We start from the raw sequence: 140,337 nt of genomic DNA on the forward strand, positions 1-140,337 counted from the left end.
CCACCACCAAGAATCCCAGTATAGCTTCACCCCGCACCCTCACACCCCTAACCCCCCCACGCCCCTAGCCCCCCCACCTTTAGCCCCCCCCCCCCCCGCCTGTGTAACTAATAAATTTCACTTTACTTTCACTTTGATTGCATACAATATGTCAACAAAACTCACTATTATTGTTTGGAGAGTCTCTCCCCTAAAGTCAGACCTGCTGAAAAGGAAGCATTAGATAATTTGGTTTCCATTGCTGAGGATGAAGAGGTATGAGGTCGAGTGACCACACTTAGCGGCCTCTCAGTTTTGGGTTTCTGTAATTTAGTATTTTAGTAACTAAGTCCAGAGAGATATCTGCCAGAAGTTGCATCATTGCCAACTTGTACTTCTCAGTTACATTATATTCCACATATGAGTGCAATCTTTCTATGTCTGTCTCTTTCTTTCTGACTCATTTCACTCAACATGATACTTTCCATGTTGATCCACTTATATGCAAATTTCATGACTTCATGTTTTCTGACAGCTACATAGTATTCCATTGTGTAGATGAACCAGAGTTTCTTTAACCAGTCGTCTGTTTTTGGGCACTCTGGTTTTTCCCAGATTGTGGCTATTGTAAACAGTGCTGCAATGAACATAGAAATGCAGATGTCATCTCTACTATACCTTTTTGCCTCTCCGGGATATATTCCCAGGAGTGGTATTGCTGGGTCAAATGGGAGCTCAATTTCTAATTTTTTGAGAATCGTCCATATTGTTTTCCAAAAGGGCTGAACCAGTCGGCATTCCCACCAGCAGTGAAGGAGAGTCCCTTTCTCCCCGCATCCACGTCAATAGGCATTTTTAAAGAAGGTTCTCCTCAAATAATTTTCTCTTTAGATTCTTTAAGCCCAACAGATATTTTCTCTCACAATTTGCTCCACTGAGAATTTCCATTTCAGATTCTTTACACCCTGGATATATTTCCTTCCTCAGATATTTTTCTCATAAGATATTTCATGCCCAACAAAAATTGTTTCTCACTTGCATGCCGCTGACCTGGATTCAATCTCTGGCATCCATATGGCCTTCCGAGTGCCGCTGGTATGACCCAAAAATCCATGAAAAAAAAAAGAAAAGAAATTGCCCTCAAAGAGGTTTTTACTTCAGGTTCTTTACACCCAATAGACTTCTCCTAAAAACAAATAAATAAATATATTTCCTCAGAAACTTTCCTCTCAGCTTCTTTACAAACCATATCTATTTCCTGCTCCCCCCCCTGCAGAATTTACTCATCAGAGATATTTTTACTTCCTTTTACTATATCCCAAGGCAGTTTTCCCTCAAAATTGGCACCTCAGGCAGTTTCTCCTCAGATTCTTTAAATACAGTAGTAATTTCCCCTCAGAATTAGCTATTCAAAGCGTTTTCTCCTCAGGTTCTGCACATGTAACAGTGATTTATCTGATACTTTTTCTTCTCAGACAGAACCAAGGAGTAGATTTGTAAATTTTTCTACATGGTGTGTTTTCTTATCAGGTTTTTCACACTCACTAGTCTTTTCTCCTCAGAATTTTCTTTTTAAAGAATTTTCTCTTGAGATCTTTACAACCAATACATTTTCACTTTAATGTTTTTTTCTCACATAGAATTTTCTCTTTCCCTCCCTCCCTCCCTCCCTCCCTCCCTTCCTCCCTCTCTCTCCCCCCCTCTCTCTCTCTCTTTCTCTCTCTCTCTTTCTTCCTCCCTCCCTCCCCCCACTCTCCTCCTCCTCACCTCTGTAGACTTCTCAGAATCTCAAAACATCCTGACAGAGAATTTTCTCCTCAAATTCTTTACACTCAGTAGATTTTTTTTCCATGAAAGACTTTTCCCCTTAGATTGTTTATATACAATAAATGGCTTTTCTTAGTGTTTTCTCCTAAATAAGATTTCTCTTTGGGTTCTTTATTTCTTCTCATAAATTGTTCAAGTTTTCACTTTAGATTACTTACACTCTATATTTTCCTCTTTTTTTCTTCACTGGCATTTCCATCTAGGCTTTTTACACCCAAATTCTGTAAAGACATTTTCCATTAGAATTTGTTCCATAAAAGTTTTATTCCTCAGGTTCTTTATGACCAAGAGATTTTTTTCCTTTGGAATTTGTTCCTCAAGTGTTGCCTCAGAATTATTAAACCTAATAGACTCTTTCTGCCAAAATCACTGTATCACTGTAATCCCGTTGGTCATCGATTTGCTTGAGTGGGTGCCAGTAATGTCTCCATTCATTCTAGCCCTGAGATTTTAGCAGCCTCTCTTTACTCGTTCTTTCCAGAGGTGCCGCATTAGAGGCTCTTTCAGAGTAAGGAGAATGAGACCCATCATTGTTACTGTATTTGGCATATCAAATATGCCACGGAGAGCTTGCCAGGCTCTGCCATGTGGCAGGATGCTCTCGGTACCTTGCCAGGCTCTCTGAGAGGGAGAACTAGGCTATAAGAGATCGTGCGGCACATTATGAGGAATAATGTCTACATTTCAGGGGTCTCAGAAGAAGACTAAAGAGAAGGGTTAAAACCTTAGATAAGAACTTGTCTAATTTGGGGGACCAGAGTGATAGTACAGCAGGGAGGGCGTTTGCCTTACACACAGCTGACCTGGGTTTGATCCCCGGCATCCCAAAATGGTTCACTTAAAATGTTTTCTCCTTTGACATTCATATTCAATAGTCATTTCTACTCAAGCTTCTCAGATTTCCCTCTTCAGTTTTTTCATACACAATAGTCTTCAAAGAAATTTCTCCACAGAGTGTTTTCTTATCAAGTTATTTTGCACCCAGTAATGTTTTCTCATCTGAATTTTCTCCATAAAGACTTCCCCCTTAGATTCTTTACCAACAAAGAACAGTTATTTACCTCAGAAATTACTCCCCAAAGAGTTTTCTACTCAGTTTCTTTTCACCCAATGTATATTTATCTTCAGAATTTCGTGTGTAGAGTTTTCTTCTCAGGTTTTCTTCTCAGAAATTGCTTTCAATATTTTCGCTTAGATTCTTTACACCCAATGCACATTTATCCTCAAAATAAGCTATTTAAATCATTTTCTCCTCAGGTGCTTAAGACTTTCTCCTCAGAGATATTTCTTAGATTGTTTACACAGATAGACTTTATAGGATTTTCTCTGCAGAGAGGTTTTTCTTCAAGTTCTTTACCAAATAGACTTTTATGCTTAGTATTTATCTGAGAGTTTTTGCCTTTGGTTATTTTCATCCAACAGTCATTTTTCCTTCTCTGAAATGTTTCTCAGAGAGTTTTCTCCTCAGGTACTTAACACCCAATAATAATTTATTCTCAGAAATTGCTCCTTAGAGAATTTTCCTTCTGGGTGCTTCAGAAAAATGTTTCTGAGAGTTTTCACCTTAATTGTCTTACACTCAATAGCAATTTCTTCTCAGAATTTGTATGTTATCTCTTTAGTTCTTCACATCCACTGCATATTTCTACTCATAATTTGCTCCTTGGGCAGGTTTCTCTTCAGATTCTTTATAGCCAGTAGACTTTTCTTTTCTTTTTGGGTCACACCCGGCGATGCACAGGCAGGGGTCACTACTGGCTCTGCACTCAGGAATTACCCCTGGCGGTGTTCAGGGGACCATATGGGATGCTGGGAATCGAACCCTGGTCGGCTGTGTGCAAAGCAAGCGCCCTACCCGCTGTGCTATTGCTCCAGCCCCTTTTCTTTTTAGACAATTCCCTTATAGGGATTTCCTCAGCGTTTCTTTATAACAAATAGACTTTTCTCCACTTTATTTACCCTAAGGGAGTTTTCTATTCAAATTGTTTACATTCAATAAATATTTTCCCTAAAGGGAACTCCTCGGTTTCTCTTTAAACCTTAATGCACTTCTTTTCCTCAATCCTCCTCAGAGAGATTTCTGTTTATGTTATTTAAACTCAATAAGATCTCAAGATTTACTCCTAAAAGTTTTGTTCTATGTTCTTTACACCAAATAAAATTTTTATTTCAGAATTTTCTTTTTAAGGAGTTTTCTCTTTAGGGGCCAGAGTATTAGTACAGCAGGTAGGATGTTTGCCTTGCACATAGCCAATCTGGATTAGAACCCTGGCATCCTACTTGGTCCTCCAAAATTTGTCAGGAGTAATTTCTCTGAGTGTAGAGCCGGGAGTAACCCCTGAGCATCTCTGGGTATTGCCCTCAAACAAACTGTCACTGTAGCACTGTCATCCCATTGTTCATTAATTTGCTCAAGTGGGCACCAGTAACGTCTCCATTGTGAGACTTGTTGTTACTGTTTTTGGCATATTGAATACACCACAGGGAGCTTGCCAGGCTCTGCCGTGTGGCGAGACACTCTCAGTAGCTTGCTGGGCTCTCCAAGAGGGACAGAGGAATCAAACCAGGGTCGGCCGTGTGCAAGCAAATGCCCTACCCACTATGCTATTGCTCCAGTCCCCCCAAACTAATAATTAAAAATAATAATAATAAACTGCATCATGATTTTTTCGAGTATTCAATGATGCTTTAAGATGGTTTCCTGTTCATTTTACATCACATTTTACGCCAGTGGTGCTCTGTGTTCTATATCTGGAGAACATTATGTAGTGCCACGATTCAAATCGGGGTGGGCCACCACAAGGCAAGTCCCTGAGACCCTGTGCTATTCTCCCATCTCAAGGCCTTAAGACGTTTTATTTTTATTTATTTATTTATTTTTGCTTTTTGGGTCACACCTGGCGATGCACAGGGGTTACTCCTGGCTCATGCACTCAGGAATTACTCCTGGCGGTGCTCAGGGGACCATATGGGATGCTGGGAATCGAACCCGGGTCGGCCGTGTGCAAGGCAAACGCCCTACCCACTGTGCTATCGCTCCAGCCCCTCAAGGCCTTAAGACGTTTTAAAGAAGATTCAACTTAGTAAGATAATTAGCAAAACAACTGGCTAATGATCAGTATTTGCATATGTGTAATTCTGTTGGCATTCTTCCGATATATCATTCTAAGGATCTCTATTAGATATTAAATTAACAGTTCTTAAATTTATATTACCTGTCTGGAATTACAATGAAGTACAATTTTACACATATGCATATAAATAATTTTCATTTAATCTGTTTCTACTTACATTATTTAAAATATTTAAGTGACTGATATTAATTCTTAGGCTGAAAATACCCAAAGTATTTAAAAGTGTACCTTTGTAAGTACACAAGTATTTACCATTATTTCTTTTTTTTCTTTTTATTTTTGGGTCCCCCAAACAAACAAACAAACAAAAACCTCAGTATAAAGAGTATTCTTTTCAGAATAAGGATGGGACTCAGTGCAGAGCACCTGACTTGTAAGTGTGAGACATAGGATTCAAATGAACAAATAAATCAGAATTTTGTGTTAAGATTATTTATACACAACATACATTTCTCTTCAGAAATTTCTTTCATAGGTTTTCAGTGTGTTTTTAGCAGCTAACATTTTCCTCAGAAATACTTCATAGAGTTTCTTCATCATTTCCTGACGAGAGAATTTTCTCCTCAGGTTCTTTATATTGCCATGCTGAAACCTCAGCAGCCCCATCCGAACCCCAAAGCCTTCAGCATATAAATGACCCAGCTTCACAGCTTCATGACTATCTCAAGAAACGTTAAGTCAAAAACCTGTCCCACTTCTAGAGCTCCTTGAGTGCACCACTGCATATATAGCTGAATGACACGTTAAATGTCATAGTTTAGAGGTTCAATGAGACCTGGACACAAGATCCTCTGTCTGCCTCCTCCAATATCCGGCATCTGAGGGAGGGGTCCAACCCAGACACCCCAACCTACCCAAGCCAATTAATACCTCACTAGCCAACCCCCACTACATCCACTCCCCAACCACCACCATGCTCCAGGCTGCTTTCTGGACCTGGAGTCCGCAAAGCGGCCTCGTGACACACCATAAGACACTTAATATCCATTATTCCCGAACCATATTTGATAGGTTTAAATTTGGTGTGAATCATGGTAACAACTCTAAAGGCGATTGGAGGCCGCCCTAAAAGCCTTTGTCCCTCTCGGAGAGCCCGGCAAGCTACTGAGAGTATCCCGCCCACATGGCAGAGCCTAGCAAGCTACCCGTGGCGTATTCGATATGCCAACAACGGTAACAACAATTGGCCTCATTCACCTGTCACCGAAAGAGCCCCCAGTACGGCAGCGTTAAGAAAGATGAGCAAAGAGAGGCTGAAAAAATCTCAGGGATGAACTAGACTGCCAAAACGAAGAAAGACTAAAATGATTGTCTGTATTTTCAACGCACGTATGCTGGCATCAGAGGCATCCGTCGAGGACCTGATGGTGCAAGCGCAGAAGATCAAGTACGACATCATTGGTCTGACCGAAACGAGGAGTCATCAATCACATCACGCCATTTTTGACACTGGAGAAGAACTGTTCCTCGGAACATGTGACAATAGAGGCGTTGGTGGCGTTGGTGTCCTTGTCAACATGAACTTGGCCATGAGCATTGATTCTTTCGAATGCCTAACAACCTGAATCGGATGGTTATGCTTGAATAGATGTGGCTCACCGCCTGCAGTTTCTACCTTCATCGTCTACGCACCAACATCCAACTATGATGAAGAAGAAATTGACAAGTTCTACATGGAGCTGGAGAAGTTCTATAAAGAAGACCACACCTTCTACAAGATCTCTGTTGGTGATATTAATGACAAGATAGGTCTGAGAAGGTCGCCCGAAGAACTCCACATTGGGACCCATGGCCTAGAATGGAACGAACAGGGTGAGAGACTGTCTGAGTTCATCATGTCGACCAAGACCATCCATGGTAACTCACAGTTCCAGAAGGCCGAATCTAAATGTTGGACATGGGAGTCTCCTGGTGGACAGTTCCACAATGAAATTGACCACATCATATTCAATCGAAGGTTTTGCCTGACCGATGTTGCTGTTGTCCCAAAATTCCAAACAGGATCAGACCACCATCTTCTTCGTGCAAAATTCTACTTCACAGAGCGGGGAGAAAGGTCTACAAAATTTAAGTCTAACAAGGCAACTCCCAGAATGACCACCAACTGGGAGCTCTTTGGCACTGTTGCAGCAACGTGGGAAGATGCCGTCCTTGACAACATCGAATACGATCGACTGGTCCAGCACCTCCATGTCTGTGCGAAGAATGCCGAGAGTGAGAAAGCCACAAACAGACGCCTGTCTTTGGAAACTCTTGAGCTCATTCGTCAACGTGGTTTGGCATGAGCCTCAGGCAACCACAAGCTAACGTCAAGCTCCCAAAGCTGTGCAGAGATGCGATAAAGGAAGACCTCAAAGAGAGAAGAGCAGCAGTGTTGGCCAGTGCAGCAGAAGCTGGGAAAAGTATTCGCAATGCTCGCCTGTCCTTCGCCAACTACAAGACCAAGATGACTGTCCTCTGATATCCCGAATAATCTATCACATCCTCCAGAAAGGCAATGGAGAAAATTATTCATGACTTCTACTCAGATCTCTTTGACAGCCATGTCCACCTACCCACATACCAAATTCCGCAGAATGGATATGTCGTTCCCAATGTTCTCCCTTCTGAAATCCGACATGTCATTTCGCTGGTAAAGACGCGTACAGCACCTGGTCTGGATAAGGTCAGACCCGAACACCTGAAGAATCTGCCGCCAGTACTCATCAATACACTAGCCCAACTCTTCACACACTACCTGTCTGAATGCAAGGTTCCACCCCAGTGGAAAACCAGTAGGACCATTCTGTTGTACAAGAAGGGAGACATCCACGACATCGGCAACTATCGCCCAATCTGCCTGTTGTCTGTCGTCTACAAGTTGTTCACTCCTGTCATCCTGAATCAAATAGGCAGAACACTAGACGAAGGACAACCATGCGAGCAAGCTGGGTTCTGAAGGGGATTCAGCACGATAGACCAGATCCACACAGTGACCAAACTCACTGAAGTTTTGTGAGAGTTCAAGATGCCACTCTGTCTAACGTTCATCGACTTTTAAGGCCTTCAATTCTGTTGAGACTGAGGCGTTCATCAAAGCCCTGGCCAAAAGGGCGTTCAAACTCAGTATGTCAAAATCCTCCTTGAGCTGTATTATGGATTCACCACCAGGATCTCACCATTCTACAAGGAAGTGATCATTGATGTAAAGAGAGGGGTGTGGCAAGGTGATACCATTTCACCGAAACTCTTCAGTGCCACCCTTGAGAACATCATGCTACCACTGGAATGGAAGGAATGGGAGTGAAGATAGACTAGCGGCAATTACATCACCTCCACATTGCTGATGACAACATTCTCATAACACCAAACATTGGCCAAGCAGCACAAATGCTGGCCGACTTCGACCAAGTGTGGAAAGGTCAGATTGCAGCTGAATCTCAACAAGATTATGTTCATTAAAAATGAACTGGTCCCTGAAGCTCCATTTGCTCTCAATGGAATGAACATCTCCGAATGCAGCAGCTATGTGTACCTGGGTCGAGAAATCAACATGAGGAACGACTTGGTGCCAGAACTGCATAGGAGGAAGAGAGCAGCGTGGAATGCCTTCAAGAGCGTTGAAGAAGTGGTTAAGAGAATGAAGAAACTCCGATGCCGGGCACATCTTTTCCATTCCACCATTCTTCCTGCACTAACATATGCCTCAGAGACCTGGGCTCTATGCAAACAGGATGAGAACGCTATTCGGGTATCCCAAAGAAGAATCGAAAGAGCTATGCTGGGGATATCATGTCTCACTCAAGTGAGAGAAGCAATCCGGAGTTCTGACCTCTGTCGATGGTCAAAAATCAGGGATGCTGTCTCGTTTGCCAAGGCATCAAAAATCAAATGGGCCGGTCATGTAATGTGATTCAGAGACGATCACTGGACTAGAGCTGTTACCAACTGGATTCCACGGGACGGGACGTCAGAAGACCTCTTGGGCGCCCACCAACTAGATGGTCAGATTTCTTCGTCAAATCCCTGAATGAACGATTTGAGGCTCTTCCTATGCCTGGAGCAAGCAGATATCATTGGGCTGCACTAGCACGCAACAGGGACAAATGGAGACGTTACTGGCGCCCGTTCGAGCAAATCGAAGATCAACGGGATGACAAGTGATACAAGTGACAAGTGACAAATGTCATAATACTAACAGTCTAGTAGGAACACAGAAAATCATATGGGAAATATAAAACCCACTAAGATCAATAAGCAAAAATGATAACACAGAATGTTCAACTAGCAACAAGCAGCTCAGTAAATTATCAGATAATAAATGAATTTAACATTTTTGTGAGATATAACAATTTTCATGCATTTTCTTTTCCTGAACTATTTTTTTCAGTAATTCCATTTGTCATTTGTTGTAACCAGCAATTGAAATGAATTATTTTGTGCCTGCTAAGGAGGATGGCCTGGAGGGTGAGTGGAAAACTTTGAACAATGGTGGAGGGAAGGTCACAGTCACAAATGGTGGTGGGATTGTTATTGGAACATTGAATGCCCAAAACAACTGTCACTTGTATCGCTTGTAGTCCCGTTGATCTTCGATTTGCTCGAGTGGATGCCAGTAACATCTCCATTCGTCCCTATCATGTGCTAGTGCAGCCCAATGATATCTGCTTGCTCCAGGAACAGGAAGAGCCTCAAATCGTTCATTCAGGGATTTGACGAAGAAATCTGACCATCTAGTTGGTGGGCGCCCAAGAGGTCTTCTGACGTCCTGTGCAATAAAGTTGGTAACAGCGCTAGTCCGGAGGTCGTCTCTAAATCACATTATGACCGGCCCATCTGATTTTTGATGCTGTGGTAAACAAGACAGCATCCCTGATTTTTGACCGTCAACGGAGGTCAGAACTCCGGATTCCTTCTCTCACTTGAGTGAGACATGGTATTCCCAGCATAGCTCTTTCGATTCCTCTTTGGGATACCCGAATAGCGTTCTCATCCTAGTTGCATAGGGCCCAGGTCTCTGAGGCATATGTTAGTGCAGGAAGAATGGTGGAGTCGAAAAGACGTGCCCGGAGTCGGAGGTCCTTTGTTCTTTTTTTTTTTTTTTTTTGCTTTTTTTTTTTTTTTTTTTTGGGTCACACCTGGCGATGCACAGGGGTTACTCCTGGCTCTGCACTCAGGAATTACCCCTGGCCGTGCTCAGGGGACCATATGGGATGCTGGGATTTGAACCCGGGTCGGCCGCGTGTAAGGCAAACGCCCTACCCGCTGTGCTATCTCTCCAGCCCCAAGGAGGTCCTTTGTTCTTAAAACAACTGTATTATGAATAACTTTTAAAGTCACAACATTGAAATAAAGTTTGAAAGAAAAGAATTTACTCCTTACAGTTTTCTCCGTATTTTCTTTTCACCCAATATATTTCTCCTCAGAATTTATTCCTCACAGAGTTTTCTCCTCAGGTCCTTTATGTCCAGTGATCTCTTGCTCCAGCCTATGTACTCCTCAAATTTACTCAAATTCAGGCTTATTTACTCCCTAACTTTTAACACTCAATAAACATTTTCCCTCAGAATTTATTTCTGAGATAGTTTCTCCTCCAGGTTTTTATATAAGAAAGGCTTTCCCCACCAAACAAAAATTTGTTTTTCAGAGCTTTCTCCTCAAGTTCTTCATATCAAAAATACATTTCTTTTCTCAAAATTTTCTGCTTAGGGAGTTGTCTACTCATATTTTCTCCTTGGGTTCTTTATAACCAAAAGACCCCTTTGCTCAGATCCTTTTTCTCCTTGGGCTCTTTATATATAAAAGACCCCTTTCTTAAGGGTTTTCTCCTCACTTTTAACACCCAATTGACATATTTATGAGGAATTTGCTCCTGAGAGGGTTTTCTCCACAGGCTCTTGATATCCAAAGGACACTTTCCCTCAGTATTTGCTACCCAGAGAATATTTTTTTAGAATATTTTATTTCTAAGAGAAATTTTTCTCCCAGAATTTGCTCTTCAGGGTTTTCTCTTCAGTTTGTTTACAATCAATAGACATTTTTACTTCAGAATTTTCTCTTCAGAGAGTTTTCTCCAGACATTTATCACTAGTAAAAAATTTCTTCAGGACCAAAGTGATGGTACAGTGGGTAGGGCACTTGCCTTGCTTGCAGCCGACCTATGTTCAATTCCCAGTGCTCTAAATGGTTTTCTGGCCCTCATTAGAAGTGATTCTTGAGCACAGAACCAGGAGTAAGTCCTAAGCACAGTTGGGTATGACTCCAAAACAAAAGAAAGCAAAACTCTTTTTCTTCAGAATAAGTTCCTGGGAATTAGGAATTCTTTTTCTCCTAAGTTTTATTATCCAGTTGTTGACATTTTCCTCAGAATTTTCCCAGTAGACATATTTCTTCAGAATTAACTCCTTGGAAAGTATGTTCATGATCTCATAGCAAACTATTATTTCCCATCTAAATACACTCCTCAAAGAGTTGTCTCCTCAGTTTTTAATTCCTAACTTAAATTTTCCTCAAAATTTTATTCAACAGAATTTTTCCTGGTTCTTATGACTCAAAAGACATTCTCCTTCAGATTTTGCTCCCTAGAAATTTTATTTCTTTGATTCTTTGTGCCTCCTAGGACTTAATTATTTAGAATTTTCTCCCTGGGGAGTTTTCTCCTCATGTTCTTTGTACCTAATATGCATTCTCCTCAGAATTTGATCCTAGGCACATTTCTCCTCTGATCCTTTGTATCCTTCAGATATTTTTCCTCAGAACTTACTGGTCTGAATTTTTTACCTTTGTTTCTTTAAATGTAAAATACATTTCCCCTCAATATTTGCTTCTCAATATTTTCAATACCAGCCGTCATTTTCTACAAATTTGCTCCTGAGGTGTTTTTTTTACTCAGTTATTTATATCTAATGGACATTTTTTCAGATTTTGCTCATCAGAGATCTTTCTCCTCACATTCTATACACTCAAATATATTTTCTGTAAGAATATGTTCTTCCAAAAATTTTTGCCTCAGGTTACTTACATCCAAAATCATTCCTTAGATATTTTCCTCCTCAGGTTTTTATTCTCAATAGATAATTTTCTCAGAAACTGATCCTTGAGGGGATTTTTAACATGTTTTTTATATCCAAAGGACATTTTCCCCCTCAGATTTTGCTCCTGTGAGTGTTTTTGCCTCACTTTTAAGCATCTGGTAGTATTTTTTTTCTCAAAATTTGCTCCTCGTGTGTTTTACTCCTCAACTTCTTTACACCCAATGCACATTTCCCTTCAGAATTTCTCCTCAGAGAGTTTTCTATTCAGGTTCTTGACATATAGTAGATTCCTTACTTCAGAATTTGCTTCCAAGTTAGTGTTCCCCTCAGAGTACTTAAATTCAAAATACTTTACTCCTCACAATTTGCTCCTCAGAGAGTTTCCTCTTCTTTATTTATACCCAAAAGATATTTTTCTCAGAATTTGTTCTCCAGAGATTATGTGCTCAAGCTTTCTTTTTTTTTTTTTTTTAATTAAATCACCTTGTGGAAGATTACAATGCTTTCGGGCTTAGGTCTCAGTTATACAATGCTGAAACAACCATCCCTTCACCAGTGCCCATATACCACCACCAAAAAAAAAAAAAAACCCACACAGTACACCTCCCATCCCGCCCCCCCACCCCCTACCTTGTAACTGATAAGTTTCATTTTACATTCTGCTTACTTTGGTTACATTCAATATTTCAACACAAACCTCACTATTGTTGTTAGGAGTACCCCACTAGAGTCAGACCTACTGTGAAGACAAATAGCGGCCGCGCGGTTTTGAATTTCTGTACTTTAACACAAAGTCCAGGGAGATTTCTTATTGGATCATTGCAGGCTTGAAAACCCAATCTGTGGTCGTCTTAATATGGCGGCCACCTCGCCCTTCATCCCCGGAGAGAAAGAGGCGAGAGAGAGAAATACCTTTCCCCTCCTGGGCGGGCACGGGGCCGAGGCTTAATTCTCAGGCTGGAGACATTCTGCGAGGAGTTGCTCACACCGAAAGAGGTTTTGCTGGGTCTGGATTCACGCTTGTACAGCTGCAGAGAGGCCGCACATGCGTGCGGCCACCGGGATCACATCTCGGCGGTGGGCTCAAGCTTTCTAACAGTACATTTTTCCTCAAAATTTCTCCTGAAATATTATTTCTCCTCTGAATACCTAATTGACATTTTTCTTCACAATACATAAGATAGTTTTTTATCATAGGTTCCTTTTACCTCATAGTCATTTCTCCCCTCAGAATTGCTCCTGAGTGAATTTTCCCTTCAAATATTTTATACTTAATAAATACTTTCCCCTTGTATTTATTTTTCAAAGATGTACCTCTATAGGTTCTTCATATTCAGTAGCATTTTTTCCTCATAATTTGTTCCTCAGAGAATTTTCTTTTCAGATGTTCTACACCCTTAGACATTTCCCTCCATATTTGCTCCTCAAAGAGTATTTTCAAGCTAGAGTTAGTGCAGGTGTTAAGGTACTTGCCTTGCACATGTATACCCCAAGTTTAATCCCTGGTACCACACTTAGCTTTCCTGACACCAGCACTGTCAGGAGAGATCAGAGGCCAGGAGTAGCCCAGGGCACATCTGATCGTGGCTCCAAAACAAATAAGCAAAAGTGTTTTCTGCACATCTTTTACCTCCAAAACACTTTTCTCATCTGCTTTTTCTGCCCAAATATTATCCTCTTTTTTTAAAATAATTTTTTAAATTTAATCACCATGTGGAAAGTTACAAAGTTCTCAGGTTTATGTCTCAGTTATACAATATTCAAACACCCATCCCTTCACCAGTGCCCATATTCCACCACCAAAAGCCCCAGTATACCTCCCATCTCCACCCACCACCCCCAACTGCATAACTGATGAATTTCACTTCATTTTCTCTTTACCTTGATTATATTCCATATTTCAACACAAAACTCACTATTGTTGTTGGAGTTTCCCCCCAAGAAACACAGCCCTACTACCAAGGAAGCATTTGATAGTTAGTTTTCCATTGCTTAGAATGAAGAGATATGTAGCCCCACTGCTCCAAGTACATAACTCTTTTGTTTTCTTTTTCCTTTTCCTTTTTTTTTTCTCATCTCCCTTCCTGAGCCTCATAGTATGGTGGACACCACGCTGCGTTTCTCCCCAAAAATGGGAAACAACCGGGAAAGAGGGATATTTCCTCTTCTCGGTCAGCGTGGGGCTGTTGCTTAGTTCACAGTCCAGAGAAATGGCTGCTACTTTGATTACCTTCAATATTTCAACAAAAAACTCACTGCTATTGTTTGGAGTTCCCCCCCCCCAAAGTCAGACCTGCTAAAAAGGAACCATTTCACATTGCTGACAATTAAGAGATGTTAAGTTGCGGCTGCAGTAATGGCCGAGTGGTTTTGGGTTTCTGTATAAAGTCCAGGGAAGATTCTGCCAGAAATTGCATAGCCCAGCTCACAGTCCCAGTGCATTGCTGTTAGAAGCTGCTCTGAATGCCAAAATGGGTTAGAAGGCCTCTGGAATCAAAGTCTTTAGGAGCACAGGGTCCGTTTCGCTCTCAGCAGCTTCGGATTTATCTGGGCTGAGGGGGTGCTGGTTACACCCACTTCCCATGATTGCCTATGAGCCCCAAAGTGTAAAAACCGTATACCTCTGGGTTAGGAGTCTTAGAAGGTGGCTCCCGCCACATGGATATTGCTGCCGCCGCCATTTTCCGTGCAGAAAAACAGGGTGAAGAGGAAAGATCCATCCCCAGGCAGCGCGGGGTTGGAGCCCAGCTCACAGTCCCAGTGCATTGCTGTAAGAAGCTGCTCTGGATGCCAAAATGGGGTAGAAGACCTCTGGAATCAAAGTCTTTAGGAGCAGAGGGTCCCCAAGTATTTTCCTCTTTAAGTTCTTTACACCCTATAAAAATTTTCTTCAATTTTTTTAAATTCTGCAGTTTTCCCAGGTATTTTATGACCAGTAGACTACTCTCTTATCTACAAGAGAGCAGAGAGAGAGAGAGAGAGCGAGAGCAGTCTACTGGTCATAATATACCTGGGAAAACTCCAGAATTTTACAAGTTTGAAGATGCCGCTCTGTCTAATGTTCATCAATTTAAAGAAGGCCTTTGATTATGTTTAAACTGAAGCAGTCATCGAAGCCCTTGTCAAACAGGGCGTTCAAACTCAGTACATCAAGATCCTCCGTGAGCTGTATTACGGATTCACCACCAGGATCTCACCATTCTACAAGGAAGTGATCATCAACGTAAAGAGAGGGGTTCGGCAGGGTGACACCATTTCACTGAAACTCTTCAGTGCCACCCTCGAGAACATCATGCGACGACTGGAATGCGAAGGAATGGGAGTGAAGATAGGCGGTAGGCAACTACACCACCTCCGCTTCGCTGATAACATCGTTCTCATAACATCAAACATTAGCCAAGTGGCATGAATGCTGGCCGACTTCGACCATGAGTATGGAAAGATCAGACTGAAGCTGAATTTCACAAAGACAATGTTCATGGAAAAAAAAACTAGTTCCTGAAGTTCCATTTGCTCTCAATGGAACAAACATCTTGGAATGCAGCAGCTATGTGTACCTGGGTCGAGAACTCAACATGAGGAATGACTTGGTGCCAGAATTGCACAGGAGGAAGAGAGCAGTGTGGAATGCCTTCAAGAGCGTTGAAGAAGTTGTTAAGAGGATGAAGAACCTCTGGCTCCAGGCACATCTTTTCGACTCCACCGTTCTTCCTACACTTACATATGCCTCAGAGACCTGGGCCCTACAAAAACAAAAAACGAGAACACTATTTGGGTATCCCAAAAAGGAATCGAAAGAGCTATGCTTAGAGTATCACATTTCACTCAAGTGAGAGAAGGAATCCGGAGTTCCGACCTCCGTTGATGATGGAGAATCAAGGACTCTGTCTCATTTGCCAAGGCATCGAAAATCAGATGGACCAGACACGTAATGTGATTCAGAGACGACTGCTGGACTAGAGCTGTTACTGACTGGATTCCACAGGATGTCAGAAGAACGCGTGGCCGCCCACCTACAAGATGGTCAGACTTCTTCGTCAAGACACTGAACGAATGGTTTGAGGCTTTTTGTATTCCTGGAGTGCGCAGACGCCATTGGGCTACACTAGCACACGACAGGGACAAATGGAGACGTTACTGACACTTGCTGGGGCAAATCGATGGGCAACAGGATGACAAGTGATACAAGTGACAAGACTGCTCTCAGATTTTCTTAGCAAAGAGTTGTGTTTTTAATTTAATTTTGTTCTTTTTGGGTCACACCCAGGGATGCACAGGGGTTCCTCCTGGCTCTGCACTCAGGAATTATGCCTGGCAGCACTCGGGGGACCATATGGGATGCTGGGATTCGAACCCAGGTCAGCTGCATGCAAGGCAAACGGCCTCCCCGCTGTGCTATTGCTCCAGCCCCACGAGAGTTGTCTTTTAAGGTGCTTTACACTAATACCCTTTTCATCCTCAGATTTGTTTTTTCTCTAAGAGATTCTTCTTGAAGTTTTAACAGTGATGTAATTTTCTCCTCTTATTTTTCACCTTACAAAGTTTCGTGTGTGGGTTGGAGAGAGAGTACTGCGGGTAGCCTGTTTGCCTATGCACGCAGAGGACACAGATTTGATCTCCAGCACCCTGTATGATTCCCTGAACACCACCAGGAATGATTCCTGAGCAGAGAGCAAGGAGTAAACCCTGAGCACTGTTAGGTGTGGTCCAAAATCAGTAACAAAAGGTTTGTTTAAAATAGAGAGTCTAGGGACTGGAAGATAGTAGAATAGTTAGGTCATGGGCCTAGCATATGTCTCACCTAGGTTCAATCTCCTGTACCACATGGTCCTTTGAGCATTGCTGGCTGCAACAATGGAAGCTCCTAAGCACTGCCAGGGAAGCCCAGATAAGCCCCAGTATCACAGAGGCTAAGTAGCACCGCATCCTACGACTACTTTCAGTGAATTGCTGCCAACTTGGCCAAGAACCACCAGAGGGGCCCATGACCTCCTAAGCACCACTTGGAAGAAACACATATACATCCCCTCACAAAATAAATAAAACAGAGGATCTAAATAGCCAGTATCACACAACTTACTGATTTTTATTGCTGACGTGACGGCATGATTAAATTTAAACGAAAATAAAGGGTTTTGCTGTATATCTTACTTTAAAATATATGTAAATTGTACTCACCTTGAAAAATTAACCAACTAAATGTTGAATAGATCCTAGTATTTTTAGCACAGCTGGTAGAGCGTTTGCCTTGCACGCGGCCGACCCGGGTTCGATTCCTTCGTCCCTCTCGGAGAGCCCAGGAAGCTACTGAGAGTATCTCACCCGCACGGCAGAGCCTGGCAAGCTCCCCGTGGTGTATTCGATATGCCAAAAACAGTAACAAGTCTCACAATGGAGATGTTACTGGTGCCCGCTCGAGCAAATCGATGAACAACGGGATGACAGTGCTAGTTTTATTTTGCTACAGGACTGCAGAATTAGTGTTACTATTAGTTTCTGACACTTATTTCACTACAGATTTGTCTTCTCATGTTTGCCTAAGTGTAAACATCCAATGCTCAGGATGAGCTGGACAGGCTGCATGTGGACTCAGGGCTATAGGGCCTAGGCTATCACTTCCATGTGTGAACACCAGTCCATGTCCCAGATATGAAGATTTCTCAGGGTGAGACATTTGGTTTCTGTTCTTACTTGTCAGTCGGGCCGCTAGTTCAGCTCTTCACTCTGGGACACCAACTGAGACCTTTTACTGGGGGGGTCACTCATCTGGTGATGCTTAGGGGCTATTCCTGGCTCTGCTCTCAGCAATTACTCCTGGAGGTCCTCGGGGGACCATATGGGATATCTATGATGGAAGTCGCGTCAGCCACATGCAAGGCAAGCACCCTACCTGCTGTACTATCACTCCATCTCATTCTTTTTATCCTCACTTGCTTCTTTCTCTGCCATCACTTCAGAGAATTTTCCCCCTTGCTTCCTACATCACTCTTCTAAGACATACTTCATTGCTGCTTGTTCATCTGTCCTGAGGCGCAAGAGAAGAAAGATCTACAGCAAAGGCGGGAGGCTTCTCATGGCTCCCTCCTCAGCAAGAGGGTCCCAAACCTGCAGCTCTGTCTTCTCTGAGCTCAGCGACCCAACGCGGAACCGTAATCTGAAGCTGCGAATCTCACCTTGGAATGACTGACTGCCTGCGCCTGCAGAGGGGGAGAGTGAGCCCCCCTCTCTCCATCTTTCTGCCAGTGTGCCCCAGCTCAAACTCTGGGCCAGTCCGGTTCTTTCCAGAGGGTTCTCTGTCTCTCTCTGTCTCTGTTTCTCTCTCCTCTCTCCCCCTGCACCCCGCCACTGCTGTTCGGCGTCCCTCTGTGCCACGCAGTTGGCATGACTATAATGTTCCTTCATCAAGATTTCATGGATATCACCATACTGGATAGGAACTGCCCACAAGCCATGGGGTAATATTTCTCGTTGAGGGGCAGCAGAGTAGCTCAAAGGGCTATCGCATGAGCTGTGAAGGCAGAAGCTTGGGTTCCAGCTCCAGCACGAGCGGGTCCCTAAGCACTGCTGGCTGCGGGGAGAGGGAGAGAGCTCTCATCGCAATATTTTCTACCGACACTTTTAAACAGCAACTGGCTGTACTTTCCAATATCTAAGGAATCTCTCAGTGTTGTAAAAAGACTGTTCCAGAAGTGGAAGCTGCAACTGCATTGTGTTTTCAATTTGGTTTCAGTGACTTCCAAGAAGGATTTACCATGTGAGCCGTGGACACGCCTAATCCCGATCCTTGAGAAGCCTGTCTCCTGGCAGAGGGAATGAGCCGAACACCCCTGCAGCCGAGAGGCAGGTCAAAGGCGGGACAGAAGCATGTCCGTACCCGCAGAGTGGGGCCAGGAAAGGGAGTTGTGTCTTCATTAAAATTTAGGGGTGACCAGGATTAGGGGGACAGAGCTGAAGGGGGGCTGTAACCAAAAGAAGTTGCAGAGGCAACAGCGAGGTGTTTTTGCTGAATGATTCCCAGCAGAAGATAAAAAGTCTTCAGCCTTCTGTCTTCTCCCTTCCTCCGCAGTGAAGGCACCGCAAGACTGAAGCCCGCGTAAATCAGGGACAGAAGCCAGTGGAAGGCCACCCTCGGAGCCGCAGTGAGCGTCCCTGGGTCCCCTCACCGTATCTTGGAGAAGCGTAGTGAACAAATGTCAGATTCAAATAGATCTGTCCGGGATAATTTTAGTCAGGTTTTTGGGCTGGAAGCCTGTCTGGGCACGCAGGAGCTCACAGCTATCAGTTACCTCATGACCCGAAGGGCCAGGTACCCAAACAAAGCTGTTCCTGCTCAGAAGGTTGACTCTCACCCTCGTCTCCCTCTGCCATTGGAGGAGAAATACCCTGCAGTCCTTCCTCCCTGAACTTCTGGGGACACCCTCACCCACTCAGTGTCACAGCCTGACTCGCTCTGTACCCCCCAAAAAGACTCACAGAGATGCAGAGCCCACTCTTTCAGAATGCTCCACCTCCACAGGAAGGTCACTTTTGAGGGCTTCCATCTCCACAGGGCATACAGTTGTGGGGTCTCCATCTCCATGGGACATATACTGGGGGGTCTCTATCACACAGGAACAACACTTGTGAGGGTGTCTCCGTCTCCACAGGAAGGACATTTATGGGAGGGTCTCTGTCTCCATAGAAGGCCAGAGGCCCACTTACCCTGAGTCATTCTCAGAACTGCAGAGCCAGCCTCAGAGGGCAGGTCAGGGATGGAACTGGCCGTCGCTGGGGTGCAGGGAGAGCTTTCCCTGCAGGACTCTCAACAGAGTGCCCCATCCCAGCCTGAGGAGCACAGATGAGTTCATAGTTCTCTTATATCCCTTCCCAAATAGCCCTTCAGCGAGTCCCTCCAAGTGCCCTGCAGTCCCCACTGTGCTGCACAGGGTGGGGAGGGTGATCTCTCAGAGGCGGGTGCCTTCCTGGGCCTCAGAGACGGGAGCTATTTTCAGGTGGGTTTTGTTTTCAGCTGACATCTTACATGTTCAGATCCTTTTGCAAAGCCTCCGATGGTTTCAAGAGAAAGAAAGGGAGAACAGAACCATGTAAACTTGGTGAGAAAGGTAACGGGTTCAACCCGAATCACCTGTCCATTTCATCTTTAAATCATCTTTTGTGAGAAAATATTGTGTGTGATTGCTTGCTCACATTTGGCATCTTTGACAAAGAGCTACATGGTCACCCTGATTCTAATTGGCTCTAAAGTCAGTGCTAAGACTGAGTTTCAGGAGGGTGACCCGAGTGCTAGAGAACAGATGACTGGCTAAAGAAACTATGGTACATCTACACAGTGGAATACTATACAGCTCTTAGAAAAATAATTAAGTCATGAAAATTTGCTCATGAAAAGTCATGAAATTAAGTCATGAAAATGATGGACATTGGAGCTGGAGCAATAGTTCAGCGGGTAGGGTGTTTGTCTTGCACACAGCCGACCCAGGTTCGATTCCCAGCATCCCATATGATCCTCTGAGCACCGCCAGGGGTGATTCCTGAGTGCAGAGCAGGAGTAACCCCTGTGCATTGCCAGGTGTGACGAAGAAAGAAAGAAAGATAGAAAGAAAGAAAGAAGAAGAAGAAAGAAAGAAAGAAAGAAAGAAAGAAAGAAAGAAAGAAAGAAAGAAAGAAAGAAAGAAAGAAAGAAAGAAAGAAAGAGAAGGAAGGAAGGAATGGAAGGAAGGAAGGAAGGAAGGAAGGGAAGAAGAAAGAAAGAAAGAAAGAAAGAAGAAAGAAAGAAAGAAAGAAAGAAAGAAAGAAAGAAAGAAAGAAAGAAAGAAAAGAGAGAGAAAGAAAGATAGAGAGAAAGAGAAAGAAAGAGAGAAAGAGAGAGAAAGAAAGAAAAGAGAGAGAAAGAAAGATAGAGAGAAAGAGAAAGAAAGAAAGAAAGAAAGAAAGAAAGAAAGAAAGAAAGAAAGAAAGAAAGAAAGAAAGAAAGAAAGAAAGAAAGAAAATAAGAAAGAAAGAAAATAAGAAAATGGATGGACATAGAGAGTTTCATGCTAAATTAAATAAGTCAGAAGGAGAAGGAGAGACCTAGAAGGACGGCACTCATTGTGGACCCTAAAATAACATAGTATGAGAGTAACACCCGAGGACAGTGGAAACAAGGGCCAGGATGAATGGCCCACAGTTGGGCCCTGCCTCATGAGCTGCGGGAGAAGGCAGATGGGATGGAGAAGGGACCACTAGGCAGTGATGGTTGGAGGGGTCGCTCGGGATGAGAGATGTGTGTGAGAGTGGGTAAAGGACCAAGCAAATGGCCGCTCAGTACCTGTATTGCAAACCGCAGTGCCCCAAAGGAGGGAGGGAGGGAGGGAGGGAGGGAGGGAGGGAGGGAGAGGGAAGGAGAGAGACAGAGCCAGAGAGAGACAGGGACAGAGAAAGAGACAGAGAGACAGAGACAGAGAGACACAGAGAGAGAGAGACAGAGACAGAGACAGGGACAGAGAAAGAGACAGAGAGAGACAGAGAGACAGAGACAGAGAGACAGAGGAGACAGAGAGAGAGACAGAGAGACAGAGACAGAGAGACACAGAGAGACAGAGACAGAGAGAGAGAGGAGAAAAGTGCTGCCCTAGAGGCAGCGAATCTCAAATGAAAGCCCGCAGCTGAGCCCACTGGGGCAGCACCGGCCCGGAGTCCTGTGAGGGGCACCCAGCCGCTCAGACACGGGAAACTGAGGCCCGTTTCGGCCCCTCAGTGTCAGGGCTCCAGAGGCTGCGGCAGAATACGTGAGTCTGGGGGGTTAGACAAGAATGTGCCCGGCCCACCCTCGCTCGGGGGCGGCCTCTGGCACCCCCACGGCTACCAAAGGGGCAGACAACGCGGACCTGAGCTTCAAGCCTCATCTGGACGTAATTAGAGGCCGGAAAACACCATTTGGTTTTAAAAACATTTTTTAAAAGCACTGAAGCGTGCTGGGTTTTGAATCACTAAGCCCAGAAGGACCAGGCAGCCGAGTCGTATGCCCGAGCTTACTGCCAGCTGCAGGGCCCGGGCAAGTCCTTGCCACCCTCCGGCCCTCGCCCAGCCGGCCACAACCAGGGAGCTGCAGCTTCGTGAGAAGCCGCAGACCTCTTGCACGTCTTAGCTTCCGAAACACCCTGGATGTTTGCTGGGCTGCTCTGCCCCCGTCTCGGGTCAGATAAGCTACAGTGTCTCCAAAATACCCCAGCCGCCGGCCGGGCAGCTCCCCGCCTCTCTGGCCACCCACCCCAGGGGCGGGAGAAGGGACCTTCAGATAAAGTCACACTCAGAGAAGCAAAGGAGCCGCATGAGGCCCGTGTGGAGTTTGACGCGTTGGGTAGGGGCTGCTGTGCCTCAGGGGACAACCCTGCTGGGTTCGAGGGCCCCCTTTTTTGTTTGTTTGTTTGTTTTTTTGTTCTCTAGTTCTTAAACTTTCTTTTTATTTATTTTTAATTAATGAATCACCATGAGGGTACAGTTTACGGATTTATATACTTTTGTGCTTATGCTTCCCTCATACAAAGTTGGGAACCCATCCCTTCACCAGTGCCATTCTCCACCACCAGTAAACCCAGCATCTCTCCCACCCTCCCCAATCCCATCTCCCCCCACCCCACCCTGCCACTCTAATTAGCTATTGTGGTTTGCAATAAAGGTGTTTGAGTGGCCACTGTGCTCAGTCTCTAGCCCTCATTCAGCCCGCAACTCCCTTCTCCCACATGGCCTTCGACTACATTATAGTTGGTGACCCTCGAGGGCCCCTTTGATTCAGGCTTTCAAGGGCCCAGATCAGCTCCGAGAGGCTCATCATGACATTTCCAGGTGGGGGAGGGGACCTCCCTTCACCAACAAAAGAGTCCCTGTCACACTGACCCTCCAAAGTGTCGCCCTAACCTGGGATGGCGGCTGTTCCCAAAGAAGCCGGACATGAAAGCATAGTGCCCTTCTAGGAGCTGGGAGACTCCTAAATATAGTGCTCCTCTGAACCACCATAACTTGTGTTTTTCTCAGACCACTGCCACAGCACGTGGGTGCGCTGTGACAAGAGGGTTTCTCTAGAACTAGCTGTTCCCAGCTTCCACAGAGGAGTTCCAGGTTTGTTGGCCAGAAGGGTCACCAGTCACCCCTGAGACAGTTCCCAAGGCTCTCTCTCTCTCTCTCAAAGTCAGAAGGAAACTTGACGTGACTTGGGACAACTCTCCTCCAAACGGGAGTCTCCCTGGGGGGTTATCAGAGGCGGGCTGTGGTAGGAGGTTGGGATTAATGGCCCCATTAGTGACCAAAAAGGCTAGTCAGTCTCCCAGGCGAGGTCAGTCGGCCTTTCCTAGCCCTGGGGAGCCGGCGACCCCAAGAAGGCCCCGAGAAGCTTTACTCTGGGAGGGAGAGTGCTGGCCCGCCCCGCCGCAGCCCTGCATTTTTGCCCTGCCTGGCTCCCGCCTCACACAGGACAGAGGAGGGGGAGCACAGTAAGTGCAAGAAGCATCCGTGCAGCTTCTCTGCAACAACGTTGTGTCTCCTGGGGTCCCTAGACCGGCGTGTACATGTGTGAGCCCATGAGTGCCTGTGTCCACGTGTGTGAGTCCGTGTGTTACCTGTGTATGAGCCCACACGTGCCTGCGTGCAAATGTGTGTGAGATCAGGTGTGCCTGTGTGTACCATGTGTGAGTCCACTGTGCCTGTACATGAGCCCACGTGTGCCTGTGTGATTCCATATGTGCTGTGTGGGTCTGATGTCGGTGGGGCCCCACGGGCGGCTTATGTGAAGCAGGGAGGAGAGAGACGGTCACTTTCTCCCGATCCACCTCTGCACCCGGGACCCAGGGTTACTGGGTTCTTGTCTCACCTCGCAGAAAGGAATTTCAGGAGTAGATGGGCAGTGAAGGGAAACAGATTTTATTTGGAGGCTTTTGAAGGGGAGAAGGGAGAGAGAAGCGGGAGGGAGAGAGAAACACGCTCAGAGACCCCCGGCCTTCCCACGGGCGGAGAGAGTCCTACACACGTCCCAGCATTAGACAGGAGAGCATGAAAGCCCACAGCTCAAGAGGGGGATGCGGACGACAGTGCTCAGCCACGTGGGCACCAGCGGCACACGGGCTCGGGCAGCGGATGTGCGCCCTCCGCCCCCCCTTTGTCCAGGGTGACTTATAGGGGTTTCTGACCTGCCCCACCTGGGCTTCTGCCTGGGTCAGAGTGCTCAGGAGCTTGCCAAGGGGCTAGGCCGGGGGTGCTGATGGTCTTTGAAATTCCCTCCCTGGCTTCTGTTTCTGCAGGGGCTTCTCGGGGTCTGCTGCTGGCACCGGTGAGGTCTCCTCAGGCCTTAGTTCCTGATCTCTGCAAGGCCGGCAACCTCAGGGCTCCTATTTCCCCAGGGACTTCCACTGCCGTCACCCTGGGGGGGGGCCTTCCCTGTCTGCCTGCCTGCCTATACAAGTCCATGGGAGCCTGTGCATGCATGTGTGTGGTTACATGCGCCTATATGTGTACATGTATGTGGATATGTGTATGGACATGTGTGAGACACATGTGCCTATGTGTAAGTCTATGTGTGAGCCCACATGTGCCTTGTATGTGTGTATGAGCCTCATGTGCCTATGTGTGCTTGTGTGGTGAGCCCACGTGTACCCTGTGTGTGTGCGTGTGTGTGCCTGTGTGCCTGTATGAGCCCATGTGTGCCCATGTGTGTGCCTGTGTGTGTGTGCCTGTGTGTGTGTGCCTGTGTGTGCGTGTGTGCATGCCTCTGTGTGTGTGCCTATGTGTGTGCCTGTGTGTACAAGTGTGTGTGTGCCTCTGTGTGCATGCCTGTGTGTGTGCATGCCTGTGTGTGTGCCTCTGTGTGTGTGCCTCTGTCTGTGCCTGTGTGTACAAGTGTGTGCGTGCCTGTGTGCACATGCCTGTGTGTGTGCCTGTGTGTGTGCCTCTCTGTGTGTCCGCGCATGCGTGTGTTGGCGGCCCCAGGAGAGGTGTCTGCAGTTCCCGCCCTTGGGCCTGGGCACATACTTGGGGGTGTGGCGGCTCCTCACTGCCTGACGGTGCTGGGCCCGGGAGGGGCGTGTCAGAGGGAGTTTCATTTCCTCTGTGCTCGGGGCCCTGCGCCCGCTGTGCGCTCAGGAAGACGTGGACGGCGCAGGCAGCAGCCGGGCACCCGGCCTGGGCCAGCAGGCGGATGGGCAGAGCCAGGGCTCCTGAAGGGGACATGAGTGACCAGGACCTGGCAGGCCTCCGGGACGCGGATGGGGGCGGAGACGCCGCGCTGCTCCAGGACCTGGGGTAAGAGCCGCCGGGCCGCGTGGGCACCCCCCACCCGCGGGCCCCGCTCAGGTGGCCGTCCCGGCCGGCCTGCTGCCCCTGCTGCCCTCACGTCCCTTGGCCATCCTGCCGTCCCTCCTGCCCCCACCCCTCTGCCTGTCCCTGCCTGTCCTCCCGGCCCCCGCTGGCCTGGGGCCTGTGTAAGGCAGGTGGCATAGCTGACCTGTGACGGGTCCGGCAGGAGAGGCTGAGCCCCCCAGCCCACCCCCCACGCCCAGAGGGTGTCCCACAGTCTGCGCTAAGGCCGGCCTGTGGGCTGGGGCTTGGCAAGGCCAGGCCGTCCAGCAAACTCTGCTGGACAGACACCCCGGGGACCATCCCGCGTCCTGCCCAGGTCACCCTCCTCCCCGTGTGGGGGCCGATCCAGCCCAGGAGTGCAGGTGCCACGCTGCAGACCCCCAAACTGGAGGTCTCGCCCGGTGGGAGGGGCTTCCGTGGCCCCTGGGACTTGGTGCCTCACAGGACAGACCCCCGGCCAGCGCCTCCCAGGTCGGGGGCATCCACCTGGAGAGCCAACCGCCAAATCCTGGAGACGGGGCCTGTGTCCCGCTCCGAGCCCGAAGCCAAAGCCACTCACCAGAGCTGGCCTGGCTCGGCCTTGGAGCACCTGTGCGGGGCAGACTCGTCGAGACCCGTCTCCACGGGACGAAACCCACTTGCTGCGAGTGTGTGGTGGGAAGCTTCCTGGGAACGCCGTTCCCACAGACCCACCAAGGTCCTGAAGCCCGGTGCTTGCTGTGGCCCCGCACTGCCTGGGAACGTGGTCTCTGTGCTCGCCGCCGCGGGCAGGAGCCTGGACGGAGACTGGCCCCTGGGCTGAGTCCTGCCACACGCGCCCTGTGCCCACCTGCTCCTCTCCTAAGAGCGCCGGGCACAAAGCGACTGTGTGAGGGAGAGGCGGGAGGTGCTGGACGTTTCCCCTCCGCCCCGCCCTCCCCGCTGCGGCTGTGGTGACGGCAGCTGGCGAGGGGCTGCCACACGCCCCGGCCCTGCTCCTTCCACTGTGGGGCTCACAGAGGCCGGGCGGCTCAGTGGGGGGTGCTGAGGGGCACGGCTGCTCTTAGGTGGGGGCTGCACGCCTGGCTGTGTGTGTCCATCCCCTGCCTGTGTGTGTGTGTGTGTCCAGTCCCCTGGCCTGTGTGTGTGTGTCCAGTCCCCTGGCTGTGTGTGTGTGTGTGTGTCTAGTCCCCTGGCTGTGTATGTCCATCCCCTGGCTGTGTATGTCCATCCCCTGGCTGTGTGTGTACGGTCCCCTGGCTGTGTGTGTGTGTCCATCCCCTGGCTGTGTGTGTGTGTCCATCCCCTGGCTGTGTGTGTACGGTCCTCTGTACTGTGTTACGGCCCAGTTAGTGCCGGCCCCCAGGGACCTTGTTTGGGTGCCTGAGGAGTCAGACCAGAGCCTGTCAGGAAGGTGCTTTTAGTCACTGAACCATCCTGAACCCCCTAAGGGTGCCAGGCTTAGGTGACTTAATTTTAAAAATGATTTCTAACAGTTTTTTTTTTCTTTAAAGGGGTAGAGTCTAATGTTAGTGGTTTGGGTATTTACGGACAAAGTGTTTGGTGGGTGACGAGGTTTCATGCATTCGGTTGGTTGGTGCCTGATTTTCTCCAAGCCCCAGAACACATAGGTGTGTGAGCTAAACCCCGAGCTGCAGTCCACACGTGGGACATGTATGCATGTTGTGCGCACGTGTACACGCACACACATACACACACACGTGTGCAGGTCTGCTGTGCTGACCCCTGTAGTGAGTGTCAGCCTAAGACATTGTTTTCTTTCCCCCGAGACTTGGCGCTGAATCTAGACAGTGGTCGGGAAACCGTCCACTGCTCCTTGCTCCTGTGTTTGGGGGGACTCTTGCCAGAGCACCGGCCGAGAGGGGCCAAGCCAGAAGCCAGGAACCAGAGGGGTGGCCGCAGCCCGGGAGCAGGTCACTGGGAGGAGACACGGGCTGGGTGGGGGGCGTAGGAGCGGGGCCGCCGCAGGCAGGCGAAAGGCCGGCAGCAGTTCCCACAGGAGGAGCAGGAAGGGGAGCCTGGCCGGAGGGGGAGCCTCTCCGAGCAGCTCAGGCCCGGGGACCTGGCACATAGGACCTTAGGGATCGCCAGGTTGTTCGGACTGTCTGCTCGGCTATCATCTTCCAAGACTGCACTGCCCTGCCTCCCGTTGCTCATCAATTGGCTCGAGCGGGCACCAGTAACCGCGCGGCAGAGCCTGGCAAGCTCCCCGTGGCGTACTCGATATGCCCAAACACAGTGACAAGTCTCACAAAGGAGACGTTACTGGTGATCCTCCCCCAAGTACACTAAAAATTCCTTTTTAACATATCCCCCAGTCTCAATATTAACAAGAAAGAGCTGGGTGGGGCTGTGGGCCAGGGCAGGGGGCTGAGACGCCACCGCCTGAAGCCCCCACTAGTGCGTCCCCGCCTGGGCGCTGGCCGTCACCGGTCAGAGGCGGTCAGAGGGGATCAGACGCAGCGGCTCGGTCAAGGCCGGCTGCTGGGCACCGTGGCTCTGTGGCCTTGACCTTCCTGCCGCAGTGACCCTGCAGTGACCCTGTCAGTGCTCAAGCCAAGGGCTTCTGGACCCCAGGATTTGCATGTCATCATTTTCATGGGGCCACAAGCTGTTCTCCACACGTCCAGTCGAACCCGGAACGCCGCGCTTGAGTGGCTCCGGAGACAGGTGGCCATGGCGAGCCCTTCCCGGGGACACGCCTCCCCCGCTGAAGTCTCCGAGAGGCCGCAGTCCCAAGCGGACAGCCAGGAGCAAGCCAGTGAAGTCCCGAGTGTCTGGGTCCGGCCCTGGGCCTTTTGCTATCTGCGTCTCCCTCACCCCCGCTCCAGCCACTGGGTTCTGCCTCCACCGGAACCTTCTGGAATGGGCTGCCAAGGCTGTGCTCACACGTAAGCCGAGGGCTCTAGCCTCACCGCCACTGAGGCGCACCCTTCCCGGAGCTGAAGGGACAGGTTGGCTGCGGGTCACTGCCCCTGGCTGGCCTCTTCCGGTGCTTTGCATGTATGACGCACGGACACGGGTGCACGGTGGGACCTGCCCCGGGTGGGCCTCCACCCCGGGGTGCTGCCCGCCTCGGCCTTTGCAAAGGAGGCTCTGAGCCTCCCCTCTGTGCGCGAATGCTGCGGCCCCACCTTCCCCCCCTGCCGGGCTGGGGGGGGCGCTGGGGGGCTCAGGGGTGCCCAGACGGCCCCTCTCTTCCCCTCCGGGCTGAAAGCGGAAGGTGGGGACGCCTGGCTCCCCCGCCAGACCCCCCTCTGCAGCCGTTTTCTGTTCCTCCTGGTGACGCCTGCCTGCACCTACTGACGTGGGTCGCGGAGCCGTGGGGGGGGTGGGGGTCACCCTGCTCCACTCACGAGCGCAGCTCCGGAGACCAGCCGAGGCCCCGCGACCCTGGGGCAGGGGCCACCGCACAGGCGGGCCCAAACCAGGGCCTGGCCCCTTGAACGCAGGAGAAATGACAGGGAAGCAAAGCCAGTGCTCAAACTCAGAAACTGAGAAGACCCAAGGGGCCCCCTCATCCTCCTCAGACCAGGGCGGCCCCTCCACTGCTCTGTTCTTTCCGTGGCTTTTCATGTCAGTGTTCTTGGGGTGGGGTCACGCCCGGTGATGCGCAGGGGTCACTCCTGGCTCTGCACTCAGGAATTACTCCTGGCGGTGCTCAGGGACCATATGGGATGCCGGGGATTGAACCCAGGTCAGCCGCGTGCAAGCCCTACCCTACCTGCTGTTCCGTCGCTCCCGCCCTTTGTCATGAATTTTGAAAGTCACCTGGTAGGTCCCATCCCCACCAGCTCAGTGTCTCAGATAATCCCGGCCCCTGGGTAGGTGAAGAGGCTTCTCTGTCCTCACTGGGGACGGTGAATTGCAGTGAGGCCCCTGGAACCAGCCTGTGCCTTGCTCTGCCTCACACATACCCACAGGCTCACAACATTCACCGTGTCCTCAGACACCATACCATGCTCTCTCTCTCTCTCTCTCTCTCTCTCTCTCTCTCTCTCTCTCTCTCTCTCTCTCTCTCTCTCTCACACACACACACACACACACTCATGAACACATTCACTGTGTTCTCTCACAGAAACTCATACATACCACTATGTTCTCTCACACACTCACATTCTCACACACCCATGCTCACATGTGTTCTCTTCTCACACACATGCTCTTTCCATTTCTTGCACGTGCATGCACACACACACACACATACACACGTTGTACTTGGTTTCTGGGTCCCCATCTCTCGTCCCAGGTCCCCTGGAGAACAGGTCCTTCCTGGTCTCCACTCCCACAGACGCCCCTTTCTGCCATCCTGTTTCTCTTCAGCTGGGCCTTAACTTCCACAGAAGAGCTTGGGTGCCTCCAGCTTGCCGCTTCACCCCTGCAGCCCGAGCCGCGGGCACCTGGCTTCCCCGCCCACTGCGAAGCCTTCTCCACCTCTGCAAAGCCTCTGCTTTGGGGCGGGCCCTCGTCCCTGTGGAGAGTGACCGCCGCACACGATCCCTGCTCTGCTGCACGGCAGCCACGGCCTGACTCAGGCAGAGCCAGCAACTCGGGGCTAGATCTGAGACCCCTGAGCCTTCGCTCAGGATGGGGGGCTGCGCGGAGAGAGCCTGTCCCCTCCCCTCCCGCGTCACCAGGCCTCTGGGCAAGGCAGCCTGGCCACCGCAGGCTGGTGCCCTCAGTGCGGCTTCCGAGTGCCCAGGGGCCAGCCCCGGGCAGGCGGGGCGGGAGGCCAGAGCCGCGTGGCCGGGCCAGGGTCCTGGCGCAGGCCTCAGGCTCGTCCGCAGAGCAGAGAGTGGGAGGGGTCAGTGTTGAGTGTTTGTCGGGGGTCACACGTGGTGGCACTCGGGGGGCGGGGGGAAGTGTGGGGGGCTCCTGCCGCGTCTTCCTGCTTTCCTGCTCTCTCTGGGCTGCTCTCGTGGTTTGTGGAGCCGGGATGGACTCACGGCCTCCTGGCAGTGCTCAGGAGACGGTGCGGTGCCAGGGACCAAGCCCAGCGCTCCAGCGTGCAGAGCCCGCTCTCCACCCACTGAGCTCTCTCTCTCCGGCCCTGAAGAAAGGACGTAAGGGAAGAAAGAAAGCCAGTCCTCTGACGGGAGAGTTTCTGCTGGTGTGGGGCGTGCTTCGGGGCTGTTACGGCTTTCTGTTCTTGCCTCCACCTCTCCCCTGCCCCGGCTGGAGCAGCTCCACCGCTCCCCACGGCCAGGGGGAGAAACGGGCACCCTTAGGTGTCTGTATAGCTGGAGTAAAGTGGCCCCCACCAGGCGGGAGCTCTAGGAAGCGTGTTCTCAAAAATGTTCGCTCAGGGGCTGGAGTGAGAGCACAGCGGGTAGGGTGTTTGCCTTGCACGTGGCCGACCCGGGTTCGATTCCCAGCATCCCATATGGTCCCCCGAGCACCGCCAGGAGTAATCCTGAGTGCAGAGCCAGGAGTAACCCCTGAGCATCGCTGGGTGTGACCCAAAAAGCAAAAAAAAAAATATTTTTTTTTAAATGTTGGCACACGCGTGTGTGTTCTGTGGCCGTGAGCCGCCTCCCCACCCCGGCTGCTGCCGCCAGTGGACACGTGAACGAGGGGACAGGGTGCCAGGCAGGTGGGGTGCTCCGGTCGCCGCTAATTCCATCCTCCCCGCGCCCTGCTCCGGTCTCTGTGCCCCGTTCCAGTTCCTCCAGCCCCCGTTCGTGTCTCCCGTCCCTCGGGCTGGGAGTCTCCACGCCCAGTCCCGCAGCCTTAGTCACGACCCCAACCCAGTCTTACGCTGCCCCTCCCATCCCCCCAGCTTTAGTTAACAGCCCAGCTCCGGGACTGGGGAGTACAACGACACCCACGTGAGATTAGCACAACCGGCACACGGAAAGTCCTTCCCTTCCTTCCGGAAGCCTCCTAGACCAAGGTCTCCTCCCCGCTAGGAGATCCGCTCAAGGCTGGATTCTGTCTAAAGGCGTGTTTCTCCTTTCCTTGCTCCACACCTTAAATTTACTTCTTACTAATCTGTCTAGTCATTTTGTATGACACAGTAAGTAATATCTTAAGCTTACAGGGTGGCTCTCCTGGGAACATCTGGCTATAGATCCCAGACTACAGTGCTCAGGCCAGGTTAGTCCTTCCTAACCCCAGCAGGGTCCCTGTCCAATCACTTCTCTTTGGGTCATGACAGAATTCGTCCACAACCATGCTCTTTAACTTATTATAAGTTTTATGGCACTTGGCCTGGCCTTTCTTGATGCCAAGTAGCTCACAGCTTGCCCTGGGTCCATCCAAATCCCTTCGTCAGGACCCTGCTTCTGGGGTGCTAAGAACTAAGGGCAACTGAGGCTAACGTTAAGTAAATATGACAGATGCCCAGGATTGAATGTTACTCAGGGTCAGTTAGCGCCAAGTTACAAAAGCATTCACTGTCTTCCTGTGCCTGGAGGAAAAGGACAGTGCTCTGAAGCAAACTGTGCCAAGGACCAACGAGAGAGAGAAAAAGCAAGGCTTCACTCACAGAGACAAAGCCCAGAGTCCTCAGAGAGCTGAGCCTCACAAGTTACAGGATCTGACTTGGGGATACAGACAGGGAGGCAGAGCACAGAGGGGAGGTGAAAGACAAAATCAGGAATGGGAGTGCCCCGGAGCACTGTGATGGGTGTGACCCCATAAACCTAGGCTCCCTGCGGCCACAGAGGAAGGGCGAGGAGAGAGGGCCAACCGTGTTATCCTACGGAAACTCCCTTACGGGGAGCTGTACCGAGAGGCCAGCGTTGTTCCATGACCGGCCCACTGGTCCCAGGTGGCCGGCAGGAGCGGGAGGTTGGGGGACGTGCTCTGACCCCCTCGCCCCCAGCACATGCCCCTGCTGAGGCCCGTCCTCTGGAACCCCCTTCCTCACGCCCCGAGGACGCAGCTTCCTCTCCCGGGAGCATTCTCCGATCACGCTGCCCCCATTCTCCTCAATGCCGGTTCCAGCCCCAGCAAACTGCGGCCAGTTGGCTCTGAGGGTGCAGTCACCTGCCCCCCTCAGGGCACCGGACATGTCGTCTCTGTCTTGGCGCCCTCGGCCACCCGCCCGAGAGGGAGCCTGTGGGACAGGGCTGGGCCCCGGCAGCTCACAGGGTCTCTGCAGCCTTTCGGGCGGGGGCACGTGTGTGTGCAGTTAGGGACCCGACTTGTGGTGAGAAGCAGCGCGGGGTGGGGGAGAGGCCGGGGGGGCAGCTCGGCTTGCACACAGCTGAGCCCCGTCTGATGCCTGCAGCCACGGACGGCCCTGGGAGCACTGCAGGAGTGATCCCACCGAAGAGTCAGGGGTCAGCCCTGAACACCACCGGGCGTGCCCCAAACCAGAAAGAGCGAAACAGGAAGGAAGCGTAACTGACAGTGTGGTGTGCCCTGAAACACCTAGTCCTTTGTGTTTGTGCTTCTCCGTGTGTGTGCGTGCGCACTTGTGTGAAAGGAGACATGAAGAAGGCTGTGCCCGAGCTGACTCCAAAAGGGCCAGAGCTTCTCTGGAGGACAGAGGCACCGAACGGTCAACAAGATGGGGAGCCGGGTGGGTCAGCGTCTGCGAGCACCGGGCCGTGTGACGGGGCTGCGGCCCCTGCGCGCCCGGGCGAGTCTCCGGGCTGGGTGACGTGAGTGACGTGCTTCACGGCGCTTCTTGGCATGCGGCTGTCACGGAAGGGTGACGCCAGCATCTCTCCAGAGGAGCTGCTGCCCCCTGACCTCCAGAGCCCGGCAGAATGTCCCCTTTGTGAGCACCTGCCCAGTGAGCAGCCTTGGCACGGCCTTGGGGACGAGCAGGAGGGAACAACGGGCTTCGAGTTCTTGTAAAGAGCGGCTTCTCTGGGGGAAAACAAGAAGTGAAAAAAATAGGTTTTTATTTTCTGTTTGAAAGGTAGAAATAGAAGGGGTTTTAGTTTCAGGAAAATGAACCAAATCGCTGAGAAGCATGTTCATAGCGCCAAGGCTTTGCAGGGGACACCGTTACCACCAGTGCCCTGGCACTGGGCAGGGTAAGGAACCCTAAGGGGGGAGGAGAGAGAGAGGGAGGAGGAAGAGAGGGAGGAAGAGAGGGAGGAAGAGAGAGAAGGAGAGAGAGAAAGAGGGAGAGGGAGAGAAGGAGAGAAAGAGGGAGAGAGAGAACAGGAGAGAGAGAGGGAGAGAGAAAGAGAGAGAGGGAGGGAGAGAAAGGAAGAGAGAGAGGGAGAGAGAGAGGAGGAAGAGAGGGAGGGAGAGAGAGGGAAAGAGTGAGGGAGAGAGAGAGGGAGAGAGGAAGGTAGAGAGAGAAAGAGGGAGGGGAGAGAGGGGAGGGAGATAGGAGAGAGAGGGAGAGAGGGGGAGATAGTGAGAGGGAGAGAGAGAAGGAGAGAGGGAGGGGAGAGAGAGAAAGAGGGAGGGAGAGAGGAGAGAGAGGGAGAGAGAGAAGAGTCAGAACTCCAATGAGTATGAGAGTCACAGAACACTAGTAGAGAGAGAGAGGAAGAAAGAGCGGGAAGAGAGAGAGGGAGGGGAGAGACAGGGAGAGAGAGAAGAGTCACAGGACTCTAACAAGCGTGAGAGTCCAGAATCCTAGAGAGAGGGAGGGAGGGAGAGGGAGAGAGGAGTCACAGAGCCCTGAGGAGGAGGCAGCGCTCTGACAGATAGGAAGGATGCCTCACGGAGAGACAGCCAGCACACCGCGGCCTCACCCTCACGGGAAGCCAGGGAGGCTGGAGGGGCCCGAGGCCTCTGCTCTGCCAGGCTCCCTGGGGGGGCCGGGAAGCGGAACCGGCTGATTGCTGGCAGCTGTGAGCAGGGTCTTCCTCTCCTGAGTTCTCTAAACCACCCTTGGGGGCCAGGCCAGGCAGAAGCCCCTCACCTGGGCGCTGCTGCGAGAGACTGGGGTGAGTCAGCAGGATGTGAGGCAACTGCCCGAAGCTCACGCAAGCCCGCCCGCGGCCCGCGGCAGTGAGGCGAGCAGCGCTGAGCTCGGAGACCCCTGGGGGAACCCGCAGGCCCAGAAAGGAGCGGACGAGGGACGGTCTCAGGGCCACTGAGGTAACGGACGAGAGCAAAGGCCTTTAGGGTATCACCCACTTTCCCGAACTGATGGCGCGTCGCTGAGTGGGGTGTGTGTGTGCGTGTGTGTGTGTGTGTGTGTGTGTGTGCGTGTGTGTGTGTGTGCGTGCGTGTGCATGTGTGTGTGTGTGCGTGTGCATGTGTGTGTGTGTGTGTGCGCGTGTGTGTGTGTGTGTGCGTGTGCATGTGTGTGCGTGTGCGTGTGCATGTGTGTGTGTGTGTGTGCGCGTGCGTGTGTGTGTGTGTGTGTGTGTGCGTGTGCATGTGTGTGTGCGTGTGTGGGGGGGGGTTGTCACAAACATTTAGTCTTACTATAAGTTTCCTTATTGTCAGGAAAGTCTTATTGTTACTGTTGGCTTGGGCCCTGCTCAGTGCTCAGTGCTCACTCCTGGCCGGCTCAGGGGTCAGTGTGGGCGCTGGGGCCTCCCTGTGCCGCCTGCCCCGGCCCGTGCTCTCTACGTGTTTCATACTCGAGGGACTCCGCGTGGTGTCTCTGAGACCCCCGCCGAGAGCCCCGCAGAGCTCACTGAGCCGCCCAGCCCTCCCTGTGCCTCGCCGTGTCCCTTGCTCTCGGCCCTCGGCCTCACAGGCCGTCCCCGGCTGCCCCAGAGACACCGGCCTCGGCGAAGCCTCACAGTGGCCGGGCGCCCTCAGGACACCCCAGTGGCAGCTGGACGTTAGGCCGGTTCAACCAAGTGTTGGGCGCCCCGGCCGGGCAGGACCACCTCGCCCAGCACCCGCCTGTCCTGAGCCTCGCGTCGGTCCCTCTCAGCCACCTGCCCCTCTGGCCTCCTCCTGCCTCACGGCTCAGCTTCCCGCGGACCTTGGGCCCCGCACACCGGCTCCATCCCAGGGACGTGGCCTCTCCTGTGTCAGCTCCGGGCTGTGTGTGGCTCCACGCCCTGGCGTGTCCTGTGACGGCTCCTGCTGTGCGCGTGGCAGGGGGTGGGAGAGAGGCCGAGAGGGCGAAGGGACCTTTGACTTGACCCTTTTACACGACCCCTCAGTGCCCGCCCTGGGCCCTGGCCTGAGGTCCGGGAGTGCAGCAGTGGCTGGGGTGGGGGGCGGCAGGGGGCTCTGCGGGCGCCTGGAAGAGGGGGTGGGAGCGCTGTGAGCGGCCGAGTGACGGGTGCTGCTCCCCAGGTGGTACCACAAAGCCCTGTCACGCCACGCAGCCGAGGCCCTGTTGCTCTCCAATGGCATCGACGGCAGCTACCTGCTTCGAGACAGCCAGGACCAGTCCAGCCTCTTCGCCCTGTCTGTCAGGTGGGTGCCCGGCCTCTGTCTGTCTGTCAGGCGGGTGCCCGGCCTCTGTCTGTCTGTCAGGCGGGTGCCCGGCCTCTGTCTGTCTGTCAGGCGGGTGCCCGGCCTCTGTCTGTCTGTCAGGTGGGTGCCCGGCCTCTGTCTGTCTGTCAGGCGGGTGCCCGGCCTCTGTCTGTCTGTCAGGCGGGTGTCCCTGCCTCTGTCTGTCAGGTGGCTGTCCCTGCTCTGGGGACCCTGTGTGTGAGGAGGGGTATGAGTGAGACCCCACCCCACAGGACAGGGTTGCCACCACTAAGGTGGTCCTAGAGTAACACCCCGTGGCCTTGGGACTCCCTGAGCACTGGGCCCTGTGGGTGGGGCCTGCGGCCCTGCCACACCCAGACAGTCACAAACATCTGCCCACGTCCAGTGAGCCACACCCACCAGCCACGGGGACCCTCAGTCTCCCTTGCCTCCGTCCACAGGAAGACGCAGCAACTCGGACTCGGCACCTGTCACCCTTCCTCTGGGCGTCCAGCCTTGCCCAGCGTGTCCCTGTCCCCTGGGCGTCCAGCCTTGCTGGGCCCATGCACAGTGGCTGGGACTGGACAGGGCCTGAGCCTCAAGGACCCATGGCTGGGGCAGATGCAGGGAGGGGAGGGTCCGTGTGGACTGGCCTGGGACACTCCCAAGAGGGCGCAGGTCACACAGAGGCTCCCTCGCGCAGGGCCGCCCTTTGGGCCCTCTGGCCCCGACACGCACTGGCCGTCCCGGGAGTGGGAGCAGAAGCGCGGGGTGGGGGCCTCCTGCTTCCCGGCAGGCACGAGCCAGCCTCACCCCCGCGGGGGTCAGGGACAGAGAGGGCCGCGGCCGCGTGGGGCGCTGAGGGCGGCCCGGGAGCCCAGCTCTCAGGGGCCGTGGGTGGCTCACAAGGCCTCGGCCAGGACAATCCGTTTCTCTTGGGCTTTCTGTGTGTTGGTTTGGGGGCTCCCCAGTGGTGCTCAGAGGCCACTGTATTGTCACTGTCACTGTCACTGTCATCCCATTGCTCATCGATTTGTTCAAGGGGGCATCAGTAACGTCTCTTATTGAGAGGCTTATTGTTCCTGTTTTTGGCATATCCAATACGCACGGGTAGCTTGCAGGGCTCTCCGAGAGGGGCAGAGGAATCGAACCCGGGTCGTCCGTGTGAAAGGCGAACGCCCAACTGCTGTGCTATCACTCCAGCCCACTTTATTGTAATAAATATTTAAAATAAATTATGACATTTACGATAATAAACGGACTGGAGCGATAGCACAGTGGGTAGGGTGTTTGCCTTGCACACAGACGACCCGGGTTCGATTCCTCTGCCCATCTCGGAGAGCCCGGCAAGCTACTGAGAGTATCTTGCCCACAGAGCAGAGCCTGGCAAGCTACCTGTGGCGTATTCGATATGCCAAAGACAGTAACAACAAGTCTCACAATGGAGACCTTACTGGTGCCCACTCAAGAAAATCGATGAACAATGGGGTGACAGTGCTACAGTGCTACTATAATAAATAATTTATTAATACATTTTTAAGTGTTATTTCATTCACTCCCAGGGGGCTCGGAGATCACTCCCAGGGGCACCCGGGCTGCAGGGACCCAGGCCAAGCCTCCAGCCCGGTGCTGGGTTTGGAGAAGGGGCCTGAGGAGGGTCCAGAAAGATTTGCCACATAACTTCAAACATTCTTCATTTCCTTTCAGGGCAAAGGACTCTGTGAAGCACTTTCATGTTGAGTACACCGGATATTCTTTTAAATTTGGCTTCAATGAGTTCTCCTCTTTGAATGATTTTGTCAAGCATTTTGCAAATCAGCCCTTGATTGGGAGTGAGACGGGTAAGCTGCCTTATTCTCAAGCTATGAGAACATGTTTCAGAATCGAGGTGGGACAGACAGATCAATGAAACGTTCTGCTTCTACCAAATTATCCGCGCATGGCATGCAGATGGATATGTGTGGAAATACTTTGCTACTATGTTATTCTTGAAGTCGTTCCCTAAAAAAATCACTGTATATATAGAGAGTAATATATATATATGCATATATATGTATTATATATATATATATATATATATTTTAGCAGCCTCTCCTTGCTTGTCTTTCCCAAAAATTGGAGGCTCTTTCAGGGTCAGGGGAATGAGACCTATCATTACTGTTTTTGGCATATCGAATACGCCACGGGGAGCTAGCCAGGCTCTGCCCGTGCAGGTGGGATACTCTCAGTAATTTGCTGGGCTCCCCGAGACAAATGAATATACATATATACATATATCATAACTCTCTATATAGTAATATATATTACTCTATGATTAGTTGCCTACTGTCTGAACTCCATCAAATATGGTGTGGTAATTATGAAAAATGGGTAGGACAGAAAGCGGCTGGAGCGTGGCGGCGGTTGGTAGTGAAGGTCGGCTGCCAGGTCTGGGTCCCTTGGGGCGGGGAGGGTTCTCACCCTCCCACCCTGGGGTGCCCCGAGTGAAAACAGCCTGGGGCAGGGTCCATCTAGCAGCTGGTTCCCTCCGGTTTCCCTCAGGATAGGGCGCTCTCGCACGACCACCCACGCAGTTTTATCCAGTAAAGCGGATGATTAGAGGTCTTGGGGCTGAAATGATCTCAACCTATTCTCCTAAAAAATAATATTTTAAAGTAAATACTTCTAATAAAGGTACATTTATTTTAGCATTGCTTTTAGGAGAAAATATAGCCCTTAGTAGGAAGTATTTTTCTCTGAATGTAATGCTTAATGCATTAAAAGCATGTCAGTTTTTAAATGACCTGTTTATTTTATAATCATCCATATAATGTACAATGAAAATAACACTGCCACTGTCACTGTCATCCCGTTGCTCATCGATTTGTTCGAGTGGGCACCAGTAACGTCTCTCATTGAGAGACTTATTGTTACTGTTTTTGGCATATCCAATACGCACGGGGAGCTTGCCAGGCTCTGCCGAGCGGGCTCGATACTCTCGGTAGCTTGCCGGGCTCTCCGAAAGGGGTGAAGGAATCGAACTTGGGTTGGCCATGTGAAAGGCGAATGCCCAACCGCTGTGCTATTGCTCCAGCCCCCAACCTAAATGATCTCAACCTATTCTCAGAAAAAAACAAATATAATAAATTTTGATTCCTCCTAATTTTAGGCATAGGCAGTTTGTAGCTATTTTAAACATTTTTGAAACCAAAAGTTATACTTTAATTTCCAGAAATCACTGGGTATTGAAAATATTGACTAGAAATTATTTTCCTAGTACAACCTTTGTTTCCTCATAAAATTCTCTATTGTCATAGTTCTTGTGTTTTTAACTGTATTTAAGTGTGAGTGAAAATATTTGGAATGTCTGTTTGAATGGTTAGAGCTAAAACAAAATGGTCTAATTAAAAGTCAAGCACAGCCAGGAAAATGGGCCAGGAGGACTGGTCAGAGGCTGGGAATTACCACAAGGGTGTGGGGGATGGAGAGTAGTTAAGATAGAGGAGGGTCCATTATGACGACAGTAATTGGAAATGAGCACTTTGGACAAGAACTGAGTGTTGAAAGTAGGTAAAGGGATATAGGTGACAGTCGGTCAGCATCTATATTGCAAACCATAATGCCTATACTGAGGGTGGGAGACGGAGGGGGAGAGAGAGGAGGGGAGAGGGAGGGAGAGACAGGAGGGGAGAGGGAGAGAGAATGAGGAGTGGAGAGAGGGGTGAGAGAGAGAGGGAGAGAGAGGGGGAGAGAGAGGGAGAGAGAGGAGGGGAGAGGGAGGGAGAGAGAGAGGGAGAGAGAGGGAGAGAGAGGAGGGGAGAGGGAGGGAGAGAGTGAGGAGGGAGGAGGGAGGGAGAGAGGGGGGAGAGAGAGAGGGAGATAGGAGGGGAGAGAGAGAGGAGGGGAGAGGGAGGGAGAGAGTGAGGAGGGGGAGGGAGGGAGAGAGGGGGAGAGAGAGGGAGAAGAGAGAGGAGAGTAGAGGGAGAGAGAGGAGAGTAGAGGGAGAGAGAGGAGAGGAGAGGGAGAGAGAGGAGGGGAGAGGGAGAGAGAGGAGAGGAGAGGGAGAGAGAGGAGGGGAGAGGGAGAGAGAGGAGATGAGAGGGAGAGGAGGGGAGAGGGAGAGTGAGGAGGGGAGGGAGGGAGGGAGGGGGCAGAGAGAGGGAGAAGAGAGATGCCTGCCATAGAGGCAGGCTGGGGTGGGAGTGGTTTGGGGGGGAGGGAACCTGGGGACACTGGTGCTGGGAAACACACAGGTGGAGGAACGGGTGCTGGAACACTGTGACTGAATGCACTGAAACGCATTGTGAACAGTTTCACAATGCTCTATTTCACGGTGATTCAATTGTTTAAAAAAGTCCAGCACAGAGTTCAGACAGAGAAAGGATCACAGTGACAATGATGGACAAGAACTGAGTGCTGAAAGGAGGTCAAGGGATATGCTTGGTACCGGTTCAGTAATAGCACTGCCAACCTCAGTGCCTGTGAGGAGAATGGGGGGGAGGGAGGGAGAGTGAGAGAGAGAGGGGGAGGGAGGGGGTGAGAGGGAGAGAGAGAGGGAGAGAGAGAGGGAGAGAGGGAGGGAGAGGGAGGGAGGGAGGGAGAGAGGGAGAGAGAGAGGGAGGGAGAGGGAGGGAGGGAGGGAGAGAAGGAGGGAGAGGGAGGGAGGGAGGGAGAGAAGGAGGGAGAGGGAGGGAGGGAGGGAGAGAAGGAGGAAGAGGGAGGGAGGGAGGGAGAGAGGGAGGGAGAGGGAGGGAGGGAGGGAGAGGGAGGGAAGGAGGGAGAGAGGGAGAGAGGGAGGGAGGGAGAGAGAGGGAGAGAGGAGGAGAGAGGGAGAGGGAGGGAGAGGGAGGGAGGGAGAAAGAGGGAGGGAGGGAGAGAGAGGAAGAAGAAGGCAAGTGTCTGCCCCAGAGGCGGGCAGGGGGGGTGCAGGGGGGCAGGAGGGAACCCGGGGACGCTGTGCTGGGAAACGCGCAGGTGGAGGGCGGGTGCCGGGACACTGTGTGACTGACCCCATCGTGAGCAGCTTTGTAAGGGTCCATCTCACGGTGACTCAATTAAAACCGACTGGGCCAGAGCTGTAGAGCAGCAGGTCACAAGTTCCCCGAGCCCCTCAGGAGGGACCCCTGAGCACAGAGTCAGGAGTAAGCCCTCAGCATTGCCAGCTGGCCCCCAAACAGAGCAAACCAAAGCAGTCCAGCCCGGGGGCCCGGGACCGTGAACGGGCACCCGCCTTGCACGCAGCCAACCCAGGTTCCGTCCCAGCACCACACGGTCCCGTGCCGCCCCGTATTCTAATCCTGACCCAGGGGGACTGGTGCCGAGAGGAGTGCCCTCGGCCTGCTGGCTGGGCCTTTGTGCAGGCACCACTGACCCTCCTGTCCCCCCAGAGTCAGGGACGGCCAGGCGAGGGGCAGGCACCCCTGACGGGGCGGGCGGGGGTCCCGGGAGCCCTCTAGGGAAGACCGAAGGAACAGGGAGCAGGCAGGTGACAGATTCATGGTCCATCCTAAGCCCGGAAGCTTCTCGGAAGGCAGAGAGAGCTCTGCCCTGGCAGAACAGAAACTGGAACCTTCTAAACTTAGTCCCTTCTGCTTTCATTAAGAACCCGGCTTCTCCCAGCCAGGCTGTGGCCACAGGCCCTTGTTCTCCGGCTGATAAGATGCAAATTCTTGGTGGAGTTTTGTTTGCCGCAAGAAGGCAGGAGGCTCCTCCAGTCTGCAGAGCCCGGGTCTGGGGTCTGGGCCCTGACTGCCTGAGGGTGTGCTCACACTCGTCTTGGGCGCGAGGCAGAGGTGCACGTGCCCCCACGCGCCCCCACGCACCCCTGTGCCCACAGCTCGCTGGCCGTCTCATCAGTGTGAGACCAGAGCACTTCGCTTTGGGTCACAGGAAGGATTTGTGCTCAGGTGGGGAAGAGAGTCTGTCCTGAGGGATAAACGGTCCCGTAAGTTCTCCTGTTCCTTCCCTGCTGCTGTGCTCTATGACCTCACCCACAGGGTTTCTGTTTCCTGTTTCGAAGCACGAAGATTTCCTTACCAAACCTAAGCCTCTGGCCTTTCTTAAAATCCTTTGCCTGATCCTTCCTTTGTCCACACCCTAAGGTCCCTTTACTCCTTAGAACTGACCAGCCCTCGAGCCCGTCCACTTCCCGGCGTGGACGACGGCTGGCCTCCTGTACTCTCGTCCGCTAACACGTTCTGCAGTGTGTTCTGTGAGAACCGCGTTTGTCTCATTTGTAAATTCAGTGAGAAGAACAATTTTAGTTCGTCTGCTCCCCGATATACCCCGTGCTGACCGCCACTGCCAGCGTCCAGGCACCTGCGCCCACCCGCACGGTGGCACGGCAGCTGGCACTGCACCTAGGAAGCCCTGGCAGTCTCTACTTCCCAAATTCAAACACAACCTGAAATTGTGATTCGTGCTGTTTGTGTGCCCAGGGAGAGTCAAATTCAGATGTCTCCCAACAGAGGGTGCTTAGAGATAGCATCTAGCCCTATGGGTACGTGGACTCAGTCGACTCACTGTTGGAAATTTGAGATGAGAAATCATCTTAGTCTGGAGATATCTTGGCCCATTATTGATTTGTTTTACTGCATCCTCTTATAATTAGCCAAGTGTCATAGTTTTGAGAATGTAGGCAGAACTTACTTTCCTTTCTCAAAGAGCGAAGAGTCACCTTCTACTTCCATAGCAATCTTCTTGTGTTTGTGATGGACCTGAAACTTCCATGTTCCGTTTGTTGTAAGAGCGACTGCCGTGACCTTCATTATCGTACCAGCCTGAAAACCCTGACTACGCTCGTGCTACCCCTTACCCTGGAGAATAAACGCTTCTGTTTCTCAGACCCTACCCAGTTCCTTCTTAAATGTCAATATTCTACTTCCCCTTTTCTTTTGCTGTGAGGATTCCTATCTTTCTTGATAACTGCTACGGCTACTAGTATTTCATTTTGTGACACCAGTCACTTTTTCTAGGGGGCATTTTTAAATGCCAAGTTAAGACTGTAATTTGAGAATTGTGTGATCACGACACTTGAAAATCACCAGTGACAAGAGATGATTCTGCTAAGCCACAACTGGGAATCGCTTCTTCAGGTTATGTTTGTCAAAACTGTGATTTGCATTTTCAGTTTGTAGATGAGGAGTGTTGGGAAGGAGTGAAGAAGGCAACACGTGTGGCATGTGTGCTATCCAAGTGCCCTCTATGCTCCTCATCATTCTTGGCGCTGCCATTGGTGGCACAGAGAAGCTCCGTGTAGTGCTCAGGGATCCTGTGGTGGGACCACGGGAGGTGCTGGGAGCAAACCCGTGTGTGAGCCAAGGCCTCGCACAGTCTCTCTGGCCCGGCTCAGAGGAGAGAATCAACACTGCCAGAGGTTAGGCTCAGTGCCGAGCCCAGCCCTGGGAGGAGGCCCAGGCAAGCCTGTCCGGGACAGCTGCGTCCCTCACTGGACTGAAGGTGACCAGGAGGCAGGCCTGAGGGCTCTGAGGAGCCCCGTGCCCGCCACAGGGCCAGCCAGCACGGGGCGGGCTCCAGGGCGGCGGGAGGTGCTCCTTGTCCCGAGGATGCGACTCCCTCTGAGCAAGGCTGCCCCCGCATCCGTCACTCGGGTTTTACTGACAAAACTGCCATCCGGGAGATTCTGCTGGAGAGAATCTCAGGGCGTGAGGGGAGCTAGGAAGCCCTTTCCAGTCCCGACGTGGTCTCCTTCACGGCGTTCCAGAGTCCCCGAACCCCCGTGTGGGTCAGTGGCAGAGGAGGAGGGGCCAGGCCTGGGAGAGCCCCCGGAGCCTCGGACGCTCTGTTGGGGCTGGGACGCAGGGCAGACCCCAGGGCGGCCAGTCTGTGTGTCTGAGTCTGCAGGGGTGAGGCCAGGAAGGGAACTCCATCCCAAGGGAGGCCTCGTGGCCCCGCCACCCCCAGCTGCTCCTGAGGGCTCCTCCCTGGGGCTCGGCGAGGCCGTCCTGCCCCTCGGGGACCGTGATCACAGCCCTGTGAGAAGCACTGAGGCTGGTGAGCGGACCGTGAGCTCCCAGGGCAGCCCCGCTGTTTACCAGCTGTGTGTTGGGCCGTTACATCACCTCTCTGCGCTGCGGTTTGTTTCACCACCGCGGGGAGCGGGGCAGGCGGGGGCAGTTCCTGCCTCACTGCTTGCCCTGCAGGGGACGAGACGAGGCCTGGTGCCCACACGGTGCCTTCGGCTGTGACTCCTGTGCGGGAGGAGCCGTCGTCCCGGAATGCCGTGGGGGGCTGGATCAGGGACAGCTGGTGTGTGTGTGTGTGTGTTCGCCTATTTCTTAGTGTTGGGGCTCTGACGGGGTGCTCAGGGGGGCCGGGCCCCTGCCTCTGAGCCGGGAGCAGAGGGTGTGTCCGCCTCTCCGGACGCGGTCAGACGCACCGGAGCAGGTGCCGGGCTCTGGCTCGGCGTCACCACGCCCGACGGCGCCTCTGACGGTGCCAGCCGTGTCCAGAGTGACAGAGTTACAGGCGCACAGTAGGGCACCTGCGCGGGGCTGAGCCGCGTCTCCTCCGCCCTCAGCCCGCCGGTGCGGGTGAGGTGCAGCGAGCCTCTGGCCGGGAGCGGCCCAAGGAGGTGCGGGGTATCCTGCGGCCCACGCAGAGCTGCCGCGGGGGGTGGGGGAGCAGGGCCTGGCGGGGGGGCGGAGGGGGGGACAGGGCCTGGCAGGTGGGACAGGCACAGCTGCTCCTGAGGCCACGGAGACCTCGGGCAGCTCAGGGCAGCTGCGGCAAGGCCAGGGGCCGGACAGTGCAGGTCCGTGTTTCCCAACTGACCCCTTCCGCCTGGGCCCCTCACCATGCTGCGGCCCTGGGATATTCTGGGGCCCACGGCGCTCCCACAGCTGAGGAATTCTGGTCTCGGGACTCAGAACCACTGTCTTTCGCTCCAGCCGGGCAGAGCCTGGCTAGAAGCAGCACTTAGCTGAACTCCCAGCAGCCCTGCGTGCCTCCCCCTCCCTCCCCTCCCCAGGACCCGGCACCTCTACCTGAGGAGAGGAGCCTTGTGCTCCACGGTGCCTCCTCCCCCTGCAGCCCACCAAGCTTGCACACCAAGCCCTGCTTCCCACTCCTGCAACTTCTGTGCTGCCTCAGTGTCCCAGCCCAGGCTGGAGGGGAGCTGACCAAGCCTCCCCAGGCGCTTCTCCAGGACCACGGCCCCTTCTTGGGTCTTGGGTGGATGTTGGGAGTTTGTGGGGGTGACAGGACCTAAGTTTCTTTTGACCAAAATGGCAGAAACAAATCCTAGCTAGCTGAGAGATGGGGAAGGAGAGGACAGGGGAGGGGGAGGGGGAGGGGGACGGAGAAGGGGAGGAGGGGAAGGGGGGAAGGAGGGGGAGGGGAGGGGAGGGGGAGGGGGAGTGGGAGAAGGGGAGCAGGAGGGACAGGGAGGGGAGAGGGAGAGGGAGGGGGATCGGGAAAGGGGGAGGGGGAGGGAGGGAGAGCGGGAGGGACAGGGAGGGGAGAGGGAGAGGGGGAGAGGGAGGGACAGGGAGGGGGGAGGGAGAGGGGGAGAGGGAGGGACAGGGAGGGGAGAGGGAGAGGGGGAGGGACAGGGGAGAGGGAGGGACAGGAAGGGGGAGGGGGAGGGGCAGGGAGGGGGAGGGGGAGGGAGGGGAGCGGGAGAGGGGGAGGGAGGGGGAGAGAGGGGGAGAGAGCCCGGAGTGGAGCGTCCCAGCAGCCCAGCTCAGCCTCCTGAACTCCAGGGCAGAGCCAGCGGCCGGCCTGCTCCCCACTCACTCTGCAGCCGGGTCTCGAGGCAGACCGAGGAGCAGGTCTTCTCTCGGGCAGCCCTGGGCCCTGCTGAGCTCCGTCCTGCCCCAGGCAGGCGGCAACACTCCTCGCCCTGCTCAGGGCCGTGTTGGTGGCTGCAGCTGAAGTGGCCCCTCGCCCGGAGGGGGCCGTGACTCTGGCAGCCTCTGAGCCACTGATCCCACCGTCCCCCTTACCTGCCGCACTAAGGCTTCCTGCGCCCACAGGGACAGGCCGCGAGGCTGGGTGACGTGGGGGGAGGGGTGGTCTCACACACACACACACACACACACACACACACACACACACACACACACACACACACACACACACACTGTGTCTAGCACAGCCCAGGGCTTGTCCACAGACTGAGCGAGGGGCTGGGGGTGGGAGAGGTGGGATGAGGAGAGGGAGGGGGAGGGAGGGAGAGAAGCCTCCTCACGGCAAAGCCTCTCTCACTCCCCAAAGCCTGAGTGTCTGGTTACCACTGACAGTTGAGAGTCGGTACCAGTACTGAGGAAGTGTTAGGGGCTGAGTCATTCCTGCTGGGCCGGGCCTGAATGGATTCTCTCTGGTCTCTCAGAGGCCGGGTGGGCCGTGGCCACCAGCCCCCCAAGTCTACTCGGAAACGAGTCGGGAGTTGGAGTGCGGCTGTGGTGTTCAGTGGCCCGCACCCCAGCTCCCCTGCGTGTGCTGTCCCGGGCGTGGGCCGGGCCCAGGCCCACCTGTCCGCCTGTCACTGTCCCTTCCAAGTGACCGTCCCCCTCCTGGGCGGCAGCCATGCGGTGCGGGAGGAGGCCTGACCGTTCCCGCCCACAGGGACCCTGATCGTCCTGAGACACCCCTACCCCAGGAGCGTGGAGGAGCCGTCCATCTACGAGTCGGTGCGCGTCCACACGGCCATGCAGACAGGACGGACCGAGAACGACCTCGTGCCCACCGCGCCCTCGGTAAGAGCCACCACGCGCGGGGCCCCGCTGCAGCAGGCCCACACCACCGCCCCGGGGCCACGGGAGCCGGAGCCCGTCAGGAAGGTCACGCAGGACCCTCATGGGCTCGGGAAGGAACGGACGGAGGCTGAGGTCTGGCCCAGGGCAGGGGAGACACACCCAGAGGTGGCAGGAGTTGGCGCGGGGGGACGACGCTGAGTCCCAAGTCCAGGCTGAGGGCACACAGTGTCTCGAGCTTCCGCGAGGAGAGTCCTCCTGCCTCAACTGCCTGGGAAAGAAAAGCACTCGTTCACTCCCGATTCAGGCGTGCTTTCCCGCCCCGTGTGAGTGTGTGAGTGTGAGTCTCTGTGTGAGTGCGTGTGTCTGTGTCAGTCTGGGTGAGTGTGTGTCAGTCTGGGTGAGAGCTGGTGTGAGTGGATGTGAGAGTGTGTGTGACTGTATGAGAGGCCTGTGTGAAGGTGTGCAAGAGAGTGAGTGTGTCTGTGTGTGCATGAGAGAGGGTCTGTGAGTGTGTGTGTGTGTGTTGTGTGCGGTATGTGTGAATTTGTGTGTGTTGGTCCTAGACACTGTGTGGGCCCCTGACACCGAGCTGGAAGTAGGATCTAAACACCAGCCCAACACCCAGAAAAACAACACCACCAACAAAAGACCTCACCGGAAGAACCTGTTTGGCCCAGAAACAGGCTCTTCTGAGGAACCTCAGCTCAGCTCGGCAACGGTCCTCGGGAGGTTACTGTTCACCTTCAGATCGTGGATTTTTTGTGGTGCAGGTACACGTGCACACACACGTGATGTCTGTGTCAGCTGGCCACCGCAGGTTCACGTGGGCACCTTCCGGGCTCCTCCCAGCTCTCGAGGGTCCTCAACTTTCTCCCCTTTCTTATGGTACTTCCCGTCTCCTCCGCTGAGAAATTCGAATTCCAGACCTTCGGTACACTTTCAGCCCGTCAGTGGGGGAGACCCCCAGTCTCCAGGGACGCTGCTGCCACCGGGCCCCAGGCCGCCAAGCTGCCCCAGGTCACCTGGCTCTCACTGGGCTGCCTGCGCCGGACAGAGGCACAAGACCTGTGCTGGGAACACGCGTGCCAGAACACATGTGCCGGGAACACCTGACAGGAACACCCGTGCCGGGCGCCGTGCTGGGCCCGTGTGTGGAGCCCCGGCCCACCAGCGTCATGCCACGGGAGAATGTGGGGCTACGCAGAAGGAGCAAACAGGCGGTTCTGTTGTTCGAGTCCTTTCGATGTGTCGTAGTTAGTGACCTCGACATACAAGGCCCGGGACTGTCCGACACCTCTCCGAGTCCAGTCTCTGTGCCCCGGTTTTGTTTTGGAACATTCACATTGTTCCCAAAGAAGATCTCTTGGAAACCCCTCTCCTGTCACAGGTCACGGATTTGGGGGCCCGGGGTGCCAGCAAAGGGCCTCACCCGATGGGCAGACGCTCTTCCACTGAGCCACAGCCGCGCCTTCGAGGCTGGCGTTGGGAAGGAAGGGATCTGGCCTGTGATCCCTTCCTCTCTCGCCTGCTAAGCCTGTGCATCCCCTGCCCGGCCTACGCAGACCCCCACGGCCAGGAAGCGAGAGCGAGCAGGTGTGTGGCCAGGGCCAGCTGGCGGGCAGCTGGTCACTCGGCCAGCAGAGGAGCAGTTCTAGCAGAACCCTCCAGGTCACAGTTTGCCTCAGTCCTTTCACCTCTACAGATATGAGTGTGCAACCGCCCGAAACCGTCTGTTCTGACACTCCCGTAGCGTGATCCCTAACCCCATCAGCTGGCTCAACGTCGTCAATGTCAAAAGCAATCAAAGGCATCACGCGGTATCAGGTTCACCCGTGCTGTGACAGCTTGGTGTGGAGAACACCGGGACGGTCTTCCCGACTCTGAGGGACCTGAGAGTGTTCAAATGGTCACATCTTTATTTCTTGCTTTAACTTTTATCACTGGTGGTTGTTCCCCTTTTGCAGTTGGTAAGAATTCACCTCAAGAAAAACGCTCTGGAAACTCCCATAAAAAGAACCTTGTGGTCAGCGGAGTCATTTCCTCATTTTTCAAATTCATCGTTTTTCTTGCTGATATAAAATATGGCATGCGAAGGCAAAATACCGACGAAGAGTTCATAGCTCAGGGATCTAAGAAAACAGAAGCTTCTCCCTCCATCTTCGGGGCCTTCCTTTGTTCCCGAGATCCTCTGCCAGGTCCAGCCCGGGGCCGGCTCAGGGAGGTGAGGCTGTTGTGCTCGGAATCGGCCTGTGAGTGGAGGGAAGTGACCTGCTCTTGCTTCAAACCCCTTCTGGATAACCAAGTGTAAATAGATGCACTATCTTGAAGTGGCCGGGGATGACCCTGGAGGAGGTGGGAGAGGGTTATGTGATCGAATAAATGTTAGAAATGTGATTTCTAATTTTTCCCCTAAGGTCAAGACTTGGTATTGGTATGTTGGCATGACCCAGACTTGGGTACTCCAAAGTAAAGAAACCCTCTACTTTGCTTATATGACCTTCCAAGATACACTGACCTCTGTTGGCATACGTATGACTGTGTGCCTGTGTGTATTATATGTTTGCGTGTGTGTGCATGAGTGTTGTATGCATAACTGTGTATGTGTATGTATATGCATGTGTTGTATGTGTGTGCACGTGTATATGCATGTATGTGTGCATGTATGTTGTATGCATGTGACTGTATATGTGTATGCATGTATGTGTGCATGTGTGTTGTGTGTGACTACGTGTATATATGCATGTGTGCATGTGTACTGTATGCATGTGACTGTATGTGTATGCATGTATGTGTGCATACGTGTTGTATGTGTGGCTGTATGTGTATGTATATGCATGTGTGCATGTGTGCTGTATGCATGACTGTACATGTATGAATATGCATGTGTGTATGTGTGCATGCGTGCTGCATGTGTGTGACTGTGTATGTGCATGTATATGCATGTGTGTATGTGTGTATGGTCTGCATGGGCACTGGTTCTCACACAGCTCTCTGAGGGGGCCTCCAGTCACCACCCTTCGATGTGAAGGCTCCCTGCTTCCCACCTGCAGTCAGAGGAGCTTTCACTGCCAACAACTCCTGCTCCAGCCAAGTGCTCAGCCCTGTGGAGGGTTTTCAAAGACCTTCTTGAAAAATAAAAGATGATTATTTAAAGATCAAAGCAAACCCGTGCTTTACTTTAAAACAGGATGAACAAAAATAGTTCTGGGACTGACGAGTGCTTTGTCTCTTCCAGCTGGGCACCAAGGAAGGCTACCTCACCAAACAGGGAGGCCTGGTCAAGGTAAGGCTTCCGGGACAGGGCATGCTGGAGGCTCAGCATCTGGACACTCCCTCAGAAGTAGAACTGTCTGCTTTGGAGGCAGTTCAAACAATCAGCTGTTCTAGAGTTCATGTACTTCTTTTAGTGAAGTAAGGTAGTTTTTATTGAACAAAACTTGTTTGGAAACCTGTGAGAGGAGAGAAAGAGAGGAATGTGTTTGAGAGAAAACACAGGCTTCTCCAGAGTGGAAATACGCAAGAACCGAGACAAGCCAGCAAGGTGGTGTTCAAGGGAGGAGGCGGCCCTGAGGCGCGAGGCCGGAGTATGCTGTGACGGCTCGCTTAGAATGTCTCTGGCAAAACCAAGCAGGAGAATGGCCTGCGGTCGGCATCTGAGAAAGCTATATCTGGCTGTGCTCAGGGAACACTCCTGGTGGGCCTCAGGGGACCACACGGGGTGTCGGGGACCAAACCTGGGTCAGCAAAGTGCTGGGCAAGTGCCTTCCCTGCTGTACTATTTCTCTGGCCCAAAACCATGGAATTTTTAACCAAATCTTACAACATCGTATTGTCTGAGGTTTTTCAATATGCCGAATAATAATGTTCAGCATTACATGAGGATTAACTGTAAGTCACACAAGCTAGGAAAGTACACAACCATGTAGGTTCTGGAAACACTGCATCTATCATGACTATAGAGTCCATGAATGAGAATCTCAGGGATTTTTTTTCCGTTTTTTTTTTTTTTTAATTGAATCACCATGAGAAAAGTTACGAAGCTTTCAGGTTTAAGTCTCAGTCATACAATGATCAAACACCCATCCCTTCACCAGTGCACATGTTCCACCACCAAGAACCCCAGTACACCTCCCCTCCCACCCCCCCAACCCCGCCTGTGTGGCTGATGATTTTCACTTTACTGTCTCTTTGATTACAATCAATATTTCAACAGAAAAGTCACTATTATTATTTGGAATTTTCCCTCAACAATCAGACCTGCTGAAAAGGCATCATCTGATAATTCATTTTCCATTGCTGAGAATGAAGAGCATATGAGGTCGCGTGGCCGCTGTTTTGGATTTCTGGTATTTAATAATTAAGTCCAGAGAAATTTATGCCAGAAGTCGCGTCACTGAAAGCTCATACCTCTGGTTAGTGGGCTCTATTAGATGGTGGTCGCCACGCCGCCGCTGAAGGAAAGGCCGAGAGAGAAAAACCTACCCCCTCCAGGGACGGCCCGGGGCCGTAGCTTAGTTCACAGTCCAGAGGCATTTCTGCAAGAAGCCGCTGGGTGCTGAAAGTAGTGAGTGGGCCTCCAGAATCACGGTCTTTTAGGAGCAGAGGAGCCGTTCGTGTGCCAGAATTTCAGGGATTAAAAATATTTAACTTGAATATTTATGAGGCCATTTTAATTTGTTTTAGTATATTAGTGACATCAGTACCTTATTAGCTTAGTACACAGAATTATCTCTATTTTAGAGGGGCCAGAGAGATGGGACAGTGGGTAAGGCCCTTGCCATGCATGTGGCCTACCAAGGTTCGATTCCTGGCACTATATAGGTCCCCTGAGCACGCCAGGAATGATTCCTGAGCACAGAGCAAGGAGTCGGCCCTGACTAAGCACAGCTGGGTGAGGCCTAACAACCCCCACAAATATATATATATATATAAATATATAAACTAAGGGAAATGGCCTGGTTAAAATATTGCATTCCTGTTTTCAAAACCTGCATATTTCCATTTTTCAGACATGGAAAACGAGGTGGTTCACGCTGCACAGGAATGAACTGAAGTACTTCAAGGACCACATGGTGAGAATGGCTGCGTCTCCCCCGAGGGGCCGCTCCTGAGCCGCAGAGGGCCCACGGGACCTCCCAAGCTTCCCCGGGAGGGACCCCCAAACATGGGCAGGCTGGGTGAAGCAGATCCCATGGGCCCTCCAGGTGGAAGGAGCCCCTGCCTCGGGGGCTGAGTCTCTGCAGGCACGTGGACGGCAGCCCAGGCTGAGTCTGACGTGGGTCTGGGTCTCCTCAGGGGACCGAGCTCCACCCCAGGAGCATCACCCTGAGTCCGGGCCCTGGCGTCGTGCCCGACACAGGACATGCCCTGGCAGCCAACCCGCCTTGATGGGAAGCGTCTTCTTCCCGCACTCACTCCTCCACGAGGCTGAAAGTCATTCCTTCTCCCCCCACACGAGGTTTCCAAACAAGCAGCTGTGGAACAGGGGAGAGTCCCCGCCGGGCTCGATCCCTCTCGGTCCCCTGGATCACAGCGGTCTTCTTGGGCGGCCTTTCCCTCCATCAGGGGGGCTCCCCAGAGGGTCGCCTGGCACATAGCAGAGCCTATGGGTGTCAGCACGTGGGTGTCTGATTTATAATTCAGATTGTGATCTCTTTTCTAAGTCTCCGGAGCCGATTCGGACCCTAGACTTAACGGAATGTTCGGCGGTACAGTTCGATTACTCGCAGGAAAGAGTGAACTGTTTCTGGTGAGTGGGTTTATAAAAGAAATGGTTCAAAATCTCCTCTTGCCGGACTAACGCAGCTAATGAGTAAGACCCTGTGTGTCGTCACATGTCCGGGTCTGGGCTGGGCCGAAGGGTTCGCCACAGAGCGGGCGTGTGCTGGGGTGGGCACCCTAACCACGGGAGGGGCGCGAGGGCCCAGCCTTCAGAAGCCCCCCTGCCTCGTCTGGCCAGGCCGACTCAGGGGTCCTGAGCACCCCCCGCCAGACAGAGAACAAAGGGGTCGGGGGCCTGTTTGGCTCTTTGACTTCTCCCAGAAACCACCGGCCCCTCCCGCTTCCATCCGGCTCAGGGCCCTCGTCCTACTGGGGCTCGGGGGCAAACTCCGGCCCTCCCGCTTCCACCCGGCTCAGAGCCCTCGTCCTACTGGGGCTCGGGGCAAACTCCGGCGGCTCTGCTGCGCTGACACTCGCTTTTCTCTCACCAGCCTAGTGTTTCCGTTCAGGACCTTTTACCTCTGTGCAAAGACGGGTGTGGAGGCCGACGAGTGGATCAAGATCCTGCGCTGGAAGCTGGTGAGTCGGCCGCGAGTCAGGTGCCCAAGGCCCGCCCGGCTGAGGCCTGCGCTCCCTGGGAGCATGGGCTGAGAACCTCAGGGCGCCTGCTAGGATGGCCCGTCCCTTCTCTGGGGCCTCGGGCGGGCGCTCAGGAGAGAGGAGCAGTTTCCACAGAGAATCGACAGCCTGGGCCAGGGGACAGGCAGGAAAGCTGGAGTACTCCAACCTGCAGTGCTCTTGACCAACAGTGGAGATTTTACTGGCTTTCTCTGCACGTCTCAGCGGGGAGAGTGGGTGCTTAGAAAGACGCCAGGAGGGCCGGAGCGATAGCACAGTGGGAGGGTGTTTGCCTGGCACGCAACCAACCAGGGTTCAATCCACAGCATCCCCTGTGGTCCCCTGAGCACCATCAGGAGTGATTCCTGAGTGCAGAGCCAGGAGTAACCCTGTGCATCGCCAGGGGAGACCCAGAAGGAAAAATAATAATGATGATGATGATGACATAATACATCCAGTCTTTAAAAATAAAAGATGTCAGTGGGCTAGAGTTTCTGTCAGGTTTGTGCGTTAGTGAGTTAGTGAAGGGAACTGAAATTGCTCTCAGAGGCCTGTTGAAACCCTGGATGTTGGCACGTGTAAACATTCTTTTTATGTAATTAGCTGTATGTAGACTATTACTGCTTTTTCCTTTCTATATTCTAAGAAGTCTGCTTTAGTTTCTCTTCCCAGTTTGAACCCAAATATACAACGTATTTGGGGGAAGTTCCAATACGCATGTTATTCAGTGGGGGAATACTCTGGCCTATGAAATCCTGCTCAGATATTAACCTATTTTTTGTCGTCCCTATTGTAGAACCATAGAGGTGATACCTAATCCTTATTCTGAAAGCAAAGTGAAGTGTATCCAATGCACTTTCAATGTCCAGAGTGCAAACACTTTTGAATAAAGCGTAGCCACCGCCCAGGGCTCCTGCTGCCCACCCAGGCTGCCTGTGAGCCGCCCCTCGAATCCCACCTGGTGATTCCAAAGTGCGTGCCGTCTAGCAAGCATATGGCAGCTTCGTTTGGTTTTGTCTTGGGCCACACCTGGCAGTGCTCAGGGTTACTCCTGGCCCTGCACTCAGGAGTCACTCGTCGTGGGCTCGGGGGCTAGGTGGGATGACGGGGAATGAACGAGGTCACCACATGCAAACGCCCTCCCCACTGTAGTATTTTTTTTTTTGCTTTTTGGGTCACACCTGGCGATGCACAGGGGTTATTCCTGGCTCATGCACTCAGGAATTACTTCTGGCAGTGTTCAGGGCACCATATGGGATGAGGGGGATCGAACTTGGGTTGGTGCGTGCAAGGCAAACGTCCTACCCGCTGTGCTATTGTTCCAGCCCCCCTGGTATTATTGCTCAGGCCTGCGGCTTCTCCTGACAAAACTACAGGAAACCAGGAGGGAGCTGGGGGTGGCCTGAAGTAGTGGCCTTACCCTTTCGAGCGTCCTGTGACTTCCTCCAGCTTGCTCAGTGATGATCACTGTGTGTTTTGTTTCAGTCTCAAATCAGGAAACAGCTCGACCAGAGGGAAGGAACCGTCCGGTCCCAGTCATTCATCTTCAAATAGCCCTTCCTGCCTCCAGGCTGGCCGCGGGCTGTGGCCCCACCGCCATCTCCGCCCCAGCCCCTCACGGGGCCAGGACGTTTCTTCAAACCCAGTCAGAGGCAGGTACTGACGTCTCCGGAGCCGCTGCCCGTGTGAGGACAGGAGGGGGCCCAGGTGCTCAGTGAGCCCATCACCTCCACCTCCCTGCCAACGCCTGCAGCCTGCACACGGGCTGTGCCGTCACCCCCTCCTGAAGGGTGCGGCCACAGGGCTCATGCTTTCCTCCTGATGCAGGAAAACATGGCTGTCTCCTCAGCTCCAATGAGGGTGGGCTTACTGCCTCTGCGAAGGGCCCGGAAAGCCGGATGCCCGGCAGAGGGAGCTGTCCCACAGGCACGACGGTTACCGTGACCTGTGGTCTGACGCGCCATTCGTGCCCGCTACGGAGCCCCTGCACGCCAGGGCTACCCTCCACCCACGCTGCTCCCAGACAGAAGCGTGAAACCTTCCCTCGGGCGGGGCCCCTCCCGAGAGGCCAGCACCCGGCACCTTCTCGGTGAGGGGGCAAGGCTTGCGGCCAGCGGCGATGCTGCATGGGAGCTCAGACCCAGCAGCCGGCCCCCGCAGGAACACGGGCCTGAAGAGCGCCTCGAGACGCGGGAGGGCCCTGCAAACGGTCCCTGTGAACTACGTTTCTGTTACGCCCAGCACGGGACATTCCTTTCTCCCCTGTATTTCAGCAGCATTTTAATGCATTTTCCCCGTACCCCTTGGGATCAGTGAATGCCCACTGAAACGTGTGGACGAAGAGGCCACGGACCCACATTCCCTGAGCTCTGCTTTCCCCGCCCACCCGCGGGGACCAGTTTCTAACCTGTAAAATGTATCTTGTTTATTTATGTTCTTCCGTTGTTTGTGGTTTTGTTAGAGTAGGACTGAGAATAGCAAGGCTGCACTCGGGACTGCGAACACATGTCCTCAGAGCTCTGGACAGTGACCACGGAGAAGCGAGAATGTCCCTCGAGGCCGGGCATGCTGAGTGAGGGAGCAGTAACTCTGCCCCCGCAGCTGGCAGGCAAGAGCTGGGCCTCCCCGAGGCTGGGCCGGCCACCCCGGTTCCCTCGTGCAGAGGGTGCTGGGTGCCTGCAGCAGAGGGGAGACTGGCGGCCCGGCCCGGCCCAGCTGCCACCACCTCCCAGACCCCAGAGCTCGTGGAATTTGGCACCCGCAGCACCCGCCCCAGGCTCTGTGGAAGGTGCGTCACTGAGGGGACACAGGCCCTGCCCCGCCTGCTGCTGCTGCAGGCACCTGGGCACTGCTTCCAACGGCTGCACCGAGAGCAGCTCCAGGCTAGCCCGGGCTCCCCTCGCCCTGCAGGCTGGGTGCAGTTTCCAGGGGACCGGGGGAACTGAGTGCGAGACCATCAGGCCTGGGTGCGGTGCCCAGGGGAACTGTGTGCGAGACCAGCAGGCCTGGGTGCGGTGCCCTGGGGACCGTGGGAACTGTGTGAGCAGGAGCTGGTGGCCTTTTTAGTTTCTCATCATCAAACTGGGATTTTTCTAAGTACAGCAAACGGCCATACCCACCAAGGCTCTGGGGACCAAACTTGTCACTGCAGGTAATGATATGGCTCTACACGCCTCGGAAAAGAATATAACGGAGATACTTAACCTACAAAGCTTTTCAAATTACTTACCCCTCCACCCCCGACTGCCCATTAAATACATTAAACATCGGTCAACTCACTTATAAAGATTTCATTTTCCTTCTTTCAAAAGACCTTTTTTAAAGCATTAAATGCACTGACCACAGTGTCCTAGAAACTACAAAATCCAGATTGCAGAATACAGGGACCCCAGATTTCAATGGGTGTGTCTAAGACCTCCGAAGGCCGTGCCTATTACCCACAGGAAACACGGGACTCTTGCATGTGGTGGAGATGCTGTTCCGGCCCCAGCTCAACGTCCCTATTCGAGTCTCTACAGCTCATCCCGCTCATCACTTACCGACCTTCCAGCCCCAAACACATGCTAAGCTGAGCCTGCGACAGGACAGAGGGGAGCAGGCGGACAGCCCCCCACACACGAGAGGCGCCACAGCCCGTCGGCAGGAAAGGCTTTCCAGCACACACAGCCCGGAGCGAGCCCGGACACTTCCGGAAGTTAGGCCCACGGAAAACCCAGACTTTGCTAGTGAGAATCTCCAAGTAAGAATCTGTAAGAAACACATTTCATGAGGTTCAAAGAACAAATGAAACAAATTGTTTAAACCTTTGGGGGGAGTGTAAAAATAAACCTAGAGTGTTTAAAGTATACTTAAAAAAATACTGTTTTATTTATATACTCTGATGTGAAAAAATGTACTTAATCACTTTTACAAACATACCAATATTGGAAACAGATCGGAAAACAAGTCACATCTAAACTTTACAAGGAACACACAAACATTATTACACTGATTGGTTACTGAAAGCTCGGGGGAAAATATTAGCTATAGTTTCCCTTAAGAGAGCAGCACCCCCTAAAAAAATCAAATAAATTAATAATTCATCTATGTTGCAAAATAATGTGTAGCAGACTTAGTGATTGTACTGGTTTTATTAATTCACTAAGGATTTTTTCTTTCTCACATTCAATGCAAAGAAATGAAACACATGAAAACACAAAAGCTGCCCTCCTCCACCTCTTCCCCCTGCAGGCTGGGCACGGGGACAGCCGGGGCGAGGGCCGCAGGCACCACTCCTGGCTCCTGGGGATCCCGTCGACACTGACTCAGACCCACCAAGCCATCCGCCTGGGAGACTCCATGGGCTGGGGTGAGCACTGTGGGGGCACGAGCGCCCGGTAACCAAGAGAAGCCTGACAGAGAGAGGACACACGAGCTGGAGCCCCTCCAGGCTCCCGAGTGGGAGGCAGACAGGGGCCGGCCTCGGGCACTCAGACACAGCACTGCGCAGTCAGCCGCAGGGTCCAGGGCCTGTCCGAGACGGCTGTGCTGGGCCTCTGGCCGCTAGGACACCTCCACCACCTGCCTCAGGGCCTCGAACAGCGGCGCGAGCTCCTTCTCCAGGCTGACAATCAGGCCTGAAACCAGATTCAGAGAGTCAGTCTTTAGACTTACACCCCTCCGCGAAATCCAGTCACTAGTAAAGACAGCCAGCCCGCTCACACGACTACGCAGAATCGTGACTCTCCACCAAGTACCCGTAATGCCCCCTACTCAACCTCCTAGAGGAGACGAGGGAACACTCCCTACACCCTGTCCTCCTGCAGGTGGGAGGCTCAGGCTGAATTCCTGAGCACTGTGGGCAGGGCCCTGTCACTGCCGTACGGGTGAGCACCCCGGGAAGACCTCTGCCCCCCAAGGGAACTCCCCGTCTCTCCAGGAGCCCAGCTCCCAGCTTCAATCTTCCAGAAAAACTGAGGGTCCTCCTGCCCCCGGCTCTCTGAAACACTCCCAACATTCACCTCGAAACCCCGATCCCTACCAAGGCTGGTCTCCGTGGAGTTAATCAGCCCCACGTCCTGCACGAGCTTCTGGTCCCTCATTAATTCTGCCCCCAGAAGCAGGGTTAATACAAGCAGAGATGCAGCATTTCCTTTCCTTTCCGATCTTTGAAAGGTCACTCATCCACATACAGTCACCTCTGAGCTAGAAACCCCGCATTAGACTATCATAAAGACTTTAAAGCTGCATTTAAGGTCATTAAAACGCACCTGTATTAGCATTGCTGCTGGCTATGAAACTCACCACCAAAGGTAAACGGTTAAACTGAACCACCTAAAAAGAAAATGATTTATGAATGTTTTATTATGAAAAAATAGCATCATTCAAATAATCATTATGACAACTTTTTTTTTTTCCTTTTTGGGTCATACCCAGTGATGCTCAGGGGTTTCTCCTGGCTCTGCACTCAGGAATTACTCCAGGCAGTGCTCAGGGGACCATACGGGATATTGGGATTCAAACCTGGGTTGGCAGCGTGCAAGGCAAACACTCTACCTACCCAGCTATCGCACCAGCCCCCTTTACGACAACTTAATGCAGTCTAATACAGGACCAATATATTATATTATGAAGCAGGAAAAGTTGAAAATACACCTTTCCACAAAACAAACTCACTGATTACCCCTTAAGACACTGTAATACTAGTGAACCTGAGAAGTTTTAAGGTTGCTCTAAGTTACCTTTGTCTCTGAAACCTGGAAGGGATAACATAGTAGCGACTCAACAAATACTGAGTATAAAATGATTAAAAGCAGTAGCTCCTTGCAGGGCAATGGTCAAAACGGTGTGGTTATCCTGGGCAACTGTCCTGCACGTGGCTGACCCAGGCTTGCTCCCCAGCACCCCTTAGAGTTCCCCAAGCACTGCCCGGAGTAACTCTGGGTATTCCTGAGCCCTACCAGGAGTGATCCCTGAGCACAGAGCCAGGAATAAGCTATGAGCACAGGCAGGTATGGTCTCAAAACCCAAACTCACGGGAAACATCAGTCATGTGCTCGCTACCAACGCTACACAGCATCGCGCTCCAGGGAGCACCCAGTAGAGCAAAGGCAGCTCCCGAACACTCAAGCGGCCAGGGACCGTGCAGGGGCAGGGAGGGACCCCTCTGCTCCTACACACTGCAATGGTGCCAAGCACCACCAGGGGGCACCCGAGCACAGGGCCACGTGGGGTCCCAAAACAGGAACGTACCTGGCCGGCCAAAGCAGGGCAACTCATTTCTCGTTTCGGCTGCTGCGGGGGAGGGGATGCGGTGAGGGGACCCCGTGTATTAAGGGCATCACCCCGGCCCAGAACCACACCCTGACTGATCTCATTCCTACAGACCATCACCCCTTAGCATCAGATCAAGCCCAAACGAACACCAGCCTGTGTGGCCACTCCCCTGGGAGCTGCCCGTGGCTGAGGGCTCCACCTGCTGGAGGTGACTCGTGCTGACCACCCCACGAGGCGGACTCAGCCTGTCCCACCAGACAAACCATGCTACCAATCACTCACAAGAAACGTGAAGGGGCTTAGGACAGGAGAGAACCAAGTCAAGGCCAAGATTAATTTGATGCTCTCCGTAGCAGGGAGTCTCTGGACCAAGCCTTGTAGCACCCAGGGGTACTTGCTGCTCAGTACTATTCAAAGCTGCTGCTCGGGGTCCACTCATGGCAGTGCTTGGGGCCCCAACCCAAGATCCCTTATAAACGCCGCTCGAGCCACATTCCCAGCCGAAGGCCAAGAGCTTTAATATTGGATTTACTGCAAAACTAAAACTTGGGGCCAAAGCCACAGCACAAGGTGACTGCCTCGTACACTGCCAACAGGGTCAATCCCTGGCACCGCATACGGTCCCCTGGGCCAAACGCCCAAAGAAACAAACACCTAAGATTCAGAATTGTAACACAAGACATTTTAAATAGAGGCTATTTAGTTTTTTTATGAAATCAGTAAATCATCAGAAAATGCACTTACTTGGTACGTGTTATAGTAACAGATGATACTTTTGTTTTTTGAAAGGCCCAGTTTACTTCCTTGGTCGGTGGCGAGAGCGAAGGTGGACAAGAAGCCGGGCCTCAGGGCGTGCTCTGGGGCGCTGTCGTTGGCCACTGGAGAGAAACCATTGAGAGAAAACTGCGTTGTGGTAGGTGGGACATTTACAGGAGACCTTTACAATTAATGCATGGAAATACTGTAGCTTAAAAGGCTAAGCTCCCCACACTGACTCTAACACACAGGCTCTGTGGGGGAGCGGGGGGGTCAATCAGAAGACCCGATCAGATGTCAAGGAGACAGCACAGTGACAGTGGGTGGGACGCTTGCCTTGCACATGGCCAACCCCGGCTCAATTCCCGACACCCAATTTGGTCCCTCTATGCCTCCAGGAGTGATCCCTGAGTCTAAGCCAGGACTTAGACCTAAGGAGCACCAGGTGTGGGCACCCCCCGCCCAAAAAAAAAACCGAGTTCAGATCCATTACCTAAAGAAATAAACGCTAATTTAAATGTTCTCATTTTTAAAAATACTGATGTATGTGAAAGGGAGTACAGCCGGCAGGACGCCCGCAGCACACCCCCAGCATTCCCAAGAAAGAGCTCTGAGCACAGAGCCAGGAGTAAGCCCTGAGCGCTGTGGGTGTGGCCCAAACAGAAGACAGAGCTGAGTCCCTATGTTCACTTTTTCCCGTGGGGTCACTTGGGACACTGGCAGTGCTCAGGAGACCAGGTGGCCTTCGAGCTCTTTCCAGTCTGTATCCCCTTAACACCTACCCTGAAACACCCCGACGAGCTCGCCGAGTGTGCTGCATGCTCTGGCTAACCACGGAGGCGTTCCAGAACCCTCTCACGGAACCACGTGTTCGCTACAGGTCCCGCAGCCGGCCCCTGCTTGGGACTTTTTACTCAGGACTCCTTCCGGTAAGTAGAGAGCTCTGCTTTCGACTGAAATCACTCTGGCTTGGGGTCCCACCTGGCACCGTGTGGAAACTCAGCCCAGCAGTGCGTGGGGAACCGGGAGGTGCAGGGAGTGACCCGGCCTCTGCGCTCTCCAGCCCCCGAGCAGAGGGACAGTCCAGGGCTTGTGGCTGACCCCGCAGGTACCACGTGACCCCAAGCCTGCCAGGTGCAGCCCGGGGACCAGCTGGTACAGCCAAAATAGCTCTGAGGGGCACCTGGACCCCTGCGCACGGCGGGAGATGACACCGGGCCAGGAAGCAGGCGGGTGGGAAAGAGCCCAGAGGCCTCTTACCCCCTGCGGGAACGGGCTGCCGGGGGAGCCAGCACCCTTGCCTTTGGATCTATCTAAGGGCGATTCAAGGGGGTACGCACTGACAGCGGCCAGCATGTGCAAAGAGCCCTGGGCCAGCAGCAGGTGGCAGGGTAGAGCGTGTGCCACATCCACGTCGCGGCGCCCTGAGCCAGAGTGGAGCGAGGGCCCGGAGTGAGGGACTCCAGGGAGCCATCCCGGGCACCAGGACCAGGGCGAGGAGGGTCTGCAGCACCCCTGGGCGCGGCCCAGACGCATACCTTTGATGACAGGCACGCCGTCCCGGTCCGACACGACGATGGCATGGAGTCCCTCCACGCTGGAAGGAAAGGGACATGCAGTCACTGACATGCAGGACCATGCGGAGCATCTGACAGTCCCGCCAGCCACGAACCTGAGGTCTGGAATCTTTACGCAGTTTTTCACAACAAACAAAGAACAGCGGATTCTCTACTAAAGTCACCACAGCCCACGGCGGCAGGAAAGGTTTCACTGGGGCTCTGTAGGCAGGGCACACGCTCACTTGACAGCTACTGCGTGTTCTGTGGTAAGTGTGCCCCCATGCCCCACGCTCGTAAGGCCACAGACGCCCAACAAGGTAGAGAAAGGCACCTACAGGAAGCCCCTCTGGGTTGCAATACTTAGTTTAGTTATCTGCCCCTGGGGCCGGGTAGGCTGGCCCACCCCCAACCTGGGCTTGATCCCCGACATCCCCCAAGCCCGCCAAGAGCAATCCTCTGTGAGAAGCCAGGAGTACTCCTTGGGTGTCACTGGGAATGGCCCAAAACAACAACAGAAAACCAAGAAAAATGCCCCTGCCTCCCAGGCAGCAGTGCAAACTGACGCAGTAACTGCACCAAGTATGCATTTCACAAACTTTGTCAGTGACTATCACTGACATCAGTGAGCAGGTCAGAGGGCACCTGGTGCATTTCCCTCCCACACAGGCCCTGAGCACCCCCATTTCCCTCCCCTGTATACAGGCCTGAGCACTGAGCCCTGAGCACCCCCATTTCCTTCCTTCTCAGCACGTAAGACTATCACCAAGCACCCACTACCCAGTGCAGAGACAATAAAGCACAGCTGTGCTCCCATTCTTCCTCTGAGAAACCCCATCAACTACTTTGGTTTTGCTTATCTTGTTCTGGGGCCACAGCTGGCCGTGCTCAGGGCTCACTCCTGTGCTCAGGGTCACCTTGGCGGTGCTCAGGAACCATATGGGGAGCTGGGGATCAAACCCAAGTTGGCTGCAGGCCAGGCAAGTACCCAACCCGCTGTACCGTCTCTCCACTTCTTTAAAAAATAACTGAGATACTGCTCTGGCCAACAGAGATGAGCTACAACAAAGAAGAAGTGATGATGCAGCAAGTGCAAACCCACGAGATGCTGCAGTGACGCCGTGGCAAGTACCGTGGAACTGTGTCACAGCAATGCATGAAGGAGGGAGCCACCCGGAGCGGGACCCCGGACGCCACACACACACACACACACACACACACACACACACACACACACAGTATCAAGGCCGAGTACCGTGGAACTGTGTCACAGCAATGCATGAAGGAGGGAGCCACCCGGAGCGGGACCCCGGACGCCACACACACACACACACACACACACACACACACACACACACACACACACACACACACACACACACACACACACACAGTATCAAGGCCGGAGCGGGACCCCGGACGCCACACACACACACACACACACACACACACACACACACACACACACACACACACACACACACACACACACACACACACAGTATCAAGGCCGGAGCGGGACCCCGGACGCCACACACACACACACACACACACACACACACACACACACACAATCAAGGCCGGAGCGGGACCCCGGACGCCACACACACACACACACACACACACACACACACACACACACATACACACACACACACACAGTATCAAGGCCGAGTGGGAAGCAGGGCCAGAGAGCACAGGACAGGGTGAGGCCCTGCCGTGCGCACGAGGCTGACCCTGAGCAGTCGGGAGGAAGCCAGAGCTCCACAGGATGTGGTCACAAAGCGAGAACAAATGGAAGCTGAACCTCAGAGAGAAGCGGCTGGCCCTGCCCCTCGCCAAGATAAAGCCTGCAGAACTGAAGGCAATGTTTTGTTTTTTTACAAAGAAACTCTTAATTCTGTTTCCAATTGCTGGATAACACTGGGTTGTCCCTGCTCCTCCCACGGGGAGCTTGAGGGTTACTGAGTCACTCCCACGACAGTGTCCCTGAGGCACCATTTCCACCAGGCACTAATAATCCTATACTGCTTTTCTCCTCCCTTAACGTCCTTTGCATGGTTTATTCAGCAACGTCCTTTCTGTGTAGACACAGGAAGACAGGTCATGCTATGCTTTTGTAACATGGGAGTTAATCGACTCCAAAATAATATTTACTCCTGGGCATCCATATATACTTGATTTAAGCCTCAGTTGCCCTCAGTTCCTAGCACCCCAAAAGCAGGGGCCCGACAAAGGGACTGAATGGACCCAGGGCGAGCTGTAAGCTACTCTGGTATTGAAAGGAGACAAGGTAAGCACCGTTAAGTATAATAAGTTAAGAGCATGGTCATGGAACAAACTCTGTCATGACCCAAAAAGAAGTAACTGAGTAAGGACCCTGCTGGGGTTAGGAAGGACTAACCTGGCCTGAGGACTGTGGTCTGGGATATATAGGGAGATGTCCCCAGAAAGAGCTGACCTTTAAGCTTAATAAACCTCTTACTGTGTTCATGCAAAATGACTAGGAATATTATAACAAGTAAGTTTACTATGATGGTTTTAAGCGGATTACTAGCTGAGGAAAGGAGAAAGCATGCACCCTGGATGGAATCCCGCCCTTGAGTGGATCCTCGTAATCTGCAGTGAGATTTAATCCCCAGATGAGATTTTGTCCAAAAGTGATCCCCTCCCACCCTGACTTAGAGAAATAAAATGACATCTAAAACCTTAAACTTTAAACAGACTTGGAGGTATAAGAGATTTTTAAAAAGGGGGCTGGGGATGGAAGTCGAGGCAGGAGCCCTACCTCCTACCTTGCATGCATGAGGTCCCGGTTCAACGCTCAGCGCCAAACAATGAGGAAACAGGACCTCACCACAGAGTCTGTCATTAGCTCCAAGGTTCCTTATTCTTCCGGAATGTGAAACTGAGTTTCTCAAGTTATAGTCCTCGCTGGAGCCGCACGGGAAGAGGTCACGTGACAGCAAACAAGCTGGAAAGCTCCCTCCCCCTGCTGTTTCTGCACTCACCAGGGCCACGCACGGTAGGTCACTGTGCTCTCCTGGCCAGTTCACACTGCTGGGGTGTGTGTGTGGGGGGGGGGCAAACTCACTGGCTTCATACCCACAGAGGAGACACTCCACCACTCAGCTATTCCCCTCGCCCTCAAACAAAATGAACTTTCAATCAGAATCACAAAGTCACTGGAACGAGAAAAATTATCTGTAACAAGCTTCCTGTCCTCAACACAAAAAACTTACAAAGGTCACGTCAAATAGAATGCGAGTAAGCAAAAGACACTCGCCTTCAATGAGGCTGACCCAATCTGATCCCAGACACCACAGATGGTCCCCGATTCCACCAGGAGTGATCCCCAAGCACAGCTGAGTGTGGATGAACACACACACACACACACACACACACACACACACACACACACACACACACAGAAAGCTTGTAATCTATGCAGACTCAGAAATAGGTCTTCAAAGCAATAGTGAAATAGTCAACGTAAAAGCAAATTCTTATTTTTTCCCCTTAAAATTACTCTTCTTGGGGCTGGAGCAATAGCACAGCAGATACGGCATTTGCCTTGCACACGGCCAACCCGGGTTCGAATCCCAACATCCCATATGGTCCCCTGAGCACCGCCAGGAGTAATTCCTGAGTGCAGAGCCACGAGTAACCCATGTGCATCACCAGGTGTGACCCTAAAAAAGTAAAAAAAAAAAAAAAACAAAAAAAAACCCTCTTCTTCAAAGGATAACCCAGTAAATTGCTACAATAGCTTATTTTATAACTCAGTCTATGGAGGCACCTGATTTGCAAAGTTACTCACGACTGCGTTTCAGGCCATGACCCAACACCATCCCTCTGCCAGTGTCCACATCTCTCCAGCACCGGATTCCTTCCCACTTGAAAGCCTTTCCCTAAGGCAGGACTTTTGTTCCTTCGGCCACAGTGGTTCTACAGTGCTGTTACTGGTAGGGTTCAAGCGTGACTTCCTCCTCCCAGGACCCTTCTCCTCCTGGGTGGTCACTTCCCGAGTTCCCCTCCTGTTCAACCCCCACCGCCTTCCCAATTCTTCCTAGAAGGCCAGTTCTCACGTCCTTCATTGTCTTTGGGTATTTGTCTATGCTCACTGCAGCACTATTCACAACAGCCAACTCTGCAAACCCCAGTGCCCAAGAACTGACGACAGGGCAAGGAAACTCAGATATGTACACACAACAGAATTAGTATTGGCCACAGAAAAGATAAAATCGTGCAATTTAATCCTAGGTGGAGAGACCTGGAGAGTAGTGGGCTGAATGGCCAGTCAGGGGAGAGGGGCAGGGACAGACACAGAAAGATCTCTCAGAGAGCAGGATAGAAACAGCAAGGAAACACAACAGTGTGTTTAAAAGGAACCTGAACGGTAAGAAACCTGAGACCTATCCCTCTGGCACTCATCAGCTGTATAACCGTAGGCAAGCCATAAAAACTCTCAAGAATGCACTATCTGCAAGCTCCTGGGTTTATCCGCAAACTCAAAAGAAACCACTCCTGGGGGCTGGAGAGATAGCACAGCGGGGAGGGTGTTTGCCTTGCATGCAGCCCGGTTCGATTCCCAGCATCCCGTATGGTCCCCTGAGCACCGAGCCAGGAGTGACCCCTGTGTATCGCCAGGCGTGACCCAAAAAGAAAAAAAAAAAAGAAAAAGAAACCACTCCTGCTCCCAGGCTGAGGTATTTGGTTTGGGTTTGGGTTTGGGAGCACTACCCGGTGGTGCTCAGGACCACCCCTGAGGGGCTCTGGGGAAAGCGCCAGTGCCAGCCACATGCAAACCCAGTGCCTCCCACTACACGAGGGCTCAGAGCCTGGCGTCTGAAGGTGCGGTAACATCATCGGAACTGACCACGATAGAGTCCAAATCACACAAGGAACAGAATACCGCATGCGACTAGCAGTCACGCGGCATTTAGTAACAAAAGTATCACCTCTTACCTTGGTAGCTTTTTATACAGGAACCGCTTTAGATCCTGGGGAAAGGAAAACATTATTATACGCCTCGTGCCTAGTATCCAATGCTGTCCTGGCCGCACTTCAAATACCTTCTATCGTCACTCAAAACACAAAGGAAATCATCTGGGGCTGGAGCGATAGCACAGCGGGCAGGGCGTTTGCCTTGCACCCGGCTGACCCGGGTTCGAATCCCAGCATCCCATATGGTCCCCTGAGCACCGCCAGGGGTGATTCCTGAGTGAAGAGCCAGGAGTGACCCCTGTGCATCGCTGGGTGTGACCCAAAAACCAAAAAAAAAAAAATAATGATAATCTGGGCGACGCCCGATGCTCAGGATTCACTCCTAGCTCTGTGCTCTAAGATCACGCCCGGCAGGGAGCAAATACTGGGTCCCCGAGACTGGACCCCGGGGGGCCGCAACCCGGCACCAGCCTTCCGAGCGGCACCGGCTCTGCCCCCGGACGCCCCCTCCTTCTGATCCCGGTACTTGTCGACCGCGTGTTCCCTCTCCCGGGAAGCCCCGGTCCCACCGGAGACCTGGGCGCGGGCCCGCGCGGGCTCCCGAGGGGCACAGAAGCGAGCGCCTGGCGCGGGCGGGGCCCGGACCCTGCACCCTGCACCCTGCCTCCTGCGTCCCGGGTCCGGCCCGGCCCCGCCACCACCGCCCCAGGGCCAAAGCGGGCCGGCAGGAACCCGGGCTGCTCCGCCCACCGCGCTGCCCGCCTGCGGGCCAAGGGCCGCCCCCGCCCCGCGCCCCCGCGCCCCGCGCCCGCGCCCGCGCCCCCCGACCCCCTGACCGCCCCCCTGACCGGCCACCGGCCTGGCTTGGCCTCCGGCTCCTCGCGGGCCCACCCGAGCCCGCCCTCGGCCGCGACGCCCGGGGACGCGGCCCCCGCCCCCGCCCAGGCCGGGCCGCACACCGCTGACCCGGGCCGGCCGCGCGGGCCCCAGCGCCACCGAGAGCCGCCCCCGGCCGCCCCCGGCGCCCACTCACGTCCGCCATGGCGCGCCGACCCCGACCCCGGCCCCGGGAAGGCCCCGCGGCCGCACTGCGCCACTCGGCCCCGCTGAGCCCCGCTCCGCCGTCAGCGCCCGGCCGGCCGGAAGTCCAGACCACGGGACGCGGCTCCGACCCCGCACTTCCGGAAACGCCCCCGCCCGCGCACTTCCGCCGACGGGGCCTTCCGGGGAGCGCCCCGGAAACGCCGCATGAGCCCGCCCCCAGCCCCAGGTCCCGCCTCCGGCCTTAGGTCCCGCCCCCTCATCAGGCCCCGCCCCCAGCCCAAGCCCCGCCCCGCCCCGGCCCGCCCCGGCCCGCCCCGGCTCCGGCCCGCGCCTGCGCAGAGCGCGGGGGCGCCGGACGCTTACGTCGGCTGGTTACCCGGGGTGGGCGACTCCCCGGCCGCCCCCGTCGGCACCGCGGTGCCCGGCTGGAGAGCGGGAAACTGAGCCCCCTCCGCCACGCCCCTGGGCCGGCGCCCTCGGCGTCCTGCGGGGGCCCTGCGGCGCCCAGGGGCGAGGGCCCACGGGGACACGGGGCGCCCCCCGAGCAGGGCCCGGGGTGGGGGCGGGCGCCGCGCGCCCCGAAGCCGTCCCGGAAACTGCGGTCGCGCGGGGCGAGCCTGGCCTGGGAGCGCGATACATTGTTGCAGGCGGCGGCCCGGAGCGGGCGTGCCCGCGCGCGGCTTCAGCCGGAGGGAAACCCGCTTACCGACCAGCTTTTCTAAGCCGGGGGGGGGGGGGGTCTCCGGAAGGGAAATGAGCCCGGGGCCCCGGTAGGCCCGAGCCCCACGCGTCTTTCTACACTACACGGCGCCGAGCCGGTCACCCGGGAGCCCGCCAGGTGGGGAAGCAAGGGCGTTGCTTGGTGTGTGTGTGCCTTTCCGACCTGCCCCCGCCCGGCGACAAAGCCTGACTCGCCTTCCCCACGGGCCTGAGTCTGTCCTCAGCGGGCAGGATCCCCGAGGCAGACCCCGGGACCCCGGGGAGCGCGCGACCCGACCCCCACCCTCCCCACTGCAGCTGCCTGGCGGGTGCTGTGCACCAAGGGTTGTTGACCGGTGCCTACTTGGGTGTCACTGGTGGGTTTGCCTCGTGCCCACTTGAAAAGCCCGAGTTCCTATGCTCAGTGTTCATTCAGCTTTATTGAACAAGTATGATTAAAGGACAGCATTAATCCTAGCCCTGATTAAAACTTTCTGTTGACCCCTTTATTAAACACCCGCAGTTCAGAGGCAAATACAGTAGGTACTCGAGCAAGAAGTTGTAGCTACTTTTCATTGAACAAGTCTCCCAGCCTGCCATGTAGGAATTCTGCCTTGCTTGTTGTGCCAGGATTTGCATGTGTGAACCCGGAGCCTCACACATGCCAAGCACGTGCCTCCCAGCTTTCCAGGAACCCCCTTTCCCACCAGCCCGCTAGTGGGAACTCAGCTGGTGAGGACCCTCCAGCCGCCTCCATCCTCCGGGCGGCACACACTGCCGTGCTGGCCACTTCCCTGCAGAGATCTGGAGGGCTCAGGGCGGACTGTCTTCATGATTTCTAAGTTTCGGATTTGATCCCTCCACCCCGCTACACAGACAAACTTCCATCAAGAAGATGTCCACCATGCAGCACGCCAATCCCACTGTACCTGCGTCTCACACACGTTCTGTGCTTCCTCCCTGGAATTCCCATGGTAATTCATGTTTGCATCGGGTCCTGGACCCTTTAGGTAAAGATACCAACATCTATCATCCCTCTTCTTCTGCCTTACTTTTCCTTTCTACTTGCCCCTTCCTATCCAAGTAAAATTAGTAAGGTCCCTTGTGCAATGACCAGACCTCATTAATAAATAATAATTTAAAACATAAGTCTTCTCCCCCGCCCCAGTGAGACCCCAAGTCTCCGCCCATGAACAGCCCCTCTGGCTACTGATTAGGCTGCTTAATTGCCATGATCCCAGAGACACATGAAAGCATCTCGGAATCCTGTGGCTTTTGGCAGAAATCCCTCCAGATTTAATTATTAAAATTTCAGAATTCCAAAACCACAAGACCATAATAGTGGCCACGCGGCATCATATGCTACTCATAATCAGCAACAGAAAACAAATTACCTAAGGTTTCCTTTCAGCAGTCTGAATGTTGGGGGGAAATCCCAAATAATAATGGTGGGTCTGGTGTTGAAATATTGAATGTAATCAAAGTAGAGAGAGAGTAATGTGGAAATCATCTGTCACACAGGTGGGGGAGGGTGTGGGATCGGGTATACTGGGGGTTTTTCGTGGTGGAAAATGTGCACTGGTGAAGGGAAGGGTGTTTCATCATTGTATGACTGAGACTTAAACCCAAAAGCTTTGTAACTGCTCTCACAGTGATTCAATAAATAAATTTATAAAAAATAAGATTGGGGCTGGAGTGATAGCACAGCAGGTAAGGCATTTGCCTTGCACGAGGCCGACCCGGGTTCGATTCCCAGCATCCCATAGGTCCCCTGAGCACTGCCAGGGGTAATTCCTGAGTGCAGAACCAGGAGTGACCCCTGTGCATCACTGGGTGTGACCCAAAAAGCAAATAAATAAATAAATAAAATATAAGCCTTCCTTCAATATCACTTTCTTTTCAAGCAATTAGCATTTCTACCGCAAATCCCAAATTCAGTTGATCAGAGTTTAGTTCTCTCCCAAACTGCACTGAGAATCATTCTCTAACCTGCTTCGGGGCTCTGGGCTGTGCCAGGAGCACTTCCCCTCGGACATGACCTCCCATCCTCTGCCCTCCTCACAGCAACCAAGTAGCATATTAATAACTCAGACCCTCTCTGGAAACTACCCCAAAGAAATACCAAGGGGTTTTCTGACCTGGTATATATGGCTCCATGGACGAGCACCTGGTTTGATTCCCTGGCACGACAGTTAAAAACAAGGGGAAAAAAATCTCAAAAGGTTTTCAGGGTGACTTCCAGTTCACCAACAGCAGGATTTATTCGTGCTCTTTCGGTTCTGGTCGCCGCCTTATTTCAGTTCTCTAACATAGCCTGGCTTCCAAATACTGTGATCAGAAAGTCTATTTTCACTTCCACTAAGTTCTACACTTTTATCAACTTTTCACTCTGCCTAGAATGATTCTTCTTCAAAAGCTCCCAGGTTCTCCCAGACTAGGCTGGTCCTCCAATTCTGCACTTCCCTGAGATTCTTCCAGCGTCTGCCTGACTTACTCGACATTGAACTTTCCTCACTGGATGAAAACTGCAAGAGGGCCTCTGTCTTTGATCACTCAGGTGCATACATCTGCTGAATGGCTGAATGAGTGAAAGAATGGGGCATATTAAGAACATGTAACATTGGGGCTGGAGCAATAGCACAGCAGGTAGGGCGTTTGCCTTGCACGCGGCCGACCCAGGTTCGATTCCCAGCATCCCATATGGTCCCCTGAGCACCGCCAGGAGTAATTCCTGAGTGAAGAACCAGGAGTAACCCCTGTGCATCGCCAGGCATGACCCAAAAAGCAAAAAAAAAAAAAGTAACATAAAGTGACAACTGACTTCTACATGAGAGAAGCACTCAAACAGACACAATGATACAAACTAAGTTTATCTCACCTTAAAAATAATGAATCGACTCTTTACAGTGAGAACATACCTTCTTTTTATTCATATATTAAGAAAACTGAAAGGACTGAAAGACAAAAATTTGTAAGTCATTCAGCAGGACATTCATTAAAAATCAAATGCATTTTCTTTAACAGAGTTCTCACACAGTAAATTTTATTATATATAAGTCTGATATAACATTAAATATTTTACAAACCAGACATTTCATTTTTAAAATCTAACTGTATAATCTTGAATGCATTACAGACAAAGTAAGATCACCTTCATCAGTTTCACCTCACTTATACAAGGCTTCCATTAAAATTCCATCACCTTGAAAATGATCTGTAGCTTTTAAAATCAGGATTTAAACTGTAAATGGAAACTCCTATGTAGCAACTCAAAACACACACACACACACACACACACCTACATTATTTTAGTGATCCCTCTCCTATGTAGCAACTCAAAACACACAGACACACACACACACACACCAGGTAAGAAGCATTTCTTAATGCAAATAAATCACAAAGTATTATTTCAGTGATCCCTCATAATCCAAGTCAAAAACAACTCACTTTTAATTGACTTGAAATACTCCAACATTACTGAAAACTGTTCCTTGTGGGGTTCTCACATGGCCCAGAACAGTATCAACTCGGGGTGTGCTGAATTCTATACTGAAATGTTTCAGACTTGTGGCATTTGGCTGGGCACCCTGAAGCAGGTCAGAGACCTCAGCAGCTGGTAATACCGGCTGTTCATGATGATTTTCTCAATGGGACTCTTCAAGAAACACTTCTTACCATGACATATTTCCAAATTGCTAGTTATAGAAAGATATTAGACTTGATTCACTGACCTTATAATAATATCCTCTTGAAATAGAAAGAAAAAGATCAACAGAAAGAATTTATAAGCAGGAAATTATGGGACTGATTTTTAAAGTTAGAAATGAAAATATCCACTGCTAATGGAAGCCCTACTCTGTGCAAACATAGTGTGGTCTACATTAAACAATCACACATTTGAGGTATTAGCTGGAGAAAAATATATATACACCTATATACCGGCACACCGTGGAATATTCACAAATCTATTGACCCCCAAACCAGCAGATAATAAAATTAAATGAAAGGAATCACATACCAACAAGAAAGTTATACTCAGGGATTCACAGAGAAATATGGTTACATAACCCTTAATATAAGGAGTATGTTTTGAGTTAATGTTTCGAGGCAAAGCATTTTCATTTATATGAAAGTGTCTATTTAATAGTAATGAAACCAAAACAGAAGACTGAATTCTAGGACAGCGTTAGCTGATTATTAAAGGTGTGTGCAAGAATTCTTTAAAGGTCCTTATTTAACCCACTTTTTCTTTGTAATTAAAATCAGAATTAAGAAAGATTTGGAAGCTAATGTCAGACTACTGTTTTTCATTGGTCCATAACGTATGTCATGGCTTTGAACTAAGCTCTAACCCACCGGGGCCAGTAGGCAAAGTTTTTCAGCTATTTAATAAAGATTAAAATTTAGATTTGTAATTCATTACAGAAGTTTTTCTGTTCTGATCAGAAAAGAGATTATGAATGTCCTCTCAATCCGCTGCACTCAGTCTGAAGACAAACAGACACAAAGCACCGCCCCCAGCCACACCTGGGAAACAGGAACACACACACAAAATCTCCTCTGAGCCATTCGCCCTCTGCTATAATACTTTCTTAGCCGGAAAGTCACTTCGATTGGTCCTCAGGCCAACAGCAAGATAACTCACTCCTACCTTAACACAGGCAAAAGACTGCTTTCCAGGGGAATTCGTCTGAATGAATTATTAGGTAATCCTAACAGGGCCTACCTGTTTAATAGCAGCAGCATGTTAAAATATTAGAGATCAACAAAGGGAATCAAAAGATTAATCAGTACAGTACCTGTTTTACTTATTAGCGTAACTGAAGATTTAAACAGGAAGAAAACTGAGGAAAAGAAGTGGAATTTGAGTCCCCTGGGCTGGATTTCTGTATGCCTGCTTTGCCCCCACTTCAGCAGGCATAAAGCGAAATGGTTCAGTGCACTGGCATGTAAATGCCAGAGAATGTACTTTATCAAATCCTTGTAAATCAGAAATAAGCATATGATGATTATGAAATGAATACTTAAAGCAGTCACATGCACTCTGTTCCCCAAAATTATTTTTACTTCTAAGACAAATTATAACCTGAAACTCCTCATTGTTGAGAATTCTCAGATTTGATCAAAATTTGATCAAAATGCTTAGCACCAATCTATTTGAGAATGAAGGGATCAAACGAGCTTCCATCTCCTTTCCCCCAACCCTCATATGGACGATGATGTTAGTATGAGTAAAGAAATGAAACCGGGGGGGCTAGAGCAATAGCACAGCAGGTAGGGCGTTTGCCTTGCACGAGGCGGACCCAGCATCCCATATGGTCCCTGAGCACCACCAGGAGTAATTCCTGAGTGCAGAGCCAGGAATAACCCTTGTACAGCATCTCCAGGTGGGACCCAAAAAGCAAAAAAAAAAAAAAAAAGGAAATGAAACCGTGTAAGGGTTAATAAGTGTAACTGCAGCCAAACTTCCGGAACACCACTTAGAGACTCGCGGTAGAGATGGTAAAAGGCTTTCAGGCGATACTTAAAAAAGAGCAGCACAAAGTATCAAACAAAACTACAAAGCTTATGTAGCTAAAAATAGGGTGGCAGGATGTTGGAATTCTTATTCCAAGAGTAGCAAATCCGAAGATCTTGTACCTCTAGACGGCTATTTTTTTTTGCTTTGTGGAATTAACCTAGAATTCCCAGACCAGTGACGGGGGCACCATTCAGGACCCAATCTTCATTTGCTACTTTCTGTGTGAGTGAAGTTACAGGCACGCCAGTCATTCCCAAAGCAGTCTGAAAATATTATTTCACCTAAGACACTTCCTCGAACATTTTATGAAATGGAATGCAACGCAAAGAATCAACTGGAATATAATACTGTTCAAGTAAGCAAGTAAGACTTCATCACTCGTAACTCACTTAGCTTGATAACGTCATGGGTCCCCGTAAGCCAGGATCAAGGGAAAAGGATCCATCAACTCACATAAGAATCTCCACAAGTGTAAATTTCCCACTAAAACTGGAAAAATAAGTAGTTGAAGAGTTTCGTCTGCATCTCTCCCTGTTCTGATGCGTATGAGCTCGTGAAGTCGCTGGGTAGGAAGGCACCTGCTTTGATGTGAAGCCCCAGTACGATCCCTGAGCGGGCAGGAGGGATTCCCAGTACCAAGAAGGGAAAAGTTACCCCCTCCCCCAAAAAAGGGTGGGGGGAACAAAACAACCAAGAATGCTGTAAGCTTAAAAAAAAAAAAAAACAACTCAATCTACAGGCTCAAGAAACATTTTACATCACATTTCCTTTTAAGCACAGCTGTTGTGTTCAAGATCCCATCTCTAAAGCAGATTTGGTTAATTGTCCATTGTTTCTATAACAGTGTATCATTTCATTTAACCTACTAATTCAATTAGGCATTTCTATTCAGGGACAAGGGGATACAAGAAAACCATTTTTTGTTTTGTTTTGTGTCCCCACCGGGCAGTGCCCAGGGCTTACTCCTGGCTCTGTGCTCAGGGACCGCTCCTGGTGGGGCCCAGGGGCACCCTAAGCAGTGCTGGGGATCCCACTGGGGTCAGCCTCGTGCAAGACAAGCACCTTGACCTCTGTACGTCTCTCCTGCCCACAAGAAAACCTCTGACAAAGAATGGTCATTTTGGCAGCTTTGTTCAACAGATGCTATAAATTAACCGTATTCAGAAAAAAAAAAATCATTAAACAAAAAAACACAGCCACTCCACCACTGTCACACAGACGTCAACGACAACCGGAAATGTATGCTCATCCTGCTAGGTGAGTCTCGAGCAGAAGCAGTCAGAGTACAAAGGTGAACACAAGGACCCAGGAAGTCTGAGAGTCCCACACCCGACACCCAGACACCCAGATCTTCCATTCCCGAGGGCTGATCTCACTCACATCGTGAATCCTACTCCACGGAGCTTGTCCCTACCCGGTTCCTCCACCGAGACTCAGAGTCTAGCTCCAGAGGCCGCGAGGGTCAGGGCCAGGAACCACCCTCCCCGCCTACACGGCCCCAGTGTGGTGCCTCTTCTCAGGCCCAGGGGCTGGGGGGGGGGAGCAGGGTAAAGGCACGGAGCTTCGTGGAGGAGCACTTTTCCCACTGTCTGGTTGGAGAGAGCCCGTTCACCGGGGGAATCCTGCTGACCTCAGCCTTAACAGAAGCTGCACATTTCCACGGGGACAGGAGGCAAGGAGACCACGGCAGCCTTCAAAGACAATACACGGGACACTGGGGTCTCTCGGGACCCAGAACTGCCAATGATGCTGATGGGATTCAGCTGAAGACCCCCGGGTCACTATCAAGACAGCCCTCTCCTCAGTGTCATTCAAGGCAACACTTCATTCCTATGCGTGGATTAGCAATTCATAGAAACTAAATAAATAGCAAACCGATAGCATACACCAGTTCTTTTATCTCAATATATATTCTGGAATATAATGGCAATATTAAAAATATCAATTCCCTCTAAGCTGATAATGCTACAAGATTTTACACAGTTAAACAGCTTTTGTTTTCCATTTTCTTGTAAAAGGTTCATGTTTAAATGCCACACACTCAACAGCTGACAAGAAAAATGCACTTTTGTCATCGTACATTTATTCCATTAATTTAAACTTAAAGTGTCTCAAATTGCTAACGCTAAAATAATCTAAATTTTAAAAAATGAGAACCTATATGTACACAAAATGATCATTCCATGAGTATTTACAGGACAAGGGAAGAGACGGAGATCCCTGCGCGGGAACGGCTGCGGGCGCTGGTCCTCGCCGAGGCAGTTTTAGACAGTTAGTCACAGAAGCTGTTAGAGTGGAAAGTAATAGCGGAGGCGTAACTAAAATATTGATTTCACTTCCAGTTTCTTACTAATTAAAGGAGTCAGTAGGTCAGACACGTCCGAGGTTCGGGGGCCTGCTGGGTGCGGGTGTGCAGAGCCGATCTCTCCTGCTAGCGCTCGCGAGGCAGCTCGACGCGGGGCACGCAACGGCCCCCTGCCGTCAGCCGCCCTTGTAGATGCTGGTCAGCCGCTCCAGCTCCTTGCAGTTGTCCATGCTCAGGGCTTCCGCCTTCCTCCGGAGCCGGTCGTCCCGGTACACCTTCGCTGCATACTGCATGTCCGTTTCTGGGAGAGAGCACAGGCCGCCGAGTTAGACGCCAGCTGGCGGCGGTCGAGATTTAGATCCCCAGACCACGCGGCACACGGTCCCCCAGCTCCAACAGGTCAGGGGGTGCTGCCCCACCCCACAGAAAAAGCAGGGCCGGGGACAAAGTATAGGGGTTAGGAGACGGCCTTGCATGCATGTGCCCCCGGTTCAATTCCTGGCACTGCCAGGTGTGACCCAAACACCCCCCCCACACACACACACACAAATAAATAGAAATTGGTGGGTACTCAGTGGGAGGTGCTGGGAGGGAAGAGGGAAAGTGTCCCGAGTGGGGGTCAGCAGTGAGACTCACATGCAGAGTTTCCCACCTGTGAGATCTCTAGAACTACCTTCAGGCCGTCAGCAGGGCTGGGACAGGGCACCCGGGACCCGCAGCAAGCTGCCGGGGCCAGGGGCAGCCTGGCAGGCCACAGTGCCCGGCAAGGGGAGAGCGATGTCTCTCCCCGCCCTACTATTCACAGAGGACAACCTCACAGAATCTCCTTTGCAGCTGGAAATTCCCAGACGGGGTAGAGACACCAAAGTTCACAGGAGTCCAAGCCCCGTCGACCCCTGGCCTCCAACCCTCCCCAGGTCTCACCCCCGCTCTGGTTTCATGAAGTACTACTTTGACGTGAGGCACAGAATAGTCAGACATGTCTCGAAAGCAGAAAACCACGGCAAACGGCCCTCCGCTGTCTGACGACCTTCCTGATGACATCCCCACGTGGGCAAGACGATTCTGTCCTGATCAGCAAGTTAACACGCAGCCAGCGGCTAAGGCGACTTCGGGAGCTTCTCCTGCCATGCTCGGCCAAAAGTCCAACCGACAGAGGTGATGGTTGGAAGCCCCCCGTGCAGAACAGTGCCTGAATCTGCTCGGCCCTTCCCAAGAGGGACCCACAGCCACAAGCTGTGCTTCAGCGTCCCGTAGGATGAAGGCGGTGTCACACTCTCACCAGCACCTCGACTTTCTACCCCGAGTCCAGCAGCAAGCACCTTCTCCGACACAACCAGGACACGATTCTCAGAATTAGAAATTCAAACCTGATACGACACCATCTAAGAATCACATTCAAATCCCACCAACTATTCGTTGTTCTGAGGGGAGAAGGGATCAGAGCCTTCCCTCTGGACATCCCCTAGTCCACGTGACCCTCTCCACGCGGGCACTCGCAAACACGGAGGCCGTGCCTGCTGACCCGTCTTGCACAGACCAACAAGTCCAAGGCAGAGAAGGTAACGTTTCCTCTGGTTCTCCTGAAGGATGAGAGCAATGGCGCCTCGTACCACGGCCCATGCCATTAGCAGGCGAGCAAAACCATCGGTGCCTGGCTTGATTTCCACAGCGGGTGCCACTGGGAACGCAGAGAGCGCCTCAGCCCTGGGCTGACCCGGGGCGTGTCATTCGTGCTCTGCTTCAGGACTGTCACCATCAAAAGAGTTGATGTGTGACACAAGGAAGGAAACAGCCCACACTGCAGGAAAGGAAGTTTTCTCTCCTCACGCCCTTCTCATTCTTACGCACGAGGGAGCAAATTCAGAGGTCAGAATATCTAGTCTCGACTATTCGGCTGACGGCTTCCAAGCAGGGCTCCAACCCTAGCTCGGTATAATTCCAAACTGTACACTATGTTATTGGTCGGAGCCAGAAAAACAATTGCCCCGACAACAGCTCACATGTACCATCTCAGCAGATTCTTAAGGTCAATCTCTTTATAATGCTCCGTAAAGTAAGGAGCTGGAAAAGGCTAAACAAACTGATTAAGCGTTCCCAAGGTCTGCTCTACGTACAGAATAAATAAAGGAAAATGCAACATCAACAAAACGCACTGCAAGTAAATGCTAAACGTTCAAGCTAAGTTAACGCAGAGGTTTACAGCAGGAAATGTGTATGAAAACTGATGACATCGTTTGTGTTAGGATGTTTTTACTCTATTAGTGGTACTTAAAATAAGGACGCATGTTATGGCTGACAAGACCGTACCGTATTGGGGGTTGCAGAGCCCGGAGGTGCTCGGGGTCTATCCCCAGGTCTGTGCTCGGGGTCACTCCCAGCACTGCTCTGGACCAGTGCCGGGATCAGGCCAGACCTCCTCCGGCTCTGTCCTTGGCGCCATCTCCCCGGCCCCAAGTGACAACATCCCAAATACACACTCGCTGATACTTACCCAAACAAACGTGTATTGTAACAACAACACAAACCACTTATTAAGTCTTTGTTCTATGTCAAATACTGTGTTAGGCCACTACTATCTTAAAACATACGGTCACAGTACTGAGCTAGGTGGAAGGAATTCTAGAATAGTCACTAAGAAGGGAAATTGCAACTACCAATTTCGAAGCCTTTGTCCTTCTTTCCGCTGGCCTGGCTTGGCGGGCAGGGGCACTCTCCGTGCTGGCGTGTGCGAACCAGGCCGGGCCATGGGCTACCCGGGCGCCCACAGCAAAGCCCCTCCCGCCCTCACGTCTTCTCCCGGGACCGATCCAGAAACAGAGTAGCCCTTCAAAGGATGACCACTGAGAAACTTACTCTGCTGTCTCTCTTTCCAGCAGTTATTTCGAATATTGGTCACGTAGTCTTCTTCCACGTTCTTCTCTACCTTTTGTAGTAACACTCCTTTATATTCATTTTTAAAGTCCTTGTTGACATAATAAACAACACCCAAGTTTTCTGTTTGCATTTTAATAGTTTGCCCTGATCCACTGCAAAAAAAAAAAGTTTGATCGTTATATTTTTTCATTAAAATTGTATATTCTGATCTGTATATTCTGAACCCAAGATAACAAAAAGTTTTAAAAAAAGTTAATATTAATAATTATTTACATTAGCTCAAATTGCCTAAAACTATGAGCCGTGTCATTATCAACTATTAATATACGATGTTTTTATAAAGATTTCTATAGTTTTCAGTTAATAAAATTTTTATTTGGAAGAAAAATTAATTATTTATTTTTAGACCAATCTATTTTAAATACTAGGAAATCATTGACTTTATATATCCACTGTTTTACACTGAAGTTCTTGGGCTTTTGGGTTTTGGGGTTTTGGATTTGAGCCACACTGATGGGGTGCTCAGGGGTCACAGCTGGCAGGCTCAGGGGACCTACATGGCTCATGGAGGGAACCGGGACCCAGCGCGGGCGAGCCCAGTGTGGCTGCTGTGTTCTCTCTCACCTGCCAGCCCCGGGTTCTCTGCACTGGTGCTGTTTTAAATCTCCTTATGCCCTGACTTCTAAGACATACTGTGGGAAGCACTTCCTATGACCAAAGAAAAAGTGTCTGCTTTAGTCTAAACACTGTTTACAGAAGAGTGAAGTCACACCCCCTTGGCGAAACAAGTGTGTGTAAAGCCCTTCTCAGGCTTTCTCCTTCCAGCACGCTGTGCCTTTACTGCCGACAAGTACCCCCTGCACTGGACTGCCGTCCAGCAGAGGCCTACACCGCAGAGAGACAGGTGTGACTAGCAACGCCAGGACACCGGCCGCTCGAGCCGTTTCTTTGGAAGGATTTGAACTTCTGGAAAAGCGGCAGGTGGCATTTCAAGAGCAGACGCAGTCTCAGGGAAACGCGGGTGAGAGGCGGGAGGACGGCCTGAGGCACCACTGGCTACTCACGATCTGGGGTACAGGGAGTAGGGGGGGTTGGAGACCATCAGCTGGCTCAGGAGCGACACGAGGATCAGCACGATGATGGGCATCAGCTGGATGAACACGGAGAAGCCGCCCTGGAAGGCAAACACCCAGTGGCACGTGGTGCCAGGCACGCAGCTGCCACACGGGCTCAGAGCTGGCAGGGGGGCTGGGCCGGCTGGGAGTATGAACGTGCCTCACCTCCCCCCACCCCTCCCCCCCCCGCCCTCGGGGGTCTGCAGGAGGGAGCGGCTGCTTCCCGGGCTCCATCCAAGGCGTGTCCACGTTAGCGCCAGTTCTCGGGGGCAGCCGAATGTGGGGCCTCCCCAGGCCTCCGCCCAAGCCCCCAGTGTGCCCGGAAGAGGAACTTTCCTTGTTCCTGGCACCCGAGACCCCCTACTCTGCGGCAGCCCCTGCAGGCTGGGCCGGGACGGGCGGGGGGTCCTGAGCACCGTGCAGACGTACATCTCCTCTTTCTTCTTCTCGCTCGTGGCCGCTGTGTCGGTGCTGATGTTGGTGGCCGTAACCAGCGCGTCCGTTGGAAAACGAGTGCACACTCCCTGGGAAACCAAGGCAGGCCACGTCAGAGGTGTCTCCGGGGCTCCCGAGGCCCCGCCCCTCCCTGCCGCTGTGACGCCGGGGTCCCTCTCCCTGCCACGGTGCAGCCGGACAGTGCCGGGGGCCGCGCCAGCAGGGCTGCAGGGACCATGCAGGCACAGCTGGTGGCGCCAGGGCCTGAGCCCAGGGCACACACGCGTGGCATGTTCCAAGGCACTGCACGGCTCCTCAGGCCCCCGCCTGGCCTTCTGGTCCCCCGAGGTGGCGGGCAGCGGCAGGGGACAGGGGCCCAGGCCAGCGAGAGGAGCAGCAGCTCTCTGGTCTGTTCTGTGCTGCTCAGGGGCCACTCCTGTGGGTGGGTCAGGGCCTGCGGCCGCCAAGGCCAGCGCCCGGCCAGCTGGACGCCCTCTCCCGGCCTCTCTCCTACGTAACTGACACACGCTCGAGGGAAAGGGAGACCTGGAAGCCTGAGGCGACAGCCGGCTCCCGGCCCCACCCTCACCCTGCCAACGGGGCACCCGGGCAGCCTGATGCCCACGGGGCAGGGCGGCAGGTGCCCACCTCGCCCCCACGGGCGGGGCCGCGCGAGCTTCCTGCACGAGGGAGAAGAGACCAGGGAGGCAGCAGGACTGGCCACGTACCCGAGGGGAACCCGCCCCCGAAGAAGATGTTAAACAGGTCCTCGGGGGTGATGTCGGCCTCGCAGCCTCTGTGGAAGTCGAACCTGCCGTTGCTCTGGCCGCAGGCCTGCTCCTCGCCGCCCGTGAGGTCGTACTGCCTCCGCTTCTCGGGGTTGCTCAGCACGGCGTACGCGTTCCCGATCTCTGCAAGGGGAGCGACTCACAGGCGCGGGCAGGGACCCCTGCCAGGCCGACCCCCGCCAGGCCAACCAACACCCCCCCCCGCCAGGCCGACCCCCCCAGGCCAACCAATGCCCCCCCCGCCAGGCCAACCCCCCCAGGCCAACCAATGCCCCCCCCCGCCAGGCCGACCCCGCCAGGCTGACCCTGCCAGGCCGACCCCCGCAGGCCAACCAACGACCCCCAGCCAGGTTGACCCCCTCACCCCCGCACAGGCCAACCAACACCCCCACCAGGCCGACCAACGCCCCCGCCAGGCCGAGACCCCCAGGCCGACCAACGCCCCCGCCAGGCCGAGACCCCCAGGCCGACCAACGCCCCGCCCCCGCCAGGCCGCCCCCGAAAGGCTGCATCGCTTCGGCCGCCTCAGCGCAGGCTGCTGGGGAAGCAGAGGCCGCCTCTAGGGACCCCCGGACACGGGCGGCCTGGCCCTGCCACTCCACCTCCGACGGGCGGGGCAGCCCCGGCCGCTGAGAGGACGGCTCCTCACGCACGGCCACGCGGACCCTCGGGCTCCGGCCTCTCCGGTGACCGCCGCCCTCCTGCGACTCGTGGGCCGCCCCTGTGTGTGCAGGGCGCGCGCCCGCTGCCCCCCGTCTGGCTCCGCTGGCCTCACTCCCGCTCCCTCTCGGTCCTGGACACGCAGGCGCCCGGGGGCCACACGGTGACAGTGATGAGGCAGCAGGGCAGTCTCGGTCCTGGACACGCAGGCGCCCGGGGGCCACGCGGTGACGGGGACGAGGCAGCAGGGCAGTCTCAGTCCTGGACACGCAGGCGCCCGGGGGCCACGCGGTGACGGGGACGAGGCAGCAGGGCAGTCCCAGCGCCGGCGCATCCCTCCAGCCCCCAACGCGTCTCGTTACTTTGCTGTTCTTCCTTCTCTGAGGGGCGAGTGCTGGGGGCTTCCCTAGAGATGGGGGCGGGGGTGGCCGTGGGGCTGGGGGTGGCCCGGGTTCCCGCATGCAGGCCTGAGCTCACCCCTGCAGCTCCTCTGGCCCGTGAGTCTGGGTTGGGGCGGGGGGGGGGGGGTGTTTTGTTTCCTTCTTATTCTGCCACTTTCAAATGTGCTTGTTTGCTTTGGGGCCAACACCCGTGGTGCTCAGGGCCTCCTCCTGGCCCTGCACTCAGGGGTCACACTCCTGGCGGGACTCGGGGAACACACGGGGTGCTGGGACCAAGCCTGGGTCAGCCATGTGTAAGGCATCTGCTGGCCCCTCAAAAACACCTGCCTTTTCCAAACGTTCGGGGACTGTGTGTGGTCAAGGACTCATACCGGGACTGGCCTCCAGTGAACCTGCCGTGTACCGGGTCAGCCCTGCAGCGTCTCTTCCCAAGCTCCCATTTCCCGCCTCATAATCCCGGTCCTAGAGAGCTCAGGATCCGGCTGCCAAAATATCTTGTTGAGGGGATTTACAGAAGCTGAGCTGTCCGAGCTAAAGGCAGGAAGACTCCTGCTCTCTTTCTAACACCTCAAATAATTCTGCCACTGTCGTCCCGTTGCTCATCGCTTTGCTCGAGGGGGCACCAGTAACGTCTCCATTGTGAGACTTGTTACTGTTTTTGGCATATCGAATATGCCACGGGTAGCTCTCCAGGCTCTGCCGTGCGGGTGGGATACTCTTGGTAGCTTGCCGGGCTCTCCGAGAGGGACGGAGGAATCAAACCCGGGTTGGCTGCGTGCAAGGCAAAAGGCCTACCCGCTGTGCTATCGCTCCAGCCCTCAAATAATTTATTACCGCATAAAGGGAACGTGCCTCCTCAGCCCGAGTCCAAGCCTCCTCAACGCGGGACTTTTTAAAAATGCATCTGAGAGGCCCCGGAGGCTGCCCCAGGCGACTGCGCAAGCAAACAGATGCCCATTAGGCGTTTGCTTCTGGATGATTCTGTGTCCCCTGAATCAATTACAGCCAGGTAGCCACCACGGCTCTCTGCCCAGGGCTCCTCCCCGGGACAGGGTGCACTCAGCTGCCCCCAGCCTTCCTCAGGTGCCCCCAGAGCCCAGGTGCAGGGGTGTGGCTGCCCGGTGCAATGCTGCCCGGAGACCAAACTGTGCCAGGGAACAACCTACCCACAGAGGGGAGCTGTCACCCGTCTCACCCACGGTGACGGCACGAGGACCCCGGCCTGCCAGGCCCTTCGTAACCCGCCAACCTCCGGGCCGTGACGGGCAGGGACTCTGACTCTATCCTGAAGGCTCTGCATTTGAGGGTTGCTGGGGGCCGTACCGGCCGCGCTCAGGGATGACTCCTGAAGGGGCTTCAGCGCCTGCTGGGGGCAGAACCTGGGTCACCACACGCGAGGCGAGTGCCCTGCCTGCCGCCCCACCTCTCCAGCCCCCGGGCCGGGCTGCCTCAGTGTCCTGGATTCTGGACAGACGGATGCTCCGTGGCCTTCCGCTGCGGAGGACAATCCATCCGTCCCGCTGGCTGTGACCCTGTTTCCCCGAACGACATCTGGATTGTTTCTCATGCGAGCACTATTACAAATTAAACTGCTGTACACGCTCACGTTCCGGTCTTAAGTATAAACATCGACTTTCACTCCTCCGCCCAGACGGTAACAGCTGGGCTGCACAGACTTCACTGGCGGAGGCTCACCCCAGCGTCCCGGAGCCCCGGTGGTGTCGGGCAGTGGGGCTAAGCGAGGCTCTGCTGAACGGTGGTGTTTGAATCTGCGTTCTTGCTGAATCCCTACCCGGCTCTGTCTTTCCGCTGTGCGAGGACGGTACTCGTCTCCAGCTTTCCAAGCAGAAAGCCGTCTATTTTCCCCTCCCGCTCGCAGCGTTCTGAATCCCTGTGTGTCGCAATACTGCCCTTGGCACAGACGCTTCCTCTCGGTCTGTCCTTCTGAAATGACCGACCTGTTTGTCGTAATCTCCCTCTGGCTGGAGCCGAAGAGACGGAACAGCAAGGAGGACACCTGCCTTGCTTGTGCCCAGCCCCACCTCCAGACCCTGTGAGGGCCCTGGTCACCGGGGGTGATCCCTGAGCACAGAGGCGGAAGTAAGGCCCAAGCACAGCTGGGCGTGGCCCCAAGCCAAAGCAGAGACCCCGCCATCTCCCAGGCAACGAGGCCCACTTTGTAACTGACGCAGCGGGCGCTCTCACCTGAGCCAGGTGTGCAAGCCTCCCTCCCACCCCTGTTCTGCCAGCCCATCTCTCTCCACACCAGTGAAGTGAGTGCCATGGCTCAGCCGGATGGGCCCCAGGGCAAGCCCAGGGCGTGCCGCACTCTGGCCACTCTTGTTCTGGGTTTTTTGTTGTTATTTTTTGTTTTGCTAAGGGCCACAGACTGTGGTGCTGGGACAGGGAGGGGCCGCAGTGCCAGGGACAGAACTCAGGGCCTCACACAGGCTGGGCACGAGGCCCAGCGCTGCCGGGCTCTTCCTCAGGACGGTCTGTGCCCACTGTGACTCTGGTCGTCCACCTCACAGCCGGGCTGGGACACGAAAGGGCAGAGGGCCTTTCTGCTCACCTGAAAGGCAACTCAGGCCGAGCTGCACTATGGGCCTGGGCACCCAGCCGCCACGCCCTCCTGCCCACCTCACGCACGCCCCGCCTCTGCCGTCTGTCTGCCGCCCCTCGGAGCGTGAGGAGTGAGGAACGGACGTCGGCTGCGCCCTCCCGGTGGAAGGACCCACGCCAGGTCTCGGACCTCTCGAACAAGTCACAGGCTCACGTTCGCCTTGAGGAGACGCTTCCCCTCCGTGGCCTCCGAGGCTGTCGCTACTGGGAGATAAAGACACTCTTCCTCCTCCTGCTTTGCCTTCGGATCTTTGTTCCACTCGGCCCCTGGGAGACCCTGGGAAACCAGCTCCTCTCTCGGGGCCCCTGTGACCCCGTGTGTGCGCGGAGATGGCCGGGCTCTGGCCAGCCAGCAACACTTCCAAGACGCTTCAAACGCAAACTACTGCCCGTCAGGTGTCAGGAACGACCACTGCCGAGAGTCCCCTGTGAGCTACAAACTACTGGGCTGAAAGGGTGTCCTGTGGCCCTTGACTTTATTTGCCCACCGGGACAAGCGCAGGGGGTAGAATTGGCTTCTCTGTCCTGAGTGAGTTGCCGGGCAGTTAAAAGCAGCGAGTGACTAATCCCCGGCACCACAGGGCTCGGGGGTCACCAAGGCACAGACGTGTGTGAACCTGAGACTACAGTCGTGCCCGGGCCCAGGGCAGAGTACCAGTCACTAATGTGTTTCAAGAGCAGGCGGACGGGGGTGTCCTGAAGGCACCGACACCAGACAGGAGGAGGAGGGGGACCCGCCTCACCTCACATCTCACCTTCCTCTGCCCCAGGGACCTCATCCCGGGAGCACGCCCCAGCACTGCGGCCTCCAGGCTGTGTGCTACGCCTTGTACTGCCTCCACAAGCCCTCAGGTTAAAAAAAAAAAAGGTTTCAAACATATTTATGTAAACTTCAGGACACATTCAAGATGCAAATAACCCTCTCGCCTGTGTGGAGAAACTTCCATCCCTAACTGAGGACCAGAGCGGAGCGAACCTCGGCGTTCACTGTGCCTCGGCCCCTCATCAGAGCCCCTTGCCCTGAGAGCTCACAAGCACGCAACATCTCTCTTCTCTCTCAGTTGATTCCCTAAACCACTTACGTCCTCCTGTTCAATTCTTGGAGGAAACAAAAAGCACTGATTGTCATTATCTGTAAGAAAAAGGGAAAAGGGCTCAGGAAGACGTCTGTCCGTACGCACCTTTTCTACAACAGACAAAACTAGCTGAAAGAGCGGGTTGGTCGTCCAAAACCAGAAGCTAAGACTAGTCAGCCCAAAAGTAAAGCAGGGTGACCTCGAAGGGAAACACGTGCTGTGTGAGTGGGCCTCCAGCATCAGGCCGAGCCGGCCGGAGGTTCTGAAGGCCCGGGGTACTGCCAAGGGAGCAGCCCACCCATCAGGCCCTGCTGACTCGAAGGGACCCTCCTGGCACCTCCCTGGAGCCCGGGCTCTCGGAGAGAGGAAGCCCCCGGGAATGTGGACGGACCTCAGTGTCCAGCTTCGCAAGGCAGAGGGGAAGACCCCAGAGGGGCCGCAGAGAGCACAGCCCCCCTCTCACGATGCAGGGCTGTCGGCGGCGGGCGGCACAAAGGCTGGGTCCGCCCTCCTGAAATCACTTGGCAGGTGACAGCAGGTGAGACCTCTCGGCCACACGCGTCTCAACACCATCGGCCCCTCCCCAAGACCAAGTGTCAGCCTCCCCCCGTCTGAAAGTTCACGTGAGCTGCGAGGTGATCCGAGGGCCTGGGGGTACTCCAACTTCTTTCCACATTAGCTGACAGTGATACTGTCTGTTCCCAGACCTTCAAAGTCACAACCAGAATCAAACCAAACAACATTCTACCCTGAGAAAACAGAGACCAGTAAGCTTTCCACTTCATTAAAAAAAAAAAAAATCGGTGGAGTATGTACTACAGCGAGTGCTTTTGGGTAAAGAAGCGCCTCTGATATTAAAGGTGATGCATTTAATTCACGTGATGCTCAAGGCATATGAGTTAAAACTACACACAAAACCTCAACGCCTGGCCAGAGCTGACGGAAACAGAGCAGAGAGCAACCTCCGGTACTGCCCCAATCCTGAACACGTTAGCATCTCCAACCCCACAGCAGGGGAGGGGAGACCCCGCCCCATGACCACGCCCGTGTGCGGCCGTGACAGCACGTGTGGTGACCGCCCCAACAGGCGCTGGCTCGGAGAAGCTGCTTCGGCCCGTCACCTGCCGAGTTAGCAGCTGAGTGTCACGGCCTCAGAGGGCTGTGCTCAGACAGGGACACGACGCCGGCACGGTCTGGCCCCCGGGGCTGCAGAGCGGCCTCTGGAAAGGCCTAGGAGGCTGCTTCTAAGGAGGCCGACTTTACTTTTGAAGGCGTCTGTCGCTCCGGGCGCGCGGTTCTTGTCGGGATGGAACTTCAGGGCCAGCTTCCTGTACGCTTTCTTCAGGTCCTCCTCGCCGGCCTCTTTCGTGACCCCGAGGACTTCATAGTAATTTCTACATTTGTTTATGCTGAAACGAGAGAGCGTGTCAGAATGCCAATTTCACGGGAGAAATTCATGTGCTATTTCCAGTTTTTAATACACCGAGAAATGTCTCGATCGTTTTCTCGGTACCCAGCAACAGTTCTCCCTACATCGGGAGTCGTCCCCTGCTCTCTTTGCTCCCTCCGTCCCTCCGACTCCGCCCAGCGTGGGGGATGGCCACCGGCTGCCCCAGAGAAGGCTGCCCCCTGTGTGGAGAAGGCGGCGACGCTGAGCCGGCGGGCGGAGGGAGACGTTCCCAGGACGAGGCCCAGCAGCGCGTGTCAACAGTTCTCCCCTGCCTCCCCCAAGAACAACCAGAGGGTGTGGGTGTCTGGCCGGAGTCTCCTTCGCGCGTGCCCGTAAGCCCAGCTCGCCGGCCCGGTCAGGCGGAGGCAGAGGTGCTCCCCGGCACGGTTCCTGGGGGCCTCTGCTCTCTATTTCCTCTGGAGTTTCTTTTTTTTGGCTTTTTGGGTCACACCGGGAGGTCCACAGGGGTCACTCCTGGCTCTGCACTCAGGAATTGCCCCTGGCAGTGCTCAGGGGACCCCATGGGATGCTGGGATTAGAACCCGGGTCGGCCGCGTGCAAGGCAAACGCCCTCCCCGCTGTGCTGTCGCTCCAGCCCTTTTCCTCTAGAGTTCCTGCAGAAAACTCTAGAACAGGAAACAGGGCTTTGTGCGCAGAATCTCCTCCTCCTGGGGCGTCGGCGTGGCCCCCGCCGCCACCCGGGGCAGTGGACAGCGTGTGGCCCTTCACGCAGGCCGGGAGCGTCCTGGGGGCACGGCGGCAGTCCTGGACAGGGGGGTCCCCTCGGGGCGGCCTCCCAGCCTCTCTGAGGGAGCGATCCTCCGGGCCTCACCTGGGGGCGTGCTGGGAAGGACGGCCTCCGGGGCTGGCCCAGATGCAAGTGTCCGTCCCCAGGACAGGAGCCCGGAGGGAAAAGCCCGGACGGCACGCGCCCGCCCCTCCCCGTGACGAGCACGGCCACGGGAGCATGGTCGCCCGGCGGCACTAGGTGTGTCCCTCCCACGAGTCCCGAGGCAAGAAGGGCAGGCGACCTGCACCGGCCCTGCCCACGGCCTGCCCGCTGCACTCAGGGCACGGTCCCGGCCGGGCGTCTGGCTGCCCGCAGCACGCCCGGCACACGGGCTGTACCAAGGCCTGCAACGAGCGACCCTGTGACTCCTTTCTAATTTGTCACATGAACAAGGGGAAAGAGGAGAGGGGAGGGCGCCTGCCTGGCACGCGGCCCACCAGGTTCCATCCCCAGCACCCCACACGCTCCCCCGAGCACCGCCAGGAGTGATTCCTGAGTGCAGAGCCAGGAGCCAGCCCTGAGCATCGCCGGGTGTGACCCAAAAACAGAAAGGAAAGAGGAGGAGATGCTGTGTAAGATTCCAGACAATTCCACGTGACCACATCAACAAAAATCGGTTAGTCTTTTTCTGGTAGTAAAAATTACAATCAGGTTTTTCCTTCTGAGAGACCATTTTCCTAGGTCAGGCTATTTAGTCAGTGGTGTTCCTTGAGCACCGACTGGGCAGGTGCTCTGAAATCCTCAGGTGGGCCCGGAGGAGTTCCCCGGGACTCCCACATAACGGGGGGACACACAGATGGAGGGACCATCCTGGAGCACTGCTGCAGGGAGTCCACTGTAACTCCTCTGACGGGGAAAGAGGGTCTGGAAGTGGGCTGGCAGGACGTGCCCAGCGTGGAGGGAAACTCCCGCACTGAGTCTTCGAGGAGCCGGCTAAGGACGGTTGGCGCTGCTGCAGGAAGGCGGCAGGACCGGACGTGCCCCTCAGCATCTCTGTAAACGAGGAACAGTTCTGACTCCAACCCGTGCCTCTTCCTCGAGGACTTCACACAGAGAACGATGGCAGCTCATCATGCCGATCATTTTCACACATTACCGCATCTAACATCACTGCTTTTTAGCTAAGGAGGAAAATCAAGATTCTGAACGGCTAAATAAATTTCCAGAAGTCACATGACCAAGTAGTAGATGGGAACTGAGGTTTACTTCTACAACAAAAAATTTACTGAACATCTACTTCATGCCAGATATTGTTTCAGAGACCAGAGGTGAATAAAATAGTCACCGAAGTACAACCCACACGGAGAATAAATTTACAGTGGGAGAGAAGAACAGCCGGGGGAAACATTAAGTACTTCAAATAGAAATAAATATTTGGATAAAAATAAAGAAGCAAAGGAGAGCGGGGGTGGGGGGTCTGCAGTGCTCACGGGAACAGGACAACTCAGGAACGAGCAGACAAACCCTCCTGTCAGAACCCTGCTGGGTCAGACCAGAAAAGAGAAGGTCCCCTTTAGACTCGGCCACTTCCTGCCTTTCTCTTGGCTTGGTTTTGGGGTCACACCCGCTGTGCAGGGCTCAGTCCCGGCAGTGCTCAGGGGTCCATATGGCGCGGGGTGGGGGGTGGACCGGGGCTGGCTGCGTGCAAGGCAAGCGCGTACCCGCTGCGCTACCTCTCGGCTCACTTCCTTCCTCTTTGCCCTTAAGGCTGGTGTCTTCAGAACCAGTCCCCTCCCGGACAGCACCAGGACCCGCGTCCTCTGCCTCCTTCCGTGCTTGGATCCCACAGCCTGACCTCAGCTCTTCCTTTTCTCAGAACCTTGAACTCCATGGGCCAGTCGGCCCAACCCACAGGCGGTGCAGGACCCCACGCTGGGACCACTGCCACCGGGCATGCAGGCATGCCCCCACAGCTGCTGGCGGAGCCGAGGCCAGGGGCTCCCTCAGGGCTGCAGTCCTATGCTGTCACCACGTGTACCGAGTGACGGATGGACGGGCAGACAAGCAAGGGTGGCCAGACGGATGATGAACGGTGGATGGTGGATGGGACATGGAGGGATGATTGGCTGATGGAGAAATAACTGGGTGGGTGGTTAACAAATGGTTAGATGGGTGGGTCAGTTAATGGAGTGATGGATAAAGGACGGACGGACGGATGGATGATGAATAAATATATGGAGAGGGCTGGATAAAAGGATGGATGGGCAGATGGACGGGTACATGGTGGATGATTGGATGCAGAAGTGTGAGAAAATCTAGCAAAAGTTGAGGCAGACAGAGTGAGAATCTGAAAGCCGTTTTCATACCAAAGACTGCTATAACGGAAGTGTGGCTGGCGCCAACATCAGCCCAGAGTGCGGGGCAGACGGGGAGACGCAGCGTGCCACGCTGGGCTTCCTCGGCTGCAGGGAGGCAAAGGGGCAGCTCCCCACGCACGGCTCTGACTTGGACGCACAAGACACGGCATCAGGGCAGACAGAGGCCCTGAGATTGCTCCGCAGGTCTTTCCCGAGCACAGGGAGCAGCGGAGCCCGGCGGCCGGAGGGGAGGCCAAGAGTGTGGGGAGACGAGGCTGGGGCCCTCAGAGGTGAGCTCTGAGCTAAGGCTTGCCACCGAGAGAAAAGAGGAGGAGCAGCTGCGTAAAGCTCTCCACACTCTTCATCAACTGTGAAGAAGCTCGTGGAGCAGCCAGCCGGGAAGAGTGACCCCCGCAGCGGCTGGCCACGGGCAGGCCACACCCCTCAACAAGCTTCAGGGGGACTCAGGCTCCTAAAGCCACACCCAGCACCGCTCAGGCGCTTACAGCTCCCGGGGGTGCAAGACAGCCATACGGGGCCCTGCGTGCACAGCACGGCTCACCCACGGAGCTGTCTCTGTGGCCCACCACACCCGAGAAGAAACTACACTTATTTACTTTGGTCTGGGGGCCCAGCTCTAGCTTCCCAGGACTGACCCTGCCTCTGCACTCGGGGCTCACGCCAGGCAGGGCTCAGGGGCTGCACCTGGTGCCGGGGACGGCATGTGGGTCAGCCAAGTCGAAGCGAGCACCGGACGCGCTGTCCCGTGGCTCGGCTCTGTCCTGGACCTCCTGGTGCTGACGTCCACTCCCTGCTCTCGGCCGCAACGTCCCTGAGATTCACACCTTCTCCCTCCTCAACAAAGATCTCAAGAGAAAAGAAACGACAGAGCAGTGACCACGACCTGCCCCCAGGGAATTCCGTGCAGAAGGCCCTGGCCGGCAGCCGGACAGCCAGGCCCCGAGGCGGGTCAGAAGCAGGAGGACCCACCACTTCTTTTTTCTTACACTGCAGTTGACCACAAAGAGACTCTAGGGCTGGAGCGATAGCACAGCGGGAAGGGCGTTTGCCTTGCACGCGGCCGACCTGGGTTCGATTCCCAGCATCCCATAGGGTCCCCTGAGCACCGCCAGGAGTAATTCCTGAGTGCAGAGCCAGGAGTAACTCCTGAGCATCGCTGGGTGTGACCCAAAAAGCAATAAAAATAAAAAGAGACTCCAAATTTTAACTGATGCTTAGGTAAATACTTATTTGATTATCTAAATTTGACAAAGTAACTGCTTAACTAAAAGGACCATGGGTTAAATCAAATTCTATGTTCAAACGCTCATAATTCAAATTATTTATGAGCCACGCAGGACTGCCTGAAAATTAATGACAGCTCAGTTAGTGATTTCATGCCAATCTTTTAAATAAAAGTTTTCCAAATGAGATTGTGGGGCCAAAGAGATAGTACAGTGGGTAGGGCACTTGTCTTACACCTGACAGACCCTGTTCAGTTCCTGGCACTTATGGTTCCCTGAGTACCTCCAAGAATGAGCCCTGAACACAGAGCCACAAGTAAGCCCAGCACTACTGGGTATGGCCTAAAAACCATAAATAAGTAAGTAAATACAACAAAAATGAGAGAGGACTGGGAATAAACCCCAGCACTGCGTGATCCTCGGAGCACCGCCGGGAGCAACCCCCAGGGTACAGCCCAAGACAACAAGCTCACGACTAAAGGGCCGGGCTTGGTGCACGTGGGAGCCCAGGTCCCTTCCCCAGCACCACACGGTCCCTTCCCCGAGCCACAGCACCTTCAGGGCGGACCCAGGAGTGGCCTGGGCAAGCGAGAGCAAGGACACAGCCCAGCCAACGAAAAGGACACCAAACGCCACTCAGGAGCCCAAGTTCCACGCCTTCGTGTCAGCGTCTTCCTGTGAGTTCTGCGTGGAAGAGCACAGGGGTGAGCGCGCACGCTTACGCAACGCTCACCGCAGGGTTGCACGCTGCTCCCCGCTGGGCGGCTGGCTGGCATCCCGGCCCTGCGGCAGGTCCCACTGGGCGGGCCCCGGGAAACCGCGCTCGCCGCACCCTGGAGGCCTGGGCCGTGTGAGCCCCGCGCAGCGCTGGGGCAGGGCTGCGCGTCGCCCGGGGCTGTCGGGGGCTGTCGGGGCCACTCCGTCCACCTGGTCCCCGGAAGCGGGCCCTACCTTTACTCTGCGTCAGAGTCACAGCGAAAAGGCTCAAGAATCTGCCTTCCAGGGCCCGAGCGACAGCACAGTGGGGCGGGCGTTGGCCTTGCAAGCGGCTGACCTGGGTTCGATCCCTGGCGTCCCATATCATCCCCTGAGCACTGCCAGGGATAATTCCTGAGCACAGAGCTGGGAGTAAACCCTGGTGATGTTCAGGTGTGGCCCAAAAAAAGGGTAAACAAAGAACCAGCCTTCCAGCATGAGCGCTGACCACCCAGCTCCCCCACACTGCAAGGGGCCCCGGTGCCACCCAGCTCGGCCCAGCCTGCGGCCGCCCCTTGGCAAACGTGGCCTGCTCTCACCCCTACCAGCTCCCAATCTCCTCGGTTCCCCTGGGCCCCAGAGGGTCACCTCCGACTCCCTGGGTCACCCTCAGCAGGCTGCTGCCCCCTCGAGCCGTCCACACAGGGGCGGGGCCAACACCCTCCTCCTCCCATCCACTCTCCCCATCTGGAGACAGAAGCAAAGCAGCAAAGTGGCCGCTTCCTCCCGCACACCTGGGCGGCAGCTGATTACCTACTGGGCCAGGGAGAGAAACTATCAGGAAAACACCAGATAAAGAAAGATAAGGAAAGTTAAGATAAGGAAAGTTCTATTCGCCAAGGCTCTCCACTGATTTCCTGGAGACCTTTTCTAATCACTGTCACTGTCACCCCGAGCGGGCACCAGTAACGTCTCTCTTCCTCCCCGCCCTGAGATTTTAGCAGCCTCTCCCAACTCGTCTTTCCCAACCATTGGAGAATCTTTCAGGATCAGGGGAATGGGACCTGTCGTTACTGTTTTTGGCATATTGAATACGTCACGGGTAGCTTGCCAGGCTCTGTCACACGGGCAGAATACTCTGGTAGCTTGCCGGGCTCTCCGAGAGGTATGTATGTGTATGTATATTTTACATATATATGTATATACATACACATACATATACATATATATATACATGTAAAATACAGTGCAGCTGTGCGACATCTTATAGCCTACTTCTCCATCTTGGAGAACCTGACAAGCTACCAAGCGTTTCCTGCCCACACGGGAGAGCCTGGCAAGCTCCCTGTGGCGTATTCATATGCCAAAACCAGTAACAATGATGGGTCTCATTCCCCTAACCCTGAAAGGGCCTCCAATGCGACACTGTTGGGAAGGACGAGTAAAGAGAGGCTGTTAAAATCTCAGGGCTAGGATGAATGGAGACGTTACTGAGACCGCTCGAGAAATTCGACGATCAACAGGATGATGATGATGGTGATGATGATATATCATACACATATATGATTTGTTGCGTACTATCTGAACTCCATCAAATACGGTGTGGTAATTATGGAAAATGGGGAGAAGTGTCTTACAATGTGTCGGTCTGTAAAGTGGCCTGGAGCGTGGCGGCGGTTGGGTAGTGGAGGTCGGCTGCGGGGGCTGGGTCCCTTGGGGCGGGGAGGGCTCTCACCCGCCCCCTCTGGGGCGCCCTAAGTGAAAACAGCCTCGTGTGGAGCCTCACCTTTTCAAAAGCTACAGGTAACTCCACGGTCTTTGCTCTGCTTGGGGGTCGCCCGGTGGGTGCTAGGGGTCACCCAGGAGCCCCGCGTGTGGGTGATGCCCAGGCCCGGCTCGAGCCCAGCACCTCCCTGACACAGGTGCTCAAGGGCCTTCACCTGGATCAGTTTGCTGGGGCCGCTGCCTGGGGGCGACCCCCGGGGCCTGAGGACCCCTACAGTGTGGGCGTGGCCAGGGCCTACTGAACCGCCTTGACAGCCTGTTTCATTTTGGGCTTCGGGATGCTGGGGGTGGGCCCAGCCTCACACGTGCAACACGCCGTCCCAGCCCTCAGGCCCACCCTCACTCTCAGGACAGAGCACGCGTGTCCCCAGGCCGACCCCCAGCTCCCTCTGCACAGCCAGGAGTGACCCAAGCACACCACCAACAGCCAAACCGAATTAAAAGCACAGAGCAGACTTGCTTTGGAAAGACATGGCTCCGTGGGAGGCAACTCGGCCCTGCGTCCGTCCAGCCTTTTCCTCCAGGAAGCCGGACACGAGGCTCAGCTACACACACACACACACACACACACACACACACACACACACACACACACACACATGCACACACACGCACACACACATGCACACACACGCACACGCACATGCACATGCACGCACGCACACAGAGCGCCCGGTTCAGCTGCTCCTGCGCTCACAGGCCCCCCAAGAGCAGGTCTTCCTCCTCCAGCCTCGACACCCACACCGAGGTTTAGCATTTACACAGAACCAGGCAAAAGCAAAACACAAACACACAGATGCTGAATTCACAATGACTCAGATCACACATCGCAACAAGAGGGAGAAGGGAGCAGCAAGGATGGAGGGGAGAGGAGGTCGGGGCTGAGGGAGGTGGTGCGAAGGGCTGGAGAAGGGAGCGGAGCCCCCCCACCCCGCCCTGCCCCCTCCCGGCCTGCCCGGCTCCGTCCACACTCCGCTGAGGGCACACGCTGCAGCCTGGGGGCTGCCATCCAGACCAGAACCGTCCCCTTGCCACGCGGGAGCCGAAGCCCGCGCCAACCCCAGTCCGGAGCTTTCAGCCCTCCCAGACTGGCCCTGCACAGGGGCAGGGGTGAGGGCACTGCAAGGTGACAAGCGTCCTCCAGGGGGAGACACTGCGCGTCTGCATTTGCGTGAGAGCTTTAAAGGTTTGAAATGGAAAAAACTAACCATCCTTCAAGCAGAAAATTGAAGCCATGGTTGTCTCTCTTCTCCCACAATTCTGCTCTCACACATATGGAAGAACTAAAATTCTTCTCCAAAAAAATTTTCTCTGAAAATTTTTCTCAAAAAAAAAAAAAAAAAGAAAGAAAGAAAAGTTCACAGAAGCACCTCTGGCTAAGAGTGACCGTGCAGGACGGCGCCCGGAGGCCGGCATTCTGCAGAAGGACTTTCCAGACACAGGCAGGGAGCCCACGCCGGGCTCCTGGCCGTCGGCGGCCGCACCCTGCTCGCGCCCGGTTCCTACCTGAGGACCCCGTCCACTTGGTCTTTGGTGTAGCCTTTCGCGCCTTCCGCCCCGCCGGGACCGCCGTCCTCCGCACCCCTGGGCCTGCCGGCGTCTCCGGGGCCCGCTGGTCTCCGGCAGTGAGGGCCACTTCCCGCCGTGCTTCCATTTTTCATAATTATTTCCAAGAGCGCTGCGGAGCGACAGAGGAAACAGACTGAGCCGGTGTCAGAGGCGCACGCGAGACTGCCGTGGCACGAGGCCACCGAGCCAGGGGACAGCGGGAGGCTGGCTGCTCCCGGCATCACGGGGGAGCTGCGGAACCCCGGAGAAAACCAGGACTCGACGTATCCAGGGAGGAGCAGCGGCCAGAGAGCCGCTCCCTCCTCGACACAGCGACGCGGCTCGAGGCGCGGGGCTATCCTTCGAGAGGCCCAGACAGGCGCTCTGCACCTGCCCCGCCCCGCGAGGCCTGCTGGGAAGTCCACGAGCTTCAGACCACGGCGGACGGAGCCCCGACGTTCACCCCGAAGGCTCTGCTAGCCGACACTGGGCCGCGGGTTTCCGGAGGAACTGCTGCCTCAGACAGGAGGCGGCAGGGAGAAAGCCAACAGCCTGCCACAGCGGCGGTGGGAGGGGCGGGACGGGGCTGGGGGCAAACCCAGGGCCACGTGTGTGAGCACCACCCAGTGGGCACCCAGGAAGCACAAGCACAAACATTGAAGAGGCGAGAGCCAGAGAGCTCCCCGTGTGCATCCACTAGACAGCCTCTCCGTGAGCACTGTGCATCCACTAGAGAGAGCCTCCCAGCGAGCACTGTGTGCATCCACTAGAGAGAGCCTCCCAGCGAGCACTGTGTGCATCCACTAGAGAGCCTCCCAGCGAGCACTGTGTGCATCCACTAGAGAGCCTCCCCACGAGCACTGTGTGCATCCACTAGAGAGCCTCCCCACGAGCACTGTGTGCATCCACTAGAGAGCCTCCCCACGAGCACTGTGTGCATCCACTAGAGAGCCTCCCCGCGAGCACTGTGTGCATCCACTAGAGAGCCTCTCCATGAGCACTGTGCATCACTGCTAGAGAGCCTCCCCGTGAGCACTGTGTGCATCCACTAGAGAGCCTCTCCGCGAGCACTGTGTGCATCCACTAGAGAGCCTCTCCATGAGCACTGTGCATCACTGCTAGAGAGCCTCTCAATGAGCACTGTGTGCATCCACTAGAGAGCCTCTCCATGAGCACTGTGCATCACTGCTAGAGAGCCCCCCGGCGAGCACTGTGTGCATCCACTAGAGAGCCTCCCTGTTGTGCATGATCACTAGAGCCTCCCTGCGAGCAGTTTTGGGATCGCCGCTAGGGAGCACCCCATCAGCACGTGTGCAGGTGCCTTCCTGGCCAGCACTCGGCCGAGCACGTGCACAGCCCGGGCACCACAGCCCCCGGCGTGGCCAGAGCAGAGAGGAAGGGCAGGATCTGTAATGGAACGGGCCCGAGTGACCAAGACGAGAGCAGCAGCTTCCCCGGTAAGTTTAAAACAGCCAACGAGGGGCTGGAGCGATAGCACAGCGGGTAGGGCGTTTGCCTTGCACGCAGCCGACCCGGGTTCGATCCCCAGCATCCCATATGGTCCCCTGAGCACAGCCAGGGGTAATTCCTGAGTGCAGAGCCAGGAGTAACCCCTGTGCATCGCCGGGTGTGACCCAAAAAGCAAAAAAATTTAAAAATAAATAAATAAATAAACAAAACGGCCAAGGACTGGAGCTAAGAGAGCTATGCCCTCTCCGCTCGTTATGCTGGAAACCCCCACGGTAAGTCAAACTAAACAGAAGTGAGGGCAGGGGGCGGCATCAAAGTAGGAGAGCTTAATACAGTTCAACCAACAATCGACATTAGCTTTCAAAGCACAGCTCAGGGCCGGAGAGGTGACACAGCAGGTAAACGCTCACCTGCACGGCTGACCCAGGTTCAGCCTTTAGTCCCCCAGGCCCACCAGGAGCGACCCCTGAGTGCAGAGCTAGGAGTAACCCCTGAGAGCACTAAGAGTGGCCCCAAAACAAAACAAACAAGGCACAGATTTTCTGGACATTTAATTACCAAGCGTGACCTAAGAGACTGGAGTGATAGCACAGCGGGGAGGGCATTTGCCTTGCATGTGGCCGACCCGGGTTCGATTCCTCTGTCCCTCTCGGAGAGCCCGGCGAGCTACCGAGAGTATCCTGCCCGCACAGCAGAGCCTGGCAAGCTCCCCATGGTCTATTCGATATGCCAAAGACAGTAACAACAAGTCTCACAATGGAGACGTTACTGGTGCCCGCTCGAGCAAATTGATGAACAACGGGACGACAGTGCTCCGGTGTGACAGGTCTAAGAGACACACAGCCCCACAGTTGGCAGTCATTCTTCACAGGCTCACAAGGAATGAAAGCGGGCGAATTTGGAGTTAGACCATAATGTTATCCCCTCGGGCCCCTAAGAACCAGCCGGATACATGCACAGCTGTGAGTACAGCGCGTCCGAGAAATCACTGCGGGCGAGAGGTGGAAGGGCTGGAGCGCAGGCACTGCACGGGAAGCCGCGTCCCTCCCCAGCATCAGGAAAGTCGATGGCAAGCATGACTCGAAAAGCCACCAAGGGCCTGGAAGGCGAGAGCCCGAGAGGCAGAGCAAACGACTCAGAGCTGGCGGGGGGGTTCGGACCTTCGCCTCACCACACGTGAAGGTCAGCACAACCTCCAGGTCAAGGGATGAACTAGACGCCCTGGAAGAGTCAGACTCTGGTCTGAAGGAAAGCGCAGAGCAAACCTCCCGTGGCCAAGCAGAAGCAGAGGCAGCAGGTGAGGCACGCAGGGCCGGAGAGGGCCGAGGGCGGGCGCTCCTCACGCTGCCCTGGCTCCTCCCTGGCACCACCGCGGTCCTCTGGGCTCCACAGGGTCACTCCAGAGCCCAGGGTCGGAAGCAGCACCCTGAGTGTTGCCAGGAGCCCAAGGCCCCAAACCTTGTGTTTGAAACCCTGACCGCCAGCACGCTGACATGGCACCCAACCTGGTCCCTGCCACCACGGGCTCCTCCCCACAGTGCTCTGCTCGGCAGACGGGGCCAGACTGAAGCGTAACATGGAATCCTGCCAACAACAACTGTTTCTGTTGGGTCAGTCTGTTGGGACCCCCGGAGTGAGCGCTGGAGGGGGGACACACACCATCGCTGGGACCTCCACATGGGCGCCACAGTGACGTGCTCTGACAACTGCTAAGAAAATTAAAGATAATCTGCAGAGCTGAGGAAGTATTCGTAAGCCACGGATCTGAAAGAAACACATAACGAACTCTTACAACCGCATCATCTTTAAAAAGCTCAAGTTTTTGAAATGGGGAAAGATGTCAGGAGCGTGATCAGGGCTAGAGCTCATGTCTCCCCTGTGTGAGGCTCGGGGTTCAGCTTCCGACACCCCCCACCCCAAACGGGCGACGGATCTGAACAGACACTGCAAGTTAAGAACACAAAGGAGCGCAGGCCCCTGGAGATGCTCAGACTCAGAAGGTCTCACTTCCCAGCGTGGGGTAACTTAGCCAGAAAGAGAGAGGGGGTGGGTGTGGAGCAACCCGCACCCCAAACCCCACGGCCGGAATTTCAGACGGGGTGTGACCACTGGGGGACCCTCAGCGGGGGCAGGGCTTAAAATCACAGCTACCGTTTGCTCAGTAATTCCATCCGGGTGTAAAGACACAGGGGAAGTGCAAACCTACCTCTACACAAGAACCGCTCTTACAGATCTTCCCAGCAACACTGCAGCAGAGAGAAGCCCGGGCACTGCCAGGTGGACACGCAGCTGCCCAGACGGGGACAGTTAGGACACGGCCACACCAGGGACGGACCTTAGCAGCACCAAGACGGAGAAGTCCAGTCCCAAGAGACCACGCGGAGTAGGACGGTTGCGACACGGAGAAGATGGCCGTGGCGGGGCCACAGGGAGACCGCGAGCGTGGCTCAGGGCAGTGCTGGTCAGTGAGCCCGAGACGGCAGCACTCGAGACGCCCGAGTCCCGTTCCGGCAGCCCTGGGACCACCAGCACCGGACGTGCCCAGCCCCCGACACTCCGGGGCCCCAGGCCACGGGACGCATCTGAGAAGGCAGGAAAGTGGGGCCCCCTGGCAGTGTGGGTGGGGGTCGAGAATCTCCCCGGGGGTCTCGGGAGACAGCGACGGGAGAGGCGCTTCCAGGACTCACGGCCCCCGTGAAATCCCCGAGATCAGGCCCGCCGGGGCTGACCACTCTCCCACGCGTGCTCACGGCTTCACGCACCGCTGCAGGAATCCCAGCCAAAGAGCGAGTCCGCAGGGAGGGCGAGAGCAAACGGGGAGCCTGGAAACGACTCGCCCAGGAAGAGGGCGCTGGGAGGTGCCGGTGTGCCGCGGAGTCCGGCTGATGCAAGAAGAGGCCACCTGAGCGTCAGGAGAGACAACGCAGGCCTGACACAGAGCCACGCCAGGCAACGGCCGGCCTCTGCCGGGGAAGAAGACGAAGGACACGACGAGGCATGGGTGCGAGCCCAGTCACCGTCTCCAGGTGCCTCCCCATGGAATTCACTGACGACAAGGGGGGAAGAACGGGGAAACCGGCCATCAGCACGGAGGCTACACGATCCAATGGGCCTCAGCGGGAAGGCCCACCACCGCACACGAGTCTGCTGGGTCACAGCCGACGAAGACACGCCCGACACGGACGTGCCCCAAGCTCCAGTGGGGGGAGTCCACGCAGAAGGGGCCCATCTCGGGGCTGGAGCGATAGCACAGCGGGGAGGGCGTTTGCCTTGCACGCGGCCGACCCGGGTTCAATTCCCAGCATCCCATAGGGTCCCCTGAGCACCGCCAGGAGTAATTCCTGAGTGCAGAGCCAGGAATAACCCCTGTGCATCGCCGGGTGTGACCCAAAAAGCAGAAAAAAAAAAAGAAGGGGCCCATCTCACGCAACAGAAAGGCCGAGGCCCAAGGAAAGAAAACCTCAGACCTGGACAGTCAGCCAAACACTATGCCCGAACAGTGATGCTGCCTCGAGTTCCTCAGGACAGCACCTGTGATGCTGGCGGCCGGGTCACATCGGACAGCGCTCTCGCCTGGGTAGACACACACTGACTCACGTAGGGCTCACGGTTATTGTGGGAAATAACGGAACCTAAACGGACAAGCTGTGTCTGTGCGGAGAGGGGCGTGGAGGGAGAGAGGAAGGTGTGACAAGGCAAATGCAGTGACGCTGTATCACAGAGGAAGCAGAAGTGAAATTATATATGGAGATCTGCAGTGTCCTGATTTTTCTTTTCTTTTTTTTGGGGGGTCACACCTGGTGATGTACAGGGGTTACTCCTGGCTCTGCACTCAGGAATTACCCCTGGTGGTGCTCGGGGGACCATATGGGATGCTGGGAATTGAACCCAGGTCAGCCGCGTGTCACGTGCAAGGCAAACACCCTCCCTACTGTGCTACTGCTCCAGCCCCTTTCCTTTTTTTTAATCCTAATTTTTCAAAGGTTTAAAATGATTTTAATGAACGAGTACCTGTATAAAGAGTTTCATTGGTTTTTTTTCTTTTTTGGTTGTTTTTTTTTTTTTTTTTGCTTTTTGGGGTCACACCTGGTGATGCACAGGAGTTACTCCTGGCTCTGCACTCAGGGTTTACTCCTGGCGGTGCTCAGGGGACCATATGGGATGCTGGGAATTGAACACTGGTCCGCTAGGTGCAAGGCAAACACCGTCCCCGCTGTGCTATCATTCCAGCCCCTAGTTTCATTGTTTTCGATGATTAACTCGTGGGTAGTTTCGTGACCTTATTCTGGAACTAGCACCTGCAATGTTGCGCCACCCAGGGTCGATGCAGACATGACCTGCTCTGCCACGTGTCACGGCTCCCTCAGGACCAGTCCCTACCGAGAACGCTGAGACGTGACAGGGACAGAACAGGGTCCGTCTGGGCCAGAGACAGGACAGTGTGTTGGGCACCGGGCCTGAGTTCCCTGCAGGGCACCCCCTAGGGCGCCTGAGCACCGCCCAGTGAAGCCCCAAACCAAAGTCACTTCTAAAGCAAAGAGGAAGAGAAACCCGACCCACACATAGGTGCGTCTGGAGGAAGAACGGGGATCAACTGCCCTTCTCCGAAACTGGTCAACACGGCACAGGGAGAGGAGGAGAGCGCGGGAGGCGGGCACGCACACTGCGGGGGCCACGGAGCCCGCCAGGCTCCCTCGGCCTCACCGAGACACGCCTCGACCAGGGCACAGCCCATGGCCAGGCACGTGGCGGCACATTTGTTTGCAATTCTCAAGTTACCGCAACAGTAAGTTTTTACTCATTTCTGAGCACGTGCAAAGTCCAGCAGTTTGCAGAGGGAGGGGACTCTGCCACCTAGAGAAGAAAGGCAGCCCGGGCACGGGCGCGGGGAGAGACCACCCAGAGCTGGAACGAATGACGGGGCCCCGCAGAGCAGTGCTGGCCTGGGTGCTCCTGGGGCACTGTCAGGGCCCCGGCCTTGGTTTACTCTGAACAAGGCGGGAAACTGACGAACCCAAGGCTTCTCCTTACAAACAGTCAATAGCTTTTGTGGCTTTATAAAAATGGTGCGGTTCAGCTTATTAAAAAACGGAAAACAAAATAAAAATAACATAAATTTCACATGAGAAAAAAAATGACTCTGTCTTCTTGGCATATATTTAACCCTGGCCAGCGGGGTGTCTACTAAGCAGTTAGCAGAGGCCCGGACTGGCTTCCTGAGAAGGCGCGGAGGAAGCTGATCCATTGATAGTTTGTTTCTTCCTCATTCAGGGTGGAAGGAGTGTGATTCTAAGGATTTGTCTATTTCTACTAGATAGTTCAATTTGTTGCTTTATTTCTTCTACTGAGTGTATTTCAACTGTAACTTTCTTCTTTTCTTCCTTCTAATTGATCCTGGTTTCATTAGTCCTTTTTCTAGTTCCTTTGGATACAGATTACATTTAGGTTATTTACCAAGCATTCAAAGATTTAATACCTACCTGTCAAACTTTGAAACAATTGAGAACAGAATGCTTCTAAACATGTAAGTTCCACATTATCTTAATGCCAAGAACAAAGACAATAAACAAAAGGGAAAAAATCTACATCAAAATTTCTGATAAACAGAGATGTAAAAATTCCCAATAAAATCAGTCAACTACAGGCCACAGGGATAGTACAGTAGTTGGGCATTTGCCTTGCACGCAGCCAACCTGGGTTCGATACCTAGCACCCCATATGGTCCCCTGAGCCTGCCAGGAGTGATTCCTGAGCGCAGAGCCAGGAGTAACCCTAAGCATCACCAGATGGGGCCAACCACCTCTCTACAAAAAAAAAAAAAACTTATCCAACTGAGATCAACATACATAAAAGGGGCATACACCAGGCTCAATAGGGTCTAACCAGGAATATAATTATTCAACATGCAAAAAAAAAAAAACTTGATAAAAATCATATGATAGTTTCAGTAAACACAGAAACATGGACAAGATCCAACATCCGTTTCCGACTTGCAGTGACTGGGTATGTGCGTGGCCCAGCTGGCTGCAGTGGGGAAGGCCTGGGTTCCCTGAGCATGGCCGGGAAAGGACAAAACCAAGGAGAAACAAATCCACAATACATGGGCACAGAAGGAAGGTACACCAGCATCACGAGGGCCACGTATGACAAGCCAATTGCTGATGTCATCATACTCAACGTGCAATATGAGAGGGTGCCCACTCTCCAACAATTACTTACAGAATGCTGGAAATCTCAGCAAGAGCCATGGGAAAGAAGGGGGGTGTGGTGGCAAGTAAATTACAAGGGAAGAAATGGGATTACAACTATTTGTCTGCAGCAAAAGATACATAGAAAACCCTAAACACTAAAAAAGAGAGAGCGAGAAAGAGAAAGAGAAAGAGAGAGAGAGAGAGAAGTGGCAGGCTACAAAAATCAATATCGAAAAAATCTATTGTTTCTGTCACTGTCACTGTCATCCCACTGCTCATCAATTTGTTCGGGCGGGCACCAGTAACGTCTATTGTTTCTAGATACAAAATATTAATTTGAAGAGAATATTAATCGAAGAAAAAGGAATTAAGAAAACCACCCTACTTACAATCTTGTCAAAAAGAATAAGATAGCTAGGAATAAATTTAACATGATCAATGAAAGACCCAAACACTAAAAACTTTTAAGACACTGTTGAAATGAATAGGAGACACAAAACGATAGATATTCTGTGCCCACTGACAGGAAGAATTAACATTCCTCCAAAGGCATTTTATTTAAAGCAATATATAGATTCAGTGCAATCCTTATCAAAAACCCAAAGGCATTTTTCACAGAAATGGAACAAAAAATACTGGAATTTGGGCTGGAGCGATAGCACAGCGGGGAGGGCGTTTCCTTGCATGTGGTCAACCTGGGTTCCATCCCCGGCATCCCAAATGGTCCCCGAGCACCGCCAGGAGTAATTCTGAGTGCAGAGCCAGGAGTAACCCCTGAGCATCACTGGGTGTGACCCCAAAAGCAAAATAATCATAATAATAATGAATACTGGAATTTGTATCAAACCACAAAAGACCATGAGTAGAAAAAACAACCCTGAGGAGGGCAGAAAGGGGGCATCATGCCCCCTGCCCTCAGACAACCCCTACCGCTATAGCACCAAAACGCATGTCCTGAGAACACAGACAGACACGGGTCAATAGAACAGAGCAGCAGGTCATACGTGGGCCGCGAGCTGATGGCAGGCGCCAAGCACCGGGAACAGAAGAGTGGCCCGCTGCGGAGTGGCGGTGGAACCAACAGCCACACGCAGAGGCGGCTGGAGGGCGGAGGGCCGCAGGCAGCCCAGCACCTGTGGGCGTGGCCCAATGACCCAAAAAAAAAAAAAGCAAACCAAAAGAACAAAACTAAACCACTAACTTCACGTACAAAAAACTCATTCCAAGTGCACAGAAGAAGGGTCAAGAGATTTCAGGCGGCAGACCCAGGTCCAACCCCCAGCGCCCAGTACGGTACCCGAATCCCACCAGGAGTGATCCCTGAGCGCAGAGAAGCAAGCCCGGAGCAGCACTGGGGTGGCCCCCAAAACAAGCAGGGGGCACGGGAAGAAGTTCGACGTGCGTTAAGTCCTGAGTGTAGGGCCTGAAACAGCACAATACACGCACTAAAACACGCACCATGCCGCTTGCAACCTGTCAGCTTCGGAGACGCTCTCGGACTCGACTCCCCCGGCAAGAGAAATACAAACAAGAGGAAGTGACGGGGCCACGCCACGCCAAGGAGCTGCTGTACAGTGAGGAAAATAGTGCCAAAAGCAGGACGTGGAGCCAGGGAGAAGGCGGAGGGCGAGACGCAGCCAGCCCAGCACCGCAGGATCACCCCGGGACAGAGCCAGGAGCGACCCTGACACTGCCAGCTGTGCCCACCCCGCCCACTGAGGGCAGTCCACTCAGTGGGAGCAGATACTAGCAAGCCACACACCCGGCAGGTGACAACATCGCAAATATAGAGACCCTATAGCCCAACAATTTAACAAGCGAACAGCCTTTCTTCTAAGTGGGCGGAGGATCTGCAGAGATAATTTCCAAAGCAGAGACGAGAGGGCAAACAGGCACCTGTTTCTCTGCCCCACGGCTCTGACTGCCGGGGACATGGGACCCAAACAACAGCGAGTACCTACTGGGACTTCCCAGGAGGCTTCCGGCCAGACAGCTAGAAGCCAGGCCCGGGCTCAGTGCCCCGCACGGCATGAGGCTGACCTTGGGTGGGGGTCCACGCGGCGGGGTCCACGCTGCCAGGCCCACTGCAGAAAGCAGCAGGAGGCTGTGCCGGAGGCGCAGGGCTGGACGGGGCACCAGTGCCAAGCACACGCCCCAGCCCGCGGGTGCTCTCTCGTCACGGATAACTCCGTCCCGCCCGCAACCCCCTTGACGGGATCGTAAGTGAAGCGAGGGAGGGAGAGATGGTCACGAGCGGCACGGGACAAAGCAAACGAAGTCAAACAAACCGTGGGTTACGGAGCCCAACAGGGCACCGAAGGGCGGGCTGACGGTGGTGGGCAAGGCGGGGTGAGCCCTGACGGGCGACCTGGGCTCCTGGCACTCCCCATGATGCAGGGGGGCGGTGGGCAGCCGGGAGAACAGCTCGAGGGTGGGGTGCACACCTGCAGGCCCGAGGCCCAGAGCTCGAGCCCAGCATGGCCTATTTCCCGAGGCCCCTGGGATGCAGGAACACGGCTCTGTACCGTGGGAGCGAGAAGGGGACTAAGAGGAAAACGGTTCCTGCTGGCTTTGGTCTGGGAGAGGAACAGCCAAGTCCGCAGACCACGCACACAGGGGCTGGGTCCGAGCGCCTGACTTACAGCGACGACTGCGCCCAGCGAAGTCGCTAAAGGCAGGAGAGAGACGCCAATCACCAACTGAGGCACCTCCCCAAATCCTGCTGCACAGTCCTCAGGCGGTGGTAAAGGCCTTACGCTAATCCCACAATGACAACTACAGATGCAAACACTAGAGTCGCGGTGGGGGCTGAATCCCCCCACCCCGCCTCCCCCTCCCATCATGTTCAAGGAGGGCCCCACCACCTGCTTACTGGACCCCTGCTCACGACACAGTGCCGGGCAGATACCGCAGAAGAAGTAAATGCCCATTTCATAGATGAGAAAATTGAGGCTCAGAAAAACCATTTATGCCTGCAAGGTCACTCAACTATTATCAATGAAGGTTCACAACCCAAGTAGGAGTTCTATCTTCAACCATCACATCTCGAACGGCCTGGCTGGCAGCTGAAACTGGTAAATCATTTTACACCCGGCGCTACCAACGCCCTTCATTTGAATATGCAATTTCAAATCTGAAAGCAAATCTAAACTTGGTGAAAAATAGACAGAGAAGGAAGCTGTCTTGAAAGAAGCAGGCTGGATAATACTCCAGGTGTGAAACAACAGCTTAAAAAGCTTTGTTTTGGTTTAAGTGAGACCAAAGGGGGCAAGCCTTTGAATTTATTCTATTTTAAAATACTACAGGGGGGGAAAGGTGCTTATGGCTCAGTCCTGGCTTTGTCCTCAGGGATCACTCCTCGAGGGGCCTGGGGTGTCATATGGGGTGCCTGGACCCTCTCGTCTGCTTCACTGCCCCTCCAGCCCTGTGATGACATTCTTAAACAGGAAGTGTACTTTTCTTATGACCAGAAAAACAGTCCACCAGGTCGGGCACTTACCTTGCATGTGCCCGACCCAGGTTTGATTCCCGGCACCCAAGTGGTCCCCTGAGCCCCACCAGGAGTGGCCCCTGAGCCCAGAGCCAAGAGTAAACCCTGATTGCCATCAGGTGTGGCCCAGAAACAAACAACAAAAATGAGCATACTTTTCTTGGGAAAAAAACAAAAACTATACTTCAAACTCTCTGCTCCAACTTACTAAATGCTGGAAGTACTGAAACAGAGGAAATCCAAAATATATCAGTAATTCAATAAATACATATTTTTTAAGAAATAAAAAAATTTTCTTCTGTGCGAACACTGGCTCTAGAATATTATTTGGTATGTAGCAGCTCCTCATATATGGTGATAACCCACTCAAACCTCAATCATAACATGAGATCGGAAAGCTATAAAAGCAATTCACTTAGAAGTCCACTGCAATAAAGTATAAAATAGTATTTCTCAACTGAAAACAGAGCAACGATGTACCAGATCCATTTAGAGATCAAAAAAAATTGCCAATTTTTAAGTGTTTTATCAATTAGCTACCTAGCCTGGGAGTACAAAAGATAAAAAGAGCATGCATTCTAGAGTTGGGTCCCACATTTTTCCATTTACTGTTGAGGAAAAAGTGTAAGGTTTCCTGTTGCCTATCCAAGTATGAAAACACATCCACAGAAAACATCCGACCCAAACTCCCAATTCTAAGGGTGCCATGGGAGTCTAGAACAGAGGAGCATCAGAGATCAAACTTTGTGTGGCTTTTTGTTATTTGGGGCCACACTGAGCAGTGTTCAGGGATTACTCCAGGCTCTGTGCTCGGGGATCACTCCCAGTGGGGCTTGGCAGACCGTATGTGGTCCCAGGGATAGAACCCAGGTCAGTTACATGCCACACAAGTGCGGTACTATCTCTCCAACACCCAAGAAGAAAATCTGAAATTTCATCTTAAGCAGTATCTTCAACTTCCTTCCACACTCAGTACTTTCTTCAGGACTTACACAGACGCTCTCTATTCTCCTCCCGTGAACCCCTAAATTACTCACACACACACTGTATGCACGACACTTTTCTGAGGCCTGGTGACAGTGCAGTGGTTAGAGGGCAGGTTCCGGGCACCACCTGGCCCCCAGCCCCCCAGGGGTGACTCCGAAAATCTGGAAACAGCACCACACCCTCGGGCCCTGGCACTGAAGCTCGGCCCAGGTGGCCCAAACTGCCTGTCAGGAGATAAAGTCCAAGAAAACAGGGACAAAGAGCGCACAGGGGAAGCAGGGCCCTGCACTCGGCCACGCCCTGTTCAATCCCTCAGCACCCCCAGGACTGACCCCCGAGCACAGAGGCAGGAGCAAGCCCTGAGCAACACCTTGAAAACCCCACCGATAAAAAGACTTTCTGACTGCACCATAGCCATGCCCTAAAACTATTTGTTAATCCCATGAAGTCTTACAAGGTAGCATTTTAGATCATATTCCACTGAACATTTTTAATATTCCTACGTTCGTGTATGTGTGAGCAACAGTTGTCCTGTGTTCTTATACCTTACCGAAGCTTCAGTAGACGAAGTCAGCCGTTTGCATGGCAGAATGACAGATTACAGGGTTTAAAATGCTCACACGGGGGCAGAGTGAGAATACAACAGGTAGGGCACTGGCCTTGCACGCGGCCGACCCAGGTTCAATTCCCGGCATCCCTTATGGCTCCCCAAGCACCACCAGGAGTAATTCCTGAAAGCAGAACCAGGAGTAACCCCTGGGCACCACTGGGTATGGCACAAAAAAAGACAAGAACATGCTCAGAGCCTCATACTGTCAAGGGGCACTAGGGTAAAATGATATGGTAAAGTGGCACCAACTTAAAATGGTCCCAAAGTATCTAAGTGCTACTATTACAAGCTCTCCGTGTATTAATGCATTTAATGCAGTGCGGAGATCCAAAATACCTCTAGATTTAGGGGGTAATTCAGAGGTGACGTACGTGGCTCACTTGTATGTGATCCTACATTCAATTTCTCATACTATCCCTCACCTATGCCCCCAAATTAAACTTGTGGCAATGATTCCTTGAGTGTGACAGCTAAAGCACAAGCAATCAAAGCCAAAACTGACAAATGGAATCACATCAACTTTAACTGCATCAAAGGACACAATCAACAGAGTGAAGAACAATTTACAGAATGGGAGAGGAAAAGCACAAATGGTGTCATCTAATAAGAATACCCAAATGCTCAAAACCCATAAAGAAAAAAGTCAAAAAACTCCACAGATAACCTGGTTTCAAAAATGGGGAGCGCACTTGAACGGTTTCCTAAGAGCGTATACAAAGGGACAAAAAGTATTTAAGAAGGTGCTCAAACGGCTAATTATTTTAAAAATGCAAAACAAAAGTACAGTAAGATACCATCTCACAGTTGTTGGGAAGGAGAGTGACAAGGGAAAAAACTGCTGATGGAGATGTGGAAAAACCCATTCTTGTAGGCTGTGGGTGGGAACCCTCAGTGGTGCATCTGGCAGGAGAACCAGTATGACACTTCCTCAAAAGTAGAAACAGCGGGATCCAACAATCCCATTTCTGGGTCTCTACCATCATCTCGAAGACGAATTTGTACCCCACGTTCAGAGCAACGTTAGCCACAATAGCCAGATTAGGGGAACCACCTAAATGTCCGCAGACAGGGGAAGGGATGCTGCAAATACGGGCGGAAGAGTCGGAGAATATTATGCAGCCCTCAAGAAGGAAACCCTCCCCGTGCCCTACGAGACAGGCCGCGCTGCACCGTGCCAGGTAACCTGAGAAAGCCACCAGGAGACGCGCTGTGACCGGCGTGCGGGAAGGCACCCAAGGCAGCAGCCAGCACTGCGGCCCGGGCTGGGGCAGCTGAAGGCGTGTCCGGTCCCGACTCGCAGCTTCTTCAGGTGAGAAACTCGGCGCGTCTACGCACCGCGCTGCCCAGACGGCTGGACATCACCAGGCGGGGTCTGCCCGGCCTTTCCTGTCCCGTCCGGAACAGCACGGGCGGAGGGACCGCAGAGACGAGCCCAGAGGGCCGGGGGCGCCGCAGGGGAGGGGCGCGGCAGGGCAGAGGACACCAACCACGGCGCCCCCACCCCGTGCCCGGCTTCCCTCGGCCCGGAGAGGCCCGAACCCCCGGCCGGACGGACGGGCCGGCGGACAGCGCGCGCTCGGGCCTCCCGCCTGTGCCCCGCGGCCCGCCTGGGCTCACGACCCCCGCCGCGGGCCGGGGCAGCTGCTGTGCTCGGGCAAGGGGCGCTCGGGCCCGGCCCGGCCTCGGTGGGCGCCGCGACCCGCGGGTGCCACGGGCGCCACCTGTGCGGGGTCTGGGCCCGGTCCCGGGGCGCAGGGGGCAGGGGGCTGGGCAGGCCGGCGGGGGAGGGCAGCGTCCTGCAGAGGGCAGCGGGGCCAGCGAGCGCGGGCGGCAGGGGCGCAGGGCGCGCGGATGCGCTCTCGGGGGTCCCGGCCGGCGGGGGGCCGGGGCGGGGGCCCGGGGTGTCCCTCCCGGTCTGCTGTCCCTCCGGGGCCGGTGTCAGTTCCGGGGCCGGTGTCCCTCCCGGGGTGTCCCTCCCGGTCTTATGTCCCTCCGGGGCCGGGTGTCCCTCCCGGTCTGCTGTCCCTCCGGGGCCGGGTGTCAGTTCCAGGGCCGGGGGTCCCTCCCGGGGGTCCCTCCCGCGGCGGCGGGCTCACCGCGGGCGGCGGGCAGCGGGTACAGCTTCTGGGCCTTGTGCAGGAAGCGCTGGGCCCGCTCGCGGTCGCCGGCGTCCAGGGCCTGGCGCGCGATGCGCACACACTTCTCCGCCTCGTCCCGGTTCCCCTCCATGGCCGCGCGTCCCCGAGAGCGCGGGGCGGAAGCGGCGGGCGCGGCCGGCGGGCGGGGCGCGCGGGGCCCCGCCTCCTCGGCGCGCAGGTGCCGCGCCCGCCCCGCCGCCCGCCCGCCCGGCCCCCGGCCCACCCCCCGCCCTCCCCGGCCCCGGCCCCGCCCGCCCGGCCGGACCCCCCCCCGACCCCGCCCCGCGCCCTCCCGGGCCCGCCCCAGGCCCTGGCCCTCGGGAGCGCCCCCCGCCGGACCGACCCCGCGCCCCACCCCCCCCCGCCGACAGCGCGCCCCCGCCGGCTCGGAGCCCTGGCGCAGCGCGCGTGCGTGCGTGGAGCGCGGCGCTGCCCACCGCGCCGCCCGGCCGGCCCTGCGGGGCTCTCTCTGCTCGGGGCCGGGGCACCGCAGGGCACGTCCGGGGCCGGGAGGGGCGGGCGCGGCCGGCCGGGGCCGAGCGCCGCGGGCGGTGGAACCGGGCCGGGCACGTGACTATCGATCTCCGGATCGACCGTCTCCGGGGAGACGCGGCGGGGCCGGGAGGGGAGGCGGCCGCGCCGGGAGACTCCTGAGCACTGAACAAAGCGGACGCGGGGTGGGAGGTGACCTTTATTGAGCGCATCCACGGCGTGGAGGACGTCTGTACAAAACCAAACGCTGGGACTACACCTTCTGCACCACAATTAAAACCCGGACAGTTCTTTAAAAGGGACGCAGCGGCCGCTGCGGGAGCTTCTCTGAAGCCACGGACATCGGACACGGTCGGACGCGAATGCAGAACTGGGTGGGGGGCCGCGGCCCCGCTCGCGCGAGCGCAATTACAAAAGGCAAATCGTGTTTTTCACAGAGATACAGTCCACTGGGATCACCGACACGGGACAGCTGTGCGCGCGCCAAGTCCTGGGAGCGCGGCCGGCGGCCCTACACCGTCTTCTGCTGCCCCTTCTTCCCGATCAGGGACTTGTGGATGTGCGGGATGACACCTGCGGGGGCGACACGGTTAGCGCGGGCACCGCACCGCCGCCGGGCGCGCGCGCGGCACTGCACCCCCCGCCGGGCGCGCGCGCGGCACTGCACCGCCGCCGGGCGCGCGCAGGGAACTGCACCCCCGCCCCGCCCGGGCTCGCGCGCGGGCACCGCACCCCCTAACCCCCCGCCCGGGCTCGCGCACGGGCGCCGCACCCCCCGCACCCCCACCCCCCCGCCCGGGCTCGCGCGCGGGCGCTGCACCCACCGCCGCCCGCGATCGTCGCCTTGATGAGCGAGTCCAGCTCCTCGTCGCCGCGGATGGCCAGCTGCAGGTGGCGCGGCGTGATGCGCTTCACCTTGAGGTCCTTGGAGGCGTTTCCCGCCAGCTCCAGCACCTGCGGGCACGCGGCGTCACGCGCGCCCGGCCCCCGCCCCCCGCCCGCCCGCCCGCCCGCGCGCGCGCGCTCACCTCAGCCGTGAGGTACTCCAGGATGGCCGCGCTGTACACGGCGGCCGTGGCGCCCACGCGCCCGTGGCTCGTGGTCCGCGACTTGAGGTGCCGGTGGATGCGGCCGACGGGGAACTGCGCGGGAGAGAGCGTCGGCGGGCGCCCCTCCCCCCACCCCCCCGCCGCCCCCGCCGACTGACCTGCAGGCCGGCGCGCTGCGAGCGCGACACCGCCTTTGTCTTGGCCTTGCCCGAGTCCTTGCCCGCCTTGCCGCCGGCCTGCGGGGGTCGGGCCGTGAGCCGCGCCGCGCGCCCCCGCCCGCCGCCCGCCGCCGCCCGCCGCGCGCCCCCGCCTCACCATCTCGCTCCCGCGCAGGCACGCTCGCTCGGTAACGGCTGCGGACGCAACGACGCGGCCGCCCACTCGCCGCCGCCGCGATTCAAACTGCGCCGGCTCCCGCCTTCCGCGCGCCCTTTATAGCGCGGCCCGGGCCGCATCCGGGCACCCGCGCCGCCTGCCCGCCAATGGCCGCCGCCCGCGCGCCGCCGCGTCCGGGCCGCGCCGGCCAATGGGCGGGCGGGACGCGCGCCGCGGGGGCGGGCCCTGCGCGCGCCGCGCCGCCATTGGCGCGCCGCGGGGTGGGGGCGGGGGTGGGAACGCGGCGGGGCGGGGCCCGGCGGCGGGAGGCCGGCGGGGCGCGCGCCCGGCGGCGGGGGCGCGCGGCGCGGCGGGTCACGTGCCGGGGGCGGGGCCCGGCGGCGGGGCGGGGCGGCCGGGCCCCCGCGAGGTCGGCGAGCTCGCGAGAGCTGCGTCCGGGCCCGGCCGACCTCCTCCCCCGCCCCCCGCGCGGCGCCGTCGCCGCCGCCCGCCGCCGCGCGCCCCCGCCCGCCCGCCCCGCGCGCGGCCCCGCCGCGACCCCAGCCGGCCGCGCGCTCCTCCCGGCGACCCCGGCGGCGCCTCAGCCCGGCCGGCGGCCGCCCGGGCCCGCGCGCCGGCGCGAGACAAAGGGCCCGTCGCGGCCTGAGGGGACGCCCGGGCGCCCTGACGAGGCGCGCGGACCCCGGCCCCGAGGCCCTGCGGGAGGCCGCCTGCGCGCTCGCGCCCGGGGCCGGGGCCCGCCACGGCGAGGCCTCGGCGCTGACGGCGTCCGCGCGCCCGGCTGCCGGCCAGACGCCGCCCCTCGGCCCGTCCGGGTCCCCGCCTGGGGGGCGCTCGCGGGGGGCTGACGTGCCCCTCTCGCTTGGCGTCTCTCCTGCGCGCCGACCGACTCCGGCCGTCAGGGAACCCGAGGGCCGCCCAGAGCGCCCGGCCGGGGGTCCGGCCGCTTCCCCCCGGAGGAGAGCGGGCGTTTCCCGCGCCCTCCTCGGCGGCCGGGTGGAGACTGCCGCGGCCGCCGCTCTGGAGAGGTTAGGGTACGAGTAGGTCGTGTCTGCCTGCCGGGCTCTCCTCTCCCTCAACGCCGTGCCCAGTTAACTACTGGCAGATGCCGCTGCCACCACCGGAGAAAGAAGGAAACGACCCCCTGGCATTGACTCCTGCACTGCCTTCTCCTAACTCGGCCTGAATTCTCACACGTCGGACGCTGGCTGGCCACCGAGTTCGAACGCCAGTGCGGGATCGTCTCGGCTACCGCGGTTCTTGTTTGAGAGTTTGAGTCGGCCTCATCCCCGGGAACCGTAAATTCCTCCAACGCGTCTGGCTTCTAACTAATGTTTCTAAGCGAAGTTACTTGAATCAACGTGGATACTGGAAGAATCTTTCTCAGGGAACTCTCCCTCAGGACTCGGGTTCTCTCTGACACGCCCCCTCTCCCCCAAAGGAAGTGCTTCAAAGGGACTGGTTGAGCCCTCCATGGCACTGCGGGTGAGAACTCTCACACCTGCTGTGCACCCAAACTGAACCCAAGACACAGTTTCTTCATTTGCTCAACGGTGCAACACGACACCAGATAGACCAGCCTCATAGAATAGTGAGAGTGTCTGAGGGATATCTGGAGGGATGTTTGAAAATACACAGGAAAGCTATTCTTCCCTCCAAACTCACATTAATACTGCTGAGAAGCTTATCTGTTTAACTCGATTATTGAGGAAACCCCCGTGTCCTGGATTTGAACTCCAAACTCCACTTCTGTACTTCCCATATCACATGCTTGATTCACAGATATAGGAAGTAGATTACAGCAGGATCAGCTGAATCTTCTCTACCCAGATCCACTGCTATTTTAGGACAAACAGGTCAAAGAGTGTGGAACGCAATTATCTCTTGTAAATATTGCACTGTTTTTTTCTACACTTAAACCTTAAAAATTTGCTGTTTCAGTAGAAATACTCCTATTTCTACTTGTATTATCCCAATGAATTATTACTGAACTTTACGATCTGCCGGAAAAAAAGGACGGACTCGATGTTGATACTGTTTTCCCAAACAAGGTTTCACTTCCCTATATTAGTATTTCACAACTCTTTACCTCTCCAACTTAATTGTAAATACACATGCAAAGTCCTGTCCCTCCCATAGGTTCCTAACGTAGCTTGATAATTGTTCCATCTTATTTGTCTGGAATATACTGACTGAAATGGGATGCAGTATCACCTCCTAACAAATGGCATCTAATCCTCCTAATCCCAGGTTGGTGCTGCCTGCCTGGTAAATTTGAACCTACACATTAGGTTGTATCACTATAAGCAGGCACATGCTCAAAGCAGAAGCAGTTAAAGAGAGGGGATTTGGGACATTTAGGGGGTAAATCTTTACCTCCTTCCAACTGAGAGGATTAGAACAAGAGGAAGTTGCCCCCACCCCACCTTGGTTTTGGACTTTGGACCACATCTAGCATTGATGGGGGGTGGGGCGCTGTTTCAGGCCAGCTCCTTGAGGCTGTTCCCAGTGGTGCCCAGGATGGGGCCTGACAAGGCCTCCTGCCTCCTGCAAGCAGAGCCCTCTAGCCCTTTGAGCTCTCTTCCCTGCTAGAGATTTAAAACCGCTCGCTCATCTATTGCTAAAGCTCTTTTAACAGTTGCTTTTGGGGGGCAGTGGAGGGGGCACACCAGTGGTGCTCCGAGCTTCCTCCTGGTTCTGTTTCCGGAATCATTCCTGATGGGATTCAGGGAACCGAATGAGGTGTGGGGGATCAAACCTGGGTAAGCAATGTGCACGGCAGGTGCCCTCTCTACACGGTGGCCCCTAAAGCTGTTTCAAAGCTGTACCAAAGTGTCTGTCCAATTGACAGCACCACAGTTTAAAGGTCAGCACAACTTGTGGCTGCAGTGTGTTGTAGAGTTTATGTTTTGTTTTGCTTTGATGCCAGAAATAGAACCCAGAACTTCAAATGTGGCAAATCATGCTGTATTCCACCAAGGTCTACATCCCCATCTAAAGAATTTATGTTTGTGGGGCTGGAGTGATAGCACAGTGGGTAGGGCGTTTGCCTTGCACGAGGTGGACCCGAGTTTGATTCCCAGCATCCCATATGGTCCCCCAGCACCACCGGGAGTAATTCCTGAGTGCATGAGTCAGGAGTAACCCGTGTGCATTGCTGGCTGTGACCCAAAAGGCAAAAAAAAAAAAAAAAGTTAAAAAAAAAATTTATGTTTGAACAGATAAGGGCAGAGTTCACTGAAGAGCAGGCTGGGCTGAGGAAATCACAGTTGGAAGATAGGTGGCAGAGATTCCTGGGTACAGCCCTGTGTGTCTATGTCCCCATTTATCTCTGTAAGGGAACTTCCCATTTTTCATGGGATCCTTTGTTAATCAGAGCTTAAGTTCATTAGGCCATGGGCATAAGCAGCAGCAGTAGGTCCAACATCTGGGCCTTCTTTCTTTTATTTTAATTTATTGTTTGTTTGGGGCCACATCTGGTGGTACTCAGGGCTTACTACTGATTTTGCACTCAGGAATTACTCCTGGTGGTGCTCGGGGGACCATATGGGATGCTGGGGATCCAACTTGGGTTACTGTGTACAAAGCAAATGCCCTACCCGCTTTACTATCTCTTTGGCCTCTGAGGGCTCCTTTAGAAGGGCAAGTCCTTCACTTTTCTTTGCTGGGATGAAGATGGCTATAAAGTCATTTTGGACCATAATATGAACTTGGAATGGTAGGGCACACGTGAAGGAATAACAAATGAGAGAGGAGTAAGAGTTTTGGTTACTAATGAACATCAAGCTTGTCCTGGAATTCTCTTGGATTCTGTTTGATCCACTTTTATTTAGGATTCTCTGTCACTCAAGACAGCTATTAAGCCTTACAATAAGTCAGCACACTAAATATTTGTGAGAGTATAGCAGTCTTTCCCCAGAGGGACTGGGAAGTCCCTAAATATTTTAGACAAGGGAAAAATGCAATGTTCCTCTATATTGGGATGTGAGTCCAGCATGTGCAAGGCAAGTCATGGAAGGGAGATTTCCTATGAGGAGGTTGATGAGGATGATGTGCGGCCTTAGTGCTGGACCACAGTGTAATGCTGGAACAAAGAGGCCTACCCCAACGTCCAGCTGGACATAGCTCTTAGAAAGGGGCGGGGTGCCTGTGGGAAAGGGAAGCACACATCTAAGAAGTCAGGGTTTCAGATAGCTGGTCTGGACAACCAAGTATCATCTAAATGCCAAGCTGATAGATGCAGATGGACAGAGGAGAAATAGTAGGTAGTCAGGAAATACCTTTGAAAATACCTGCTCATTCCATTAGGGAATCCTGATGGAATTTCCTTATAAGTATGCTAGCAATAAGGGTAAGAGCTTATGAAACAATCATTTTTCTTTTTTTTCTTTTCTTTGTTTTTTTTTTCTTTTTGGGTCACACCCAGCGATGCACAGGAGTGACTCCTGGCTCTGCACTCAGGAATTACCCCTGGCAGTGCTCGGGGGACCGTATGGGATGCTGGCAATCGAACCTGGGTTGGCCACGTGCAAGGCAGATGCCCTACCTGCTGTGCTATCGCTCCAGCTCCAACAATTATTTTTCAAATCTAGATCCCAAAGTATTTCTGACAAGCAGGTTAAGGGTATCAGAACCATTAAGAGATGAAACTTCATCTTATTAAAAATCTTTATAGTTTATTTGAGAAAAAGAATTCAGATGGAGAAGCACCAGACTAGAAGGGTGAAGACCACACCTTTTAGAGAAGACACACAAGCAAAGCAAGGAAATCATACAAGGCTTTCGTCTAGTTGAAGTTTTCTAGTTGGTTGGCCCTAGGTTTTGATTTCATAATAAAATACGTATAGGCTCAAATTTTAGGGTACCATGGCATGAGAGCCCTCAGTCTAATAGCTTCCATTTTAAGGAATTTTACACCATATTTGACAGTACGAAGGGAAAGCGTGAACACAGTTGAGAGCTGAAGAGCGGCAAAGGAGACTGAGAGAAGCGCAGAGTGGTGTCTCCGACCACAAGGGAACAGTCATTCACCGCAGCCTCCAGTGGCCTGTGCCTTTGGATGCCGTCAGCTCAGACACCTGGTCCCTGCCACTCCTTTCGTACCCAGAAGAAGCCAATACGGCCAACAGAGACACAGATCACCTCCTTTTCTCTCCAAAATGCGGTTTTTCATTCAGATCAGTCTAGAGGTTCATGCCATCTATCTGGGGTGTCACTAGCTTTGTGTCATAAACATTGATCACCCTTTAAGCCCTGATTACTCTCCTCTCTACCAAGGAAATGCTATAGATCCTGTGGCTAGATGTGCTTTATCTGAACTCTTTGTTTTTTGGTTTTTGCTTTTTTTTTTTTTTTGGCTTTTTGGGTCACACCCAGCAATGCTCAGGGGTTACTCCTGGCTCTGCACTCAGGAATCATTCCTGGCAGTGCGTCGGGGACCATATGGGATGCCGGGGGTCAAACACAGGTTGGCCGCATGCAGGGCAAACACCCTGCCCACTGTACCATCACTCCGGCCCCTCTGTCTGTACTCTTGGCTCTTCTGTAAATCTCTCGTGCCCAGAGGTAGGTGGGAATGGTAATTGGCTGTATATTATAGCTAACGAAAGTGGCTGGCATCTTCATGCTGAAGAAGAGAGGGTACTTGTACTTGGGAAAGACTGGACTTTCATATTTCCTCAGACTCAGTGCCAGGGCAGAGTGTGGCCATTGTGCTCTGGGAGAACTACTTGGCTCAGAAAGAGTCAATGATTTTCCAAGCCTTCGGCCTTTCCCAAGTGTGGTTGGGTGGAGGTGTCCCTCGGTGCCCTGAGTACAGAATAGCCTTCACAGTTAACAATCTGTTTCAGAAGCGCACTTTAAAGAGTTTCTCCCCCTCCAGCTCTTAGGAATTCCTCTTCATATTTAACATTGCCAGGATCCAGGGAGAAGTAAAAGAGCAGACTTTGGCTTTCAGGAGCAGATAAATGATTTAGAGATAATGATTAAGGATATCTGAGGCGTGGTATTAGGCAAATCCAACGGCTGTGAAATGCTTCATGATTCATTTTGACATTTCAATGACATTTTATCAGTTTTCGGTGGAATTTGACTGAGAGGTCTGTTTCAGCCAAAAAGTGCCAGAGGTAGACACAGGAATGACTCATCTCCTCTTAAAAAATAAGAAACGAAGAGGGACCAAGTGTCCCTTCATGCCCTTTCTACAAAACTTCTTAAAGAGGACGTTAGGAGTGCCCACATAAGTACTGGGGTTTCCTGTCAAATTTCTTTTTCCACTTTAAAACATCGGTATCATTCTTTCTAGATGATTTTATTGTTTTTGTTTTTCAGTATCCTGATGTTTCATGAAATCATCCAGGCTTCACTCCTGCTCAGATTCTCAGCAGGAAACCGTTTGAGCCTCTTCCTCTGCCAGGGCTGGAGTAACAACTCCAGGCAGGAGCTGTCCAGGTCATTTATCAACTTCACAGGACGTGGAAATTTACATGCTGGCTCTTTGTTTAGATTTTTATTTCCTGTTTTAAAATTAAAGCACTGTTCTTGTTTTAATTCTAAAAAATGGAGTCAGTCATTTTTACTCCAAACTAAGCTAACAACTCGGGAATTTTACAAAATCTGTTTGCAGAGGAAAAACTTGGCAAATCAGTGTCATTGTATATTATTCGTATAATGTGGAAATAGTTGTTTCATATCCCTGATTTTGTAACATAATGAAGCCTTACTAACTGCAAATTGGGCTGTTCAAATGAACTAATATTGCAAATTCCAGAGCACTTGAAGATAGTCTTCAAGTAAACAGTAATAAGTGTCTAAGCAATAAATATAGCTATAAATATACAATAATTTATAATACTTACAATCTGAATATACATATATAAAGCTCCATCTGGCTGATAAGCAGTACTGCCAAGAAAAGGTGCGAGAATTATTAATTATACTATATTACAATAATTATTTTTACATGAATCAAAGCTCCAGCACTTTAAAATATCTTTAGAATATTCTTATATTTTTATTTATTAATTTGGCTTATTAAAATTCATTTTAGATAATATATAGTACAAACATAATGGCATATTGAAAATTCCATCTCCGTAAGATCTGAAATATTGAGACTCTACTCTTGGTTTGCTGGAGGCAATCTGATTGGCCCACCGTGGTTTGCTGTGGGCAATCTGATTGGCTCATAGACTGAGGGACATGTTTGAAACTGCATCACTTTTGCTTAGAGAGAGTGGGCAAACCTGGCTGGTTTGTGGGGGAGGCTGGGCTTACTCCTGGTTTGGGGATCACTCCTACGTAGCTGGGGGATCGTTCAAGCTGGGTATTAAACCAGGGTCAGGTGTGAGCAAGGCAAGCACCCTAACCTGCGGGATCACTCCCTATCACATTTTCATTCTGCTTATTTTGGAAGTAGCTGTCACTGGCTCCTGCTTCCCAAGGACACAGAGGACACAGAGCTCTTCACTTACAGGAGCTTCTACAGCGTCTGGACTTGTGTATAAACAACCAAATAGACTGGAGAGCATGCAGCAGGTAATCCGGATCCCGGGGCGGTGGGGGGAGAGAGGTGGGGGAAAGGAAGGTGTTCGGGATTAATAGATTTTTGCCTTCATTATTTAGAGAGTATAATCCAAATAAACACACTAGAGTGTCTATTTAAAAATACCACAGGAGTGGGGCCGGAGCGATAGCACAGCGGGTAGGGCGTTTGCCTTGCATGCGGCCGACCCGGGTTCGAATCCCAGCATCCCATATGGTCCCCTGAGCACCGCCAGGAGTAATTCCTGAGTGCAGAGCCAGGAGTAACCCCTGTGCATCGCCAGGTGTGACCCAAAAAGCAAAAACCAACCAAACAAACAAAAAAACCACAGGGGCTGGAGAGATAGTAGAGTGGGTAGGGAACTTGCCTTACATGCAGGCAACTCAAGGTTTGGTCACGGGATATGTGATTCATGTGGTCTAATGATCCCTGAGCAAGAGCCAGGGGTGAACCCTGAGCACCGCCCGCTGTCTCCCGACAACAAGAGCAAAGATGAAAGAAACAGTAATTTCATGGAGCAGACACTGCCTACTTCATTGTTCTGTGCATTCTCTCGAACACACAGGTGTTTTGTGGGTCTGTCCAGCACCTCTCTCCGTCATGTAGAGGCAGATTCGTTCTGAGAAGCGACGGGCAGCTTTAATTGTGACTTGGCAATTCCTCGTCTTCATTTGCAGTCCGTATTCCAGATTGTTATCCCTGATGCAGCATCTTCGAAATTGTTGAAGGCTCTGAGACATCCTGCTTTAATGAAGATCATTCCTCCAACTGTCAGTCGTGAAGAGAATGCAAGAGCTTTCCCCATAGCCTTTTCTGAGCGACACAGCACGAAAGAATGTGGGTACCTCTCTAAAGTCAAGAATGGCCTAAACTCCACAGAGTCCACTGGCAACAACAATAACATCAAAATCGTTATTTTGGGACAAGATCTGCCCAGCCACCTTGGTTTTCCACTGTGGCAGCAAAGTCCTACGTCACTTAGTGCTGTCAGATCTGATCCAGTGAAAGGGATCTCTGTCCCTTCTGTGAGATGACAGAAAACTCCCACCTTCCCCACAGCTGGGAATCCCCCCGCCTTCACCAAGGCTGCTCCCTCTTCCCACTGTTCCTCCTTGTTTTTGAGCCAGATGGCTCTTTCCCATTAAAGAGTCTAGAAGTTTTCTCACTTATGAAAAGGTTAAATTTTTACATGCATTGGGCTGGAGAGATAGCACAGCGGGTAGGGCGTTTGCCTTGCACGCGGCCGACCCGGGTTCAAATCCCAGCATCCCATATGGTCCCCTGAGCACGGCCAGGGGTAATTCCTGAGTGCAAAGCCAGGAGTAACCCCTGTGCATCGCCAGGTGTGACCCAAAAAGCAAAAAAAAAAAAAAAAAAAAAAAAAAAAAAATTTTTACATGCATCAACATCAGAAAGATTAAAAAAAACGATATAGTAAAATTTCCCCACTCTGGTACCCAGAAATATGTGCCTCCCTGGACAGCCTTGCTCATCGGCTTTTGCTGGCATTGCCTCCACACTCTTTGCCTTTGGTTCTTCACTGTGCAGCTAGTAAGCTCTCTTCCTCATGAGCTTTATCTGTACCATCACCTCCAAAACTGACTCCTTATTTCATTTATTCTGCACACTTTTTGGGGGGTTATTATTGGGAGGTCACTCCTGGCAGTTCTCAGGGACTACCAGGGCCAGATCTGCTGGTGCTTGGGGGGCCATGTCCAGGAGTCAAACCTAGGGCCTCACACTTGCAAGGCATACTCTAGCCCCCAAGATACCCCCACAGCCCCCATTCCGCGTACTTGAAGGTCACTTGTACCCTCCTTTCTTCCATCCACTTAACATTGCTGATGCTGCTACATTATTTCCCCACACCCTGATCAGGTTTTAGATTTGTGACTAGCTCACAGATTTGTAGGTTCCTCGAAAGCTACAGAGGATGTCTATTTCTTGTCTTCCAAACAGCAGGCCAATTAGCTATGCAAACATCTGGGTCTAATCCCCCCTCTGTCGTCAAAAGCCTTACACGGTGGTGCTCACATTTGGTGCTGTTCTATTTACCCGAAAGCTGGAAAATAAGGCTCTGGCTTCCTCTATTAAGCCAAAGTCTCTGGGTTGGGTCTAGCCTGGGAACTATTTCAAACTCACCAGACCATGCTCCAAACCCACCTGGCCTCTCCAGCACCCCAGGAAAGCATGCCCATGCCAGAGTGGCAAGGAGAAGCCTTCCTGCATCCTCCCTGCTTCCTCCTGCTGGGCCCCCCTTGGCTGAGAGAATCCACAACTCCACATTTCCTCAGCCCGTGTCACTAAAAGCTGCACGAGGCTTTACTGTGCCTCCACATCTCTTCATCCACTTAGGTTCCACCCCATCAGACTTCCAAAACACTCTGTCCACCTGGGCTCAGGTGGCCAAGCCCAAGGCTCAGGGACCAGCTTCGACCTCTGCTCCCTCCCAGGACACCCCTCCTTGGCCTCTCTGCCCTCTCCCTCATGCCTCCCCCTGGCCTGCGTTCAGGATCACTTGTATCACTTGTCATCCCATTGACCTTCGATTTGCTTGAGTGGGCACCAGTAATGTCTCCATTCGTCCCTGTCACATCCTAGTGTAGCCCAGTGGTGTCTGCTCGCTCCAGGAACACGAGGAGCCTCAAACCCTTCATTCAGGGTTTTGATGAAGAAGTTTGACCATCTCGTAGGTGGGCAGCCACGCGGTCTTTTGATGTCCCGTGGAATCCAGTTGGTAACAGCTCTAGTCCAGGGGTCGTCTCTAAGTCGCATTTCATGTCCGGCCCATCTGATTTTTGACGCCTTGGCAAACGAGACAGCATCCCTGATTCTTGATCATCAACAGAGGTCAGAACTCTGGATTCCTTCTCTCACTTGAGTAAAACGTGATACTCCAAGCATAGCTCTTTCGAGTCCTCTTTGGGATACCCGAATAGCGTTCTCATCCTGTTTGCGTAGGGCCCAGGTCTCTGAGGCGTACTTTAGTGCAGGAAGAACGGTGGAGTCGAAAAGATGTGCCTGGAGCTGGAGGTTCTTCGTCCTCTTAACAACTTCTTTGACGCTCTTAAATGTGTTCCACACTGCTCTCTTCCTCCTGAGCAGTTCTCAGGTCATTCCTCATGTTGAGTTCTCGACCCAGGTACACATAGCTGCTGTGTTCAGAGATGTTCGTTCCATTGAGAGCAAATGGACTAGTTCATTTTTCATGAACGTCGTCTTGGTGAGGTTCAGCTGCAGTCCGACCTTTCCACAGGATGAACCCTGAAAATAAAGCTCTCCTTAGAAGCAGAGCCCCAGGAGAGAGCTCAGTGGGCTGGGGCACCTCCCTCCATGCCCCGGGTCAGGCTCCATCCTCCATGGCCCAGGGGTCGCTCCTTTAAACTGAGGAAAAGAGGACGACAAGCTTCTGGCACCAGAAGCAGTTCTGCCTGGTAGGGTCAGGGGTTCCCTAGAGGCACTGTTGCATTCCGGATGATGCTGGCATCTGCAGTTCCTGGCAGGGGGCCTGAGGGGGAGGATCCTTGAGGACCAAGACCCAAACTCTCCATCTCCTACGATCGGAACTCTCTTGAGTGAAAGAGGAAAGATCTGCTGGAAAGAATTGCCCTGCTTCTGAGAGCCTGAGGAGCGCAGGCTGGAGCCGGAAGCAGGAAGCAGCGGAGAAGCAGGGACCAAGCCCAGACTTCAGCTTGGAAGCACCATCCTTTCCTCGGATTTTTAAAATTCCGCCCAGCGGCTTGCTTTTCCTCAAAAAATGGTGCACACACTACGCTTGCTGGGTGAACAGAATTTACCATTTTGTGTTTCTGGAATTAAACAATCAGGACGAGGCACAGGACCTCAAAAAGAAAAACTGCATGTGACCCCTTTCTCCAGGCCACTTGTCCTGCTCTGTCAGAGCTGTGGCGAGAGCACGGCAGGCTGGGCACCTCGGGCGCAAAAACAGCATCTCTCAGGCCTCGGACACCTGAGCTGAAGACGTCGGCTGGGCCGGAAGACTACACCAGGGACGCGGCCAACACCCTCTTCTCTCTGTAGACCCTCGCCTTTCTTCTCTACGCATCGGTTTCCAAATTCTCCCGTTTTATTAGTACACTATTTTGCGCTCAAGCCCGTCCAAATGACCTTTTAACTTGCTTGCTTCTGAAAGTTGGGCTTTGAGCTGGAATTTGAGGGGGACATCATCAACCCTCAGCCTCGAGCCTGAGCTGAATGAAACGCACATTTTGCAGAGAAAAGGAGGTTGTCTGTGTCTCTGTTGGCTGCACTGGCTTCTTCTGGGTATGAAAGCAGCGGTGGGGACCAGGTGTCTGAGCTGCCAGCACCCACAGGGTTGGGCTGGCCTTGCTGAAGAAAACCTTGTACATCTTCTCGGGAACCAGTAAGCCAGTTTGGGCAGGTACAAGCACTGGAAACAAGTATTTTGGATCGTTACAAAATCCAATTCTCTAAAAGTCTTTAGACACTAAAATATATTCTGGAAACAGTCAAATAATATATAGTAAAATATTTAATACTAAGTTTACCAAAATTTTCTTAGAACTCATGGATTTATACAGTTAAACGAAGCACATATGACTAAATATGAACTAGTATGAACACTCCGTAGCAAAGGGCTGATTTTTAAAGGAGTTGCTAGGGGCGGGCAGTAAATTTTCATGGAATTTTAATTCATCTGCCTTTTCTACCACACAAATTATTTTTAAAAAAATAATGTAGCCTACATAAATCTCTACAAAATCCACGGTGTTTTAATTACATTCTGTGAGCAAAAAGTCTTGTTACTTTTAACCTCACGAGACTAATGGGGGAATCTGCTGTCTTAATTATCTCAGAAATAGAAACACATTTTCTAAGATGTCAAATTAGCAGAAAAAGCAAATCTGTCAATTTTATTTAATATTAAAATTGAAAATTATAGTCTTAAGGTTTTTTAAACCCATTGGTGTTTCCTGCAAAAATAGTCTTTTTTGGGTCCGTGCCACATGTCATCTTACAGTTTGAAGAATCCCACACGAGCGTCACACCTCAACCGGACTGTGCCTTCATTTTCCCACCACACTCTGCGAGGTCCCGGGAAGGGGGTGTTGGGTGCCTCTGGGGTCTTGCTCTGGCTCCCGCTGGGTGCGGCCCCCGCGAGCGTCCCAGAGGCGCCCGCGTGCGCCGAGCAGCGCGGCCACACGGTGGCAGCAGACTAAAGAATAAAGAACTTCCTCGGCAGCCTCGTGGGTCGGGGGGCGGGCCCGGTCTCCCCGAGGCCCCCGGACCGGTCACTTCACGTGAGTCAGGGGGGAGGGCCCGGTCTCCCCGCGGCCCCCGGACCGGTCACTTCTGACACGCAGCCGGGCGCCCGCGGGAGAAGCTGCCCCGGCGGCCCGCGCCCCCGGCCCCACTGCAGGAGCGACCCCGGCACGCCCGGGCCCCACGGGCTAGCAGAGACCTGCAGCCAGGCCGAGGGCGCGGGGGCCGAGACCCTCCAGCCGGTGCCTGGGAACAGACAGAGGGACTGTCGGTGCGTCGTGCAAGGGTCACCTACGCGGGCGCCGTGCAAGGGGTCACCCACGCGGGCGCCGTGCAAGGGGGTCACCTACGCGGGTGCCGTGCAAGGGGTCATCCACGCGGGCGCCGTGCAAGGGGTCACCCACGCGGGCGCCGTGCAAGGGGGTCACCTACGCGGGCGCCGTGCAAGGGGTCACCTACGCGGGCGCCGTGCAAGGGGTCACCTACGCGGGCGCCGTGCAAGGGGTCACCTACGCGGGGCGCCGTGCAAGGGGTCACCTATGCGCTCGGGGGTCGCCGACGCGGGGCGCCGTGCAAGGGGGTCGCCTACGTGGGGCGCCGTGCAAGGGGGTCGCCTACGTGGGGCGCCGTGCAAGGGGGTCGCCTACGCGGGCGCCGTGCAAGGGGTCGCCTATGCGCTCGGGGTCGCCGACGCGGGGCGCCGTGCAAGGGGTCACCTATGCGCTCGGGGTCGCCGACGCGGGGCGCCGTGCAAGGGGTCACCTACGCGGGCGCCGTGCAAGGGGTCGCCTATGCGCTCGGGGTCGCCTACGCGGGCGCCGTGCAAGGGGTCACCTATGCGCTCGGGGTCGCCGACGCGGGGCGCCGTGCAAGGGGTCACCTACGCGGGCGCCGTGCAAGGGGGTCACCTACGCGGGCGCCGTGCAAGGGGTCACCTACGTGGGGCGCCGTGCAAGGGGGTCACCTATGTGGGGCGCCGTGCAAGGGGTCACCCACGCGGGCGCCGTGCAAGGGGTCACCTATGCGCTCGGGGGTCGCCTACGCGGGGCGCCGTGCAAGGGGGTCACCTATGTGGGGCGCCGTGCAAGGGGTCACCCACGCGGGCGCCGTGCAAGGGGTCACCTATGCGCTCGGGGGTCGCCTACGCGGGGCGCCGTGCAAGGGGTCACCCACGCGGGCGCCGTGCAAGGGGTCACCTATGCGCTCGGGGTCGCCTACGCGGGCGCCGTGCAAGGGGTCACCTACGCGGGCGCCGTGCAAGGGGGTCACCTACGCGGGCGCCGTGCAAGGGGTCACCTACGTGGGGCGCCGTGCAAGGGGGTCACCTATGTGGGGCGCCGTGCAAGGGGTCACCCACGCGGGCGCCGTGCAAGGGGTCACCTATGCGCTCGGGGGTCGCCTACGCGGGGCGCCGTGCAAGGGGGTCACCTATGTGGGGCGCCGTGCAAGGGGTCACCCACGCGGGCGCCGTGCAAGGGGTCACCTATGCGCTCGGGGGTCGCCTACGCGGGGCGCCGTGCAAGGGGTCACCCACGCGGGCGCCGTGCAAGGGGTCACCTATGCGCTCGGGGGTCGCCTACGCGGGGCGCCGTGCAAGGGGGTCACCTATGTGGGGCGCCGTGCAAGGGGTCACCCACGCGGGCGCCGTGCAAGGGGTCACCTATGCGCTCGGGGTCGCCTACGCGGGCGCCGTGCAAGGGGTCACCCATGCGCTCGGGGTCGCCGACGCGGGGCGCCCGGCCTGACGTCCGCGCGCTGACGCAGGGGACGCAGGGGCGCTGCAGGGTTCGGCCACACGGAACGCGGTCACACGCACGGACGTGTCCCGGGGGAGGGGGCACCGGTCAGCGAAACCGCAGGGGGCCCGAGCGTTTCTTAGCAACCGCGTCGCGACCCTCCCGCCGCACGCGGCCGCGGGGGACAGCGGCTTCCTGCAGGGGGGAGCCTGGCGGGCAGCCCGCTTCCTCCCGGGCCTCACCGGACCGCCCGGGCCCGCACCTCGCGGTTGGGGTCAGTGGGCAGCTCGAGAGAGGAGCGAATTCCTCGAGATTCCTGCGGAAGTCCCAGGGCCGCTCCCATTGGTGGGGCGCGGGTGAGTGACACGGTTCCGAACCAATCAGCGTCTCGGCGGGACGGTGCGCTCGGATTGGCCCGGCCGTCAGTCCGGCCCGCCGGCGCCCGTTAGGCAGCGGGAATAAAGCTGCCCCGGGAAGAGACCCCCAGCCTGGGTTAGGGGGGCGGGGGCAGGGACAGGAAAATGGTCAGCCTTATGGGCTCGTTGTAAAGCTGCTGTAGCGTTTTGGAAAGAGATATATGTTCCGTATGAGAACTTTAAAAATTATTGCTGTTTTACAGACAGCTTTGGCCAGGCGTGGTTTTGTCTTTGATTGTAATTTTGTTAAAAGTCTGGCGACTTTTATGCCTGAGATGTTTAGGAATTTTTGGCGTAACACATTTTACTGTATGCAGCCGTAGAGTTTATGTAGGAAAGAAGTTGGAGACCCATAAATTCTCTGTTCCTCCTTTAGATTTTTTGCCTCTTATTCTGACCACCCTTCCTTTCAGGTTCTTTGCTCTTCCAAATTAGATAATCATAAATCAGAAAGACTAATAACGATAGCATCATTACACCTAATTCCCAAGTCAATCAGTTAATAAGGGTAATCATTTATGTAGCAAATACCTTAAAGCAAAAATTTAGGATTGGAATAGCCCTTAGTTAAACTCTCTTATGCTCAGATAAGAAAACCGATTCCCTGAAAGTCCTTGCCAGAGTGATCAGGAAGAAAAGAAAATCAAAGGCATTCATGCTAGAAAAGAAGTTTCACTATAACTATTTTCAAGTGACATGATGATATGCATAGAAGACCTAGAGACTCCATTAGGGAAAAAGAAATCTCATAGAAATAATAAACCAATACAGGGAAGTAGCAGGCTACAGCGTCAGTACACAAAAATCAGTTGCATTTCTGTATGAATAAGAGAGAAAAAAATTTTTAAGATAAACCCACTTAAAAGTGTCCCCAAGACATAGAGGGACTGCACTCGTTTGTGGGGTGTAGGGTAGCATCACATGAGGCTGACGCCCAAGGACAGTAGATACAAGGGCCAGGGGGATTGCCCCATAGCTGGAATATTGCTTCATGAGTGGACGGGAGAAGGCAGATGGAATAAAGAAGGGATCACTGAGAAAATGATGGTTGGAGGGATCAGTCGGGATGGGAGATGCATGCTGAAAGTAGATAATGAACCAAACGTGATGACCACTCTGTCTGTGTTGCAAGCCATAATACCCAAAAGTAGAGAGAGAGTATGGGGAATATTGTCTGCCATGGAGGCAGGGGGAGGGTGGGAAAGGGGGGTACACCAGGGATATTGGTGGTGGGGAATGTGCACTGGTGGAGGGATGGGTGTTTGATCATTGTGAGACTGTAATCCAAACATGAAAGCTTTAAACTGTCTCACGGTGATTCAATAAAATTTAAATAAATAAATAAATAAAAATAAAAGTGTCCCCAAAACACCAAATATTTAGGAATCAACAAATGATGTGAGAGACTAATACATTAAAAAATGTCACTAAGGAAAAAAATAGAAGCAAACTCCAGGAAATGGAAAAATAGTTCCTGGCCATGGATTAGAAGAACATGCCCAGATGACTGCCAGACTCAAGGTATTACATAGATTCAGTGCAGTCACCATTCTCCAAGGCTGGCACCACTCTCCAGGGCTTAGGAGAGAAGAGGTCCTGCAGTTTGCTGGCCCCCGGGATGGAGCTGAAGCATGTCGGGTTCAGTGAAAGAACTCGGGGGAAAGAGCGAATATCAGATGATCTCATTCAGCTGTCGTTTATAGAGGATTAAAACAGGGGATGGTCAGAACCAAAAGACGGTGAACCCTTGACCCTGAGACGTAACTGAGATCACCAGGCCGTGGAGGGTGTGGATGGAGCGTGGATGAGCAGGAGAGAGGTCAGCCGGGAGTGACCGAAGGACAGTGGGGGCAGTGGCCCTCTGGTGGTGGTGAGTGCAGTAAGTTTGTACATCGGCATCATGAACCTTAACTCGCTCGTAACCAAGCTACCTAAACGATAATAATTAAATCACTGTAGCACTGTAGCACTGTCATCCCGTTGCTCATCGATTTGCTTGAGTGAGCACCAGTAGCGTTTCCATTGTGAGACTTGTTACTGTTTTTGGCATATTGAATACGCCATGGGGAGCTTGCCAGGCCCTGCCGTGCGGGCAGGATACTCTCGGTAGCTTGCCGGGTTCTGAGAGAGATGGAGGAATCAAACCCGGGTTGGCCACATGCAAGACAAATGCCCTACCCACTGTGCTATCGCTCCAGACCAATAATACTCTGGTTTCTCTTCAGAGCGTATAAATAATAAAATAATTTTTAAAAATTAAAAAAAATCAAAAGAAATTTTTTAAAACCTGACTCCAGTGGTTCAGGTATGGGTAACCAACAGATTCCTGATCCGATCACAGAGAAAGGAAGGGTGAGGAATGTTCTCATTGGCTAGACCCCACTTTCGTGACAGGACACAAAGGCTTCCTTAGTGGGGCAATTAGTCTGAACAGCTCTTTTGAAATCACTCATCGTTAAATGACCATCTTGGTTGAGAAAGTAATCATAAAGTCAGTCATAGACGCAGAAATCATAGATGCAGTAATTAGCTTTAGCTACAGTTAATAGTGTGGATACTAAAGCATAGAACCGTTTTTGTATAGTTGTTTTCCCTGTACTTGTATTTCTCACTTATACCCACAATGCTAGGACAGTCCAGTTTATAAAAGAGGAAACAGAATTACATGTAGATTATTTTACCTGATCTCAGTATTTCTTGGAGTCTCACAAAAGAATCACACGGGACTTTTTTTTTTTAATTTATTTTATTGAATCATCAAGTGGAAAGTTACAAAGTTCTCAGGCTTATATCTCAGTTACACAATACTCAAACACCCATCCCTTCACCAGTGCCCATATTCCACTACCAATAAAAACAAAAACAAAAGCAAAAACAAAACAAACAAACAAACAAACAAACAAAAGAAAAAACAGTATACATCCCACCCCTCACCCCCCAACCCACCCCGTAGGTGAGTGATAATTTCACTTCCTTTTCTCTTTACCTTGATTACATTCCAGATTTCAACACATAACTCACTATTGTTAGAGTTTCAAAACAGACTCACTATTTTTGTTGGAATTTATCCCCTAAGAATACAGCTCTATTAACAGGGAAATATTTGATAATAAGTTTTCCACTGATGAGAATGAAGAGATAAAATGTCGCGTGGCCACAGTAGTGGCCGCGCGGTTTACAATTTCTGTATTATAGTAATTAAGTCCGCGAAGATTTAAGTTTGAAAATGAATCATTTCTCTTCCTGGAACAGCATGTAGCCAAAGTCAGTTCACAGTCTCCATACATGGGTGCAAGCACTTGCTGGAGCCCCAATTCCTAAAGCTGTCTCTGGTTCCCGCTCGTTCCACATCCACCGGCTGTACAGAGGCATGGGCACCGGGCCGAAAACCCGGCCGGCCGGAGCCGAGCACGGGCCCCGGCTGGGGCTGGCCCTGTATCCCGAGGCTGTTTCAAGTTCAAAGCACACATTTTTTTTTTTTTTCGCACCACAAGTTCATACCTTCTCAGTGGACCCACAAAATGTCGGACACCACGCCTTCTCCCGGAGGGGAGAGAGACCAAGAAGGAAGGTTATCTCCTCCGTTAGCCGGCGTGGGGCAAAAGCTTAGTTCACAGTCTCCACACATGGGTGCAAGCACTTGCTGGAACCCCAATTCCTAAAGCTGTCTCTGGTTCCCCCACACAGGACTTTTATTTGTTAGTCTTGCAATGCATTTTATTGTGTATAGTCTGTTTTTATTAATTTTATTTTAAAACTAAAATTATTTAAAAACTAATTCGGGAAACCAAGGTGCATTTTGGATTTTTTTTTCCTTTTTGGGTCACACCCGGTGATGCACAGGGGTTACTCCTGGCTCATGCACTCAGGAATTACTCCTGGCGGTGCTTGGGGGACCATTTGGGATGCTGGGAATCGAACCCGGGTTGGCTGCATGCAAGGCAAACACCCTACCCGCTGTGCTATCACTTCAGCCCCCACCAAGGTGCATTTTGGGATCAAAGGATCATAATTTTGAAACACAGACTCAAAAAATCTAAAACTAAAACAAAGTGGGACAAAGTTGAGAATTTTCATGGAGGTAAAATAGAAAACAAGGTAAGTGGTTAAACGGAGGTGATTAGTATTGATTCAACTATTCTGGGCTCCACATAGCTGGTTATTGATCCTCTAGACCCTCACTGCTTAAACTCTGGGTCAAGACCTTATATGGATGTTGGGGTTGCAAAAAATTGGCAATAGTCAAGGGTTTCTTTTGTGGGGCTGCGGGTTTGGGGTCACACCCATGGGAGCTCAGGGCTTACTCTAGACTGCACTCAGGGACCCCTCCTGGTGGGGGTCTGGGGATCAAACCAGGGCGAGTGCCTTTACTTGTTGTATTATCTTTCCAGCCCCAGTAGTAAAATTTTTCTAAACATGCAAAGACATAAAGAGTAATTCAAAACAAACTGCTGTGGAATCCTAGTGACACTCCCCTACGTTGCCCTTGGAGAAAAGGAGTTGTGAGTGGTGAAAGCCAAGACACCCACTCTGAAGGACGGAAGGAATCGAGATCCAACCGTTCTCCTGCTACAAGTGCATCAGCTCCTGACAGGGGGACTTTGAAATAGTGGTTTGTCCAACGATGCCTTAAAACAGCTGCTTCTGGGCTGGAGCCATAGCACGGTGGGTAAGGCCATGCCTTGCACGTGGCTGACCCAGGTTCGATTCCCAGCATCCCATATGGTCCCCCGAGCACCAACAGGGGTAATTCCTGAGTGCAGAGCCAGAAGTAACCCCTGAGCATCACCGGGTGTGGCCCAAAAAGCAAAAAAAGAAAAAAAAAAGCTGCTTCGGACAAAATTGCAGGGTTCCCAGCCTGGTCCCAGGGAGGCGAGTGGGTTGTAGCTTCTTTGAAGTGGCCCCCAGCAACGCTTCACTTGCTCATAAACGAATTCTGGGTTGAAACCTGAGGTTCTGTGCTTTCTCACGTGCTCTGCTGCTGGTTACGGAACAGGGCTGCAAAGTCCTAGAAGGCGAAGGGGACACAGCAGAGAGCTCTGGGCCCTGTCTGACACAGCGGTCAGATGCCCCGCCCGGGTGAGGGGCTGTGGCACTTTCTCTTAATAAGTCCTAAGACGGGAGAGAGGCTCACTGGGTCCACCTTCTCCCAGAGGGCCCCTCTTCTTCAGCTCTGCTGGGAGCACTTACCCGTGAGTCCCTGCTCAGAGATGAGTCCTCAACACTCTCCTCTTTCTCTTTGTAAACGATGTATTTATCCAGCTGTAGTTAGACTCTGCAGAATACACTGTATTGTGTATATGTTTTTGTTAATTTTATTTTTATGGAGGATATTTAGGTTGAGCTGCATTACATTTGCTTTGTGCTTTCTGGCTTATTTTACTTTGCGTCTTTCTGATTTTCCTTGATGCTCACAGCTCATTTCCTTCTGACTCAACTTTTTGTCCTATAGTTCTGTCCAAAATACTTCTTTGTTATGCTATAATTATTTAAAAAATAAGATTTAAGTTAGCCACTTTCAAACTTTTTATTATTCCCTTTGTAAAAAAAAAAAAAAACAAACAGAACAAACAGCTGTGGGACCAGAGATTTCTTTTTCACCATTAACCTGCTTGTCTTCAGGTGATCACTTGGTTTGTTAGAATGCAGGGCCGGAGGGAGTAGCGGTGAGTGTTCAGGAGAGAAAGATCGACGGCAGGGCTATTTCAGGGAAAGGGTCTTTTGTCTTTCCCGTGTTGTTCCAGATGTCTGTTTGAGATTTCCGGACTCTGGTTCTTATCTGTAGAAGACAGTTGCTTCATGCAGGCACACTTCAGAGAGGAAATCCCGGCTCCAGGTGGGGCTGGCCGGGGGCAGGAGGAAGGGAAGGCCGGGAGAGCAGTGGGCCGTAGAGTTGGTGGCGGTCAGGCTCCAGCACTGCGAGCTGAGGGCAGAAGGACCCGCCCAGCGTGTCGGGGACAGAAAAGGAGACTGCAGCCTGGAGACCGTGTCTGGGAGGAGCCTGAGCTGGCAAGACCAGCTCCAGGAGCACCGCTGTCTGCGGAATGCGGGCGAGTAAGAGCTGGTCCCCGGTGCCAGCCAGTGCACTGTGCGTGGGGCTTCCTGGGCAGAACCCTGTCGTACATTCTCAAAGTGCCCCAGAGTTCAGAATTTAGAGAGAAACATTCTGCTTTCTTTCTTTCTTTCTTTCTTTCTTTCTTTCTTTCTTTCTTTCTTTCTTTCTTTCTTTCTTTCTTTCTTTCTTTCTTTCTTTCTTTCTTTCTTTCTTTCTTTCTTTCTTTTTTAGGATTTCAAACGGTGTTTTTCTTTTTTTTTTTGCTTTTTGGGTCACACCCAGCGATGCTCAGGGGTTACTCCTGGCTTTGCACTCAGGAATCCCTCCTGGCAGTGCTTGGGGGACCATATGGGATGCCGGGGATCGAACCTGGGTCGGCCGCGTGCAAGGCAAACGCCCTACCCACTGTGCTATCGCTCCGGCCCTCTTTCTTTCTTTCTATCTTTCTTTCTTTTTTCAGTTTTTGGGTCACAGCCGGCAATGCTCAAAGCTTCCTCCTGGCTCTGCACTCAGGAGTCACTGCTGGTGGGCTTGGGGACCAGATGGCATGTTGGGGATCGAACCTGGGTCAACCACGTGCAAGGCAAGCATCCAACCCGCTGTGTTATCACTCCAACCCCCAGAGAAACAAATTTTGTTTTCTTGGAAAAATATATCAAAGAGAGATTTATTCAAAATCATATATATATATATATATTTTAAAGTCTCCAAATGTACACAAAATGTGGATGCCCTGAATTAATTGGCTAATCTGCTTACAGACAACTTGAGGAGAGAGATGGAGATTCCAAGGAAAAACTTCAAACTAAATTCTTTGACAATCGCTCACTTTTACATTTTCCCATATTTAGTCGGTTGGTAAGAATCATGTCACCTAGTCTATGGCACAAAAATTTAGTTGGAGAATCTAAAGTTTGGAGGGCTACTATCAGCATCAGCTACTGATTCCATCTTTTAGAAAATAGTTTGATATTATAAGTTTAGAGCTTTAAAAATTGAGATTTTTTTGTTAGAAAAAACAAACCCCTACGGTCAATCTTGCTTTCGTGCTCTCAGCTGATGACTGTCATCTGACAGAAGGCCTTAGAGGGGGGAGTACAAGCGCTGGGGCTGAGAGGCCAGAAAAGGAAAGGGATTTATCAGTGATAAAATAAGTGCGGATCAATTCTTGTTCTACAGACTTCTGTAGTTAGACATAATTTAGGGTCTTCAGTGATGCCGACGTCGACGCCTGCAGCTCCCAATAACTCCATGTCTCTCTCTCTGTGCCTCTGTCTCTGTCTCTATCTCTGTCTCTGTCTCTGTCTCTCTCTCTCTGCGGGTCTTTTCTTTCTTGGTGCCTAGTGAATGTTGCACATCTGATGTCCCCAGTGAAACTGAAGGTCTCTAAAGGAGCAAACAAAGTGAGCTTCCAGCTGTGAAGGTCCAGACACACTCCAGGAAGCGCAGGATGGAGGGAGAAGCTGTGACGGGGTCATTTAAGAGCCATCATCCCCCCCCCCCTCCCGGCAGCTGAGGGCCCCGAGGGCACCAGCTCTGCTTCCTTTCTGAACAGAAGCGGCTGGTGTGGCCGAGTGGGAGCAAGGCTTGGAGACAGAGTGATGGGTGTGTCACAGACGAGTGTCTTCAGGACGCTCTCTGCTCCTGCGGCCACCTCCTCGGGCCCCGTCACGGAGAGCACTGACCGCTGAGTCCCATCCTTCCCCGCCTCGCGCAGTCTCGCTCCTTCCAGAGACCTTGTGTGAAGAGTCTCCACTGACGCTTCGTTCTGTTGCCCGCTGACTCACACCCCAGGGGAACTCTGACCTTCCAGTTGACCCAAAGGGACTCTCATTTCTCAGAGCAGATGACCGAGAGCCAGGGGCCTGACTAGCCGCGAGCTACCTGCTCTCCCCACAAGATGAACAGCTGTTCAGCTGCTCCTGAGCACTGTCTTCCTCACAGGCGCGTCTCACTAGCTCCCCGCTGGGTAATTACCGCAGGATCCAAGGGAGAAGGGAAATGCTTGGGCCTCCCTTTCGAGGCCGAGTGGAGGCCGAGTGCTCCCCGAGCCTGTGGGAGGCGGGCGGCTCGTTGCTCTCCCGACACACACCTCGCCTGGCGCTTCAGGGCTCCCTCCCTGGTGGCGACCTCGTCTGTGTAAACCGTCAATCATTAATGGTTCAGCAAAACAGAGTTTTCAAAACTTTTAAATTTGATGTCCCTAAGTCCTATGATTTACACCCTTTTCTTTCTCTCTCTTTGGGTCACACCTGGCGATGCTCAGGGGTCACTCCTGGCTCTGCACTCAGGAATTACTCCTGGCGGTGCTCGGGGGACCATATGGGTTGCTGGGAATAGAACCCGGCTCGGCAGGGTGCAAGGCAAACGCCCTACCCGCTGTGCTGTCGCTCCAGCCCCGGTTTGCGACCTTCCCAAAGTTGCTCAGGGGCTTGGTGAGAGAGAGAGACAGGCCCCTCACAGGCCCCTCACAGGCCCGGGCCCCGCACGGCTGAGAGAGTAGAAAGAGAGACACCTTTACCAGCAGGCACAGCAGAGTCCTACCCTGGTCCTGCCCAGGTTGAAGGACTCTGGCTGGGCGGTTATGGTGGGGCTGATTACATGCCCCCACTGCTTCTCTCCCAGGCTGTGGATGTGAGGTCACCTGGGGACACGGGACAGGACAAGGGCTAAGGCCCCGGTCCCACCTCCCGCGGCACCCAGTGCCCTGAGCATCACCGGGAGCGGCCCCCTGAGTACCCAGATGTGCCCCCCCCCCCATGAAGAGAACAAAACCCTTGTTGCAGCATCACAGCAGACGGTGCTGGCGGGATGCAGCATTTCTTCCCTGCTCACACGGGGGCCCGCGGGGGCCGTGGGCTCTGCCTGGGAGAAGGCGAAGCGGCAGAGCCCTGGAGGGTGCCCGCGAGCTCTGTCCTCTCAGCCCGAGCCTTCCTGGGGACCCACACGAGAGGCGGCCGCTCTCTGTATTTCAGCTTGATGGTTCGACCTCCCTCTACCCCTCGGCTGGTTGTGACGGGGTCACTCTGGCTGGTTGCCCGGGAGCCTGCGGTATTGCCGACCAACCGGCCCCCAGTGCAAACCCCGCGGCCAGACTGCCGGTGCCTCCAGCTCAAGGCGTTTGTGTAGTCAGACTCGGAGGCCGCACCTCCGTGTCACAGCAGTGGACGTCTCCCCTGGACGTGTGACTCTGCTCTTGGGCAGGACAGGGGACGCAGCAGTGACCACACTTGCCTTCGAGAGGCCCCGTGTGAGCCTGGTCCCGGAGCTCCTCCTCCCTGGCCGAGCAGGAGTGGGGAGGACCCCATCACCAGCACGTGAGACCCCCAAACCAACACAGCCTGCATCCTGGTGCCAGACGCAGAAGCCACAAAGCTACACGCACGACTGTGCATTCAGAGTCTCGGTGGAGAGACGCCGGCGCGTGGCGGAGCTGAGGGGCACGGTCAGGGCTCGGGGAGCCTCCCCTGCCCAGGCTTTCTTCCAGAGGCCCTGCCAGCCCCACCCAGTGCGTTGGGCCTTGTGTGGGTGAAGGACAGCTCAGCGGAAAGGTAGCTCAACACAGGCAGGCAGGAGGCCTGGGCGAGACTCAGCAGCACCCGGGCCCTGAGCAGAGGGTCTGCAAGCAGCGGGATCAGTCCCCAAGGGCTCTGTCCTTCTCGCAGCCTCACGGGGAGCAGCCGTGCGTGCCCTGCCCTGAGCTCTGGGACCTGTGAGAGGGAGTCGATACCTGTACCAAGATGCACCAAGATGCACCACGACTCACCTTATCATTCTTTGATGCTGAAATAGGCTATTGCTAACTAAATGCAATCCCCTCGATTCTCGGCCCGGCGTGAGCCCTGCTTGCAGCCCAGCAATCCTTCATGTCCTGGTTCTAATAAATCACCGAGGAACCGGGCGGAGACGTCGCCCTGAGCTGCTGACAAGGTGACGGGGCGGGGGCACCCCCCCTTCCTCGCCCACATCACCTCCTCATCCTGAGCACCGAGCCTGGCAACAACCAAGGTGTCCTCCAAGGGGCCAGAGACCCGACCCCAAGCATGGGTTGGGGCTGAGGGGCGGGAGTGTCGAAACTACCGTTAAGGGCCTGAGAGCTGCTGTAGCCGTGATGCAAGGTCGGGTTTGGAAAGCCCTGGAATCACAACCACGTTGGAAAGGCCCCACGTGGTCTAAACTAGGACACAAGCTAAAGGCAGATTCCAGTGACCAGCACTTTATTCCTGGCCCAACAGCCAGCTCGGGCGTGAGGGGGACGCCTGCATTTTGCCTGATGTGTTTCTTCCCTTTCTTTCCCAGCATGCTGGCAGGCACCCGCTCAGGTGATTTCCTATGTGAATCCTAGGAAGGATGATCTCATTGCGGTTTCTTGTTTAACCATCGGGACTTTGTGATCTGGCTAGAGCTGTTCTCTGTGAACCTGCAGCTCTCGGCTAACCGTCAGGCTCGGGTTGAAAGTGGGATGTGGCCCCGTGTTTAATGAACAAGGGAAGAGGTCTGTGGTCTGTGAACGTGTCTTTCCTTGCTTCTCTAAGCAGTCTCCCCAGGCCTCTGGGGACAGTGTTGTCCACTCTGGCCTCCACTGGCCCCTGGGCTGGCCAGTGCTTGAGTACGGCTCATCTGAATGGGTCTGCAAGATGCACCCGGATTTCCAGAATTTCACAGGAAGAAGGAAAAGTAAATATCCCATTAATAATCCTTCATGTTGATCCCACGTGCAATGAAATGTGTGCAACTTAGAAGTTTAATCAGTATCTATTAATTCAGGGATGGGGATTTAGCTCAGCTGCAGAGTACCTATCTCACACAGTGAGGCCCTGAGCTCAATCCCCAACAACTCCTGAGATTACTTAAATCAATCTTACCTATCTATTCTAGAATATTCTGTGTAGCTACCCAGAAGCGTAATATTACAAATGGTTTGCATGATCTTTCTACGTGATGGTGCTGCTGTCTTGAGCCTCTCAGGATACTGAAGGGCCTGGTTGTCTGGGGAAGAGAGACCAGGACGGCCCTGGCCGAGGCTGCGGACTCACAGACACCTAAGATCCGTCACGTCCAGAGAGCCAGGCTGGAGCTGAGGCTACGACTCGGAAGCTCGTCGGTCTTGTACGAACGTTCTTATTGGGTTTGCTTACATGTGTGTGTGGCTTAGGTGACGGTATTGACTTGGGTGGTTGTTCAATAACTCAGAAGTGGTTACGCAGACCCGACTCCACCGCCCCGTCATGCTCCCTCCAATCAGGAAGCTCACACTGGGTATCCTGACCAGACTCAGTGTCAGCAGAGGGTCAGGCAGGGAATGAGGTGGGTGTTCAGCCCCTCACCCCTGCACGCAGCAGCCCCCTCCTCTCCGCAGGATTCTGGAGTGAGCACCAACGCTCCCGCAGGCCGAAAGGGACTCTGAGAACCAGGCAATGGCTGCCCAGAGCCCGTGGCACTGGACGGCATCACCGCATCTGACTCTCGCGCTGGAATGAACCAGAGTCAGTTCAGTCTCCAGCTGCCGCGCCCGCACCTGGGTGTTTAACATCCTCTGCGCCCATCCCCAGGGGTCAGCGGCGAGAAAGGACTGTGACCAGACTCCAGCAATGGAAGGTCCAGTCACAGGGCCCCGGGTTCTGGACGTCCCCACCGCCCTTTCCTGTTTGGGATTTCGTGTTTATTTTGGACAGAAGAGTACCAGCATACTAACATCAGGGAAAGCTGGCTGAACAGATTTGGTGCAAATTATATAAAATATTCTTACAATATCAGTTTTTCAATCCGTGCTATACTTGTTTGAAACAAGAGAAAGATTAACTTTAAAAAAATATGCTTTAGGGGCTGGAGAGATAGCCCAGTCCTTAAAAAAAGAAAAAAGAAAGAAAATGTGCTTTCGGTATCATGATTTAAATAGGGTTAATGTTTGTGATTGTGATGTTTGTAGATGCTACTGCATCTACACCTGGCCACGTGCTACTTCTGTCTTTTTTTTCTTCTTTTGCTTTTTGGGTCACACCCGGCAATGCACAGGGGTTACTCCTGGCTCTGCACTCAGGAATCACTCCTGGCAGTGCCCGGGGACCATATGGGATGCTGGGAATCGAACCCGGGTCAGCTGTGTGCAAGGCAAACGCCCTACCTGCTGTACTATCGCTCCAGTCCCTCCGGATTAAATTCTTGAGGCCTCCCACCCGAGGTAAAAGGCAGGCGATTTCCTGGTCCTTTCAGAAAAGTGAATTCTCGCCCCTCCCCCAGCCTGCGTTTCCTCCTGCCAATCTCTTGGGCTTCCTGGAGCACTTCTTTGGTGTGTTTTGTTGGTTTGGCTGGAGGGCAACCCCGGGACGCTCAGAGGCTTCTCCTGGCTGGGCTCAGGGGACCCTGCAGGGCGGGGGTCAAACTCGGGCCTCTTGGGGCAGAGCCAACTGGAACTGGTGTAGGCAGGTAGACAGGGAAAGGCCCTGGACAGTGACAGGTCGGAAAAACTCCTGGGAGGAAAACGCCAAGGCTGACCCCCTTGTGGATACGATAAGACCTTGAGCAGGGACCCTCCCCATGAAGGAAATCCCTCCAATTCCCTCGGACCTCTCCTCAATCTGATTAACTTTAGTGATTGGGCCCAAAGAAGACCGTCACCCCTCCCAGCCTCCCTGGCAACAGGCTTTTACCTGGGAAGGAGCCCCACGTGGGGGCAGGCTGGAGAAACCCTCTAAAGGCCACCTTGAACCAAGGAAGGGCGCGCATGTGATGCCCCAGCCCATGTGCCCGCATCTCCCCTCTTGAGAGGTGCACCTTCATGCTTCCGCGTCTAATGCTGAGGGGTGTGGGGGCTCTCCCCGCTCTTGGAGAAGCCCGCGTTCTCTCTTGGGTCTCTCTCTCTCTCTCTCTCTCTCTCTCTCTCTCTCTCTCTCTCTCTCCCCTCAAAACTCCTTCAAATAAGTCTGTTTACTTCATTGCTTGTCTGCTCCTGAAATTCCCTTAGAGGCGGGTGGGGAGAAAGTGACCGGCTCTCGTCGTGGCCCTCTGCCTTTGTCTTCTGAAGAGTGCAGGGCAAGTCAGTGAAGGGAGTGGCCTCGAGGGCAGCAAGAGGGGGACTCTCCGGGCTACT

The 140,337-nt window shown here is 53.8% G+C and overlaps 4 protein-coding genes and 1 long non-coding RNA gene across 6 annotated transcripts; 2 read left to right on the forward strand and 3 right to left on the reverse strand.

Moving 5' to 3' along the window:
- Positions 1-25,120: 25,120 nt before the first annotated feature.
- On the forward strand, positions 25,121-56,469 carry DAPP1 (dual adaptor of phosphotyrosine and 3-phosphoinositides 1). The gene is made up of 9 exons (XM_012934761.2): positions 25,121-25,225; positions 35,462-35,584; positions 37,292-37,425; positions 46,151-46,281; positions 49,517-49,564; positions 51,291-51,353; positions 51,945-52,030; positions 52,494-52,581; positions 54,106-56,469. The coding sequence occupies exons 1-9, from the start codon at positions 25,122-25,124 to the stop codon at positions 54,172-54,174; spliced, it is 846 nt and encodes a 281-aa protein (XP_012790215.2). The 5' UTR covers position 25,121; the 3' UTR covers positions 54,175-56,469.
- A 262-nt stretch (positions 56,470-56,731) lies between these two features.
- On the reverse strand, positions 56,732-67,314 carry LAMTOR3 (late endosomal/lysosomal adaptor, MAPK and MTOR activator 3). Its single transcript, XM_055143364.1, has 6 exons — positions 67,168-67,314; positions 66,156-66,190; positions 61,170-61,228; positions 59,620-59,753; positions 57,870-57,933; positions 56,732-57,236 (listed from the first exon to the last, which is right to left on the reverse strand). The coding sequence occupies exons 1-6, from the start codon at positions 67,174-67,176 to the stop codon at positions 57,163-57,165; spliced, it is 375 nt and encodes a 124-aa protein (XP_054999339.1). The 5' UTR covers positions 67,177-67,314; the 3' UTR covers positions 56,732-57,162.
- A 3,463-nt stretch (positions 67,315-70,777) lies between these two features.
- DNAJB14 (DnaJ heat shock protein family (Hsp40) member B14) lies at positions 70,778-110,559 on the reverse strand. 2 transcript variants are annotated; one of them, XR_008630627.1, is made up of 9 exons: positions 110,335-110,559; positions 95,449-95,620; positions 86,944-87,089; positions 80,862-81,044; positions 80,128-80,222; positions 79,648-79,757; positions 78,563-78,735; positions 71,234-76,007; positions 70,778-71,175 (listed from the first exon to the last, which is right to left on the reverse strand). XR_008630627.1 is itself a non-coding variant. In XM_055141198.1 (8 exons), exons 1-8 carry the CDS (start codon positions 110,465-110,467, stop codon positions 75,883-75,885), a joined length of 1,137 nt encoding a protein of 378 aa, XP_054997173.1. In that variant the 5' UTR covers positions 110,468-110,559; the 3' UTR covers positions 70,778-75,882. The 2 variants fall into 2 exon arrangements, 1 of the variants encoding a protein (XP_054997173.1); XM_055141198.1 differs by having other exon boundaries at positions 70,778-76,007.
- Positions 110,560-111,049: 490 nt separating this feature from the next.
- On the reverse strand, positions 111,050-112,391 carry LOC129405529 (histone H2A.Z). Its single transcript, XM_055141199.1, has 5 exons — positions 112,233-112,391; positions 112,076-112,153; positions 111,897-112,010; positions 111,693-111,822; positions 111,050-111,441 (listed from the first exon to the last, which is right to left on the reverse strand). The coding sequence occupies exons 1-5, from the start codon at positions 112,233-112,235 to the stop codon at positions 111,380-111,382; spliced, it is 387 nt and encodes a 128-aa protein (XP_054997174.1). The 5' UTR covers positions 112,236-112,391; the 3' UTR covers positions 111,050-111,379.
- Positions 112,392-113,023: 632 nt separating this feature from the next.
- LOC129405530 (uncharacterized) lies at positions 113,024-121,140 on the forward strand. The gene is made up of 3 exons (XR_008630628.1): positions 113,024-114,503; positions 118,584-119,789; positions 120,362-121,140. It is a non-coding gene; the product is annotated as an uncharacterized LOC129405530 (long non-coding RNA).
- The last annotated feature ends 19,197 nt before the right edge of the window (positions 121,141-140,337 follow it).

Source organism: Sorex araneus, chromosome 6, assembly GCF_027595985.1.
Source record: "Sorex araneus isolate mSorAra2 chromosome 6, mSorAra2.pri, whole genome shotgun sequence".
NCBI lineage: Eukaryota > Metazoa > Chordata > Mammalia > Eulipotyphla > Soricidae > Sorex > Sorex araneus.

Bases quoted from the DNA above. Each gene is read 5' to 3' on its own strand.
- DAPP1 (XM_012934761.2), top strand. From the start codon at position 25,122: ATGGGCAGAGCCAGGGCTCCTGAAGGGGACATGAGTGACCAGGACCTG. The intron at 35,585-37,291 runs GTGGGTGCCCGG...ATTTCCTTTCAG, and splicing joins CTCTTCGCCCTGTCTGTCAG to GGCAAAGGACTCTGTGAAGC. The intron at 52,582-54,105 runs GTGAGTCGGCCG...GTTTTGTTTCAG, and splicing joins AGATCCTGCGCTGGAAGCTG to TCTCAAATCAGGAAACAGCT.
- LAMTOR3 (XM_055143364.1), bottom strand. The intron at 57,934-59,619 runs GTAAGTGCATTT...TTTTCTTTTTAG, and splicing joins GTTACTATAACACGTACCAA to GTGGTTCAGTTTAACCGTTT. The intron at 57,237-57,869 runs GTGCGTTTTAAT...ATCTGGTTTCAG, and splicing joins CAGCAGCAATGCTAATACAG to GCCTGATTGTCAGCCTGGAG.
- DNAJB14 (XM_055141198.1), bottom strand. From the start codon at position 110,467: ATGGAGGGGAACCGGGACGAGGCGGAGAAGTGTGTGCGCATCGCGCGC. The intron at 81,045-86,943 runs GTAAAGTCGGCC...CTCCCCTTGCAG, and splicing joins AGCGACAGACGCCTTCAAAA to AGATCGGGAACGCGTACGCC. The intron at 76,008-78,562 runs GTAAGTTTCTCA...GCTCTCTCCCAG, and splicing joins CTGGAAAGAGAGACAGCAGA to AAACGGACATGCAGTATGCA.
- LOC129405529 (XM_055141199.1), bottom strand. The intron at 112,011-112,075 runs GTCAGTCGGCGG...TCTCCCGCGCAG, and splicing joins CGCAGCGCGCCGGCCTGCAG to TTCCCCGTCGGCCGCATCCA. The intron at 111,823-111,896 runs GTGAGCGCGCGC...GCGTGCCCGCAG, and splicing joins TGGAGTACCTCACGGCTGAG to GTGCTGGAGCTGGCGGGAAA.